Raw genomic sequence first — 115288 nt, forward strand, 5'->3', positions numbered from 1 at the left:
CAGCTGTTCTCCATTTTTGGACAAAATTCAATACAATATTTATTAACCCCTTCCCTCCCCGTGACTTAAACCCTTGAGTGGCACGCCCGGAAATTTTCCGGGACGAGCTCCACTGCCGATACTGATATACCCTGGAAGATTTCCGGGCTATGCATCACTATGGAAGCTGCAGAGCACAATGCCACAAGCTGTGACAGTGTGCTCTGCCTGCACAGAACCACAGAGAACAAAGCAAGGGCTTTGAAAAACCAGCAGAAGATATTGCCGATATGCCGGCAATCTCCTGCTTTGTTTACAGGTTGCCATAGAGACCATCGGCTTGTCAGAAGCAAGCCGATGGTCTCTGTGGCAGGGAGAGCTTGCTGCTTGGCTGTCAGAGGACAGCTAGGTACCTGCTCTTACAGCAGAGATCAGAGAAAACCTCCGATCTCTGCTGTTTTAACCCTTTACATGCTGCAGAATATGTGACTGCAGCATGTAAAGGGCTGTCACTGCAGCATGTAAAGGGCTGTCACCATCGGACCCCCGGAATGTGATCAGGGGGTCCTGATGGGTCCCTGTGGAAGTCCCCTAAAGGGACAAAAAAAATAAAATAAAAAATAAAAAAAAAATTAAAAAATTATAAAAAAATAATAAAAACACTTGTCTCCCTTTACTTTGTAAAAAAATCAAAAATACAATCACACATGTGGTATCCATGCATCGTAATGACCCAGAGAAGGAAGTTAATACATTATTTAACCCCTTAATGACATGGCCCCTTTTTTTCTTTTTTCCCCATTTTTTTTTCCTCCCCCCTGTTTAAAAAATCACAACTTGTCCCGCAAAAAACAAGCCCTTATATGGCCATGTCAATGGAAAAATGAAAAAGTTTTGGCTCTTGAGACGCAACTGCAAAATTAGTTGAAATTCAATGATTAGACCATTTTAAAAAACCTGCCCTGATGGGCACGACAGGGTGGTAGGAAACCCGCCACTCAAGGGGTTAAAGCTACGTCCTGGAGGCGGGGTACTTCCCGCAAAATGACGTACCCTTACGTCATAGGGATAGTGCTAGATCATAGCAGATCTTGCGCTATCCCGCAGTGGGAGCCTGCTGTCACTAGTAGCCAGCCTCCGGCTGCGACAGCGGAGGGCATCGGAGATGTGCCCACCCACTGTTAACCCCGTCCCTGCCGCGATCTAAGTAGATCGTGGCAGGGAAAGGGTTCACAGAGGGAGCGCGCTCCCTCTGTGACTTCAGCCGGCTCCCGCGATATAATCGCAAGAGCCCGGCTGGTTGCTATGGCAACAGGACGCCAGATACCGGCGTCCTGTTTTGCCATAGCCTAAGATCGCTATAATAAGCGATAAGGCATGGCAGGACAGAAGTCCTGCCATGCCTTATCGTAGCAATCTGCAGTCCTGCTGGGTAAGTCCCTCAGAGGGACACAAATGGTGTAAAAATAAGAGCTAAATAAAGTATAAAAAATAAAAATGTAAAAAAAAGTTTAAAAAAAACTTTTTTAATGCTTTTTCTTATATTAGCATGAAAAAAAAAACACATATTTGGTATCGACGCATCCGTAACAACACGTACAATACATTGAACATGCTTTTTATCCTGCACAGCAAAAAGCGTTCAAAAAAACACTAAAAAACTGAGACAAAATGCAAATTTTTTCCATTTTGCCTCCCAAAAAACGCAATAAAAGTGATCAAAAAAACACGCATCTACCCCAAAATGGTACCAATAAAAACGACAGCTCATCTTGCAAAAAATAAGCCCTCACAGAGCTCTGTTCATGGAAAAATAAAAAAGTTATAGGACTTTGAATGCAGTGATTTAGAAAAAAATAATAATTTCCAAAAAAGGGTTTTTATTGGAAAAAAAACTAAAAAAAATATAAGAATTTTGGTATCGTAACCGTACCGGCCTGCAGAAAAAATGTAGTATGTGATTTATGCTGCATAATTAACACTTTAAAAAAAAAATTCTATGGCAGAATTGATGCGTTTTCTCTCCCTACGATCATAAAAAAAATAATAAAAGTTTTACGATATAGTCTATGTACCCAAAAATGGTACCAATAAAAACTACAGTTCGCCACGCAAAAAACAAGCCCTTATACGGCCGCGTCAACGGAAAAATAAAAACGTTATGGCTTTTGAAAAATGGAGATGAAAAAATACCAAAAATCGTTGCATCCTCAACGCCAAAATAGGCCATGTCATTAAGGGGTTAAAAGAAACAAATGAAAAAAGTTCCAAAGACATACAACCTTTCAGACAGCGGAACGTGCAGACGAGGCCGCGCCTGGTTTACATTCTACCACATTGAGTGATTCTCCATAAATACGACCGTGAGAGACCCCCAATTGACGTTCTCCTCTCTACAGCGGCTTCCTCATACATTCTGCTGGGATGTTTTTTCCAGAGATGAGGGATGTAGAAGTTCGGGGAAAAATAAAACAAATGTCAATTGAGAATTTGTCGCTCCTGGCTGTGTGGTAGTAAATGTCGAGGCTTCTCCGCAAAGAATACTAAATATGGTCAGCTGCTCTGATATCTGGTTATCGCAAGGAAAAATGAAGTGAAGGCTCTGTTTATGTGTGTGATGTCCACTTATCGCATCCCCACGTATACACTAGGGCTTTCACAGTGTGATGACTTCGGTTAGACTCAATAAAGTCCCCAAGGAGGAGCCAAATTCAATATTTTAACCAGTTTAGCGGCACAGAATTGATCTTTTTCCTGCACTTTTTTCACTTTTTGCAAAGGTGTCTTTGACACCTCTGAGCGTCCTGTATATTCATGAGAATTATCCTACACATTCTCAACTGTTTCTGGTATCCCAAAAGCAGCAAGAACCAATATGGACTCTTATTATTGTCCTCCTGTGATGAAAGCTCTATTTGTAGTCACTTAAACACAGCTGATGAATTTCATGATCCGTGACCCAGTGTAACTCCATATCTGATCCTTGCTCCGGTTGGCGTACAATGTTATGACTTCCTCATAGTCAACAAGAAGCCGGTTTTTATCTCCTGAGATTTCTTGGCTGGAGCTGAGAATGACACAGAAAGTAATTGTTACAATTCAGTAGGGGGCGCCATAAACATGACAGGGATCCTGTGACCTCCCACTTATCTCCAGTCCTCTCCTTCCTGTCACCCACAGTCTGTCCTCACTAGAGGTGATCATAGGTCACTGTCCCCAAAAACCTCAGAACAGTAAGCCCCTGAAATACTCTGCACTGCTGGGGTCCTGCTCTTTTCACTATGTAACACTCAGGCTATGACCTTCCATATCCTCTCCTGAAGTACTCTGTGCTACTGGGGAAGGGTCAGGCATACCACCTACCTGTGCAGCTGGAGGAAGGGGGGTGGATCAGGGGGTCCCCTTGTAGTGGCCCAGAGTTAACGGGGCCCCTCCATAAGTATGATTGTGTTTGTCTCGTGCCTTTGTATTGTCAGTGTCTTCTATGTGTATGCATTTGTGATGTGTATTGCACCTCTGCAGCACTGAATGGGTTAATGTCTGGGTTATGTCTGAGAAATGTATGATGTTGTAAGTCATGTGATCGTGCTATGTATATGTGTTTGCAAGAGGTTCTGCAAGTCAGTCTAGGTCTAAGTCAGTCTATGTTGGAGTCTTGGGCAGAGGGAACCTTTTAGTGAGTAAGAAAAACTGTGCCTCGTTTTAGGAGGACCCCCCAAGATAGAAGAGGCAGAGTGATGGCTGACTAATTGCCCTGGGTCCACTTCACCTTGGAAGCCATGGCATTACTTAACCATATTGAGAGTGAGAGAGGCGCCGCCTAAAAGTGCTGAGTACTACTTCTAAATGTGAGTGTGTACCAGTAGGGAGCTGGAGAGAGAGTGAAGAGAGTCACAGAGAGCAGAACCCCCACAGATAACTGGGACTGTGGATTCTTCTGCCATCCTGTGAATCCTTCCTGTCACAGGATAGCAGCTGTTGTTTGGCACCTGTGTTATGCTGGCTGATGTAAAGTTGATGGACTGTACATGGTTTATTTAAGTTACGAGCTCTACCGACCGTTCCCAGTTTTGCTCATAAAGGTATCCCTGTGTGTGGACTATTAATTCCAACTTCTGGATTCACTACAGAGGACAGAATGGTGGTGTCACGAGTAACAAAAAGGACTATAAGGATTTTCCCTGTGAAACTCTCCCAGCAGTAACTGGGTTGGGTCACGTGCTACCCCGAGGGGAGGAGATGGTAGAGCCCATGACAAGGCCTTAACTACCCCGCTATCTCCTCGGGTGTGGGCCTGCTCCGCGGATGCTGCACCCGGACTTCATTATTTTTTTTATATAGTTGAGGAAGTAAATTTAGTAAACAAAATAAATTATTACGGAATGGGGACATTATGACTGCGTTGAGGTATAAAAGGGGGCATTATTACTGAGTGCAAGGAATAAAGCATAACTATAACAATGTGTAAAGAAAAGCTGCACCTCTAGGTAACCGTGAAGAGATTAATTTAGCGGTACAGAAAGAAATCTGGAATATTTACTTTTGTAAGGCAGAACTCCTCTATATCCAGGTTTGCTTGTGATAACCCTAATTAGGCGCCCATGACGCAGGTAGTTGGTTTAGAGATTCTTTACTCCAAAAGATAGTAGGTCAGGGGGATCCTTCGGGATGGCTCTGCAACTTGTTTCAGAGGAGTAATTACCTCCTCTTTTGCTTAAAAAAGAAAAAAAAAGATCCCCCAAAGATAACAGAATTGCGCTTTTCTTTCCATTTCACTCCACTCAAAATTTGTACAGTCTTTTCCGTACATTTTATGGTATATTACATAGCAGAGTTGAAAAATACAACTTGCCCTGCAAAACGCGAGCCCTCGGACAGCCACATCGATGGATAAATAAAAGGGAGTAAAAACTATGAAGGATGGAGATTCCCAACTAGGGAACCATAAAGTGAAACAAGGGAACATTAAACCCAAACAGCACGATTGTTTGACAGATTGAGAAGATATTACACCCCATACAGTGAGCCCCAGGAATCTCTATTGTGGATGGAGACTTATCACATTAGCGTGTACATGGGTATCACATTGTTGATTTCTTGGATCCAGGCATCTCTCGTTGGCCTTTCGAGAAGCTTCCAATTAAGCAGTATCACTCCTTGGCATAGAAGAATAGACGATTATATAAGGTGCTGGTCACCATGTCTATGGGCATATCATCCACAATCCCAAACAGACAAACCTTGGGGTGCATGATCCTTGAGGCCCCTAGAGAAACCATAAATTTGAGAATAATTTGCCAGTAATCTTGTAAGACTCCACACTCTCAGAATATATACAAGAACATCTTGGGCAATCTGATGAGGCCGACAGAGACATCACATGTAGCCAAGAGGGGGTATAGTAAATTCTATGCAAAAATGTAACCTGTATTAGTTTATCCCTGGAGTTTACAAGGGGAGGGCCAGAACTAGCAAGAATATCTCCACCACTATCTATCTCCAAGTCTGGTATGTCTATCTTCCACTTATGAAGAGCTGTCAATCTTTAAAAGGTTGGATATTGACTCATTGACTGCATGCCCTACAAGTTCCAAGTTCCCCTGCGCCGTTGTGGTGCTCTCCACAAGGAGAATTCCCCCCCAATGTCTCCTACAACAGAGCAAGACCTTTGCATCAAGCACTTATAAAAGCTAGAGAGAAGTTCCATGAGATTATCAATTTGGGACAGACCCTCTAGGAGAGTCAAACTGAGGAGAACAGTCAGATAATCAAACTGTCTGAACAGCGTGTCGTAGCTGATAGTATCTAAAATAAGAGTTATTTGGCAAGTTGAAGAATGAGGAATCCATAAAGTGTTGTAACCATATTGCACCATAGAGGACATAAGGTGACCATTTACCTTCCTCATCAGGTGTCAGATCAAGCCATCTGGAGGTAGTAATTCTCACAAGGCCCGATCATAACTCACTACTCTGTTCTCTAGACCTACCACTGGGTTATAGTCCGAAAAGGATAACCAACCAACCAGCATAGACCAGTTGACTAGTCAGATAGGAATAATAGAAGTCAGGGCGAGCTAAACCCTCCAGTCTACCGACGGGTGGACAGTCTACTTTGATTGTGGGAGAGAAGTTTACCTAATGTATTTATGGACCTCCTTGTAAAGGTCATGGAAGAAATGCTTGGAGATCACTATCATGGTATTATGACATAGATGTCAGGCAGACAGATGTGGACCTGCCTTGCAACACAACGGTTTGGCTTTGGGCTAACTGGGGTGGCAGCACCTGGGAAACCTTTGTTTTCAAGCTTAACCACTTCAAGTAGGATACCTGCTTTGCTGCAAGGTTCCCATGCGGTTACACACACAGATAGTCCTAGTTGTATGGCTGCCGATACTGCAAGGCACGGTACCTGCAGGTTTGAACAGGTGTGTAGAGGAGAGACCAGCTTTAGTGAGGGCTGGCAGCACAGGTACATAAATGAGGTCCAGGCTGTAGGTCAGGCCAGGCAGCAGTCCAAGATGCAAAACTGAGTTTAGGAGCACAGAAGCCAGGATAGTCAGAACAAACACTGACCCAGTTCGTGTATTCTGGATCTGACCTTTGTTACAATGGTATGAGACCAATTGCTTAGGCATCCTCCATAGGGGTAGGATGCCTGATATAGTAGAGGACTGCTGGTAATTGGTTGGGACGGCATTAGAGAGTGCGTGATGGTCCTTTACAAAAGAGGGTGGGAATGTGAGTGTGCCTAATGGGCAGAAGTCTATGAGTGAGCAGGAGCTCAGGAGGACCATGAATGATGTGACAAGTGGCTTCGCCCGATCGCACGTCCAAGAGCAGTTGAGCAGCCGCTCCATGCTGTAATAGTAGGGAAATTTAGCTAATACTTATTTTTAACTCACCAACATCATGGGAAGGGAAGATCCAGCATACCAGCACCTCCCTCACCAAAATCTGAAGAGGGGCAAGGTTATGCACTTAAAATACGGTAACTTGCCTGTCTACAAGGATCCCAAGGGGTTTTATTAACCCAACTCAATGGAGTGGGGGCCGTCTGTGTGCACGCTGCTAGATCAACCACCAGGTGGGTTTTGTCCCAATTAACCTTGATACCAGAAAACATACCAAATATATAAAATATGAAGAGGACGGAGGCTAGAGAGGATTCTGGGTCATGCAGGAGGAGGAGGGTTTTTCTTCATTATTTAGTTTAATCTCAAACACAGATGGGGGTATGTGCACTTGAATTACAAGGGGCTAAACAGGTATAGCAAACATATCTGGGGAGAAGGGGAAGCCCCGACACGTGCCCCTGCCCAGAGAGAATTGTGCAGATATGTGGTTATTCATCTTAACTTATACTCGTAGAACACCTATTCCCATCTGAGAAAGATTGCTCCAAAATCAAAGAGAGTTACCCAAAGTTATCTCCATTCCACCAAGTCAAAAGCTGTCTGCCTGTTTAATAAAAATGAGCATGCGCCTTCCACAATTAGAGTATCTATGGGTGAGATTAGTAAATAGCTGCGGGAAGTTTATATCTGTGCTATACAGCCAGAATCATCAGCATGTATGACTTTTACGAGGACTGAATTAATGCAACGAACCAGGATGTTGGCCAGAATTATTTAGGGAGGGAGTTAGGATGGTAGGATCCACAATCCATTGGATCCTTCCCAGGTTTAGAAATTAACACTATCGGGGCCTCCCATGTGGTATATGGTAGAACGTCATTATATTGGTGGCTTTGCTTCTGGCCTTCTGGTGGTGTTGCATACTAATATTTAGCCTCAGCCATTTAGGCCATATTTGAGGGTGTGCTGCAGACTTTGCTTTGCATTTTATGGTAGAACGCCAGTCTGCAGGATGGAGTTATAAAGTGTAAGGAGTTTAGGAGCCGGGAACACCACATTCTACTTGTACAACTCAATAAGGAGCCCATTGGTGCCCAAGAACTTTCTATTAGGAATCAATGCTATGATCTCTTCCTCCTTCAGCTCTCCATCTAAGTAGGTCATTTTTCTGGGACAGCATTGGGAGGGAATATCAATTAGATAACTACTTAGCCCCTCATCAAGGCAGGTAAGTGCAGAGGTGTAGAGTGATTTATAGAAGTTGGCAAAGGTCAAATTAATAAGTGTTGGATCACTGACAATATCGCCCATAAATGACGAATAGCTATAACTGGGGGCAGGGTGCTGTCTTCTCTGATCAAATACTTGGTGATTGAAGTAGAGATTTTAGGAACAGTTTATATTCTCTCCTCAACAGATTAAAGGGGTTGTATTAGAATTAACTCTTATCACTTCTCCATAGGATAGGTGATAAAAGTCTGATTGGGGGGGGGGGGTCTCACCAATGAGACCTCCACCGATTCCAAGATCAGGGAACCCATGTGCTCCCACTTCTGTTTCTCTCACCCGCAGTGATGTCACATTGAATGGAGCAGTGCAATTGCAACCACCGCTCAATTAATTTCAATGGGTCTGACGGAAAAAGCTGAGTGCCTGTACTCCACTATCTCCAGCAGAAAATAAATGGAGCGGCACTGCGCATGGACAACCATCACTTCATTCAATCCGCTCCTCACTGTATGCAGTAAACTTGCATTGTGGAGGATTGGGGACACGGGACCCCTATTCTCAGGCACCTCTCCTGATCAGACATTTATCACCTATCCTATGGAGAGGTGAGAAAAGTTAATTCTGGTACAACCCCTTTAAGAGAGGAATAGTTATATGGGATTGGGTGTTCAACATCGCACAACTCTGTGTCTGAAAGATGGCACTCTACATCAAGTCTGATGTTCTATAAGGACCTCCTATACTCAGAAATATCAGTAGTAAAAGACCCCATACTAAAGGCCTCCCATACCATGGGTTCAAGAGCAGAGCCTCTGTTCACAGCCCAGTATATATCCGCTACATGCATGGTTTACTCCCAAAACTCCTCTAGATCCAACCAGAGAGGATTATCTCTCCAAATGAGCTAACTATGTCTTGGGTCAAAATCAATGATTAGCCGAGTGGTGAATAATCTGAGATACCCCAGGCAGATAATGCAAGACAGTTTGGAGTGCCAAAACCTAAATCTATACAAGAGAGGGTATCATACAGAGCGAATGATGCCACACCGTCTGCAGTAGGTAGGAGAAGGGTCTAGCTAGGTAATACGGATACAGGGGACATTGGATCCATAGTCAGAGGAAGATCTTCAAGTAAGTTGGACAGTCTTGGCCACCAAGATGGTGACACCTCTGGCATAATAAGACTAAGTTACATGATAGGTAGAACCAACAAAAAATCACTAAAGCACCTGTACTTTAGAGCCTTGTAGGTGTGTTACCTGTAGAAACAGGAGATGTGGGAATACGTTTTAAGAAAATTAAGAACCAAAGCACTCACACTCCTAAATCTAGAATTTAGTCTCTTTGAAAGACGACCTGGGCTTACCAACTTGGCCAAAGAGGACTGACCGGCAACTCCCAACATATCTGGATTACTCACTGCTCTAGCCAGCGAGCCATGCTTCATGGGATCATACTGGTTGTGTCTCACAGTGTGATTGGGCTCAGCGATGAAGCAAACATAGTGATGCTTGAACTGGTCTTTACTGAAGAGCTTTAATAGCACAACAACAGTTGGTCTCTTTACTTAGAGCCCTTTATCGATTGTCGCTGGCATCTGTGCCCAACAGGTCATTCTGTGGTAAAGGGCCCTTAGTGGCACTACACTACTGACGGTCTGTGGTTAGCATCAGCCCTTGGTATGGCAAATGGTAGCTGGTTGATTCGGCGCAACAAACGCTCTTTAGCAATCACACTCCCCATCGGGTGAAACTTGGAATCGCTCATAGGTGGACTTCTCAGCACCCATCAGGGATGGAACCTCAATGTTGGCTGCATCATCACACACATAGTCTTCAGATATATCACTTGTGGGAGTAATTCCTTCAGGACCAGAGATTTATCACTTTTTTATTCTTGTTTTTTCGTCTCTGCTTTTCAAGAGCCACAACTTTTTAATTTTCCCATTAACAGAGTTGTATGAGGGTTTTTTTGCAGGACAAGTTCTATTATTTAATGGTACCATTTAGAGTACCATATAATGTATGGAAAAACTTTCAAAAATGTAAGTGGGCGGAAATGGAAAAAAAATGTAATTGCGCCATTCTTGGTAGGTTTAGTTTTTACAGCGATCACAGTGCAGTAAAATGACATATGAGCCTTGGTCTGTGGGTCAGCAGATTACGTGATACCATGTTTATATAATTTAATGTTTTTCTATATTTAAGAAGTAAATAAAATTTCCTTTTCCATTTTTACTTATTCATCGACTGAGCCATGGGAGAGCTTGTATTTTGCAGGGTGAGCTGTAGATTTTGTTATTTGCATCTTAGGGTGCTTACATCTTTTTGATCACTTTTTATTCAAATTTTTTGGGAACCAGGATTACAAAAAAAAAACAAAATACTATTGTGGCCATTCCGTCCATTGTGAGATATAATAGTTTGGACACGGCTAGATCAAATATGTATTTTTAAAAAAGTATTAAATTGTTTTGCGCTTTTATTTAGTCTAAACAGGGGATTTGAACTTGCGATCATTTGATTGATTTTACTAAATATTGCAATACTTCAGTATTGCAGTGTATAGTGATTTTTGAAGTTGCTTTTCAAGCCCTGCCTCGGGCAGAGCTTGGTAGGCATCTATGTGTGGGAGTCCTGGGAGACTTCCATAGGCTCCAGGTTGCCTTAGTAGCCCATCGGCACCCTCTGATCTCACTGCGGGCAGCCCACATTACTTTGGGGCCTGAACCCTATCGCCAGCAGTTCAAATTCCACGCCAGAGCAATGGCTACCCCTTCTCTTTCCTCCAAAACCGTGACAAGTACAAGCACTTTCATGGCATATATACAGTGTACACAGAGAACGTCTTGGAACGGCGTGTCTGCACCTAACTGGAGACCATATTTCTTCTGTTTTAATACTCCATATGTGACCTCCAGCGAACTCTTCTCCTGACATCCTTTTTGCTGCGGGGACCCTGCAAGTTTCCACTATGTAACTCTGTAAACTCCCCATCCAATGAGTTCACAATTACCTCTACAGATACAGTTAGTAGCGCCCCCCTTGTGCGCCCGTCCAATGAGTTAACAATTGCATCCACAGATATAGTTAGTAGTGCCCCCCCCCCCAACTCCAATTGTGTGCCCGTCTCTGACCCAGAGTCTCATCATTCTTCAGAAGTCGTTAAAAGTTTCTAGCAAACAAGAATTCTCGGCTGATAAGGTAATGATTGTTCAGAGCCTGACACAGAAGCCAAGAATCTCAGCAATGGAGAGGAGAGGTTATGAGCCCCTGCTGCATCGTCTGATGCCTGGAGCCCACAGAATAATATCCTACATTTCTCCGGGAGACTTAAATGGGAGCTTCACAGTAACATATTGTAGTGTCCCAGAACAACATCCTGGTCCCCTCCATAATTGTCAAATATGTGTTGTCTCATGTGGATGCACTGTGCAAAACTGTCATGTCTATTTTCTGTATGTATGTTGCACAGCTGCAGCGTCTGAAGGGTTAACTCCCATAAAATCATTGCCTGTCAGCTCTGCTGCTGAATGTATCTATCCTACTGTGTCATGTAGTACAAGTGAGGTGATAAATGTGAGTGTCTGAGAGCAGGAAAGGTTGTTGTTGATCATCCATCTGCCCATGCTGTTGGAGGACCCACAGGGATGCAGGGAAGCACCTTCAGCTTCCCTGCATTGAAAATGGAGAAGAAGGAGAGACTCCCTATGGAAGAGCTGAGGATCTTCCCTCTTCCCCGATCAGCTGGAGAAACCGCAGGGGTGCAGGGAGACATCTCTGGTTTTCTTGTGTCTAATTTGGAGGAAACGGAGAGACAGCCTTACCGCATGTGAAATGCATGAGAGAACGAGTGAGTCACTAAATCCCCCAGAGTGAGAGCAACCCCCCCCCCCCCCCAAATAATTCTGTATAGAGTAACCCACCATACCAGGTACCCATTTACACTACAGGCATAATTTTTCTGTGTGACTGTCCACCATTAGGATCACCACATAGAGGTACGTAATTGTGACACCCGTGCGGATGATATGTGGGATGCATCTAGGCTAAGCCTTTTTCTTCAGTGATTGCCTGCCAGAGTGTATGTGGAGAGACCCCTACCTTTTACCTCCTCCAGAGTATATATATAATTTCCAGGACCGGTGACATATACATAACGTGAACTATCGGGCCGTATTGCTCCTGCGTATTTTTGCCTCCCAACCTCTGAGCTTCTGCCTGTAATGGCTGCCATGAATGTACCTGTAATCACCTGTTTGCAAAGTTTAATTCAAGTAAAGGTTTACCAGGCCTCATCCATTCCTGAGGACCTGAGGTACGATACATCCATATGCAGTGAGTCATTTCCCTGTAGTAGCCAACCCCATTGGTTATTACAATATCAGGGTCATTAGGGTGAGCAGTGTAATATTATCACTGTAAATTCAGTACTGGGATCCGATTCCTGCACAGTAAAAGTCCAATGATCCAGATCAGGCACATCTCCCACTGTGTTTTTACCCTGCTATCACCCACTACTAATGCAGCGTCCGAAGAGCGGGCCCACAGCCGAAGAGATAGCGGGGTAGATTGAGACCTTGTCACGGTGGCTCTACCATCTCCTCCTCTGGGGGTAGTATGGGACCCGAACAAGTTACTGCTGGGGGAGTTTCATAGGGAAACCTAGTTTGTAGTTTACCTTAAAGTCCTTGTCGCCTGCGACGCCACCGTTCCATCCTCTGCAGTGAACCCAGAAGTTGGAAATAAGTGGTCCACACACGGGGATAACTTTATGAGCAAAACCGGGAACGGTCGGTAGAGCTCGTTTACTCCAAATAAAGGTTACAGTCCAATACCACCAGAAACCCACCACTGCTGCCACTAGAGACCCATAACCCACAACCAACAGAGTTCCATCACCAATACCACCAGAGACCCATCACTGCTGCCACCAGACACTCAATACTGCCACCAGAGACCCATCATCACAAACTAGCAATAGAGATTTATCACCAATGCCACCAGAGACCGTCAGCACTGCCACCAGAGACCCACCACCCACCGAGGGTCTGCTTGAGAACAGTTTATAGAACAGCCATAGCATCTATACAGTGAAAGGGAGTAGAGAGTGTGGAGTTCCTTTCCCCGCCAAACCAGAGATCTATCACCTACCAGCACTGATAACAGAGACCCACAAGCACTGATACCAGAGGCCAATCAACACTACTGCTATCAACAATACCACCAGAGACTTACCACTTCTGACACCAGACACTCACCACTGCCAAGAGAGACCCATCACACAATACCAACAGAGACCTATCACCAATACCACCAGAGACCCACCACTACTGCCACCAAACACTCATGACTGCCAGAGAATCACGACCACTGCCACAAGAGATCTATCACCACAGCCACTAGAAACCCACCAACAGTGCCACCAGAGACCTATCACCCACTACCAACAAAGAACTATCAACACTGCCACCATAGACCCACCTCTGCCACCAGAGACCCACACCTGCTGCCAGAGATCCACTACCCACTACTAACAGAGACCCATCATCACAGCCACCAGAGACCCATCACCCACTACTAACAGAGACCTATCACCACTACCACCAGAGACTCATGACTACTGCCAAGAGACCCATTACTACTGCTGTCACCAGAGATTTACTGCCACCAGAGACCCACCACCACTGCTGACAGAGATCCACTACCCACTACCAAGAGAGACAAATTACCACAGCAAGAGAGAGCTCTGGAGGGTGGAGGGGGGGGGGAGTGTAATACTGGGGTTCCTTACCCACCAGAGGAGATGGCGCCGAGGCCCCTTCTATCTACACATTACACATCCCCAATTAATCACAATTTTCTTAGTAGTTCTCATTGTACCCCCGGGACGTATCATCAATAGGGTCTTAAGGCCCATGTAGACCCAACGATTCTCACTCAAAATTCGCTCAAAACCATCTTTTGAGTGATAACCGTTGCATCTAAATGCACAGACATTGCGAAGTTTTCGCGCACGAGTCATCTCCCGCTCAATTCTAGTTTTCTAGAACAGGCTGTTATCACAGTCGGAAGTGCTGATAAGATTCTTTCAGCTCATGTCCCACTGGTAGTTGACAGCGGAACATGAGCTGTGAGCGCGGAGAACAATGAAGCTGTTTGCTTATGCAGAACAGCTGTATTGTTCGCCGAGTGATAGCGGCTGTGTCCCGTTCCGCCTGCTAGACTATGCAAAGATGATCGCTCAAAACTGTCACTCAAACTATCGTTTGAGCGACTTTTGAGCGATCGTCTGTCAGTGTAAATGTGGTCTGACAGGTTATTACTGATTACCCCCTCACAGTGATCGTTCACTCTGATCAAACCTGTCCAAACTGCGTCATGGCATCTGACGTCACATCTGTCACTGGCTTCCTAGAATCCGGGTCCACGCCGCGTTATCTCCATCCTCAGTTCTCCCGGCTCTGGGAATATTTCACTCTTGTCTTCCATATTTCTCAGTATTACAGACTATTAGCTACGATTTTGAAGAAAACTGGAAACCGAGACAAAATAAGACGTATCCTGCCTGCCACAGGCAGACAATGCCGTCTGATAAGAGCCACTCGCTTCCTGCCGCCTCCTGGTCCAGGAAACCTGCCCGCTTCATCTGGATGTCACCAAAGAGGGTGATTATCTCTGGTCTATGGAATTTAAAGGGGTTTTCCAGGCAGCGCCTCTGTCAGTGCCGGGCATGGAAGCCGCTGCTCCGACCCCTGCGTAGTGGCCAAGGCTCGTAATTGCAGGCACAGCTCTCATTATAATCAATAGGACTTGTAATTACAAGCGCCGGCCACTAAACAGCGGACGGAGCAGCGTCTCCCACTCCAACACTGTTGTATCCTAGCACTGACTGGAGAAACTCTAATTATTTTCCACACCCGTAAATAGTTGCAGAATGTGTGATCGCCGGCGCCCCACAATGGTAAAATTCTTACAAAGACTATGCGCCCGTGTATCTTCTGCCTCCAGTCACCACTGCAGCCGGCCGTGGACAAACAGTGCCGTAAATGAACATCAGAGGTTGTAGAGTATGGAGCGGGCTCACGATTTGAGCATGTCCATGCATGCCGCGACCAGTTGTGTTATACAGCCTAGAGCTGCTGTGCCTCCAGGATCAGAGATAATGCCTTAGATGCTGCAGTCAACAGTGAATGTGGCATCTAGCAGTTGGACAGGGGACCCCATCTGTTGCATCTTTGGCCCCCTGCTACATGATCATGAGGTGCCTATGGGTTGTCAAAGCAATTCGGGGTCTATGGCCTCATGTCCACGGGGAAAAGATGATTTAAAATCCGCAGCGTTTCTCCCGCACGCAGATCTGCGCCCCATAGAGATGCATTGGACACCCGCAGGTAGTTAAATACCTGCGGATGTCATTTTACCCTTGAGGGGCGGATAGCGTGTGCGGGGAAAAAAACGCGGCATGCTCCATTTTAGTGCGGGTCTCCCGCGGGGACGGCTCCCGCAGGCTTCTATTGAAGCCTATGGAAGCCGTCCGGATCCGCGGAACACCCATACAAGAATTACAACTTACCTGTCCAGACGCTGCAGATCTTCCCCCAGTCGCGGCCGGGTCTTCTTTCTTTGGCCCGGCGGATGTGCCCGGCCCATGCACGCGGCCAGCTGCCGGCGTGCCGAGCACATCCGCCGGGCCGAAGAAAGAAGATACGGCCGCGAAGGAAGGAAGATTCGCGTCCGGAGAGGTGAGTTTATTCTTATTTTTAGCCTCATGTCCGTGGGGCAGGAGGGACCTGCTGCGGGATTCTGCATGGAGAATCCGCGACGGGCCTGATTTTCCCCGTGGACATGAGGCCTAACAGTACAGAAGCTCATTAGGCCAGTGACATGACTTAAATGCGTTTCTCAGACCTGTGTCACACGAATGTATCTGCGCAGCCTTTTGGGTGCCCAAAATTTGATCGCACAATGTGCAGTGAATAGAACCCATTGATTTAAACACGCATTAAAACAGCATATTTTACACGCATTTCGCTTGCGCAAAAAAATACACAGCATGTTCTACATTCCTATGTATTTGCGCACAAAAATAGAACACATTGAACTAATTAACTTAAGTGTCCATTTTAATGAATGGGAGGACGGTTGTGTGTTCTTTTGCGCATGCAAAAAGTACAGTACGCAAATACGCAACGTTCATTGCGCAAATGTGCTTACGTCTGTGTGATACAGGCTGCAGGATAGGTCATCAATATCTGACCAGTAGGGCTTTCCTGCCCAGAATCCCAGCGCGATTAGTGGTTTTAGGTTTACGTTTACAGTTAGCGGAATTTCCGCAGAATTTCCGCATCAACACCAAAGTCAAAATCCACAGCAGTGTTACGGACGCAGACTCCTGATCAGCTGCAGATCCGCAGCCAATTTGGTGCGCTGCTCGTCTCACCTCACAATCAGCAGCCCCTGACTGCAGCCCACCATGTGGATGAATGCAATTGAAGTGAATGGGACTGTCCTGCAATACCAAACACCGCCACTATGAAGTGTACGGCGCTGAATGCTAAGATGCTGTAGATTCTAATAATAATTTCAGAGCAGAATTCGCATCATCGGAGTTGGTCCCGAAAATATGCCCTATGTATGGGGTTTTACAGTCAATGAGGCTATACAAACATGCAGGGTTTTTTTACACGGATGGATGCAGCGTGTCCAATTTCGTATACGACAGCAAGTGGGTGCACATAGATGGCATCCATCTGCGTTCTGTTCTTAATGGATAATTGCTCAGCAATGCTAGAAAAAAACAGCACAACCTCCTTCGTTTTTGTTTTTTTTTTGCAAAAAACAATGATAAATAACATTAAAAATTTTTTAAAATTTACTGCGCAGAAAGCAAACGGATGCCGCGCCGACATAAACACGGATCACAACCGAACGCTCCAGTCTGAACAAGTCCTTAGGGTAAAGTCACAAGCTGCAGATTTGTCGCAGACACCCACGCGCTCGCTGCAGACGTCAGCTCTTGGGGTTCCCTCGCACGCCCCCCCCCCCCCCCCCCCAATATAACGAGCTACAGGTGGAGAGCCGGCGGCCAGGGGGGCGGGAGGGCTGACATCACAGGCAGAACTTCCAGGGAAGTTGTGTGTCGGCAGACGAGGGAGGAGACAAGAGCCGGGATAAAAGAGGAGGTGCAGCTGCAGCCCCACAACAAGGGGACAGATACTTGTGGAGTCTCTGGCGAGGATGGAAGTTATCAGAGGTAGGACTACAACTCCCAGCGTGACCTGATTACACACAGCATTCTGACAACTCCACATATAAGGCAGACTGTGGATGACTACAACTCCCAACCAAACTGCATCTAGTATATACTTTGATGTGCTGTAGAACTACAACTTTCAGCATGCTTGGTATATCAGACAGTGAGAAACTTCCTCAGCGAGAGACCTGCTGAACTTCTAGTATTCACACATGCATGATATGTAATGGCCTTCCAGGTATATAGCACTGCAGGCTTAAAGGAACAGTAACCCTCAGTCTGGAGGTAATATCTGCACTGGAGTGTTATATGTGGAGTGACTAATACCCGACACCTATATGATGTAATGTCTCTGGAGGATATATCTGTGCTGGAGTGTTATATGTGGCGTGACTAATACCGGACACCTATATCCTCCAGAGACATTACATCATATATCTGTGCTGGAGTGTTATATTGGGGGTGGCTGATATGAGTCACATATGTCAATGTCTCTGGTGGTTATAGGTGACTAAAATATCCAAAAATTTTATCGATATGTCACATATCTATGTGATTGATATCAGCTGCTCTGCTTATAATGCTCCAGCATTGATATAATATTGTTATAAGAAGGTGGCTGATATCAGTCACATATGATATGAATGTCTCTGGAGACTATATTTATGCTGGAGTGTTATAAGAGGAGCAGCTGATCTCACATATGATATTGGACATGTCAGTGATATCTGATTTTTATCAGTGACATGTATGATATACATTTCTTTGGACCTTATATATGACTGATATCAGCAGTTCCCCTCATAACGATTCAGGGATATTTACATTACAGCAGTACCGGAGTGTTATAAGAGGAGTTTGTATGGCTTTAAGCCACCTGTTCTGTAGAGCTGCATGCTGATATCTGTCCTAGTATCTTACTGGTATTTCTATGTGGTGGGGTGATACTTAACCTCTCAGGAATCTGCTCTGGGACACAATAATGAGGCCATTGTTCTGTCAGCGCCTTCTTATTTCTGGCGCTCTTCCTCCTTAGCTGAGGCGGCTGCACAGAGAATAATTTATGGCTTCTTGCACCTTAAAGGGAACCTGTCATCAACTATAAGCAGCATAGAATAAGTCACCGTATTTATCGTGTGGGTGACGTGTCGTCCGGGGAGACTCTCTTCATGCTCTCCCGTTCCTGCGGTGTCCCCTTGAGACGTCAGAAGGTTGTGAATGCGCCTTCCCTTCATCTTTATGGGAGGTGTGCGCAGGAAAGGGTCATGCTGACCTCACCGGGGACAGTGCGGATATGGGGGACCAGGTAAGTATGAGGCACGGCCCCCTGGACTCCTCGTCACCTAAACTATAAGCACCAGAACTTTACAGGCAACAACTCCCCCAGTCCCATAAGTGTTATATGTGGCCGATGCATCTTCTAACCTCCTTTATAACAGCAGATCATTTGGCCGGACTTCTGAGCCTTACACAAGAGCAAGATGGCAAGGAAGCCAAGCGGCAGGCGCTACTGCTGGTCCTCATGGCGAAGTCTCAGGCTGACAGACTCACGGAGGAATATGTAAGTGGCATCTGGGGACACGGGAGGTGGTACATGACTGGTCATTTGTTACAGGAGGCACGGGATGTTCTCCACTATGAGGGCCTGGATGGCACACTCGCATCTGGGGACATGGGATGTTCTCCACTATGAGGGCCTGGATGGCACACTCGCATCTGGGGACATGGGATGTTCTCCACTATATGAGGGCCTGGATGGCACACTCACATCTGGGGACATGGGATGTTCTCCACTATATGAGGGCCTGGATGGCATAGTCTCATCTGGGGACACGGGATGTTCTCCACTACATGAGGGCCTGGATGGCATAGTCTCATCTGGGGACACAGGATGTTCTCCACTACATGAGGGCCTGGATGGCAGTCTCATCTGGGGACACGGGATGTTCTCCACTATATGAGGCCTAGATGGCATAGTCTCATCTGGGGACACGGGATGTTCTCCACTATATGAGGCCTGGATGGCATAGTCTCATCTGGGGACACGGGATGTTCTCCACTACATGAGGGCCTGGATGGCATAGTCTCATCTGGGGACACGGGATGTTCTCCACTATATGAGGGCCTGGATGGCATAGTCTCATCTGGGGACACAGGGGAGGTTCTCCACTATATGAGGCCTGGATGGCACACTCTCATTTGGGGACATGGGATGTTCTCCACTATGAGGGCCTGGATGGCACACTCTCATTTCGGGACATGGGATGTTCTCCACTATGAGGGCCTGGATGGCATGGTCTCATCTGGGGACACGGGATGTTCTCCACTATATTAGGACCTGGATGGCACACTCTCATCTGGGGACACAGGGGATGTTCTCCACTATATGAGGCCTGGATGGCAGTCTCATCTGGGGACACGGGATGTTCTCCACTATGAGGGCCTGGATGGCATAGTCTCATCTGGGGACATGGGATGTTCTCCACTATATGAGGGCCTGGATGGCACACTCTCATTTGGGGACATAGGATGTTCTCCACTATGAGGGCCTAGATGGCATAGTCTCATCTGGGGACACGGGATGTTCTCCACTATATTAGGACCTGGATGGCACACTCATCTGGGGACACGGGATGTTCTCCACTATGAGGGCCTGGATGGCATAGTCTCATCTGGGGACACAGGGGAGGTTCTCCACTATATGAGGGCCTGGATGGCATAGTCTCATCTGGGGACACAGGGGAGGTTCTCCACTATATGAGGGCCTGGATGGCAACGTCTCATCTGGGGACACGGAATGTTCTCCACTATATGAGGGCCTGGATGGCACACTCTCATTTGGGGACATGGGATGTTCTCCACTATGAGGGCCTGGATGGCACACTCTCATCCAGGGACACGGGATGCTCTCCACTATATGAGGGCCTGGATGGCATAGTCTCATCTGGGGACATGGGATGTTCTCCACTATATGAGGGCCTGGATGGCATAGTCTCATCTGGGGACATGGGATGTTCTCCACTATATGAGGGCCTGGATGGCACACTCTCATCTGGGGACACAGGGGATGTTCTCCACTATATGAGGGCCTGGATGGCATAGTCTCATCTGGGGACACGGGATGTTCTCCACTACATAAGGGCCTGGATGGCATAGTCTCATCTGAGGACACAGGATGTTCTCCACTATATGAGGGCCTGGATGGCATACTCTCATCTGGGGACATGGGATGCTCTCCACTATATTAGGACCTGGATGGCACACATGTGGGGACACGGGGGATCTTCTCCACTATGAGGGCCTGGATGGCATAGTCTCATCTAGGGACACGGGATGTTCTCCACTATATTAGGACCTGGATGGCACACTCTCATCTGGGGACACAGGGGATGTTCTCCACTAGATGAGGGCCTGGATGGCATAGTCTCATCTGGGGACACAGGGGATGTTCTCCACTATATGAGGGCCTGGATGGCATAGTCTCATCTGGGGACACGGGATGTTCTCCACTATATAAGGGCCTGGATGGCATAGTCTCATCTGGGGACACGGGATGTTCTCCACTATATGAGGGCTTGGATGGCACAGTCTCATCTGGGGACATGGGATGTTCTCCACTATGAGGGCCTGGATGGCATAGTCTCATCTGGGGACACGGGATGTTCTCCACTATATTAGGACCTGGATGGCACACTCTCATCTGGGGACACGGGATGTTCTCCACTATATGAGGGCCTGGATGGCATAGTCTCATCTGGGGACACAGGGGATGTTCTCCACTATATGAGGGCCTGGATGGCATAGTCTCATCTGGGGACACGGGAGGTTCTCCACTATATGAGGGCCTGGATGGCATAGTCTCATCTGGGGACACGGGAGGTTCTCCACTATATGAGGGCCTGGATGGCATAGTCTCATCTGGGGGGGACACGGGATGTTCTCCACTATGAGGGCCTGGATGGCACACTCGCATCTGGGGACACGGGATGTTCTCCACTATATGAGGGCCTGGATGGCACACTCTCATTTGGGGACATGGGATGTTCTCCACTATGAGGGCCTGGATGGCACACTCTCATTTGGGGACATGGGATGTTCTCCACTATGAGGGCCTGGATGGCACACTCTCATTTGGGGACATGGGATGCTCTCCACTATGAGGGCCTGGATGGCATAGTCTCATTTGGGGACATGGGATGTTCTCCACTATGAGGGCCTGGATGGCATAGTCTCATCTGGGGACACGTGATGTTCTCCACTATATAAGGGCCTGGATGGCATAGTCTCATCTGGGGACGCGGGATGTTCTCCACTATATCAGGGCCTGCATGGCATAATCTCATCTGGGGACACGGGATGTTCTCCACTATATGAGGGCCTGGATGGCATAGTCTCATCTGGGGACACAGGGGATGTTCTCCACTATATGAGGGCCTGGATGGCATAGTCTCATCTGGGGACACAGGGGATGTTCTCCACTATATGAGGGCCTGGATGGCATAGTCTCATCTGGGGACACAGGGGATGTTCTCCACTATATGAAGGCCTGGATGGCATGGGATGTTCTCCACTATATGAGCTCCTGGATGGCACACTCTCATCTGGGGACACAGGATGTTCTCCACTATATGAGGGCCTGGATGGCACACTCGCATCTGGGGACATGGGATGTTCTCCACTATGAGGGCCTGGATGGCATAGTCTCATCTGGGGGGACACGGGATGTTTTCCACTATATGAGGGCCTGGATGGCACACTCTCATTTGGGGACATGGGATGTTCTCCACTATGAGGGCCTGGATGGCATAGTCTCATTTGGGGACATGGGATGTTCTCCACCATAAGGGCCTGGATGGCATAGTCTCATCTGGGGACACGGGATGTTCTCCACTATGAGGGCCTGGATGGCATAGTCTCATCTGGGGACACAGGGGATGTTCTCCACTATATGAAGGCCTGGATGGCATGGGATGTTCTCCACTATATGAGCTCCTGGATGGCACACTCTCATCTGGGGACACAGGATGTTCTCCATTATATGAGGGCCTGGATGGCACACTCGCATCTGGGGACACGGGATGTTCTCCACTATATGAGGGCCTGGATGGCATAGTCTCATCTGGGGGGGACACGGGATGTTTTCCACTATATGAGGGCCTGGATGGCACACTCTCATTTGGGGACATGGGATGTTCTCCACTATGAGGGCCTGGATGGCATAGTCTCATCTGGGGACATGGGATGTTCTCCACTATATGAGGGCCTGGATGGCACACTCTCATTTGGGGACATGGGATGTTCTCCACTATGAGGGCCTGGATGGCATAGTCTCATCTGGGGACACGGGATGTTTTCCACTATATGAGGGCCTGGATGGCACACTCTCATTTGGGGACATGGGATGTTCTCCACTATGAGGGCCTGGATGGCATAGTCTCATCTGGGGACATGGGATGTTCTCCACTATATGAGGGCCTGGATGGCACACTCTCATCTGGGGTATTATCACAGGGCTCGGACTCTAATTGTGTTTCTAGAAATTCCTACTTCTCATTGCTGATCCTCCAGAGGACAAAGAAAAGGTTTCCATATGTACCTCTGATCGGGTTGACTTGATGATCGTCCACTCCTATAATTCATTGGAGGGGTTGCTCATGGCTTCCTGTGATCATGCATCAGAGCAAAACGTGCTCCAAAATCCAGGGCTGCATTAACAGTCCTGCTTTATATAGAGAAGTGCAGCAAAGGCTGAGACCCAACCGAGAGGCGTGAAGGACCCCTTTACAAGGACCGATCTATTTATTTAATCCCTTAGCGATCAGCCTATTTTGTGCTGTAAGGACCGAGCTATTCTCATTGCCAGAGCTACAGCACGCTGGAGCTGAGACAAGTTATATATTTTGATGGCCGCACTCTGGGGTACATATATAGTGTTGTACAACTTTTAGTACATTTTTTTGGGTGTCAGAATGGCAAAAATATCCAGAAATTCCACCGTTGTTTTGGGGTTTTGTTTTCCTGCTGTTTACTATTCAGTAAAAGTAACATAACAATCTTATCTGGGCCCAGGAGCCTTAGGAGGCCCATACGGCCTCTCTTCTCCATGTGGGGAGTCCAGCACTATGAATAAAGCATTATAGCTGGAGGCTCTGTTACAGGTTTTGCATTGAGGCCCAGGAGCTTCACGTTACACCTCTGTAAAATATATATTTTTTTCCTTTCATTATTTTTTTTTGCCTGTAGTACAATGAAAACATGGCTTTTAAAGAAACAATTGACTCTGCATCACCTCATTCTAAGTTGCGTAACATTTTTATTTTTTTTTCGGTAATGGAGCTCTGAGGGCTTGTTTGTTGCAGGAAGAGCTGTAGGTTTTTTTTTTTTTATTAAGGGGGGGGAGGAAAATAGTAATTCTGGCATTACTAATTTTGATGGTGATAAATCACAATTTTAATTATGTGGGTCATTACAAATGTGGTAATTGCCAGATTGGCAGCCCCGTGTGGCCGAGATTTTTGCAAGTTCTCGTCCACATGGCTGGCTTATTCAGGCATTGGCGTCCGCAGGCAGATTTGTCGCAGCGAAATTCCGCGGCAAATCCACCCCGTGTGAACCTAGCGTTAACCTTTTACATGGGCTAATTCAGTCTTTTACGTGGGATGAATAATCATTCATGTGATTGTTCATTCACCATAGAGAATAATGGCCATTGGCAGCACATTCCCTATTCACATGTAGAGATGTTGCCACCAACAGTAGTGGTGCTTTTGTTCCTTCTCTCTGATTGCGCCAGAGATGTGAGCAGCTGATGAACGAGCTGGCTGATGAGGTGCAGGTTTATGTGGCCCAATCGGGTAAACGGGTCTTCTACCGTGTTTCCCCGAAAATAAGACTGTCTTATATTAATTTTTGCTCAAAAAGATTTAACTTCTTTACATGTACAGCTGCCTGGACACTATATTTAAATAGTTTTTTAATTAACTGTTAACATGGCTTAATTTTGGAGTAGGGCTTGTATTTCAAGCATCCTCAAAAATCCTGGGAAATCATGTTAGGTCTTATTTTTAGGGTAGGTCTTAGTTTCAGGGAAACGGGGTAATTATTGCACCCAATTATCTTGTGTAAAAGGCATTAAACTTTTTTTATGTTGAGTTTACTCTTTTCTTCCAGCTGTCGGCTTTGACCATGTAACTCTCACTATTTATAACTTGTTTGTCTCCTCGGCCGCCTACCTGTGTGTAATGTTTCCAGGCGGTGACTTCATAGCCTTAAAATAATCTTCCATGTCTCCTCCAGTAACTTTGTGTCTTGCTTCCCCCGCAGCTCAGTCAACAAGGGCCTCCGTTCTCCAACAATGGAGCTGCTATCCCTCAAGAGAAGATAGACGATCTACCTGTCCTGGATCAGAACGACCTCCCTTCCTCTCCGTGGAAGCGTCTGACTCGGAGCCTTCGTGCGTTCTTGTCTCTGAGCGAGTGGTTGGCTGCGGTCCTCCTCTGGCAGAGAGAGCTCAATCCTAAAGCCTGGGAGCTGCTCAATCTCCTGGAAATTGCAGAGAATAACTCCAGAGCCATCAGCTCCAACCTGACTGCACTTCTGGGGAGGCAAGATGTCTCCTCTCCCTCTCTGACAACTCTTTCTAAAGCCATGAAGAAAAAGGTGGCTGGGTACATGGTTTGTAAGGGCTTTTACGAGTGGCTCGGAGAATCGGAGAGGTGCCTGACGATCCTCTTAGCAGAAAGCTCTGTGTAGCTCTTCTTAACCAAGAGGCCTCATTGGACATATCTCCCTAGACAGACACTTCAGTTAGACATGCCTACCTCAATGAGGACATGACTTGTACATTTTTGCTTCCTATTGGACTGGGGCTTCAGGGGTAGACTGGATGATCGAGCGGTTAGACCTTGCCCCTCCATGCTATGAAGATGCAAGGGCCAGGGTGATGGAGAGGACCACTAATCTAGTGATTGATGGGCACTTGATATCACTCTGCTGGTGCATTTAAATGTAAGGTACCACTGGCTTGAGGTTCCTAGTCCACCCATGGTACAACACACATGTAAGAGGATGAAATATACTGGCCCTGAGATGGGGGGTCAACACATCATAACGCCCAAATTGTGTAAATGGGCAGAACTCAAAGTCTTGTCGTTCTTTGACCCAGCCAGTGCTCCTGTCATAGCAGAAAGTTCTAAGATGTTTGACTATCCGATCTCCTTGAGTTTTTTTTTTTTTCTCTACACACACTCCAAGACCATGGCATAACTCTCCGACCTGGTTAATGGAATAGGGTTTCTACAAATCCTCCTTATCCCAGGTTTGGTCTTTGGTTCCTGTGGACAAGTTCTATTAAAACGGATATTGTGTGAAGTCTTCACAATCTTGCACATCTCCATGAACGAAGAGACTTAACAGTTCAGCCTCTGGCCCCATATGGAGGTTTGGGTTCCAGGTTTCACTGAAGTCTGGATGGCAGCGACTGGTTTTTCTGGTTCCTACAACTGGGAACAATGAACGGTGCACAAATGGGAAGACAAACCTGGACCACTTATGGGATTAACCCTGTAAAACCTGTTGTGCTCCGTTAATAATGGTCCTTGGCTTGATCGTCACTAATAGTCCTGCAACCCTAGAGACTGATTGGTAAAGCCAAGCCCTCATGTCTGCAAGAACCAGGAAGTTTTAGATGCTAGTAATTTGGTAATTTGATATTTTTTAATCTGCTGTAATTTCGAAGGTTTCTAACGTTCCATAGACTTTATATTAAACTTTTATAAAATATTAGTGTCTGCCCTTTCAATAAGTCTCTAGTTCTTTAAATCCTGGAATGCAGGAGCGCTGACATCACGTGTGACCCTGCAAAGTAGAAATTTTAATTGAGACACTTTATTTAATTTGTTTTACTTCTGTTATTTCATGTCTTCTACACTAGTCACATCCAAAGCTGCACTGTCTCCCAGTGGTTTGTCTAAATCTTATTAACAGACCTAATGTAACAGCAGGGCTGTAGTGGTCATTGGAACTCCTACAATGTACAGGTCTCTGAAAGGGACCAGGACCTTGACTGCAGCTTTGGATGTGACTGGAGTAATTAAACCATGGGGGTGGGGCAGGGAAGCAGAACACATTCTGGTAGTATAATAGCATCTGTTGCAGCTCCACATGACTCTTCTAGTGTTTCTACAGGGTTTTTGATGTGGGCGTTAATTGCACATAAGACTGAAACCGCATGTGGTTTGTAATATGGCTTTTGGTTGCGACAGGTGAAGTGCGCGGTCTTCATGTGCTTCACCCCATCATTAAGGCCTCATGTCCACGGGCAAACTAACAATTTAAATCTGCTCCGTTTTTTTCTGCACGCGGATCCACGCCCCATAGGGATGCATTAGACACCCACAGGTAGTTAAATACCTGCGGATGTCATTTTTCCCGTCAGGCGCGGGTCCCGCGTGCAGGAAAAAAATCTGGACCTGCTCAATTTAGGTGTGGGTCTCCCGCGGGGACGGCTCCCGCAGGCTTCTATTGAAGCTTATGGAAGCCGTCCGGATCCGCAGGAGACCTGCGCCTGAATTAAACTCGCCTGCTCCGGGCGATGCAGGTCTTCCTTCCTTCGCGGCTGGAAACTTCTTTCTTCAGCCCGGCGGATGTGCCCGGCGCATGCGCGTGGCACGCAGCCAGCAGGCCGAGCACATCCGCCGGGCCAAAGAAAGAAGATCCGGCCGCGAAGGAAGGAAGACACGCACGGACCGCTACGGGTAAGCTTATTCTTATTTTCAGCCCTCATGTCCGCGGGGCAGGAGGGACCCGCTGCGGATTCTCCATGGAGAATCCGTAGCGGGCCTGATTTTCCCCGTGGACATGAGGCCTAAAGGTGTGTGGTTTTCAGACCACGCTTTTGATGTGCAATTAACGTGTGTGTCAAAAAATGCTGTTGAATGGCATTAGAAGCACCTGTTGGAGGGCAGCCGTGCTATAAAATGGGCACATGCCAATATAGATGGTTTCACATGGTCACCGCACTGCGTCGTGCTTATGGATTACCCATAGTATTAACTAGTCCCTGTGAAATGTGGACTATTGCGCCGGTTTCAGAAGAGCGTATTGTACGATGGATCTGTATTACGGATGTGCTAGTTGAAAAAACAAACAAAACGGCCGTATGAATAGATGCGAAGATCCATCTCGCAGTGGCCTCGGGCAGAGAAGGATCCAGGTGCGGGTAGAGTAACATTCTTCTGTTGCAGAGGGCAGGACTCTTCAGGGTTGACTCTCCCGTCTGCCCTCCGGCCCCAGATGTCTTTGCATTGCAGGAATTCTTTCCTTCGGCTGCCTTCTCCCGTCGTGGAAACTTGACTGAATTTCTGTAAATGCAGTAAAGCTGCAGGTCACATTTCCGCCTCTACATGTGAACAGGATTTGCTTTGATCATAAACCTTTCCATTGTGCGGTGTTACTATCTCCCTCCATGTACGGTGCACCCTGGGTCCTAAACCTGAGCGCTTTCTTACCATTTGCTGTACAGTGCAATATAATCTATTGTTCCCTCTTATCAGCCATCTCAGACACCAGAGGGTAAAGTTCGCTCATATCTGAAATCAGGCATGGCTAAAAGCTTGTGTCAGCCCATCTGTTGTCTTTGCACGGGGCTCTTCTAGTACTGGAGCGATCACCAAGTGTAAGGAACCTAAAATAGCTGGTGCCAGGATGTCCCGCACGGTGGGCTTCACGAAGTCTGTTGCCTCGTCATGGGTGCCACCGACCCACAACCTGCCGTACTCCTGTATGGTGTTGCACAGGGGTATGGTGGTACTATTCACAGCCCGAGGGCTCAACAATTCTCATGTTATGTGAACTATGCAAATGCAGGTCATGGCTAGGGGTTGTCCGAACTGCACTTTTTAGTCCTCCTATTTAGATACGGCTGTTCATCCAGGGCTTCCCATAACTAAACTGAAGGCTGCCGATTAGCAAGGCAGGGGTGTGACGTAAAGTAACTATCTATATTGGGTTTGTGGAAAGCTGGATGATACTGCTGCCCATTAGCCGTTGTCACCCAGCAGCTTTCACCCATGTACAAGGGTGCAAGAGCTGGCATAACAATATGAAAAGACCTGGCGCAATCCGGGCACTTGTACTCATTGTCACAAAAAAAACCCAAAAACCAATCCCTCCCCTAGAAGTTGTCGGATGGGATGAAGTTTTCTCTGTGTGATTGTAGGGTTGATATAAGTGATATTAGAGCAAAAGGACCATTTATTGTGGAGCACTGACTCCTTGTAGGGAGGCTCTAGTACCGTTGTACAGCCTCTAGCTTGGATACAAGATGTGATATAGGCGGGCATGGAGGCTCTAGTACCCTGTTGTACCATTACTAGCTTGGATGCAAGATATGATATGGGCGGGTATGGAGGCTCTAGGTTGGATACAAGATGTGATACGGGTGGGCATGGAGGCTCTAGTACCCTGTTGTACCATTACTAGCTTGGATGCAAGATATGATATGGGCAGGTATGGAGGCTCTAGGTTGGATACAAGATCTGATACGGGTGGGCATGGAGGCTCTAGTACCCTGTTATGCCACCTCTAATTTGAATATAAGATGTGATACGGGCAGGCATGGAGGCTCTAGTACCCTGTTGTACTGCCTCTAGCTTGGATACAAGATGTGATACAGTCGGGCATAGAGGCTGTAGTACCTTGTTGTACCGCCTCTAGCTTGGATACAAGATGTGATACAGGCAGGCATGGAGGCTCTAGTACCCTGTTGTACTGCCTCTAGCTTGGATACAAGATGTGATACGGTCAGGCATGGAGGCTCTAGTACCCTGTTGTACTGCCTCTAGCTTGGATACAAGATGTGATACGGTCGGGCATGGAGGCATACAGGTTCTGTCTGGTATCCTACAGCATATTGCTCCATATTTGTTGTAACTGAGCCTCCTAGATTGTGTAAACTCTGTCCCAGATGGTCCCATACATGTTCTATTAGCAATAAATCTGGTGCCTCGGCAGCCACGGAAGTGTGACAATGTTGTGGGGGCTCCTGTGACCTCCTTGTGTGTGCAGCCAAGCATTATCCTGCTGCAGGATGTCCTGAACATATCGCTGAACTGTCATTGTCCCTAATATCACTACCAGGGGTGACCAACTGTCGCATGCGATGGCCCTCAGACCAGCACACCAGAAGTGGGGACAGGAGGTCTCCAGCCACGAACACGGCTATCGTCAGCACCCAAACTAAACCTGGATTCATCGCTGGTTCCACTCTGTGGAAGTCCAGTTTTGTTCACGACACCACTGCAACTGGAGGTGATTGTGGGTGTCAAAGGCTGTACATGTAATAGGCGCAGTGAGACCAAATGTCCTTCAGCCATATGCCTAAAAAATGGTTTCGATAGACACAGGCGCCACCTGTCTTTAGATGGCAGACAATGAAACAGTTGGAGCTGCTGGTGCTTGTCTGATGATCAGGTGGTCCTCTCTACTGGTGGTCTGTAGGGAGCGTCCTGAGCCCGGTCACCTTGTGTGTCCTCACACAGCCACTGGTCCCAACACCTCTTAACAGTCTGGTCAGACGCTCCTCTCTACTAGTGGGCTGTAGGGGGCGTCCTGAGCCCAGTTGCCTTGTGTGCCCTCACACGTCCACTGGTCCTAATACTCCCTAACAGTCTGGTTAGAACGGCCGGTGGGGGACAATTCACCGATACAACCATCCAGCTTCTCACATCCCAATAATGCGCCCCCCTTTGGTAACGGGGTGAAATCTCTTCTCTGCGTCGTAGAGGCATCTAGTAGTCAACAAGCTCTACACAAGCGGAAGAAGAGGTCACTACACACAAGGAGCCTCCGAGAGCCTCTTATAGGCCAAGGGGGGAACCACTTGTAGGGCCTCAGATGGCAAGACTGTTTATCTAATCACGCCAGAACTTGAAGCATTTGCACATCTGCCTGAGATGTAACTGCATGCTGAGTTTTATAGTAAAAGGACAACCTCTTCTAGCGGCGGAATTGTTTGTTAAAAAAAAAAAAGTTTTGTTCCTGGTGCTCAACTGAAACTCCTATCGAATGACAGCAAGCTGAAATCTTGAAAACTGTAATGTATTGATACAGTGGACTTACCTTTCACTTGCTGAAGTTGTAAAACTAAGAGGAGAAATCCTTAACCCAACCTCCACTGGCGTCCCGATTCTGAGACCGTGTCCCATGGTGTGGATTTCCTGTGCCAGTCATATCATTGGAGGGGCTGGCTCTCTTATTAACTAAGCCAGTCCCCTGCTGTCATACCCAATGCAGTGTGTCTGGCTTTGTTATTCATATTAAAGGGGTTGTCCCGCGGCAGCAAGTGGGTCTATACACTTCTGTATGGCCATAATAATGCACTTTGTAATGTACATTGTGCATTAATTATGAGCCATACAGAAGTTATAAAAAGTTTTTTACTTACCTGCTCCGTTGCTGGCGTCCTCGTTCCCATGGAGCCGACTAATTTTCGCCCTCCGATGGCCAAATTAGCCGCGCTTGCGCAGTCCGGGTCTTCTGCTCTCTTCAATGGAGCCGCTCGTGCAGAATGCCGGCTCCGTGTAGCTCCGCCCCATCACGTGCCGATTCCAGCCAATCAGGAGGCTGGAATCGGCAATGGACCGCACAGAAGAGCTGCGGTCCACGGAGGAAGAGGATCCTGGTGGCCATCTTCACCGGTAAGTATAGAAGTCACCGGAGCGCGGGGATTAAGGTAAGCGCTCCGGTAAGCTTTCTTTAGGTCCCTGCATCGGGGTTGTCTCGCGCCGAACCGGGGGGGGGGGGGGGGGGGGGGTTGAAAAAAAAAAAAACCCGTTTCGGCGCGGGACAACCCCTTTAATGGAACAGCTAGCCCCCCAATAATGATGTAATGAGCACAGAGACCCCATAACGCATAACTAAGTCATGGCCGGGCCAAAAGTGGAAGTTCTTGACCCCACAGGTCCTGGTAAAGATTTGACCTTCCCGGACCACCGCTTTAGTTAAGTTTTGAGTTTCCTCCTAAGTTCATTGAAATCTGTTCTTTGTTCGAGGTAACAGTTGCTTAAGCTTTAAATAGGTGACATGACTGACCGCAGGGGCTGTTCAACAGAAAGTGATTAGTCGCTGACTTACGATGACTGAAGGTCTTATCACCAGGAAAAGTCAAGCCTGCAAATAACTCTATGTAACCGAAGGAATAAACTCCGGGCTGCTGCTGTCCTAACTGGATCCCGATTCCAACCATATACACATGCACTAACTTCAGTGATACATTCTTTATAGAAAGACCATCACAGGGGTGAATTTACATATATCGCGGTCGTTGTTGTATGTGTACAAGCCTGCAAGTAACTTCCTGTTCAGACAAACCCCCTACACTGTTTATACAGTCCGTAATCCGTACATATAACACATCACCCGCCCCTGCTATATTAATAACTCCAAGGATAAACACCTAGAAAAAGATCTTCTGAGTATTTCTTCCTCGAAGTGGCCAATTTGTCGAAAAGATTTGTGAAGCGGAACAGGTTAGGCTCTTTAATTCTTTCTGAGTCTGCAATGGAGACCGAGTAAAGAAAAGACATAACTCTTATACCGCACTTCTTCCAGATATTCAAGCTGATCATTGCAGAGCGAAGCCTAAAACCATTCTGCAGATGTGTAGTAGAGCACCTCGTCCATAGTAATACCTCACAGCTGAAAGTAAAGTGCCATATAGCTGACCTGTTCTCATTGTCTATTGACTTCTATGGGAGTGCAGTGAGCATACTTTGTGCCAGGTACAGAAAGCTGACCTGTTCCCATTACCTATAAACTTCTATAAGAGTATACCGAGCATGCTCTGTGCCATGTACATGGGTCAATGCACAGAGAGGGGAAAGCACTGACTTCTTTCCATTACCCATTGACTTCTATGGGAGTATACTGAGCATGCTCTGTGCCATGTACATTGGTCAATGCACAGAGAGGGGAAAGCGCTGACTCCTTCCCATTACCTTCCATCGGAGTATACTGAGCATGCTCTGGGCCTTGTACATGGGTCAATGCACAGAGAGAGGGGGGGGGGGGGGAGCACTGACCTCTTCCCATTACCTATTGACTTCTATGAGAGTATATTGAGCATGCTCTGCATCAGAAGCAGATGTCAGTGGTGTAATTCTATGCAATCTGCCCCCAGCTGTATAAGATAGGGTTTTTTTTCATTAGAACATGAGATGTTATGTTAATGAGATGATTGCTAACCCTGCTCCTAGTGTACATAACACAAGTTGAAGGCTGACTGCATGCGTCAACCTATGATGTTGGCCAGCTCAACATGAGAACTGCAATAATTAATATAGAGAGCTACATTGAAAAATTAAAAAATACCTTAAAGGGGTTGTGCAACTTGTATACAGTGACTTAACAGCTCCCCCTGCTGTTAAATATCAAATATCTTTGACTCACCGCTACCTGCCGGCGGTTCTGGGTCTCCCTGCTGACATCCTCTTTGAATGCTGCAGTCAGCCTTAGCCGTCCCTAAACAAGCTGCTGCAGCCAATGCTAGCACTAAGTGATAATTGCTGAGCCCTGGCATTGGCTGCAGCAGCAGGTTTATGGGAGTCACAGACTAACTGCTGCCTGTAAACAACAACATACTGGAGCCCCAGAGCCGCCGGTGGGGATGAGCAGCGAGGAGCAGCTGTTTAATTGTACAACATGGGGGAACCGTTACGAGGTACTTTAGATAACTTGGACAACCCTTTAAAGGGGTTTTCTGACATAAAAAAAAAATATTGAAGGGCAGGGAATGGGCTAAAATAAAAAAGTAATCTGTATGGTATGCACTGGTCAGAGGTTGCCCGTTCCAAAGCCGGTATGCCGATGCCCAAACAGGCTGCATCGATGATGTGCTGTTCATTGTGTAAGTGACTACTCTGCCAATCACTGGCTTCGGCTGTTCCTAGAAGTATCATGGCTGAAACCAATGACGGCTAAGTGGTCATGCGTACAATAAACAGCACTTGACCGCGGCAACGTCTTCCGGGCTCATAGCAGCGGCACTAGAGCACCTGTGATGGGCTAGAAGGACCTCTCACCAGTCCATACCGCTCATTATTTTGTATTTTAACCCACTCCCTGTCCAGTTTTGTTTTTTAACCCTCTTTGAGAATAAAAACTTGATGTAAACGTATTTTCTATAATTTTTTCCCCATTATAACCCTTTCTTGCCGAGCATCCATCTTCCTGCGCAGAGGTAGTTGTGCACCTAGATTAAACTCCTTGGTTCTTGTATGAAGTTCTTTCCTAAACTCACACAACTTTTTCTACAGGCTGTCTATTCTCCAGCAATGTAAGTAGACTGCAGAGTCTCCATGAAGCACAGCAGAGCCATTACCATGGGGAGGTTTTCACTCCAGCTAGTGCCAACATTCCTCCACATGGGAACTCCCTAGTCTTCCTCTGACCTCTAGTGGCCACACCTGGAAGAGTGGACAACACCATCTAAGCCAACAATAAGGGTCACTATCGCATCATTTTAATAGGATTCCTTTCCACAAATGTATCGGAAGTCGAAGTTGGGCACGGATTCTGGCACATGGAAGATTAAAATCCTCTCTCAACAAACCTTTCAATTGTTCTGCACCAATACTGAAGTCAGGGGGGTCGTTCTCTTATGGATCCCAGTGCTCTCTTATGGAAGACACTTTCGTAGGCTCTCCTGGCACCCACCACGCCTCTGTTCCCTGTGGCATGCTTATTGGGTGCCAGAAGAAGCTTGTCTGGAAACATGATGAGAACAAGTTACTGTAAAACCTCATAAAACTTTCGCTCACACGGGGACATGGCTATAGGGGTGAGACATGTTATTTGTTACTTTGTAATGCCGTTGTTCGTACATAGACTGCTTGACACATGGGATCAGTAGGGAGTGAGGATAAACGTCTATAGGGCAAGATGTTTTATTTTTGTGACCGAACGCCGAACACGAATCGTTCACTTTTTCTTTGTCCTTTGGTTTCAGCCGGCATAAATATCATCGTTGGCTTGTTCACTTAGGCCGGACTCAAACGTCCGTCAGCGGAAGACACTTGTATGGCTGTGATTTGTACTGCATACTCCCGCGGTCATGCGCTGTACCCCTTTTTCTAATTTATATTTCCTGTGCCGTCGGTTAGAGAGGACACAGATACCTGCAGCCCGTACACAAAAGGCTTTATGTTGCATATACCCGTGGTAAAATAGAACATGCCGAGCTTTTATTTTCCGCTTATGGATTACACCATTTCGGCAGGCTAATGCTTGCCTGCGCCCCACCGCGCCTCACACCCGTGTACAGAGCCCACGGAATCCGCAAGTTTAAACACTCCGGGCTCAGGCTTACACATAGAAGGCACTGAACGAGAAGCGAACAATTCGCAATGATGATCTGCCTTCTTAAAAAGGCGGCATGAGTGCGAACGAGTCAGCGGTGACATCACTCGTTCAAACGAGAATCAGCTACGACTGCTATATTTCTTCTACTGATGTAATTTATTGGTGCGTCAACATTTTCTACTGGTTTTGGACACTTCCACCTCTGAACTGCCACTATATGATGTCTTTTATAATGTGCTTGCAATAAAAATTAATATAAAATAAATCTTGGTATTTGTATAGCGCCAACTTATGCCGCAGCGCTTTCAGGTAATTATTACTTATTACCCCCCACCAAGTTGGGTTCTCATTTTACCAACCTCGGAAGGATAGAAGGCTGAGTCAACCTTGAGCCTGAATCATGTGGGGATCGAACTTGCAAACTTCAGGTCGTAGGTGAATATACACTACCGTTCAAAAGTTTGGGGTCACATTGAAATGTCCTTATTTTTGAAGGAAAAGCACTGTACTTTTCAATGAAGATAACTTTAAACTAGTCCTAACTTTAAACAAATGCACTCTATACATTGCTAATGTGGTAAATGACTATTCTAGCTGCAAATGCCTGTTTTTTTGTGCAAAATCTACAAAGGTGAATAGAGGCCCATTTCCAGCAACTATCACTCCAGTGTTCTAATGGTACAATGTGTTTGCTCATTGGCTCAGAAGGCTAATTGATGATTAGAAAACCCTTGTGCAATCATGTTCACACATCTGAAAACAGTCTAGCTCGTTACAGAAGCTACAAAACTGACCTTCCTGTGAGCAGATTGAGTTTCTGGAGCATCACATTTGTGGGGTCAATTAAACGCTCAAAATGGCCAGAAAAAGAGAACTTTCATCTGAAACTCGACAGTCTATTCTTGTTCTTAGAAATGAAGGCTATTCCATGCGAGAAATTGCTAAGAAATTGAAGATTTCCTACAACGGTGTGTACTACTCCCTTCAGAGGACAGCACAAACAGGCTCTAACCAGAGTAGAAAAAGAAGTGGGAGGCCGTGTTGCACAACTAAGCAAGAAGATAAGCACATTAGAGTCTCTAGTTTGAGAAACAGACGCCTCACAGGTACCCAACTGGCATCTTCATTAAATAGTACCCACAAAACACCAGTGTCAACATCTACAGTGAAGAGGCGGTTGCGGGATTTTGGGCTTCAGGGCAGAGTGGCAAAGAAAAAGCCATATCTGAGACTGGCCAATAAAAGAAAAAGATTAAGATGGGCAAAAGAACACAGACATTGGACAGAGGAAGACTGGAAAAAAGTGTTGTGGACGGATGAATCCAAGTTTGAGGTGTTTGGATCACAAAGAAGAACGTTTGTGAGACACAGAACAAATGAAAAGATGCTGGAAGAATGCCTGACGCCATCTGTTAAGCATGCTGGAGGTAATGTGATGGTCTGGGGTTGCTTTGGTGCTGGTAAGGTGGGAGATTTGTACAGGGTAAAAGGGATTCTGAATAAGGAAGGCTATCACTCCATTTTGCAACGCCATGCCATACCCAGTGGACAGCGCTTGATTGGAACCAATTTCATCCTACAACAGGACAATGACCCTAAACACACCTCCAAATTGTGCAAGAACTATTTACAGCAGAAGCAGGCAGCTGGTATTCTATCGGTAATGGAGTGGCCAGCGCAGTCACCAGATCTGAACCCCATTGAGCTGTTGTGGGAGCAGCTTGACCGTATGGTACGCCAGAAGTGCCCATCCAACCAATCCAACTTGTGGGAGATGCTTCTAGAAGCGTGGGGTGCAATTTCACAAGCTTACCTCAACAAATTAACAGCTAGAATGTCAAAGGTGTGCAATGCTGTAATTGCTGCAAAAGGAGGATTCTTTGACGAAAGCAAAGTTTGATGTAAAAACAATGTTATTTCAAATACAAATCATTATTTCTAACCTTGTCAATGTCTTGGCTCTATTGTCTATTCATTTCACAACGCATGGTGGTGACTAAGTGTGACTTTTCATGGAAAACACAAAATTGTTTGGGTGACCCCAAACTTTTGAACGGTAGTGTATATTGTTTGAAGTAGAGTATGGCTTTGTTTTTCTTTATGGGGGTAAAATAGCTATATTGGAGTTACTTTTATTTGGAGGCATGAAGACCTTTATGTGGGGTGTACCTAGCCCTTCTACGTTTTTGTTTGTTAGCGAGTCATAGTGGATTAGTACATTTTACGCAGTGGTTAATACATCAATTCTCTAAATCTCCTTGCTGTAATTCCTCAAAAGTTTGCAATACGGCACAATGAGTTTATACTCTTCTGTAGGACTTTAAACCCTTAGGCAGACCACCACATCTATGACATTCTGTATTTCTCATCAGGGACAAAAAAAAAAGTCAAAAGAAAAAGAGCATTTCCAACTGATTTTATCTGCATATTCCCCATCTGACATGGTCAGCGTGCAGGTTCCAGGAACCCTGTACAATATAAATTAAGAAGTCCCATCTGCTAGACAGAGCTGGACACCGAGGGAAGAGAACAGCTTGGCAGATGTGTAAACCCGTTTCAAGCCCCCATCATGTAGCCCACCCAAAATTGCTTAGAACATACTTCAGTCCCAAAGAAACAGTTCCTATTCCTCCCCTGGAACGGTGCGGAGGAAGTAAACCGATAATCTAGCTAGACGGAGGGACTAGCTGCAACGTCCCATTGGTGTAATAGACACCCTGGTGTCACGTGTTTCGTTAAAGCACCATTATATTTTGATAGAAGTGCATCTGTAAAGGGGATGGTTACCCCTTGTTGTCCTATGTGTGAGAAACATAATTTAAAAAAAGGCAATGTAACAGAAGAGGAACTTGTACCACATCAGTTCTAGAGGCTCACCCATTATTACATTATTTACATTTGGACAGCCTGGGTAGGGTTAATGGCACATTGTTGAGCTTATTAAAATAACTTAGAAAAACTGAATCCATCAGTCTTCGCCATAATTGTTGTGTAGACTTCATGTTAAAATGTGGCAACTGTGGTGATGATCGTGACAGTCAGGTTACTTCAACCATAAAATTGGATACTGCCTGAGTGTCAAAGATATCGCCGTCCTGGTTGGTGTGGACCCGTTGATGTCGTTTAAAACTGGAACGGCAAAGAAAATCTTTATTACACAGCGAACAAGTGAAAGATCCTCCTTCGTGGATCTTCGAATGTGCCTCCAGGTCACCAGAGTTCCGGAAGGCTTTCCCACACTCCTTGCAGTTGTATCTATGGATTCGGAGGTGATTCTTAAAGGCGAGCAAGTTAGAGTATTCCTTGAGGCAGCTGGGGCACTTGTAGACTCCGACGCTATGGGTTTTTTGGTGGTTAAATAGGCTACCCGCGTGGATGTAAGAACGGCCGCATTGTTTGCACTTGTATTTCCGATCACCTTGGTTCACTTGATCTTTGTGATTTTGTAACTTCTCACCCGATTGGGACATCTTTTGCTCAAGGGTTGGAGTCTTTGTTGGTGTAACTAGTGAGGAAGACAATGGTTTATGAGTCCATTGGTGATGTCTAAGGGCGAGTTCACAGCTAAACCCATGATTACAGATTGGGCAGCAGCAGGGCTTATCTACATTATGGATTGTGTTGTGATTGAACAGCTCCTGCGAATTTGGAAACGCTTGTCTGCAATCCACACACTGAAAGTGTTTTTCAGCCGTGTGAGTCTGCAGATGGGCCTTCATTGCAATGGGGTTGAGGAACTGTTTGTGACACAAAGAACACTTGTAATTTGCTCTTTCTTGTGTGCTCTTCTGGGTGCGTAAATTGCCAGGATGGTTACGGTTGCATACATCACTTTGATGGGGTGGTTCATCTTTGTTTTCCGATGGTGTAGATTCTCTTGCCCCACTCTCCTCGGGGGCTGATGAATCAATGTGATTTTCTTTACAGGCATGGCTGTCCAACTCATCATGGTCAGTAAATGTTATTCCACAAGAGATACATACTGGTTTTAACGGGGAAACAGAGTCTTTATTTCCAGGACTAATCTCTTCCTGATTGGAGACCTCCTCGTTATTAAAGCTGGATGAGTCATGGCCCACAGTGTTTTTCTCCTGGTGCTCATCTAGGGTCTTTGCTTCTTCTGTTCCTGAGAGTAACGGAGAGACAGATTGGGGTCGCTCTTGATCATGAACAAGTTGGTGCTTGAAAAGTTGTCTCTTCCACTTGAACGTTTTCCCACACTGAGAACAAGGATGTCTTTTTGCTTCATAGTGGGTGCGCTGATGGTTCTTTAGTGCCATTAGATTGGAGTAGGTTTTGTCACAGATTGAACAATGATACTGACCCGTTTTGTGGCTTTTCTTATGGTTAAATAGGCTTCCAGCATGTCTGTAAGATCTTCCACATTCCTCGCACTGGTACGGACGAGAGTCTGGATCCATTTCCCTTTTTGTGCAAGAATTGGAGCTTTTCACACCAGAGTCATGAACTTTATCTACGGCAGAGCTTTCACTTGATACTTGCATTAGCGACTTATGAAGGTGCCCTTGAACAAATCTTCTGTATCTGCTTCTGCGTTTGCGTCTTCCTAGCTTTTTGGACGAGGCCCTTAGCCGGTGTATTCTTTGGTGAGTATCTAGTTGTTTCTGGAGGCGAAAAGCTTTACCACAATCTAAACAATTGTGTCTCTTTAACTCAAAATGGATACGGTTATGGTTCTTCATTGCCATTAGATTGAAGAAACGTTTCTGGCAGATGGAACAGCGGAAAATTCCAGTCTTATGAGTCTGTTTATGGTTAATAAGACTCCCTGCATGCCTATAGCTCCTGCCGCACACTTCACAACGGAAGGGACGCCAATGAAATCCAGGCTCGTCCTCCTTTTGTGACGAAAACGAATTGGGCAAGATTGGAAGATCTTGACTTTCTTCATTACGTTCAACTAGAGTGCAGTCAAGTTTAGCCGAGTGATGGCTACAATTACCCGAAAGATGTAGTGCTTGATCTTTTACCCCAAACATCTTACCACAGAACTCACAAACTGGAACCTTACTATCTTGTACATCGGACACATTGTGAGCTCCACTCATTGAAATACTCTGCAAAGACATCTGTTTGCTGTTATGGACTTTATTTATGCTACTGATCCGTCTAGAAAACTTTCTCCTTGAATTATTTAGAAGTGTGTTACTGCAACCCAGGCCACTGGGATGATCATGCATGGAACCATCTTCAATTGCAGAATTTACATATTTTTCAATGGAAATGGGTTGTCTAGCAGGATTTTTGGCCATAGGTACACTGGAAGGTGGTGAAAAAGTCAACAGTCTTGCATCCCCACTGGGGCATATAAGGTCATTGGTTGGCAACTCATGTTGATTGCTCGAAGCTGCCGGCTGCTTACACTTCGGGTGGTGCCTCAGGTGGGTTCTATAAGCTGCCAGGTTAGGGTAATGTCTAGAGCAAGATACACATTGGAAATTTCCAACTAAGTGAGTCTTTTTATGATTCACTAAACTTCCCCCATGACGATAAGTCTTTCCGCACTGTTCACACGTATAAGGCCGACTCTGTGGACTCTCCTCATTTTTAGCAGTTGAGCCAGAGCTTTCCTCTTCCTTTACTGATGGACTATATTGTTGGCAATGGCTATCTTGATCTGTTTTAGTATGGATGTTTTCATTTGTAGAGGATTCTTCTTCATTACTGTGACAAAGGCTGTGAGCTTGCAAGCTCTCGAGATCATCATAAGTTTTCCCACAAAATCCACAAATGTGGGAAAGCAGGGACCCCCCATCATTGGCTTCGCTATGGTCAGTTTCTTCTATCTCACTTTTTATTCTGCTTAATAGTTCCCTTTCTGAGGAATGCATTGAGAAGGAATATTCTGGTTCTTGTTCTTCACCACGGAGTCCTGTAAGGGATTCGTCCATGACCTGTTTCTCATGCGCAACCTGGTGTTGGTGGAAGTCAACTTCGTTCGAAAAAATCAAACCACAGTGACCACAGTCATAATGGTTATCTGCCGGGAGATGGTTGTCTACAAATCCATTCCTATCAGATCCATCTAAGCTTGTATTCCTGAGAGTTTGAGGCTTAGTGTGAGTCTCAAAATGACTTCTCAGCGCAAGGAGGTTAGGGTATTCTTTGGGGCAAAAGGAGCATTGGTATATACCAGCCTGATGACTACGTTTATGGTCATTTAAATCGTCTATATGGTCGTATACTTCTCCACATTCTACACATGTGTATTCAGATGGTTTGTCTTCTGCTGAGTCAATGCAATCATGTTCATCTTGGAAATTTAGGTTATTGGAATGTTCCCAGTCAGCGTCCTTGGTACCTGTAAAAGTTGCATCCTTGTTAACCTCAGGTGAGCTGGATTTGAGGTCTTGATGCTCCCATTGGTTTCCCTCAAGGGGCATATGCAACATTTGGTGTGCCAGCAAATCATTTTCAGTATGGAACATCTTTTCACAGCTGACACAATGGTATAGGCCTTTACGATCAGGTGGATAAGAAAACTCTGAATAAAGAAGCGCATGGTCGATACGCAATTCGCCCTGTTGGGCCTTTTTAACTTTGTGGTGAATTCGAATATGATTTTTTAAGGCAGCCATGTTATGTACATGCTTGGAGCAATAAGGACACATGTAGTCACCAGTTTGGTGCGTTCTTTTGTGGTTGATTAGGCTTCCTGAATGTCTATATGACTTACTGCAAAGGTTACATTCATACACTCTACTCTTGTAGGTTTCTGTAATCTTCTCTTGAGATTCTAGAGGATGCTGTACATCAGAAAGATCTTTTTCTGCACTTGTCGATATAGAAATTTCACTTTTAACATTTGTGGGAGTTTCTGCCGAAGACACAGTTATTGCACTTGGACAGTTCTTTTGATGTAGTTGAAAATGCTCTGCACCATCGAACGACTTTCCACATGGGCAATGACTTTGGGACTCATTCAAAGGTTCTTCAATAGCCTTGTTACTGGTGGTTGCTGCATTGGGTACTTCATCATTTAACTTTACATAGTCAGCCAGAGACTGGTTGTTTCTATTTTGCAAAAATCTAGGTTTAGCCCGAAAAAACTGTCGTCCTAGTCTAGATGATATGCCTCTTCTTCCTGCATATGACCTACTGTGAAAACGGACATGATTTCGTAGGGCCATTAAATTAGGGTATTGCTTTGGACAGAGAGAGCACTGATACACTCCAGTCTTGTGCGTTAGCTTATGGTTTATTAAGCTGCTTTTGTGCCGATACGTTCTGCCACAAATTTCACACTTATGAGGACGATCATCTATCGATTGGTGGTGCTCTTCCAATTCGGAAGATTCAGCTTCTTTCGAAGCGATCAGATCAGGTTGAGGCTCCTCAAAACTAGCGTCCGCATTTTGAACATTGGCATCTTGGTTTTCAATCTTCACTTCATGCGGAGTTGCTAAGGAATAATCTTGACTCCATTGTTGAAGCGCTACTTTGTCCTTTTGTATCTTGATGACATCAGTAAAGCCGGGACCGCTTGAGTAAGCAGAGTCATCGCTGCTACCTTGTGAAACTTGAGGAGTTTCTTGCCAAATGCCAGCTTTAGGAATATCTTCTGCTAGTTTCTCGTGAGACATTTCATTGATTTCTTGCTTTTGGTGAAGTAACTGATGTTGTAAAAAGTCACTCTCATTAGTAGAAATGTCATCACAGAGTCCACACTGATAAGAGTCTTCTTGGTTTTGATAGAGCTCATCAGATAGGCTGACAGAAGGAAAGTAGGCATCTCCTAGCCTCCTTCCTGCTCTAGACTTAAAGTGAGCCCGAAGATGGTTTTTTAAGGCAGCCATATTGAACATCTGTTTGGAACACAATGAACAGCTGTACACTCCAGTCTGGTGAGTTTTTTTGTGATTGATGAGGCTCCCTGCGTGCCTGTAAGTCTTTTCACACTCCTGACACTTAAAAGGTCTATCTCCAGACTTCGGATCTTCTTCATGTGCATCATCGTATTCCAGTTGTTCAACGAGAAAGTCATTTGGCTTTTCCTTGTTTTCATCATCATTTGTTCTCTCAGTTATGGAGTCTGAACAGACCGGTGTATCAGTCATATCATCAGTGTTAGGCTTTGCAAGAGGACTTAATGAAGACACAGGCTCATCTTTGTAGTGGGTTTGAGGTATGAGGATGGCTTCTTCTTCTTCTTCAGATTTTATGTTCTCGGATAAATCAGGTAAACTAGGTGGATTATTTGCCTTCTCAGCTGATAGTAATACTTCAATCTGTGGAGGATCAGCCCCATCTATATAGACTCCAGTACTCTTTCCAGAGAATCTAGGCGATTTACAACTTCGCCGTGCTCTAGCATCTGAATGGAGACGACAATGGTTTTTCATTGCCATAAGGTTCGAGAACTCCTTAAAGCAAACTGCACACTGATATAGACCAATCACGTGGCTCTGCTTGTGATTGGCTAGACTTCCTGCATGTTTATAAGCTTTCCCACACTGGTTACACTTGTACCGATATTCCTCGATGTTACTGTCATTTGGCTGATCTTTCTCATCCGTAAATACTTCATGCCCTTCAACATCCTCTATTGGGAGGTCCTCCTCTCCTGCTTTTTCATCTGGGTAACACTTGGAGACGAGATGAGGGAAGTCCACAGGCAACATGGATTCTGCAATATAGTTCTCCAAGTTACTCATTAAATTACTACTTTCGACTAATACTGGGGCTTGCACTTCAAACTTGGGGCTTCTTGTAATTTTTTCCCCATTGGGCGTAGAATACCCATGTAAAGACTTCCGATGATTGTACAGTTGCTGCGACATCCGAAAAGCTTCTCCGCACTGTTCACACTTAAAACGTTTCTCCTCTGAATGGGTACGCAAGTGACTTTTCAAGCCCATAGGGTTAGAGTACTCTTTCTGACAGATCAGACAGGTGTAAAGACCAATTTGATGAGTCTTCTTATGGTTGACTAGACTTCCAGCATGTCGATAACTCTTGTCACACTGATTACATTTATATGGTCTATCTTCCTTTGGGCTTTCCTGGTGACTCTCTAATTCTGTCAAACCAGAGAGAGACATGGGGCACTGGTCAGAGTTCAGATTCTGGTTTGTAGAGCCATCGGCTTGGTCAGTCCCATCATCCATGTTCATTCTGGAATGTAGGAGGTCTTCCTAAACATGGAATCTCCTCCAACTGGCAGGGCTATAGCTACATTTTTGAGAGATCACTTAGAGTTGTGGTGTTGTCTCAAAGTTGATGCATATCTTGCATGCCCAATCATTGGCTGGTCCTTGACACTTCCCTAAATCTTCATCCTGCAAATAAACAAAAAAAAAGTTAGTCAGTGCTCTTATTTTTATTCTAATGCTCATAATGGAAAGGTAAAAAAACAATTTCTAGAGACAAGAGTATTCTTTTCAAAGGGGTTGTTGATCCAGGGATTATTCCGATTGCCAGATTGGAATGGTTTTGCTACAAGTAACAAGACTTAGGTTTGGACATGGCTTTAACCCCTGAACGACACACGATGTAAGCTTACGCCCTGCACATTCGGGGTGTGTAGGGAGGGAAATCATGGGGTGATCTCCCTCCATACATCGCACAGCTCATCGGAGCTGTTAAACCCTTCCCGCTCCAGGACGTACATTTATGTCCTGGAGCGTCGGTGAATAGAGGTCACGGGGCGACCTCTCTGCATACAGCGCGGGCGTCAGCTGTTTACTACAGCTAACACCCGCGGGCAATGGCCACGATCGGCCGTTCGCGGCCATTAACCCTTTAATGCCGCTGTCAATTTTGCCGCGTGGGGTGGCTTGATAAGCTGCCTGTCATAATGCAGTATAACGTAATGCTATAGCATTACGTCATAATGCAGGAGCAATCAAAGCATTGCATGTTGTAGTCCCCCAGGGGAACTTAAAAGTAAAGTAAAAAAAAGAGCAATAAAGTTTTTTTAATTGTTAAAAAAAAAAAAAAAAAAAAAAGTTATAAAAGTTTAAATCACCCTCCTTTTTCCATATCTATAATTGAAAAGTCTAATAAAATAAAGATACATATTTGGTATCGTTGTGTCCGTAAAAGTCCGATCTATTAAAGTGGCACATTATTTACCCCCCACGGTGAATGTCGTCCAAAAAAATAAATAAATCAAGAACGCCAGAAATGCACTTTCAGTCAGCCTGTCTCCCAGAAAAACCGCAATAAAAAGTGATCAAAAAGCCGTACGTATTCAGTGTAAGATAATAATAATAATCTTTATTTGTATAGCGCCAACTTATTCCGCAGCGCTTTCAGGTATGGATAAATGCAAAACAATACAACAATTACAATATAAGGTACATTGGGTTAGACACAAATGGGTTGGGGGTGGTACAGGAGGTGCAGGGGGGGTGGGGAACACAGGCAATAGGAAATATTATGTACAGATCATTTATCAGAAGGCAAACAGGGTGGAGCACCATAGGGAGGGGCGAGGGACTAGGTCAGGAGATTTGGTATGCTTCCCTGAAGAGGTGCGTTTTTAAGGCACGTCTGAAATTTCGTGCATCGGGAATTGTCCGGATGCCTTGGGGTAGAGCATTCCAGAGGATGGGTGCTGCTCTAGTGAAGTCCTGTAGGCGAGCATGAGAGGTTCGTATTACAGGGGTGTTTAGTCTGAGGGTGTTAGCCGATCGGAGTGAGCGGGCTGGGTGGTGTACTGACAGTAGGGAGGCGATGTATGGTGGCGCAGCGCCATGCAGAGCTTTGTGAGTGAGGTAGAGGAGTTTAAATTTAGTTCTGCAGTGGATGGGCAGCCAATGCAGCGACTGGCATAATGCAGAGACGTCTGAATAACGACTGGATAGAAAAATGAGTCTAGCTGCTGCATTTAGTATGGATTGGAGCGGAGCGAGTCTAGTGCGGGGGAGGCCAATGAGTAGCGAGTTGCAGTAGTCAAGCCGGGAGTGGATGAGCGCAACCACGAGCGTCTTTAGCGTGTCCGTGGTTAGGAACGGACGTATTTTAGCAATATTTCTGAGGTGCATGTGGCATGTTTGGGCCAGAGATTGGATATGGGGGGTAAAGGAGAGGTCAGAGTCCAGTGTGACCCCAAGGCATCGGGCATGCCGTCGGGGGGTTATGATGGTGCCAGACACTGGAATGGAGATGTTGAGGGGAGGTCGGTTAGAAGGTGGAAAGACAAGGAGGTCAGTTTTAGAGAGGTTTAGTTTAAGAGTATGCATGCCTAGACACCAAACGACGAATTGGTTCGTTTGTAGTCATTGATCAATGAATGACTGTTTACTGTGAACAGAGGCGGCGGGCGGAAGGCTCCCCGGCCCACTCCACCTCCATTTACTAGCAATGATGATCGTTCCTGTGTAAAGGCACAAGAACGATCAGCGCTGGGATGACCTGTCAAGTTTCTGTGCCCAGTAGGTCATCTTGTGTAAGAGGACCCTTAGTCTAACGTCTTAAAGGAACACTCCAGGGAGGAGAAAAAAAAAAAAAACACAGCACACTGCTACTGCCTTGCACAGGACCTTTGGGGGAGAAGAAAGAAATGGGGATTCCCTTTGTTGTTTTTTGAATTTCCATGTAATGCAGACCCTCTTCCATTCAGTACAATTGCTGCGCTGACAGGGTTGCTCCCAATTTAGTAGTCGTGTTGGAGTAACGGTGGAGGTACCGACAAGATCATTACAATAGATATAGCCGTCAATGGTGATTTAATGAAGTTTAGAGAGAGGGTGGGGAAACCTTGCCCCAGGGGAATGGTGTAAATTAAAGATAGCCATTATCGCCTTTTTTCACCACTGCCAGCCCGATCCCCACAAATACAGGAAGTGATGTCACGTACATCACTCACATGACCACCAAAATGGTCATATGTGCGTGAGTGGCATGTAACCGCTGAGGTCAGGGATTGGCTGTAGCGGTCATGTGAGTGATGAGCAGAATATTATCGCTTTGTGAATCAGCCACATCGGACTGGACGCTATGTAAGGGGTGTACTATTTTTTCCCCTAATGTCAGAAAAGCAGTTTCTATGGATATTTAGGAGAACATTTGAACTTTATGTGAATTTTTTGGATTTCTTTTTTCCTGACTTTCTCCAAATAAAATCACTGAAATACTGTGACGGACCCGGGGAGATGTGTCTGCACGGCTTTACAAAAATTCTTGAAAGCGTCCAAAAGATGTTCTGACTATTTTCTGGTCAATGGAGCGGCGATCCGACGCCTGGAACTAGTCATAGCAAAAAAGTTAAAGGGGTTGTCTCACGAAAGCAAGTGGGTCTATACACTTCTGTATGGCCATATTAATGCACTTTGTAATATACATCGTGCATTAAATATGAGCCATACAGAAGTTATTCACTTACCTCCTCCGATGCTGGCGTCCCCGTCTCCATGGTGCCGTCTAATTTCGCTGTCTTCTTGCTTTTTTAGACGCACTTGCGCAGAAGGGTCTTCTCTCTTCTGGTCAGTCCAGGCACGAGCTGCGTTCTGGCTCCGCCCCTTCTACGCGTCAACGCGTAGCTCAGCCCCATCAGTGTGCCGATTCCAGCCAATCAGGAGGCTGGAATCGGCAAAGGACCGCACAGAGCCAATGGTACACCATGGGAGAAGACCCGCGGTGCACCATGGGAGAAAACCGCAGTGCATCCCTGGGAAAGGACCGGCGGCCATCTTGGGAGAAGAATTTTATAAGTTCATCTTTCATCACATCGGTGAGTAGCAAGCGGTTTAAAAACCGCTTTAAAATGCTATTTTATGCCGGGGGGTGGCAGGAGGAATGGGCTAATGTAAAATTTTGATGTTTTGCCTCGGGACAACCCCTTTAAGACTAACACAAATTTTGGTTTTCACGAAGTTTTCCGCTTTAGTTCTTCTAGTGGCCGTCTGCAGATTCTTATGAAGTGATCAGTCATTCCTGGTCATGAAAATGAACTCACAAACCCCATTTCCAGTGAATGTTAGCCAGAAAATGACAGCCAATATCTCTTCAGTGATCTTCTTGTAAGCTTAGGAGAAAGTGTTAACAAGGACAAGGCAGCTGATATCAGCATAACGGGGCTATTGAATTGCTTTAAAAGGGGTTGATGCTTGAAACCGCTGTCTTCTTCTGTTAACCATGGTTACCTCCAAGGAAACTCATGCAGTCATTATCACTTGGCATCATAGGCTTTACAGGTAAGGACATTGCTGCTTGTAAGATTGCTCCTCAAGCAACCATTTATCAGATCCTCAAGAAGAGAGAGATGTTCGATTGCCGTGAAGAAGCTTTCAGGGAGCCCAAGAAAGTCAAACTCCTGAAGAGTCTCCTAGTAAGGATTCGGCTACGGGATCGGTAGGAGCGGCAGCAGGTAGGTGTTGGTCCATGTACACACAGTGGGGTAAAGGCTGCTGGAGGCCGGCTGGGTGTCAAGAAGGGCAGCAAAGAAGTCACTTATCTCCAAGAAGAACATCAAGGACAGACTGACATTCTGCAGGAAGAACGGGGATCGGACCGCAGAGGACTGGGGGAAAGCCATTTATCTGATGAAGCCCCTTCAGACTTTTTGGGACATTTGGAAGAATGATTGTCCAGAGAAGAAAAATGTGGGTGCTACCATGAGACCCGTGTCATGCCAGCAGTAATGCAGACCATTCATGAGCGCGGTCACTTTTCATCCAAGGGAACGTAAGCTGTAAATATCTAGGGGGCCATAATGATTCATCTCCCCAGACGAGGCACACAGTACTATAGATGAAGCATTATAGTTGGTGGGGAGGGCCCCGTTACAGATTGCACACTGCCCCCCCCCCCCCCCAGCTTCAATTACACCTCTATGACCATCTGTAGAACTCAGGGTGAGCGAAGCCCCAGGAGCCAGGTAGTCACCAATTTCATTACGGTGACCAAATTTAGGGTCCATTCACACGGGACGGGATAGGCCGCACCGCAAGCCGCGGTAAATCAGGCTGCCTGCAGATATTCATGTGGAACTCTGCAGTTGCTGGCTTGGCGTAATACCGCCCCGTGTGAGAGGTCCCTTACCGCTCTCTCCAACTGAAGGGTGCCCGTCCACGTTACGACCGAGTGGCTGAGATGACATTGGATTTCCTGCCCGTTACCATGCCGCGCCTGCACTTGTGACTGTAAACACTTGCCAACTAGCAAGTTGACCCCCACCCCTCCTTTCAAAGTTATCTCATGATCTCTGCCATGCCACTACATGACATCGATAAATTCCCCCAACTGGCAGACTGGTCTTGTTCTTGTCTCTGCTGGAGGAACTGAGGAGTCGCATCTATGTTTGTAATCTACGAACCACGTAACTACGCAAGCCTAGCGCCGCGCCAAAACGGAACTATTTACAATAGTCGGAAGGTTTAAGAACGGTGTGATGGAGGGATTTGTCATCAGAGGAGATCACTCAGCACGCTGCGTGTTCCTGGAGTTCTCCTGCCCTGCGGCGCTGGATGCAGACAGACAAGATCGACCGTAACTGTCACGTACCGGACACAGGAGAGGGAGAGGGGGACGATACCTATCGATCCCACCTCAGTCCTCAATCACTCTAGCGGTATTGTAAGCGGGGAGTCGTTGGAATACAGGCGGATTTGTCCCTAGCTTTGTACCTGCACGCATGTGGAACGAAAGCCCAAATCACCGCCTGATCCGTTCCAACGCACTCCAGAGCCCTACAATACCCATACACAGCTGCCACCACCAATGTTCACGGGCATTGGACCCAATCTATAAATTATTAACACAATCTTCGGAGTATTATGGTTCGTTGTTAAAACGGACAAGGCTTAAACTGATAAATTGTAGTTTTATTCTAGAAAAAGGTCTAGCAGTGCAATATATACAGGATGTACAAAGGTACACAAGGAAAAAGGTTGTTACATGGGAGAATAAGGAATACAGTATGAATACACACTCAGCAGATTTAAAATAAAACAGGAGAAATTAAAAGAAAGTTACCAGATCTTGGGATGCAAGGCCCAAAGGGGTCTGGGCGGCGGAGAGCCAGAACATAGGGAAGTCCATATACAGCAGTATAGCTCCGTGGATCGACAAATGGGACCCGAGGGGGCCCACATTTTAAAGGGTCCCTAGTACACACCTCCTCTCCGCCCCTTCTGACGTCATACAGAGCAGGGAGGGTTGGGCTTGTAGGAGCTCGGAGGAATCATATTTTTTTTTATGTTTGGTCATATCTCGGCGAGAGAGCCTCCGATCGTGAGGATATGCCCGCCATATTTCTGTTTATGATTTTGGCTACGTGTGAGTACCAAACGGACAGGCGCAATTCCAACCAGTGATGGAGTTACGTAATCTGAAAGGGTTCCTGAGCACTTAGCGCACCGCGAGTGGATGCGTTTTGTCCGTCTGGGACACACGATTTGAAAATCTAAATCCTATGCGGCTGGGACCTTCACACGACCCAATGTTCTTATTAAAGGTCTCCCCAATATGGATTCTTTCGGCCCCGTCTAGTCTGGAAGAGGAAATTAATACAAGGAGGATTTTCCTAAACTTAATTAACACCTGCAGGGTCACCATCCTCCTGCTAATACCACCCACCACACACACGGGTGGGAGAGAGAGAATGGGGGGTTATTTACATCACAGCACGGCTCTTGTTCAGGCAGGTGAGACAAGGCTTTTCCTACATGCACATATTGACAGGCTGGAGAAAAAGCTGCTAAACCTGTCGCTCCTTTCCACCTATTCAGGGATTATCTAGTAGATACCAAATGGATTGCTGAATATAAGGCAAGGTACTTGGGACAAAATGGCTGACGGCCTAACAACTCTGGTTACAAAATCTGATACCTCATCACACCTCCCCTTTTTAGATGGGCCACGGTAGTTGATCTTTACAGATCACTTCCAGAGCCCGTCTCGGTCACCTCATCTCGACGGGATAGTCCGTCCGCGTTGCCATGCTCACTTCCCTTTTTGTGCTGGATAGTGAAATCATAGGACTGCAGCGCCAGGCTCCAGCGGAGGAGCTTGCCATTTTCTCCGGCCACACGGTTCAACCAGCTGAGCGGATTGTGATCCGTGATTACCGTGAAGTTACGCCCGTACAGATATGGTTGTAACTTCTGGAGGGCCCAGACGATGGCTAAGCATTCCTTCTCGACCGTGGCGTACGCCACCTCTCTAGGCAGGAGCTTACGGCTGAGGTAAAGCACAGGGTGTTCTTCTCCCTGAGCATTGACTTGGCTGAGGACAGCACCAAGGCCATAAGCACTGGCATCAGTTTGCACCACAAACCTCCGGGTGAAGTCTGGGGCCTGCAGGACCGGAGAGCTGGACAGAGCAGTCTTTAGGGCTGCAAACGATTGCTCGCATTCTGAGGTCCAGTTCACCGCCTGAGGTAGATTTTTCTTCGTCAGGTCAGTGAGGGGCTTGGCCAGGGCACTGTAGTTGGGTACAAACTTGCGGTAGTACCCGGCGGTACCCAAGAAGGACATTACCTGCTTCTTGGTTTTGGGGCTGGGCCAAGCTCGGATGGTGTCTACCTTCCCAGGCTCTGGCTTCAGGCTTCCCCCGCCTACACGGTGCCCTAGGTACTGCACCTCTTGCATGCCGATCTGGCACTTTCCAGGCTTGATGGTGAGACCCGCTGCCTGGATCTGCCTGAGCACCTGCGACAGGTGCAACAGGTGTTCCTCCCAAGTAGGGCTGTAGACGGCAATGTCGTCTAAGTAGGCAACGGCATACTCCCCATGTCCTTCAAGCAGCTGATCCACCAAGCGCTGGAAGGTAGCCGGAGCATTTTTCATGCCAAAGGGCATTACCAGGGACTCGTAGAGTCCGAATGGCGTGATAAAAGCCGACCTCTCTTGTGCCTCCCGGGTCATGGGTATTTGCCAATAGCCACGGCTCAAATCCATGATGGTGAGGTACTGGGCACTCGCCAGTTTGTCCAACAGCTCATCGATGCGAGGCATCGGATAAGCATCGGACACCGTGATCGCATTCAACCTCCTGTAGTCCACACAAAACCGTGTAGTCCGGTCCTTTTTGGGCACCAGGACTACAGGGGAGGCCCATGCGCTCTTGGACTTCTGAATGACGCCCAGATGTAGCATCTCATCAATCTCCCGCTTCATATCCGCCTGCACTTCTAGGGATACCCGGTAGGCGGACTGCCGCACAGGGGAGTGGTTCCCAGTGTCCACATGGTGGACTGCCAACTGGGTCCTCCCTGGTTTCCCTGTGAAGGTGGGTAGGAAAGGGGACAGGGCCTTCCGCAGCTGGGACTGCTGGTCCCGCGACAGCTGTGGATTGAATGTTGCATCTTCAATGGATCCACCGGCCTGGGCCGTGGCCAGCAGATCTATCAAGATGTCTGGTTCGCCATCTTCAGGTACACTGCATACTGGTAGGACGCAGGCCTCCCGTTCATGATGGGCTTTCATCATGTTGACGTGAAAGACTCTCTGCTTCCTGCGGGCGTGGTCGATTGTGACCACGTAGTTCACAGGGTTGAGCCGCTGGTGCACGATGTATGGGCCTTCCCAAGCAGCCTGAAGCTTGTTTTGGGTCAGTGGGACTAGGACCCACACCTTCTGACCCACCTGGTATTCTCTTTCTCTGGCGTTCCGATCATACCATTGCTTCTGATTTGCTTGGGCCTGCTCCATATTCTCATGCACGAGCTGCGTCAATGCCTGCATCTTGTCTCGCAGCCGCACGACATAGTCGACAATGGACACACTAGAGGTGGGCACTTCTCCTTCCCAGGCTTCTCTTACTAGATTCAGGGGTCCCCGTACCCGCCTCCCATACAGGAGCTCAAAGGGTGAGAAACCCGTTGAGGCCTGAGGTACCTCTCTGTAGGCGAATAGCAGGTGTGGGAGGTAACGTTCCCAGTCGCGTCCGTGTGATTCTACCAACATCTTCAACATCTGTTTCAAGGTGCCATTGAACCGCTCACACAGACCATTAGTCTGAGGGTGGTAAGGGCTGGCTACTAGATGTTGCACCTGCATCCTCGTACAGAGGCACCGCATGAGGCTAGACATGAACTGGGGCCCCTGATCTGTAAGCATCTCCCGGGGAAATCCTACACGTGAAAATATTGCTATTAAGGCGTCGGCCACCTTCTCGGCCCGTATGGAGGACAAGGCCATGGCCTCAGGGTATCGGGTGGCGTAGTCAACCACAGTCAGGATGAAGCGTTTCCCAGAGCTGCTGGGAAGGGCTAGGGGCCCAATCAGATCCACAGCGACCCTCTGGAAAGGCTCGTCGATGACTGGCAGAGGGATTAAGGGTGCCTTGGGGCTAGGCCCCGACTTCCCTACCCTCTGACACGTCTCACATGACCGACAGTAGTTGGCTACGTCAGTACCCATCTTTGGCCAGTAGTAAAGGTGGGCTAGCCGTGCTTTCGTCTTACCAACCCCTAGGTGTCCAGCCAGTGGTATTTCGTGGGCAATACGCAGCAACTCTGCCCTAAACTGGTAGGGCACGATAAGTTGCTTTTCTCTCAGCCACTCCTGCTGGGAGTTGCGCGGGAGGGTCTCCCTGTACAATCTCCCTTGGTCCCAAAAGACCCTCTCTGTGTCCGACTCGGAGGGGAGTTTCTCGGCAAGGTCCCTCAATGCCCCCAGGGTGGAGTCGTCACGCACAGCAGCCTGGAACTCCTGGCTTGGTATAGCCAGAAGTGACGCTGCCGTTGTTGCCCTAGTGGGCCCCTCTGGGGCCGGCTTGGGGCTGTCTTCTGTCCTGCTGGACGGGGAGGCCGAGAGTCCGGAAGGCAGTGGAGTCCCTGCGTTCCGGGCGCTCTGACTACGGGTGACAGCAAATATGCCAGCCGGGTCCTGGGGGGTGACACCCCCTGTCCTTCCTGACTGGCACACCTCTGTACCAGGGTGGATCTCGATCCTGCTACTACCTGTGGTACTGCACCCGGAGGTGGGAACCACAGGCCTCGCAGGGACGGTACCCACAATGGCATCACATACTTCTCTAGAGTTGGCACTCATTGTAACAGGTATTGGGGGGGTCCTCAGTGACATCGCAAGGGAGTGTGACATCACTGATTCCCGCCGCATTACAGATATATGCATTCATATCAACATTGCATGGTAACATCCCAGTGAGCTCGAGGGGGGTGCATACTGTGTCAGAAATGACGTTGCTACACCCGACTGGCGCATCACTGGTCCCCACAAGTTTATGTGTTATGGCATCAGCATTATCCACAGTATCATTGCAAGGGAGGCTAGAGCTTGAGGGGTCTCGTGGCACGTACTGAGCCGTCACTTCCCCAAGGTCCGTCCCCAATAAAACATTGACAGGGATGTTCTTTGACACCCCAACTTCCTTCATTCCCCTCCCCGCACCCCAATCAAGATACACCCGTGCCATTGGAAGGGTAGGGTGAGTGTCCCCAATTCCCATCACAGTCATAGTCTTTCCGGGGATTATGTCCGAGGGGGACACCAGTTCAGGGCGGATGATGGTCACCTCAGCACCCGTGTCCAGCAAACCCAGTGTCACGTTCTCACCTACAGTGACTGATTGCAGGGGCTTGCTGCTTTTCCCAGGATGCCCGCCTGCCAAAAACACAGCTGGAGTAGTCGTGGGGGCCCTTTTGGAAGCAGCCCCCCTTCTCTTGTCAGGGCAGTGGATACTGACATGGCCAAGGTTACCGCAGGAAAAACATCTACGGGGGTCAACCGGAGGCTTGGAGGAGGGAGAGGGGGCAGACCCCCCCGATGAGTTAGGAACATGGGGGTGGGGTTTTTCAGAGTGACTGTTCTGCTTACCCCCTCTCCAGCTGGCTCCACGAGACTTCCGCAGGTCCGGCTTCCGATTGGCAACATAATTGTCGGCAATCTCGGCTGCTTGGTCCAAATCCTTGGGATCACGGTCCTTGACAAACTGTTGCACATCTTCTGGGCAGGCCTTGAGAAACTGTTCCCTCTGTATCAGGTCAGACAGGTCGTCGTAGGTGGTGATGGATAGCCCCCGATTCCATTGTTGGAAGGCAGTACGCAGGCCATTTGCCAGGTCGCGGTAGCCCTCTGTTGGTTCACGTCGCAGGGCACGGAACTTCTGCCGGTACGCCTCGGGAGTGATGTTGTATTTGCGGGTCAGGGCAGCCTTGATTGTCTTATAGTCATTATCCTGCTCCTCGGGGAGAGCCACAAATACCTCCAGGGCCTTGCCCGTAAGTCTTGGGATTAAGTACTCTGCCCATTGTTCAGGAGGTAGTTGGTACCGGCGACACTTCTTCTCAAAGCCACTCAAGAAAATGTCCAGGTCCCCGTCCGGGGCTAGGATAGGGAAGTGTTTCTCTGGGTGTCGCTCGGTCTCACGTGTCGGCGGTGCTGAGTTCTGCGCCTGGATCTCAGCCATCCGCACCTGATGCTCACGCGCAGCACGACTTTCTGCAGCTGCAGCGGCAGTCTTGTTCATCTCAATGAGAAGCTGAAGGCGTAGGGCAGGATCCTCTGTGCCCAAATGTCGCAGGGCCCTCTGCATTGACAAGTCCAAGTCGGAGTCCACCTGCAGGCCTGCACTGCCTACATCTCCTCGACCTTGACCCATAGGCTGTTCTCCTGCAGAGTCATTCATCCCGAGCTCGGGGTTCAAGGTAGGTTGGTGCTGGACCTCGTCTTCCTGGAGCACCTCGGTTGCCTGCCCCTTTAACTGAGCGGCCCTCCTAGTTGCCATACCCGCAGGTGTTGGCTTGCCAAATAAAAGATAGAATAGAAAACAAGAGGGGGGGGGGGGGGCTGTCTGAGGGTACACACAGTATAACCTTACTCCCAAACAAAAAGTTATATATTAGCACTGAGTCAAGCCTTGTAAAAGTTTTGCGGCAATCTTCGCAAAGAGCCCGCTAGCTTTTTTCGTACGAGGATTAATTGCTTAATTCTGGCACGAACGTTTTAAACATCCCACCGCTGCCACCAATTTGTCACGTACCGGACACAGGAGAGGGAGAGGGGGACGATACCTATCGATCCCACCTCAGTCCTCAATCACTCTAGCGGTATTGTAAGCGGGGAGTCGTTGGAATACAGGCGGATTTGTCCCTAGCTTTGTACCTGCACGCATGTGGAACGAAAGCCCAAATCACCGCCTGATCCGTTCCAACGCACTCCAGAGCCCTACAATACCCATACACAGCTGCCACCACCAATGTTCACGGGCATTGGACCCAATCTATAAATTATTAACACAATCTTCGGAGTATTATGGTTCGTTGTTAAAACGGACAAGGCTTAAACTGATAAATTGTAGTTTTATTCTAGAAAAAGGTCTAGCAGTGCAATATATACAGGATGTACAAAGGTACACAAGGAAAAAGGTTGTTACATGGGAGAATAAGGAATACAGTATGAATACACACTCAGCAGATTTAAAATAAAACAGGAGAAATTAAAAGAAAGTTACCAGATCTTGGGATGCAAGGCCCAAAGGGGTCTGGGCGGCGGAGAGCCAGAACATAGGGAAGTCCATATACAGCAGTATAGCTCCGTGGATCGACAAATGGGACCCGAGGGGGCCCACATTTTAAAGGGTCCCTAGTACACACCTCCTCTCCGCCCCTTCTGACGTCATACAGAGCAGGGAGGGTTGGGCTTGTAGGAGCTCGGAGGAATCATATTTTTTTTTATGTTTGGTCATATCTCGGCGAGAGAGCCTCCGATCGTGAGGATATGCCCGCCATATTTCTGTTTATGATTTTGGCTACGTGTGAGTACCAAACGGACAGGCGCAATTCCAACCAGTGATGGAGTTACGTAATCTGAAAGGGTTCCTGAGCACTTAGCGCACCGCGAGTGGATGCGTTTTGTCCGTCTGGGACACACGATTTGAAAATCTAAATCCTATGCGGCTGGGACCTTCACACGACCCAATGTTCTTATTAAAGGTCTCCCCAATATGGATTCTTTCGGCCCCGTCTAGTCTGGAAGAGGAAATTAATACAAGAAGGGTTTTCCTGAACTTAATTAACACCTGCAGGGTCAGCATCCTCATGCTAATAGCGCCCAACACATACAGGTGGGAGAGAGAATGGGGGGTTATTTACGTCACAGCACAGCTCTTGTCCAGGCAAGTGAGACAAGGCTTTTCCTACATGCACATATTGACAGGCTGGAGAAAAAGCTGCAAAACCTGTTGCTCCTTTCCACCTATTCAGGGATTATCTAGTAGATACCAAATGGATTGCTGAATATAAGGCAAGGTACTTGGGACAAAATGGCTGACGGCCTAACAACTCTGGTTACAAAATCTGATACCTCATCACAGTAACCTCCACCAAAAGAAGTATAATAATATGTAACAGGAGCCGAGCCAGACGGGGCACGCCTCCCCGCACACAGACGGCTATTAATGACTCCGCGGTCCGCCGCCAAAATAAGCAAAGAAGAGAAAATAGGCATCTTCAAGATCAACTGAGAATACCCTCCGATGAAGGCCCTCCGGCCACAGAGGATTCCACCCTCCGATGAAGGCCCTCCGACCGCCGCAGCAGAGGATTCCACCCTCCTCCTCCTATCTGTAAAGTAGTTACTAGTCGGAGTCTCAAACACCTTAGTGACTAATTCCGGACGTTGTTGGAGCAGCCGGTAAGAGTCAGTGGTCATCTGTAGGAGCCCGGCCGTGTCCCCAACTCCTCCGCCCGACTCAGACCAGTAACGGTAAATTCTGTGTCGTAGATATAAAAACCAAGGCGACGCTCTGCTGTAGTCGCCTCATTGCATGGCAAGCCACACTGTCGCCAGCTGCCCAATATAGGCACTAAACAGCATCACTGGAGGAACCGGGAGTTTTTGTCCGGTCGCCCTCTACTAGACCTGTGAGGAGTTGCCTGCATGTACATGAGCCCCCGTTCGGAGCGCCAGCGCAGATCCAGTACAAAGTGGCGCAGCACGCTGCACCATCCTGTCCGGTAAAATATCACAGGGCTTACTGGAAGCTGGACGGACCCCGATGTAGAGACGGATGTTCTTCCGGCAGCGGTTGGGACCAGCATGCACCTCTTCAGGCTTCTCTTCTGTACTGCTATGAGCAATAGACAGTAAAAGCGTCAATGTGACCGCAGTGGGGTGGAGGGGTGGGGACCCCCAACTGAATGTGCACAACTCCGGCTTATACCCCTGCCGCTTCCGCACCTTCATCATTGCCCGACGGGACTACTGCAACCCTCCTCAAAAACCTACAACCTCCACTCCGTAGAAGACCTCCGCTTCAGCAGCCCTCTAACATCCGTCGGATTTCCATTCTTCACCTCACTCAAGATCTCTGCTGGCTGTCTCTGAACACGTTTTCCCCCAGGATCCGGCCCCAGTGCTTGTCACAGCTGAGGGTTTGTTACAGTTGTAAACGCCCGGACTGATACATTGTAACAGACCACCAGCAGAGCTTTGTCGGCCGCTCTCATAGTAACATAGTAGGTCAGCCGGAAGACGGCATCTCAGCCCGTGACCCCCAGCGTTGGTCCAGAGAACGGCGAAACCCCAATGAGGCAGAAGACAAATTGTCTCCATTGAAGGGAAGAATCCCTTCCCGACTCCAGTCCGGCAGTCAGAATAACCGCGGCGCCCCGGACCACCGACCCCCCCGTCAGGACGATTCCCGGAGGAGCAGTATAATAACCGCGGCGCCCCGGACCACCGACCCCCCCGTCAGGACGATTCCCGGAGGAGCAGTATAATAACCGCGGCGCCCCGGACCACCGACCCCCCCGTCAGGACGATTCCCGGAGGAGCAGTATAATAACCGCGGCGCCCCGGACCACCGACCCCCCCGTCAGGACGATTCCCGGAGGAGCAGTATAATAACCGCGGCGCCCCGGACCACCGACCCCCCCGTCAGGACGATTCCCGGAGGAGCAGTATAATAACCGCGGCGCCCCGGACCACCGACCCCCCCGTCAGGACGATTCCCGGAGGAGCAGTATAATAACCGCGGCGCCCCGGACCACCGACCCCCCCGTCAGGACGATTCCCGGAGGAGCAGTATAATAACCGCGGCGCCCCGGACCACCGACCCCCCCGTCAGGACGATTCCCGGAGGAGCAGTATAATAACCGCGGCGCCCCGGACCACCGACCCCCCCGTCAGGACGATTCCCGGAGGAGCAGTATAATAACCGCGGCGCCCCGGACCACCGACCCCCCCGTCAGGACGATTCCCGGAGGAGCAGTATAATAACCGCGGCGCCCCGGACCACCGACCCCCCCGTCAGGACGATTCCCGGAGGAGCAGTATAATAACCGCGGCGCCCCGGACCACCGACCCCCCCGTCAGGACGATTCCCGGAGGAGCAGTATAATAACCGCGGCGCCCCGGACCACCGACCCCCCCGTCAGGACGATTCCCGGAGGAGCAGTATAATAACCGCGGCGCCCCGGACCACCGACCCCCCCGTCAGGACGATTCCCGGAGGAGCAGTATAATAACCGCGGCGCCCCGGACCACCGACCCCCCCGTCAGGACGATTCCCGGAGGAGCAGTATAATAACCGCGGCGCCCCGGACCACCGACCCCCCCGTCAGGACGATTCCCGGAGGAGCAGTATAATAACCGCGGCGCCCCGGACCACCGACCCCCCCGTCAGGACGATTCCCGGAGGAGCAGTATAATAACCGCGGCGCCCCGGACCACCGACCCCCCCGTCAGGACGATTCCCGGAGGAGCAGTATAATAACCGCGGCGCCCCGGACCACCGACCCCCCCGTCAGGACGATTCCCGGAGGAGCAGTATAATAACCGCGGCGCCCCGGACCACCGACCCCCCCGTCAGGACGATTCCCGGAGGAGCAGTATAATAACCGCGGCGCCCCGGACCACCGACCCCCCCGTCAGGACGATTCCCGGAGGAGCAGTATAATAACCGCGGCGCCCCGGACCACCGACCCCCCCGTCAGGACGATTCCCGGAGGAGCAGTATAATAACCGCGGCGCCCCGGACCACCGACCCCCCCGTCAGGACGATTCCCGGAGGAGCAGTATAATAACCGCGGCGCCCCGGACCACCGACCCCCCCGTCAGGACGATTCCCGGAGGAGCAGTATAATAACCGCGGCGCCCCGGACCACCGACCCCCCCGTCAGGACGATTCCCGGAGGAGCAGTATAATAACCGCGGCGCCCCGGACCACCGACCCCCCCGTCAGGACGATTCCCGGAGGAGCAGTATAATAACCGCGGCGCCCCGGACCACCGACCCCCCCGTCAGGACGATTCCCGGAGGAGCAGTATAATAACCGCGGCGCCCCGGACCACCGACCCCCCCGTCAGGACGATTCCCGGAGGAGCAGTATAATAACCGCGGCGCCCCGGACCACCGACCCCCCCGTCAGGACGATTCCCGGAGGAGCAGTATAATAACCGTGGCCCCCCGGACCACCGACCCCCCGTCAGGACGATTCCCAGAGGAGCCGCCCAACGCAAAAAAATACCACAAGTCAGATTTGGCGCAGTTTTTACTATTATCTATTATGAGCAGTATAATAACAAGCGCGACCCCAGGACCGCCCCCGCAGACACACGGAAAACCGTGACTCACAAGCCCCGCCCCTCACTGCATACAAGGTGATGGTCACATAAAATACCGCAACCACCAAAATGGCGCAGGTTTCAGGATCCTCACATCCATATTACAACATTGACAAGTCATGCTGCTGCCTCCGGTACCGCCCCCATATTGCATCATGTGACACAACGGCGTGACGGACGGGAACAGACGCACAGCGAATTCTAGGACTGCAGACAGAGCGCAGATAGAAGAGATTATAATAGGGATGGCAATCATAATGTCCTGAGCCCGTCATCACACCATCTGTGTATAATAGTACAGCGATGACATCACATCTGTCTACAGCTCTAATGAGGTCATCTATATAATAGTACAGCGATGACATCACATCTGTCTACAGATCTAATGATGTCATCTATATAATAGTACAGGTCTAATGACATCATAATTGTATAGGTATCACATCATCTATATAATAGAACAGGTTTAATGACATCACCATATCAGTCTAGAACAGAAGAGGTTTAATGACATCATATAATGGTATAGGTATGACATCACCACAGCTGTTTATAACAGTATTAGTGTTGTGACATCATCATACAGTGATGACATCACAATATCTGTATATGATATACACAGATAATATGGTGATGTAATTACTGCACTAAATCAGTAGGGCATCATTTAATAGTAGTGATGACATCACATCTGTCTACAACAGTACAGGTCTAATGGCATCATTGTATAGGTATGATGTCATCTATATAATAATACAGGTCTAATGACATCATCACTCTGTATATAATAGTATAGGTGTTGTGACATCATCACAATATCTTTGTATAATAGTACATCTGTATATTACAGTATAAGAATAGTGACATTATATGATACATTAATGACATCACAGGTATAGTGACATCATATAATAGCGCAGTAATGACATCATCACAATATCTGTCTATAAGGATACCCTATAATACAATAATGACATCACATCTGTCTATAATAGTACAGCTATAGGTGACATCACCTTAGTTTTAGTGACATACCATTATATAACAGTACAGTTCTGACATCACTGATGACTTCATCCTCGCACTCACCATGGGTCCGGTGTGTCTGGGGCGCCGGTCCCTGGATGTGAGGGCTCAACGAGTGTCAGCCTGAAGGCTGCGGCCGGTACGTGGGGCCCTTTGGGCCCTTTGGACCCCCTGAGGCCCCGGAGGCCGCTCTCCTCTCCCGCTGGGTGATGCCCCGGGGCCTGCGGGTGAGGGCCCAGCCCGAGGAATCAGTCCCAGTTCATTTATATCATCTCCCTGCACAACAAACACTTCCTTTTGTTGCTAGGAAACAGGAAGTGTGCACCGTACAATGTCCTCCCCTCCACCATTCTCTGCCTGCTTCAGGTCCTCTCATTCCGGTGCCCGGCTCCAAGATGGCGGCGCGGCATTCAGCAGGAATGGAGCGCCAGGACACGGGATTGGCTGCTGGGTGACGGCGGGGGCGGACGGACCTATCAGAGGAGGAGAGGGCTGCCTTTACGCGTCACCCTGTGCGCCGCAGTCCTGTCTTCCTACTGGAAATATAACCCATAATGAAGCGTTCCGGGCGGCTGATAAACGCTCCCTGTACGCTGCTGGCGGCGAGTGGCTGCCGGCTGCGGAGCCCGGGGTGGTCGCGCTGGCTGCGGCTCCTCATATTTGCTGCATGTTGCTTCCTCCATCCCACTTCACGGCTCTTACAGGGGGAAGCTTATCGTGAAGCACTGTGAACTTCCGGCGTCGGCTCCTCCTCCAACCCCCAGGGTCCTAGGTCTGGTTATGTTCAGCTTTGTCTGTGCCTGAGAGCTCAGGCTGAGTGTGGGGTGCAGAGGGTGTCCCCAGCCATCAGGTAGGTCCCTGCATGTATTATATGTATAGTGCCCTCTGCTGGTGTATCTCCCACTGGGGCTGTATACTATGTGACATCATGTATACAGTAGATACATCCATACACTGTGGAAGTCCTTTAGTCCGGCGTCTTATGGTACATAATCCGCTATAACAACGGTTCTGTGCAGCTTTACGGATATTATCTGATAGACCGGAACTTGGCGGCTTCCCGACAGCCGATGACCCACAGCTCTGCCGCTTGTATCACGGACGTCATACATGTTACACGCGTGTGCAGGATGGGTTCCCATAGTCTGATAACCTGCGCCAGCTGTCCGGAGCATACTGGATTATCGGACCCTCTCCGCACAGTATGGCGGATGTCGTTGCGTTGACGGTTTAGTCAGGGTAAACTATCCTGAGAGCGCCGTGAACGTAGCCGCCATGCTGTATACACGCTGCCATATTTACGCTGGTTGTTGCCGCCCCCTTTCTTGGGTTTTGACTTCCCGCATTTTGAGGAGCCCTTTAAATTGTGCCGCCACTTTTGGTCCATCCCAGTGACCGCTTACAACCATATCTGTGCCCATACCGCGAGTAAATGGCGCGTACTCTCTCTCTCTCTTTTCTTTCCCCAGCCCCCCCATGATGTCTTCTGAGGAACCTGTAGGAGAGATCGAGGTGGCCATCGAGCAAGATCTTCAAGACTCTCCAAGATTCGTGCAGTGCGGCCGACGCTTCCGCTGTTTGACCTGCCGTAAAACCTTCCCCAACCAGCCCCGTGCCAAGCGCCACTGCCTGGCGCACCTCTCTGCCGATGACTCTCAACCTCCAACACCCAAGACCGCGGGGCCAAAGTGCGAGCAACGGCATCAGTGCGTGCACTGCGACAAGTCCTACAAGACCGCGTCATTGCTGAAGAGCCATGTCCGCAGCCACACGGGGGAGAAGCCGTTCGTATGTAAAGAGTGTGGACGATCCTTCATGCAGCCTATATGCCTGCGGGTACATATGGCCACCCACAGCGGGCAGCTCCCCTTCCAGTGCAGCCAGTGTGGAAAAGCCTACGCTACACCCTCAAAGTTGCGAATCCACGAGCGGCTGCACACTGGCGAGCGCCCGTTCTCTTGCCCTGATTGTGGGAAAGGGTTTGCAGACCCATCAGTTTTTCGGAAGCACAGGCGGAGCCATGCTGGCCTGCGGCCCTACCAATGCCAGTTGTGCCAGAAGTCCTATAGTGAGCTGAAGGACCTGAAGAACCATGAACGAAGCCACACGGGAGAGAAGCCCTTCCTGTGTTCTGATTGCGGTAAGGCGTTCTCCCGTGCGTCTTCTCTCACATGTCATCAGCGCATCCATGCCGCCGAGAAACCGTATAAGTGCCCCATATGCAACAAAGATTTTACCCAACTGTCTTCCTACCAGAGCCACCAACGCACACACTCCGGTGAGAAGCCTTACCTGTGCCCTCAGTGTGGTCGCATGTTCTCCGACCCATCTAGTTTCCGGCGACACCAGCGAGCTCACCAGGGTGTCAAGCCGTACCGATGCGACAAGTGTAGTAAACCATTCCGGCAGCCGGCTGATTTGGCAATGCATCAGCGTATCCATACAGGCGAGAGGCCTTTCCGATGTCCGGACTGTGACAAGACCTTTGTGGCATCTTGGGACTTGAAGCGGCACCGGTTGTCGCACAGCACAGAGCGGCCCTTCCAATGCATGGAATGTGGCAAAGGGTTTGCCGAACGATCCGGACTAAGCAAACACCAACGTTCTCACAGTGGAGAGAGACCCTACAAGTGTGAGGAGTGTGGGAAGACGTTCATTGTGTCTTCAAGTCTTCGGAAACATGAACGGACTCACATGAAACCCGATCAGGAAGCCAACAAGAAGAAAGAAGAGTCCACCACTTGTGACAAGTGTTCGCTAACCTTCCAGAGCGTGATGGACCTGAGGAACCATCAGAGAACCCACCCAGAGCTCAGACCGTTCCGTTGTGAGCAGTGCGAAAAGGGCTTTGTGGACAAAGCCGGACTGAAGAAGCACCAAAGGATACACAGCGATGTGCGCCCCCATATGTGCCAGCAGTGTGGCAAGGGCTTCCATGTCCCCTCGGACCTTCGAAAGCACCAGCGGACACATGCCAAGGATGTGAAGGGCAAGGAAGAGGAGGATGAAGAGGAGATCACCACGTTGACACTCCATCCGGCCTCTGTAGAGCCTCAGCCACTTTTCGATCCCCTGGTCTCCTTCTTGGAGAAAGTAGCTGAAGGGAACATGGAGGTGATAGAACAGTCGCCTACATCAAGCTGAATGTTCTTCAATGGCGGTTCTCTCGCACAAAGAACTTTACGTCTTCATGACTTAATGAGATTGCATAGACCCACCATGTCCTAAGCACAGAACAGGCGGCCACCTTGGAGCTGCGAATCAATCACTAATAGAAGGGACCTGGCGCCTTAATAATGTCCCTAGTTCAAAGTGAACAAACCAGTAGGTTTATCTCCCAAGATGGCCGCCTCTGCTCTGTGTCAACAGAACATTCACTTTCAGCTGAATTTCCCACTCCATCCCATTACATAATCTATGGGGGATACGATTCTGAGAAAGCCAAGGAATGTGTTAACGAGAATTATTGCACAGTAGGTCGGTAACTATTTTGTTAATGGCCTAGCTGCGTGTCTACGTGGTGATCGGGAAGACGCCTTTGCGCTGGATTGACAGACAGTAATGTGAAGCGGAGATTTGCACACATCGCCGACAATAACCAGAGGTCATGTGACCAGCATATAAGAATCAGTATTTTTTTTCCCAAAAATAATAAAAATTTTGCCTTCATTAAGCCGACCTTCGGAGCGGTGGACGCTTTGTAAGAAGAATTATTATTAGAATGCAAATATTATGGTAAACCAGGACCTCCGTGAATTTAAAGGAATACTCCCTATTATGTAATGAGTATCAGAGAGCTGAGAGCGTTCCCTGTACTAACAGAATCATATGTGTTTGACCCCCAAAAGTCAGTTCTGGGGGTACCAGCCGCAGGGAGATTTGTTGTTCTTGTGAGCATCCTGCAGGATTGATTGGTCATGTCTGCTCTGTAAATCCCTTGTCCATACAAAGCAGGCAAGACCAGTTGAACCAGGAGGCAGTCCATGTAACCAAGGCAGTATTCTGGGGTTATATTCTGACTGAAATACACTGTCTTACATAAAATAATTGGACCCCTGAGCAAGAATCAAAAGTAGTAATACTTAGTGGGGCTCCTTTGGCCCTAAAGACATCAGATGGTCTCCGTGGCATACTTTCTACTAACGTCTGATACACTTCAGTTGGTATTTCCCTCTATTCATCCTGTAAACATCTTTCGAGTTCTCTCACAGAAGATGGATTCTGTTCATATTTCCTGAGCTAACGTTTCAGTTCATCCCCAAAATGTTCAGGTTGCGATTCTGTACAGCCCAGTCCGATCGTGGAACATCCTCAAACCAACGTAAAGCAGTGTTGGATCTGTGACGAGGCGCGTTGTCTTGCTGGAAGTATGGCCGACCAATCCCAGAGAATTGTTACATTATCGGCAGCACATTATTGTCTAGATTCTCCAGGTACGCCGCCATGTTCATGGTTCTTGTCACTACAACCAACGGACCGAGACCATGCCATGTAACACCTCCCAGACCATAACGGGACCTCTGCGGTACTTAACTGTTGATACAACACACTCAGGCAGAAGATGTTCCCCATCATCCTCCACACCCAGGTACGTCCATCTGATGTGAACATGGAGTAGTGTGCTTCATCACTCTGTAGAACGTTCTTCCATTGCTCAACTGTCCAATGACAACGCTCCTTGCGTTGCATGTTATTTGTGCAAACTCGACATGTTTGCAGGATGAATTAAGGGAAATACTTCCTAATGTCTGATACACTTCAGCTGGTATGTCACAGAGAGCATCCAATGTCATTAGGGCCAAAGGAGCCCCAGTAAGTATTAACCTATGGGAATAAATACCACTTTTGATTCTTGCTCAGGTGTAGAAGCCGTGGAGTCATCTGCTTGACTTGTACTCGCTGTGGTTTCAAGTTGCCAGTAGAGATGATGCGTGGGAATTCCCATGTGGATACGTTGGCCGGGCTACAGCTTGTATGATCAATCATAGGGTGGAACGCGGTGTGGCTGGACGCATGCAGACAAGTATGGGGACCACGCGGTCATCATGCGGTGTTGACCACTGTTGGGCAGCATGTGTTTAGGTGCCCCATGACGGGAGGGCACGTTAAGGCTATGTTCACATTGGTGTATCTGCAGCAAAATGGCGTGTGGTAAACCCGTAGCACTTACAGCAGCGTAGCGGATGAGATCTTACTGAATCTCAGCCAAACGCTACAAAAAACCCCACTGTGTAAACTGACCCCCAATGCGAATTGCAGACCTACAGCGTGTCCCATTTACACCGGATTTGTGCGGTGGGTCTCACTCTTACACCCATAGGGGTGGAATCCGCGGTGGGTTTACCCTGCGGGATAAAACACCCAATCTGTACATGTGCTTAAGGTTCCTTTACACGTGGCAGAAGGTTCCGTGATGGAAATCCGCACGAGTCTGCGTGTCTTCATGTAGATTTTGTGGTGGAATTGAAAATGCAGAAATTCACGGCAAATCCGCCATGTTTGAAGCCATCTTGGAGTGCGCCTCCACCTGGATCCTGACGCCTCCCCACACACAGTTAGTTATGGCGCTGTTGGGGGACGTGACAGGGAGCCGGTGAGGTATTTTTATACTCTCCCGCGATCCAGCGGTGCCACCCCCCCCCCTCCCAACTATTCTCATGTCCCATGTCTGCACTCTCCCATAGACTTGTATAGCAGATTTCAGAGGGGGAGACCACTCGATTGCGGGAGCAGGTGAGTATAAAAAGCCATCCCCCGGGTCCCCGTCACGCGCGTCGGAGGATTACAAAATTCGTGCGAGATTCAGGCTTGTGGGAATGTAGCCTGAGGCCTCATGCAAACGGGCAAATTTTGGCTGCGGAATCCAGAGCGGGTGTCCGAACCAATAACCCTCCATAGCTGCAATGGAAGAGTGATTCTTCATGCACACGAGCGGATGAAAAATCGCAAGATGCTCCACTTTCCTGCGGTTTCTGCACAGACGGTTTCCGTGGAAGTCAATAGAAGCCATCTGACCCACAGACTTGCATTATTGCCTAGCGATAGTGTGGGAAAAACAAATATTTAAAAAAAAAAGCAAAATCTGTACGCTGCGATCATCCGGAATACAAAAAAGTCAAGGGACGCGGGGTCACAGGCCGGATTCTGCTGTGGGCTCCCGCATGCAGAATCCTGATCGCCCGTGTGAGACTGGCCGTACACGGAGCGAGAAGCTGCTCCGCAGTCGGCTGAGCGCTGCGTGTACACGGGCCAACAGTTGCTCGTTTGAGCGATTATTCAGGCGACTATCAGCCATGTAAAGGTACCTCTTGGCTGATATAGGAAGACATGAATTATATTCCCTTGTCCTACTCTAATGGCTGATAACAGAAAGTAATAGAGCCTATTCATCTGTACAACAAATGCCGAGATGATATTGGAAAATGGCCCCCCAGCTTGATGGTTCCATCCTATGATGGAGCTGAATGGCCCCCCTTTGACTATAATGGGGGTCCAGTTGCTTTCTGTCCGGCCTTTTGCTGGAATCCCCAGTATGATTTAGCACAGCTTGCGGCGCTTTTTCATTCCGTTTCCTAGTGGAGAGCAGCGAGAGGTTCTGAATGACCGCTGATGTGAATGAGCTGCCACTCTGTCGGCGTCATGCGCTATTACTGCATATTGCTGTTTGGGTGCCTGTATAAAGCATGCTCTGCCGTGGTGCATTGTGGGAGATGTAGCGTTGTTCTTACGTATATCTCGTGTTTGTACAGATTAAGACAGACGATGCGATCTATAGTCTGACGATGACATGAAAGCTGACTGCAGCTCTGGGTGTAACTGGAGTATAAGTTGTGATGTACCGGGGATCGATACAAGTAAGGCTACTTCACACGATTGTGAGACGGATGCCATTCTGTGACTGTATTATAGACATGTGTGTACAGACTTGTACTCATAAGACATGTCCATGCAGTTCAGCCTATTACACCCCCCACCCCAATGTTGATCCAGAGGAAGGCAAAAAAAAAATAAGGTAGGAGCCAAGTTAAGGGGAAAAAAAACCTCCTTCCCGACTCAAATCTGGCAACCAGAATAATCCCCAGATCACCGACCCTTCTGAAGTAATCAGGGATATAACATGTAATATTGTAAAACTCAAAGGCGTCCAGGAACCTCTTGTACTCTTATCGAATACACCATCACCCCAGCCTTAGGGAGAGAGTTCCATAGTCTCACTGCTCTTACAGTAAAGAACCCCCTTCTAAGTTGGTGTAGAAACCTTCTTTCCTCTAGACGTAGAGAGGGCACCCCCTTGTTACAGTCGCAGCCCTGTACGTAGTAAAATAAATGATGGGAGAGATCTCTGTGTTGTCCCCTGATATGTTTATACATAATTAGAGCGCCCCCTTGTTACAGTCCTGGGTATAAATAGATGATGGGAGAGATCTCTGTATTGTCCCCTGATCTGTTTATACATAGGTATTAGAGCGCCCCCTGGTTACAGTTCTGGGTATTAATAGATGATGGGAGAGATCTCTGTATTGTCGCCTGATGTTTATACATAGTTATTAGAGCGCCCCCTTTTTACAGTCCTGGGTATAATAGATGATGGAAGAGATCTCTGTACTGACCCCTGATGTTTATACATAGTTATTAGAGCGCCCCCTTGTTACAGTCCTGGGTATAAATAGATGATGGGAGAGATCTCTGTATTTCCAAATGAAATGTTCCCAATTTTGATGACCTCTCTGGGTATTGTAGTCCACCCATTCCATTTATTACTTTAGTTGCCCACCTTTGTACCCACTCAAGCTCTGATATGCCCTTCTTGAGTACCGCTGCCCAAAACTGTCCACAATATTCCATGTGTGGTCTGACACACATGTAAAGAAGAACAATGTTCCCCTCATGTGCCCCTAGACCTCTTCTGATGCCCCCCATGATCCTATTTGCCTTGGCAGCAGCTGCCTGACACTGGTTGCTCCAGTTAAGCTTACAGTTAAGTAACACCCCCCCCCAAGTCCTTCTCCCTGTCGGTGTCCCCAGTGGTTTCCCATTTAGTATGTAATGGTGACATGTATTTCCTGCCCATGTGCAGAACCGCACATTTATCCGTGTTACACCTCATCTGCCACTCTTCTGTCTAAAATCCCAAACGTATCCAGGATTCATTTGCTACAGTATACAGCTCTATATGTACTTGTATACAGCTCTATAGGTGCCTGTATACAGTCCTCGTGTTACTTTACATAGTTTTGTCCAGTAATCTCAATATTTGCAGATGACACAAACCTATCCCCCAATCCAGTGGAAGAGACCACATCATTATAGAGTGCTTGAAATCAATGGGCGCATCATGTGTATGTTTTTATTTGTGCTTGCAAATACACAGGGCATGCATGTGCAGAAAAAAGCAAAAACACAAACAAAAGCGCAGCACCCAATGTGCAACTACGCAGTAAAAAAGCACGCTATACGGCTGTGTGAAGGAACAAATGGTTTACCATCACAGAACTTAGTTCCCTTATAACCCAGGGGTGCGTGCCCTCAGGACCCGGCCATTAGTCAGAGCATTATAGATATGTGTTCAGGGCAGTAGACCCATCGTCCATAATACGGGGGCATTGCACTAGGGTGAAAGCAGCTTAAAGTAGAAGTGGGGCGGCGTTATATGAAGGCTTTTATGTAATTGATCAAAACTGGAAGAAACTCTGCAGATCTGTGATGTGATCACGCAGGTGAACCCTTCTCAAGCTAAGGGTTTAAAGGGGTTGTCTCGCGGCAGCAAGTGGGGTTCAGCACTTCTGTATGGCCATATTAATGCACTTTGTAATATACATTGTGCATTAATTATGAGCCATACAGCAGTTATTCACTTACCTGCTCCGTTGCTGGCGTCCTCGTCTCCATGGCTCCGTGTAATTCTGATGTCTTCTGGCGTTTTTAGACGCGCTTGCGCAGAAGGGCCTTCTGTCTGTGTTCTCTTCGGTCCGGCACCAGCGGCGTTCTGGCTTCGCCCCCTTCTACGCGTCATCGCGTACCTACGCCCCCGTCACGTGTGCCGATTCCAGCCAATCAGGAGGCTGGAATCGGCAATGGAACGCACAGAGCCCATGGTGCACCATGGGAGAAGACCCGCGGTGCACCATGGGAGAAAACAGCAGTGCATCCCTGGGAAAGGACCGGCGGCCATCTTAGGCAGAAGATTTTTTAAAGTCCTTATTTCGTCGGATCGGTGAGTAGCAAGCGGCTTAAAACCCGCTTTAAATTGCTATTTTATGCCAGGGGGGTGACAGGGGGAATGGGGTAATGTAAAATTTTGATGTTTGCCGCGAGACAACCCCTTTAAGGCCATATGTATGCACATAAGTGTCTCACTCTTAATGGTGCGATTTTTGCCTGCGCATACGACGTGTTTTTCAATAGGAAAATATAAAAATCTCACGACACTCACGTTTTACTTGCCTATGGGAAAGAACAGGCAAACTCCGAAATTGCAGGAAAAAAAATAGGATATGCTGCCGTTTTTCAGTCACACAGCATCCCTGCGAGAGAAAACTGCACATGTAAATAGACCCATTTAAAATAATGGCTTCTACTTTTGTGCATTCCACAACAAACAAAAAAAAACTTGCATGAGAAAACCAGCCCTGTAAATACGAACTAAGTTTCACAAAAGTCCATGGACGCTCTTGGTTTAGGATTAACTTTCATCTAGAGTTGTAGTCCATTTAAGATACATGATAAAGGCCCTGGTGGCCTAGGCCAGTGAGGGGGATCAAAGGGTAAAGGCCCTGGTGGCCTAGGCCAGTGAGGGGGATCAAAGGGTAAAGGCCCTGGTGGCCTAGGCCAGTGAGGGGGATCAAAGGGTAAAGGCCCTGGTGGCCTAGGCCAGTGAGGGGGATCAAAGGGTAAAGGCCCTGGTGGCCTAGGCCAGTGAGGGGAATCAAAGGGTAAAGGCCCTGGTGGTCTAGGAATTCTCTCGGATTGCAACTCCCTAAAAATGGATTTGGCACTTCCTATTGTATTTCACATGACTCAAGAAGGATTCTTGTGATACTACTGAGCGAGTGATCTTGCCCCTTTATATCCTCACACCCACTTCTGTAAACAGCCATCTTGAGTTTGTAAATCTTGATTTTGCCATTTGTTAAAACACAGCAGAGACTCCGATTTAAACATTAATAGTTTATTCAATACAAGATCCTTATAAAAAGAACACTGAGCGGAGCGGTCTGTACGAGGGCCGCGCTCCACGGCACAGGAAGAGTCCAGCATTAAACCCTGAAGACAGGAACCTGCGCTGTCACCTGGACATTCGGGAGATCTGGGTGTAGCCCGGGCAGTCGATGGGCACACAGTTTACCAGGACAAGAAGAGAAGATGGAGCCTCACCTGCCAAGAGCAAAGAAATGACTGCCATAGGTGGGGGTCATTACAAAACCAAAGTGCAAGCTCTTCTGGTGATGCCGCTGAGCCGGATTAGTGGACGGGGACAGATTTACCACAGTCTGTGGGTGGTAGGGTGATGCAGCAGACTACAGCTGGTCCGGGCTCCGGGCAGCAAAACTGGATGCAGCTAAAACAAATGGCAGTGACGGAGCGAACCTCCCACGCAATGTGACACGAACGTGTGCAGCTCACGGATGTGGAAGACCCATGACCCGGACCTTGTAACAAGAGGCGCACGTAAAACTCGCCCACTGATATCAATTACATGGTAAAAACACACAGAGAGTCCAGAAACAGTCAGGCACCAGCAGGGGGCAGTTCATGGATCCGACCTCCAGATCATATGTAGTGAGTTAGGGTTGGGCGATGGGGTCTATATGTGAGAGTAGTGGAGGCAGCACCCCCGGCACAGATATACACTGCAATGACATCTAGAACAGTAAAAAGTATAAGGCACACTAGGAAAACACACAGTGTCTGTATTAGTTCGGTTACCCTTCCCCAACCCCACCGGAGTCCACTGGTCCTGAATAGATAAATAGCACAGCTCAACCAGCAATGAGCCGATTCGGTGGCGGCCGCGGGATCAGGACGGCATTGCTGTGCCAACAGCACCCAGCATGATTCAGCTATATACGGGGAGGGGTCCACGCCTTCTCATATCCTCTCAGCCCGCGATGGACACGCCGATGATGATGGCAATGATAATGAGTAAAACGACCACGCAGATGGCGATGTAGATTTTCTTCTGCAGAGAGAAGAGATGGATGCGTAAACCGCGTCAGCACACAGGCTATAACACAAGTCAGCAGCTCGCTCTCACCTTACGGGCCTTCGTCCTGTTGTCCACCGCCTGCTCCAGCTGTTTCTTGGCTCTTTCCACATAATCCGTGGAATGTAAAATATTCTTCTCAATGCTGTCAATCGTCTCCCCCTGAGATGGGACAAGCGTCAAGAGAAAGTTGGGACAAAGCATAAAGAGAAGCACAGAAGATCCAGACAAAGGTATGTTTATAGCCGACCTCCACCCAACACCCTGACCACTCTCCTAAATAATGTAGTATTTCTGTGCTGGTTGTCAGCCCCATGCGTCACCTGCGCCTCCACCTCCATAGCCAGGTACGTGAACATATCGTGAAGTTCCACAATGCTCCTCTCCAGCTTCAGGATCTCCTCGTGACGAGTTTCAATTTCATTAAGTGCCTGTTTAGTGATCTGTGTGTCCTTCAGGATCTGCAGACAGAAGGCTACCGGTCACAAATCCTTGTTCACCTTCTATTGACCAACCCCAAAACACATGCAGCAAGCAGCCTCTCCTGTACTACCCAGCATCCTACACCAAAACAGGCCTACCTTTCCCATATAGCAACCTTCACCAATACCTCCCCACAAGCATGCAGGATTCCCCACCAATCAACACCATTCTTCTCAGCATCCTCCATCAATCAGCACCACCCCATCACCTTTCGCCAATTACCACCAATATCCTATCTCCAGCCTCCTCCACCAGCACTCTGCTCTAACCCTCTACAGGTCATCCCGATTCCCTCTAGCCCCTCGCTCACCAGTAAGCACCACTCCCCTCTGTCCCCTTGCACAAACTCCACCAATCAGCACCACCTTTCTCTGACCCCTACACCTTCTGTGAATCAGCACCTATCCCCTCCATCCCCTGCCTCCTCTACCAAAGCCCGCCGTAGCCCCTGCCAAACACCAGTCTTATCCTGCTTACATCTTCTGCCAACCACCACCACCACATCTAGCTAGCCTTCTGCCAAGATCCATCACTCCCCTCTAGCTTCTGCCAATCACCAACAACCCCTCTAGTCCCCGCACCCTCCACCAAAAAAGTTATACCAACCACAGCCAAGCACTAAGATCTCCCAGCAATTTCTTACAACTGTGACCTCCCCCCTTACATTGCAGGTAAATACGTCCGTCTGTCCGCTCTCCAGCATTTCATCAAACTGCTCGTCAGTAACGTTGGATCCAGCTGTGAAAAAAAAACAGGTTAGTTAAAGCGACCCTCGGGACCAGAAACAAAGATGGCTACACCAGCTTCTCTGACTGCCTGATGCACACTGTGCACTAGTATGCATCATTAGTCTAAAACACTACACCTGTCTTGATTGACCAGGTGAGCAGCATGTAGCCTCTAATGGTGTATACTATGCACAGTGTGCATCAGGTAGTCAGAGAAGCAGTTCGGCCATCTGTGTTTCTCCAGGACCGTAGGTTTACTTTAAAGATCTCCTCCACCTAAGAAAATACAGCCCCCCCCCCCCCCCCCCAAGCAGAAAAAGGCTATAGGTGACTATTCAGCCATGACTACTCCCCCCACCATACACAAGGCGTCTCCATCCATAGGCACTTACTGATCTGGAGCTGGCGCTTGATCCTCTTGACGTTGCTGTCTCTGTACTGGCTCTGCACCATGTTACACCGGTTTAGGATTTCGATGAATTGCTGCGAGAGGACCGCGTGCTGCAAGAAAAGAGACCTCTTAATAAACAAACCAGATTTCTCGCACCCCAAAGTAATGGAAAGATTTGGTGGGGAAAGGGGGAAGAACAGAACAAAAATCAGACTTGCATCTAGGATATCTACTGAGTAAGGGCAGATGAGAATACAAGATTTAGGATACAGTTTACTTTGACTTCCAACCCAAGTTCCATTAGGGATATACCTGAGTCTTCTTCATCCGCAGGTGGACCGACCTCCGGACCTCCTCCTCATCATCCTTTACCTCAATGACTGAAATATAAGGGGGAAACACAGCGAGATGGACACAAGAAGATACAGGAGGAGGGGAAGAGACTGAAGAACAATGATACATTCCCACACCCCAAAAGCCCCAACGTTAAAAAAAACCTGACTGGCCCATTGGCCCATTACCACTCAACAGCCCTAACCGCCTGATAGGTCCCAAACACCAGACTTAACCCCCAACAGGCCCAGCACCAATCCAGATTCCCCTACAGGTCCCAACCAACTCAACTGGTGCTCTTCCTTCTGACTGCCAAACCCCACAGGCGCCCCAAACGCCAGCTTTGACCTCAACCTCCCCAAGCCAACCCCCCCCCCCCAAACACCAGCCTTAGCTTCAACCTCCCCCAAGCCCACCAAATGCCAGCCATGACACCCCCCACCAGATGCTCCAAACACCAGTTCCCCCACCCCCCTTCAAAAGCCCCAGTCCTAACTTTCCACAAGCATCTACCAGCACTGACCCTAACACCCTACAGGCTGCACCGTCCCTCTGCAGCCCCAGTGCACTCACGCTTTAGTTTGCTGCGGATTTCCTTGGCTAATTCTTTGATCTCCTCCCGCAGAGACTGTAAATCTTTCTTCATATCTGAGAACAGACATAATTACCGGGATTAATTACATTCTGAGCACAAGATAAATCAGAAGTAGTGGGCGGGATGACCTGCGCCCGGGCAATACCCTGCACACGTGTACTAATAACCTACGGTCTGTCACTGCCAGTACGTGAGCTAGAAGCAGGTGTTGTGCGGGGTCATGTGATGCCCGGTCAGCTACTATGGGCTACTCAGGGCTCACTGGTCATTGCACTGAGGGCCAGTGGGCCGTTGCTGGCAGTGGTCATAGCAGTGTGCCCAGCCGGTCCGATCGTGTCGCTTACTCTCGTCCGGGAGCGGCTGGCTGAGGATCTTCACCTGACTGGCTTCCAGTTCGGTTACTTTGTTACTTAGGGTGGTCATAGATTTCCGGATCCCTTGGGTCTAATAAGAAGCAAGGGAACACATTAATGGCATGAGAACAAGAGATGCACCCCCTGCTGGTCACTTTATAACATCATATCAGTCCGTAACGAATGAAACCGCACTTTACCATCTGGAAGAACTGGTGGTCGGTCTCCGACTCATCACCGCCGGTATTCGGCATCGGGATGAAAACATTTTGCTCATCGGGCTCCGAGTCGCTCTCGCCCTAAAAACAACAAGGGGTCGCTGAGATGAAACCAGCCAGTAAGGGGAAGCCCACCAAAAAAGACGAACCCTCAGCCTTTACCACTATGGAGAACCACGATGATTGTGCGAAGCCCATCTGAGGACCCCTATTACTTTCCCTCTATGGCACTGGTTGGCGTTTTCTTAAAGGGCCAGTGTCCTGTGTTCTATAGATCTGATTTACTATATAATAAAAAGTTCTGCAACTTAATATACTTTGAGTTTCAAGATCTGCATTTGCTGTCAATGTATGAAAACATTATTAGCCTTGTAGAGGATGAATTTAGTAAGAGTGCCTTTACCCATAGCTTTCTCACTTAATGCCAACTCAAGAGACTTTTACATGGTCCGATGACTGGGTAAGAACATTAGTCTACCGATCATCGGACTATGTGAAGGTAACACTGATCACCCAACGAGCGTGTAAACGCTTGTTCGTTGGGCGATTACATCTTTCATTATCGTTGCCTACTTATATAAATGAGATATAAAATCACAGCAGGTCATATCGTTGGGCATTCCCTCGGAACGCCTCGTCCATTGTTTTCAATGGGGCCGGAAAACACCAGGTGCACGCGAGTGCGATGCGAGGTTTCCCACTGAAAGCAATGGGAAACACTTGGAGATCCTCCGATGTGGATGAAAGCCGTGCCAGAGGATCACAACTGTACTGAAGTGATGGGAGGCGTTTTTGATACAAACACACCTTGCATCCGTGGGAGATGGAATTGGACCGCGTGAAACTAGTCTAATGGCCATCAATCTCATTGATTGGCGCTCATTACATGGCTCAGATTGAGTGATGTATAATGACCCCTAATCCTTCAACTATGCAGATCTTGGATGTTTTTAAACCTTCCTTCTTCCCCTTGACATGAATACAAAGTCCATCATCTGACTTCCTCTAAGAGGCAGTAGGGGTCAAGTACTGGAGGACAAAACTTCTCACATCCAATCTATGAAGGTTTTTCTTTTTTCCTGTTATGTATGGGGTTTTCACAAGAAGAAGGAAGAAAAACTTCCTCCTGTCTACCAGAGCGTCACATCGTAAAGTAGAAAAGAAACCCAAGAAACATTCCAGATACAGAAAGGGCCTTTATACACGGCCGACAGCAGCTATTTAAAAACATGCGCCAATCTACTAGATTGGTGCCACTTTTAGACATGCCAATGCCGGCTGTACTGAAGAGGTTAATATGATATTTGCTCTCCTATACGGCGTCTTCCCCCTTCCTGGTCTGCCAACAAAAGATGGATTATTTTCCTGCAGCATAAACAACCCAAACAGTTAATGAAGGAGTATTTGCTCGCTCATCGACTGACTGGAGGTAGATTTTCACGGATGTGTAAGGGTTCATGCCAATCATTGGCTCAAGTAAAAGTCTCAAAGAAGGCCTATCCCATCCAATAAACTAAGTTATGGTCCTCATAGAACAGGCAGATGTACTTCTTATACTTACCCGGCTCCCCATTTCCTCACGGTCATCCCTAAAAGTCAACGAGCGTCTGCAAGGGTGACTCTTCTTCAGTCAGTGCGCTCCCATAAAGAACATTGTGAACATGCCTGCACTGAAGAGAAGAATCGCGCTCACTGGCCATGCTTCCAGGGGTGACAGCGTGGGAACGGGGAGCCGGGTAAGTATAAGGAGTGCACCCCTGCACTCCACGTTTCTTGTCTCGTAAGCACCATAACTTACTGGACGTAACAGGTTCCCTTTAAGGAAGGGTTTGTGGATGGTGAAATTCTGGTTTTCTCCAACTGCCCTAATTGAGGTAATCGTCCCTACAAACAGGTTTAATAGTTAAAAACCTAATTGCTATCTCAGATAGCAGTTTAAGAGGGGAACAAGTCACAGCAGGTCCACATCTGGACCACAGGCTTCATTTTGGAGCCGTCAGCACAAAATGCTGGACAAAACAGTGCAACTATAACCATCATTTATACAGAACAGAAAGCGAAAGGGAGAGATTAAGTTAAAACGGAACTCTATTAGGAAATTATGGCAGCAACAAATCTCACAGAAATGAGGACAGAGTTCACAGAAGGATGGAAACATGGTACTAATGAAAAACATTAGGGGATCAATGTTCTGCCAAGTCACATGGCTGTATAAGAAGGGCATGTTAGAGAGGCAGAGTCTCTCAGAAGCACAGAGGTCACCAATCTGTGAAAAACTGCTTCTGAAATTGTGGAACAATTTCAGAGAAATGTTCCTCAACATGAAATTGTGAAGACTTTGAATCTCCCACCATCTATAGTACATAATATCAAAAGATTCAGAGAATCTGGAGAAATTTATGTGCACAAGGGACAAGGCTGACGGCCAATATTGGATGCTTGAGATCTACAGGCCTCCAGGTGGCGCTGCATTACAAACAGGCATGATTCTGTAATGTAAATCGCTGCATTGAACACCGGTCTCCGTACAATCCACGAATGCAAGTTAAATCTGTATCATGCAAAGAAGCCATATACGAGGGGCTGCTGATAAGTCTTTGGCTTTACCAAGAAAGAAATGAGACAGGAAGATGAAACTTTCCATTTCTTCCCCAGCCTCTCCACTGAGGCCAACACACTTCTTACATCGGTATTCCAAGTTCTGTAAGCCTTGCAAAAAGAAGGATTTTGGTTGTGCCTCAAACCAGTCATCCGTAGCAGCCATGGCATCAGAAATGGTGTGAAAGTTAGTCCCCTTGAGGTGTTTCTTCAGGTTTGGACACAGATGATAGTCGGAGGGAGCTAGATCTGGTGAATAAGGTGGGTGGTCAACCAGCTGGAAGCCTAGCTCCACCAGTTTTGCCGTGGTCGCTTGTGCAGTGTGAGCGGAGGCGTTGTCTTGCAGGAACAAGATTCCTTTGGACAGCTTGCTGCACCTTTTGGCCTTCAGAGCTGCCTTCAATTGGTCCAAAAGTTCAATGTAAAACCTTGCATTGATGGTGGAACCATTGTGAAGGTCGTCCACTAGCAGCAGGCCCTCCTTATCCCAGAACACAGACGCCATCACCTTGGTGGCTGAGGACCCCTGTGCCTCCACTCTGACTGCTCCTTGGTTTCAGGGTCATACAAATAAATCCAGGTCTCATCCATAGTGACCAGTCGATCCAGGAAGTTCTATCAGTCCGGAAACGCTGACAAATGGACCGGGAGGTTTTCACTCGATGCTTTTCTGATCTATTGTCAAACATTTGGGGACTCGCTTTGCAGATGGCTTCTTCATGTTCCAATGTTCATGGATAATGACACAAACACGTTCCCCAGAAATCCCCATGATGTCTGCTAGTCCTGCAGCTGAGATTGGCCGATTCTCCAGTATGAGGTTGTGCGCAGCATCGACGATCTCCGGAACAACAACCTCTCTCGGTCGTCCAGGACGTTCCTCATCATTGGTGCTGAAGTGGCTCATTTTAAATTTGGCAACCCAGTTCTTAACTGTAGAATATGAAGGCCATTGATCCCCCAATGTCTGCGACATATCACCATGAATATCCTTCGCAGACTTTACTTGCAGAAACAAGAATTTTATCACTCCCCTCCTAGTTTTTGTGGCTGCACGAGTATACTGCATCCGGATGTCTTGCGTCTCCTTTCATGCATCTGCAGAGCTCTGCTACAGACTTGTTCTCAGCCTTCCTTACTTATCTAGTATAACACACGGATTTAGGTCAGTGGGGCTTTCTTTTGTCATTAAGACCCTCCTTTCTGGTTGCACTGAAATAAAGCCTAAATAAAAGATTTCGATATTTTTCAGACAGTGTCGCTCTCCATTCTCTTTGGGTTTGTCAAAAGGGGAAACCCAGTCTGCAAAGCTAATTTAGCAATGTTGTCACCTTCATGGAAACCGCCTTGTGTCTGGATAAAGACTGAAGATGCCTGCAAGACGCCGGGGAGCCGCCGATCAGACGCTTCACTAAGGGGCTCATCGTAAGGCTGCGTACAGCCGGCTGGTCTATGGAACGTAAAGCAGCGGAAGCGGGATGCCACAGCGGTGGGTTAAGTTTGCAGACCGTGGTCAACAGAATGAAAGATGCATCATCGTAGCGGGACCGGAGCCCGAAGACGGAAGTCGTAACACATAAGGAGGCGTGCAGCGACATGCAGATGCGGCTCCGCAGTCCGCCGCTGGCGCCACTCTGTACGGTCAGATCTGGATCCTCCAACGCCGATGGTGACAGTTTTACGTAGATCGGCTCAGGCTGGTTTGCTGTTACACCGTTCGTTGTGAAGACGGCCCCTCCACAACTACACGGTGTGATAAATGGCGCAGCGTGATGTTCAGCGACAAATCTACATTCAGTCTCCGTTATGATGATCGCGCAGTGAGGGTCCGGGAGCGATGTGGGTATCGGACTGATCCTTCCGCCACACCGCTCATCAGCGAGGAGTCATGGTCTGGATCAACAGCCGACTCCCTCCAGCGCACATCTGAGGCACACCTGCGGCACGTAGCTATCATGGCACGGTGCCACAACCGGCACTGGTAATCACCGCCATTAATATCACAGCTTGCAGAAATCCCCTAATTTAAACATCTCCATTATACAAGCAGTAGACACGCCCTACAGACTGGTGGATGGTACAGAACGTCTCGTACCAAGCTCCACCCTGCGGGCAGTGCCAGGCACACACCTACCTCCCGGACTTGCAATTTCAAGAATCAACCTGCAAGGAAATTTCTGAAAATGGGATTTTTTTTGATAAATATGATGAATGATTTATTTTTTCATAGAGTTCAATAGTGGCCATTGTAGGGGAAGTTACCAAGGAGCGGGGTCGCTCTTATCAGGGCGGTTGCCCTAACTGCAGGTAGCAAGTGGTTGGGTGTAAATAGGGATAGCAAACTCAGGGTTCTTATACCCGGGCCGCTCATCAGTCAGACTCTCGCTGGATCACAGGAACCTTATTACTTAGTGTCTGTATTATATATAATCTGTTTTAATAGCCCTCTGCCCCCCCATGTTTTATTCCTTTCCGCTAATATGCTGTCACCCCCTGGCGCTGTGCAGGGAAGCCGCTCCATTCTGCAGACAGCTTCTTCCTTTGCAGCGCTCCCCGCCAGACCCATCGCACTGCCGGGCTCAGGGCATTGGGGCTGTGCCATGTAGTAGTGTACACCGGTGCACCGAGCCGCTGACAAAGCAACAGGGCCAGCGGGGAGCGAGCACTGCCGGGGTAGAAGTCGTCAGCAGAGCAGTGCCGGTGATGATGGCGTATGAATGGGATGAGAGTAATACACAGGATGGCGGGTGGCAGAGCAGTGCCGGGGATGATGGTGTATGAATGGGATGGGAGTAATACACAGGGTGGCGGGTGGCAGAGCAGTGCCGGGGATGATGGCGTATGAATGGGATGGGAGTAATACACAGGGTGGCGGGTGGCAGAGCAGTGCCGGGGATGATGGCGTATGAATGCGATGGGAGTAATACACAGGGTGGCGGGTGGCAGAGCAGTGCTGGGGATGATGGCAGATGAATGGGATGGGAGTAATACACAGGGTGGCGGGTGGCAGAGCAGTGCCGGGGATGATGGCAGATGAATGGGATGGGAGTAATACACAGGGTGGCGGGTGGCAGAGCAGTGCTGGGGATGATGGTGTATGAATGGGATGGGAGTAATACACAGGGTGGCGGGTGGCAGAGCAGTGCCGGGGATGATGGCGTATGAATGGGATGGGAGTAATACACAGGGTGGTGGGTGGCAGAGCAGTGCCGGGGATGATGGTGTATGAATGGGATGGGAGTAATACACAGGGTGGCGGGTGGCAGAGCAGTGCTGGGGATGATGGTGTATGAATGGGATGGGAGTAATACACAGGGTGGCGGGTGGCAGGGCAGTGCCGGGGATGATGGTGGATGAATGGGATTGGAGTAATACACAGGATGGCGGGTGGCAGAGCAGTGCCGGGGATGATGGCGTATGAATGGGATGGGAGTAATACACAGGGTGGCGGGTGGCAGAGCAGTGCCGGGGATGATGGCGTATGAATGGGATGGGAGTAATACACAGGGTGGCGGGTGGCAGGGCAGTGCTGGGGATGATGGCAGATGAATGGGATGGGAGTAATACACAGGGTGGCGGGTGGCAGGGCAGTGCTGGGGATGATGGCAGATGAATGGGATGGGAGTAATACACAGGGTGGCGGGTGGCAGAGCAGTGCTGGGGATGATGGCAGATGGATGGGAGTAATACACAGGGTGGCGGGTGGCAGGGCAGTGCTGGGGATGATGGCAGATGAATGGGATGAGAGTAATACACAGGGTGGCGGGTGGCAGAGCAGTGCTGGGGATGATGGCAGATGGATGGGAGTAATACACAGGGTGGCGGGTGGCAGAGCAGTGCCGGGGATGATGGCGGATGAATGGGATGGGAGTAATACACAGGGTGGCGGGTGGCAGGGCAGTGCCGGGGATGATGGCGTATGAATGGGATGGGAGTAATACACAGGGTGGCGGGACACAGGGGGCTCCTAAAGAGAAGTTATGCTAGTGACATTTATTAGTAAACTACAGTACATGAAGAGAACAGAGTCTGCAGCAGTGCACGCTGGGACATGTAGTCCTACAGCACTGAGCAGTGCATGCTGGGACATGTAGTCCTACAGCTACATGGAGTCTGTGGAAAGTCTGCTGAGCTCGCTGTTCCTTGTAGTCCCCCCGCAGGCTGCACTCACCGGGTTCAGCTCCTTGGTCCGATCCCTCATTCTGCCTCCGGGTACTCAGCCTCTCCTCTCCCAAAACACTTCTTACAACTTTCGGCTACTTCCACCTGTACTGCGCATGCTCCGTCCCCCGCCACGCCCACTGCACCCTTCCTGCCGCAGAAGGGTCATAGAGGAGAGCAAAAACGGGAAAGGAGGGGCGGCGCGTGGCATGCCGGGGTAGTGGAGGACCGCAGCGCTGACTATACAAAGCGGTTATAGAGGAGGTTCACAGAAGTCGCAAGTGGCGGTACGCGCCGGTTTCGTCCGTTTTTTTGGACAGCCCAGTGTACGTGCCACGGATGAGCACACGCAGTGTGAACGGTCCCGAGCTGCGGTGAAGTGTCCGGGCCGCATTGTGCCGCGGGGCGCAGCCAGATCCGCAGCGGCAGGACTTCACAGCACAATCTAGCGGTCTGACTGCGGATTTTGATGCGGAATTGCCGCAGGTTTGAAGCCATCTACAATTTCGCATCAAAAAGTTGCATCGCATGAAAGCTGCGTTCTTGTGCGACGCAACGGAAAGGAGGGAAACGTGGGCGACCAAATCTCACCCATAGAGCGTGCAGGCGCCTGCAGAACCCCACAATGTGGAGGACCGCGCTGTTCCTGTGATGTTCTTTAAGCATCCTCTCGCACCACGGACGCCCGCGTTTAAGTCGCCGAGGAAATCGCGCATTTCTTTAGGGTGTAAGCCAATAGGACTTTCTAAGGTAAAAATCACATCAGAAGTCAAGTTTTTTTTTGCGTTGCCATAAAGCAGGCTGCATAGGGAAAGATGGGAGATGAACAGAACGCAGAAAGGTCGGGCGCGCCGCAAATTTATTTTTCACTCAACACCGCAAGAGTGAAAATATCGCAGATGGAAAGGAGGGCGCTGCGAATCCCTGCCTCCATAATCTGCGCTTCACTGATTATTGCATCACGCAAAACTCACACAATTCTCTCGTCCGCGAACCACCCTGCGGTCTCTCTCACACAAGCGTCGCTGTACAAACAATGACACATCTATAGCGCCCGCGGCCTCCTGCAGGTTGTCTCAGACGAATGATTTTTTGACAAGCCTAAAAAAAAAATCGCATTTCAAAAGATTTCTCTCCACCAAAATATAGGACTTGTCCTATTTTATGATGGCACAGCGCCCGCGGCTCCATAGAGCCGTATGGGAGACCAGGCAAGCTGTCCGCAAAGGGAGAGGAAGGGAGGTCCACGCTGCAGGGATAAGGGCAATCCCTATGGTGGGGACTCTCTTCATCCCCGCGGGACTCCCTTCATCTTCGCAGGGATTCCATTCATCTCCATGAGGACTCCCTTCATCTTCACAGGAATTCCCTTCATCCCCGCTGGACTCCCTTCATCTTCGCAGGGATTCCCTTCATCCCCGCGGGACTCCCTTCATCTTCGTAGGGATTCCATTCATCTCCATGAGGACTCCCTTCATCTTCGCAGGGATTCCCTTCATCTGCGCAGGGATTCCCTTCATCCCCGCAGGACTCTCTTCATCTTCGCAGGGATTCCCTTCATCTTCGCAGGGATTCCCTTCATCTTCGCAGGGATTCCTTTCATCACCATGAGGACTCCCTTCATCTTCGCAGGGATTCCATTCATCTCCATGAGGACTCCCTTCATGTTCGCAGGGATTCCATTCATCTCCATGAGGACTCCCTTCATGTTCGCAGGGATTCCATTCATCTCCATGAGGACTCCCTTCATCTTTGCAGGGATTCCCTTCATGTTCGCAGGGATTCTCTTCATCCCCGCAGGACTCCCTCCATCTTCGCAGGGATTCCTTTCATCTCCATGAGGACTCCCTTCATCTTCGCAGGGATTCCCTTCATCCCCGCAGGACTCCCTTCATCTTCGCAGGGATTCCCTTCATCCCCGCAGGACTCCCTCCATCTTCGCAGGGATTCCCTTCATCCCCGCAGGACTCCCTCCATCTTCGCAGGGATTCCTTTCATCTCCATGAGGACTCCCTTCATCTTCGCAGGGATTCCCTTCATCCCCGCAGGACTCCCTTCATCTTCGCAGGGATTCCCTTCATCCCCGCAGGACTCCCTTCATCTTCGCAGGGATTCCCTTCATCCCCGCAGGACTCCCTTCATCTTCGCAGGGATTCCCTTCATCCCCGCAGGACTCCCTTCATCTTCACAGGGATTCCTTTCATCTCCATGAGGACTCCCTTCATCTTCGCAGGGATTCCCTTCATCCCCGCGGGACTCCCTTCATCTTCGCAGGGATTCCTTTCATCTCCATGAGGACTCCCTTCATCTTCGCAGGGATTCCCTTCATCTTCGCAGGGATTCCCTTCATCTTCGCAGGGATTCCCTTCATCCCCGCAGGATTCCCTTCATCCCCGTGGGACTCCCTTCATCTTCGCAGGGATTCCCTTCATCTTCGCAGGGATTCCCTTCATCTCCATGAGGACTGCCTTGATCTTTGTAGGGATTCTCTTCAAACCTTTTTTGGTTTGTTTAGATTTCCCCCGCCATTGCTTAGCGGTGACGCAGCTGCCCACCGCCTGTACACAATGTAGTTCTGTATATCCGCTACTATACAGCACAATGGGCTCTTATGTCACAGATTCCGCGGTAAAATAGAACCTGCTAATGTGAGAGGCACTCTGTAGTCGAATGCATTTGTGTGATCCGTGGATCAATCACTCACGGAATCCGCAATTACTATCCGCTTCTGTGAGCCTGGCCGTAGGACTAGAGATGAGCGAGCGTACTCACTAAGGCAAGCTACTAGAGCGAGTAGTGCCTTATGTGAGTACCTGCCCGCTCGTCTTAAAAGATTCGGGTGCCGGCGGGGAGTTGCGGGAGTGAGCGGGGAGGAGCAGGGCGAGAGAGTGAGAGATCTCCCCTCCGTTCCTCCCCGCTCTCCCCCGCCGCTGCCCGCCCCCTGCGGCACCCAAATCTTTAGAGACAAGCGGGCAGGTACTCGCTCGAGTATTTTGCCTTAGCGAGTACGCTCGCTCATCTCCACTTAGGACTTATTCACACGGCCGTATGCGTACAATGCCGCGGGTCTCCCACATTACAGCCCATACGCTCTGCTGGCAGAGACCGCGTATGTCTGTGTATGGCGCTACGCGGATGCAGGGCATTTGTATCTCAAAACCTCCTTGCATCATTTTGGGATAGTAGGGGTCCCCCGCCGTATCTTACAGCGCAGGATCGTAGAGTTTCTCCCATTGATTTCAATGGGGAAACCTTGCGAGCACCTAGCATGGGGCCCAATGCTGCCGTCGGCCCCGTTAAAAACAATGGGCGATGCAAGACCAAGGCCAACGATAGGCTGTATGATACAATGTGGGGAAAAAGGTCAGGAGGGGTGTCGTGTCTCCTTAAGGAGAGCACCCAAAAAGTGTGTGGGGACACCTAGGGGGTGAGTGGGTCAGGGGGTGGTATAGTCTCTCCCCAAGGAGAGCACCCAGAAGTGGTGTGGGGACACTTAGAAGTGAGGAGACTTATAAGGCCTTGCTAGCTCCTCTGGGTAATCTATGCAAACAAGGAAGATGGAGAAACACCTCTGCAGCGCCACCTATTGGATGGTAGCATTCCTTACAAATCAATGTGACTTTCAAAGACTTTTCAGGTCTTAAAAATGATTGGGAATGGCTTGGTTTCATATTCCCAATCATTGTTAAGACTTCTTAGAAAGTCATATTGATTTGTAAGGAATGCTACCATCCAATAGGTGGCGCTGCAGAGGTATTTTTCTATCTTCCTTCTTTACCCCATTCGAAAGAATAGTGTTCATATTCATGCAAGATTTGTGCACACAAATGGGTCAGGAATCAAATTTTTCTCCTTAGGGACAGCACCTAGACGGTGAGTGAGGAGACTTCTAAGGCCATTCATGATCCTCTGGGTAATATGCAAATAAGCAAGATGGATTAATACCTCTGCAGCGCTACCTATTGGAAGGCAGCATCCCTGCAAGTCAATGATTGACTCTTTATACAAGCCTTGTAACAATGATTGGGAATTGAAAGTCAAACCAGAATCTATACATACACAGCTGTTTCGGGGTGTTTGCTCTCCCTAAGGAGAAAAAACAGTGTTCCTAACCCACATCACAGGCCTCTAGCTAACCAAGCCAAAAAACTAGTGCATACTGATGAGGGGCAAACCTCCTGAAACAGCTGTCTGTGTATGGATTCTGGCTTGGCTTTCAATCCCCAGTCATTGTTACAAGGCTTGTATAAAGAGTCTGACATTGATCTTGCAGGAATGCTGCCTTCCAAAAGGCAACAAACAAATCGTGTGTGATTTTCTTGGCTGTGTGGAAACAGCCTTAAACTCTTTTTTTTCCCTCTAAAACCTAAATATTGATAATATTATTCCACTGGTCTGAATGCAGCACTAGCCGGCAAGATGGCATCGAATGGTATATATTAGAAGAGTGGTGACGGATAACTCAACTTCCGATCTCTGAAATCGCCACATGGCTTGTACTGCAATTGCAACGGAAATCCCACTGCATGTGCGGCCCGTCTGAAGGCACCTTGACAGCCCCCATATACCTTGCCTTGTTGGAACATTTTCTGTGCCCCTAAATAGTCGATCTCCAACCTAATATCTTCTACCAGCAAGGTGGGGTTCCCTACATTGGAGGATGGATGTTCGACGTTCCCTCAATAACACCTTCCCAGATGGCTGGATTGGGCTGAAGGACCAGTTTGGTGGCCGCCCCGTTCCCCAGATGGCACTCCCTTCCTCTGTGTATTTGCCACTGCAGTAAATGATGTCCCAGAGTTGCCAGCCGGCATCTGTGATACGATGTGACATTGCCCACGCTACCAGTGGGGCATGCAGAGCTGTTAGTTTGTGCGGAAAAAAGTCTTGAGTTGTTCTTTCATGTTCTGCAGTTTCGTTTTCCTATCATTCATACTTTCTGCTCCGTGATCTGATAACATATGAGAGGTGTGATAGGAACGCCCTGTATGACGGGAAGCGCCCAACCCTTCCTCTGGCTCTCCAAACAGCCACAGTACAGGAACCAGTAACACTTTTCAGTTCTGGTCTGACTTAGGGCACATTCACACCAGCGCCTGCGATTCTGTCTATTTCCATTGTTCGGCTCCATCCTCAGAGACAAACAATGGAAATACCAAAAACCACGGATCCGAAAAATGCCAGACTCAAACAGCCGGACCCTATTGGCTATGACGACTATAACAGGGTCAGGCCGGCTTCCAGTGGTTCAGCCAGCATTTTATGCCAGAACCTTCAGCGCAGACGAGAACGTGGCCTTAGTTGTGAATGAGCAGAGTGGGATACCCGATAGTGAGATCCGGCTCTGCCAGCAGCTGCATCCGCACGTACCTGCTCTGTTGAGAATCTGTACTGCGGATGGTCCTGGTGGCTCGCCATCGCACATGCACAGTACAGATTGTTTTTTCCCCGACGAAGTGGAATCCGTGACATGTCCACAATGTTCGTTGCAGACTGGCCGTGGATCTGACAGCTTCCATTGACTTCAAGAGGCCTAAAGCAAATTACAGATTATTATCTGGGGAAAAAATGTAAATTGAAATTTTTTTAGTGCCATATAAAAACATTAAAAAGTTATACTACTCCGATCCCTGCAGCTCCTGGTACAACGACGGCTGATCCCCACTGCACTCCTCCTCCAGCTCCAATGATGACATCCCATCATTAGGTCATGTGACCAGTACAATCAATTCTCGGCTGATCCTGAGTTACATACAGCCAGTAATTGACTTCAATGGTCACATGACCCCATGACTGGACGCCATCGCTGAAGCCATGAGTGCTGTGGGGATTGGGTGAGTATGACTATTTTTATACAGCACTGAGCAGGATTTTTTTTTTCTCCCAGACTGTCGCTTTAAACCTGAACCAAGAATGAAAAGTGATGATACATAATAAAGTAGCTTAGTGAATTATAAAGTAAAGGCCCATTTACACGGAGCGATGATTGCTCAAAAATCGCTAAAAAGCGATTGTTTGAGCGATAATCGTTGCGTCTTTTCGTGCACTTTTCGCGCATTGCTTGCTAATCGTTAAATTTAAGCCAGCTTAAAAATTGTTGTGTAGCATTGTTTTCCGTCGGAGAACAAATGAACTGAAAGCAGATAAGAGCCCCCGGGCTATTAACTGCTTTCAGCTAAAGGCTTCATTTGCTTAAGTAGCTGAGTAGCTACTTAATAGTTTATGCAAAATGATTGTGCAAAGCTGTCACTCATACTGTCATTGGAGCGATCATCACTCCGTGTAAATGGGCCTTTCCACAAACATCGTGGGGCAGATTTGCTATTCAAAGTATGACAGCTTTCTGGTGCAATGTGCAAAACTGTCTTCTGTGCTTTGCACCACATTTATTATGTGTTTTTAGAAACTTTCAGACATTTTTGTGACTCATCCGAAAAAGAGGTATATTCTAAATTGCACCAAAAATTGTGCCAAAATTTTGGCATAAACTAAGCCAATTAATAGCTGCTCTAAACTTAGCCTAGGCAGTCATAAGATTCAGCAGAGCCACAGTCATAAACCTGGCACATTTTAAGACTATCCAGTCTAAGTTTGCACTGTCTAAAGGCTGATTTAGACACAACGATTCTCGCTCAAAAATCACTCAAAGCTGTTTTTTCAGCAAAAATCGTTGTGTCTAACTCCACTAACATCATGCATTTTTCGTTAAGCCATCGCTGATCGCTGATCTTTCAGCATGCTGAAAGATCAGCGATCAGTTATTAGGGATTCACAGCAGGATACAGCTGATACTATTGTTTCAGCTGTATCCTGCTCCCTGATAACGGGCTGGGTATGAAGAAGTGAGCGGTCCAGCTGTGTTCTTCATACTCCGCTCGGAGCGCTCGACTGTATAACAGCCGGGCACTCCAAGCAGAGAACAGCTCGATGCAGAAGACAAGCGGCCCCGCTCGTCTTCTGCATACCCCACTCGGAGTGCACAGCTGTATACCAGCTGGGTGCTCCGAGCAGAGAACAACTGGATGAAGAAGACAAGCGCCCCTGCTTGTCTTCTGTATACCCTGCTCGGAGCGCAAAGTGATCGCTCAACATTTGAGCGATCACCTTGCGCTTTAAAGGCACGCAACAAAAAAGATGTCTTTTGAGCAATAATCGTATCTAAATTCACAGGTGAACGCCCGAGAAACTCGGCCCGACATCACGTTTGCCAACGTGCGTTTTTCACGCCCTACATCCCCTCTGTGAGATTGCGATCCTCACGCACGTATTATACGCATGTCAGAGGATCTCCAGTGTTTCCCATTGATTTCGATGGGAAGCATCACATCACACGGCATGGGAGTGCTAAGCAGTGTCTTTAACCCCTTAATGACAGGGTCTATTTTGGGGTTAAGGACGCAACGATTTTTGGCAGATTTTCATCTTCATTTTTCAAAACCTATGACTTTTTTAATTTTTCCGTCGAGGAGGCCGTATAAGGGCTTGTTTTTTGCATGGTAAACTGTAGTTTTTACTGGTGCCATTTTTGGGTACATGGACTATATTATAAAACGTTCATTAATTTTTTTATGATAACAGGGAGAGAAAACGCATGAATTCTGCCACAGATTTTTTTTTTACAGCATTAATCACGGCGCATAAATGACACAATGCATTTTTTCTGTGGGTCGGTACGATTACAATGATATCAAAATTCATACTTTTTTTTTTTAGGTTTTTCCACTGTTCCGCAATAAAACCCCTTTTTTGGAAATTATTCTTTTTTTTTATAACTTTTTTATTTTTCCGTGGACGGAGCTCTGTGGAGGCTTATTTTTTGCGAGACGAGCTGTAGTTTTTATGGGCATCACTTTTAGGTACATGCAGCTTTTTTGATCACCTTTATTGCGTTTTTTTGTGAGGCAACATGAAAAAAATAAGCATTTTGCCTTAGTTTTTTAGGGGTGTTTTTTTACGCTTTTTGCAGTGCAGATTGAAAAATGCCCATTTATTGTACGCGTCATTATGGATACGAAGATACCAAATATGCAGGATTTTAAGTTTTTTATGCTAATATGGGCAAAAGCACAAAAAAGGGTTTTTTTCTACATCTTATTTTTACATTTTTATTACATTATTTTTAACTCTTTTTACACTATTTATGTCCCTGTGGGTGACTTCCACCATAGCACCTATGATCGCTATGATAAGGCATTGCAGAACTTCTGTCATGCAATGCCTTATCGCTTGTATTAGCGATCACAGGCACTGGCAAAGCAGCCTGTAGCTGGCATCCTATTGCCATGGCAACGCATTAGGCTCTCTGCGATTTCATCACGAGAGTCCGATGACGTCACAGAGGGAGCGTGTTCCCTCTGTGCGCCCTTTACATGCAGCGATCTATATAGATCGCGGCAGGGAAGGGGTTAACATCGGGGGTCGCTGTCCCTATGCACCCCTGCTGTTGAAGCGGAAGGCCAGCTATGGGTGACAGCCAGCTTGTATCTCTTATGATCTTGCGCTATCCCAAGCACATAAATGTATGCCCTGTTGCATTAAGTACCCCTCTGCCAGGACATACATTTACGTCCTGTGGCGGGAAGGGGTTAAAGGTCGCAAAAAAAATGAAAAAAGTACATACAGAATGGGAGGAATTGGGCTAAGCAGCAGCACATGTGAAAAAGACTTGGGTATACTAATAGATCAGAGACTGAACATGATTCAACAATGTGATACAGCAGCCAAAAAGGCAAACGCAATTCTGGGATGTATTAAGAGAAGCATAGAGTCTAGATCACATGAGGTCATCATCCCCCTCTACTCTTCCTTAGTCAGACCTCACCTGGAATACTGTGTCCAGTTCTGGGCACCCCACTTTAAAAAAGACATAGACAAACTGAAACAAGTTCAAAGAAGAGTTACCAAGATGGTGAGCAGTCTGCAAATCATGTCCTGTGAGGAACGGTTAAAGGATCTGGGAATGTTTAGCTTGCAAAAAAGAAGTCTGAGAGGAGACTTAAAGGGGTTGTCCCGCGAAAGCAAGTGGGGTTATACACTTCTGTATCGCCATATTAATGCACTTTGTAATATACATCGTGCATTAAATATGAGCCATACAGAAGTTATTCACTTACCTGCTCCGTTGCTAGCGTCCTCGTCTCCATGGTGCCGTCTAATTTCAGCGTCTAATCGCCCGATTAGACTCGCTTGCGCAGTCCGGTCTTCTTTCTTCTGAATGGGGCCGCTCGTGCCGGAGAGCTGATCCTCGTAGCTCCGCCCCGTCACGTGTGCCGATTCCAGCCAATCAGGAGGCTGGAATCGGCAATGGACCGCACAGAAGACCTGCAGTCCACCGAGGGTGAAGATCCCGGCGGCCATCTTAGCAAGGTAAGTAAGAAGTCGCAGCAGCGCCGGGATTCGGGTAAGTACCGGACGTTTTTTTTTTTTTACCCCTGCATCGGGTTTGTCTCGCGCCGAACGGGGGGGCTATTGAAAAAAAAAAAAACCCGTTTCGGCGCGGGACAACCCCTTTAATAGCTGTCTACAAATATCTGAAGGGCGGTCACAGTGCAGAGGGATCAGCCCTATTCTCATCTGTACAAGGAAAGACTAGAAGCAATGGGATGAAACTGAAAGGGAGGAGACACAGATTAGATATTAGACAGTGAGGGTGATCAATGAGTGGAACAGGTTACCATGGGAGGTGGTGAGTTCTCTTTTAATGGAAGTGTTCATACAAAGGCTGGACAAATATCTGTCTGGGATGATTTAGTGAACCTGCACTGAGCAGGGGGTTGGACCCGATGACCCTGGAGGTCCCTTATAACTCTACCTGTATATGAGTCTATGAAACAATGGGCGAGGCATTCTGAGGGAACGCACAAAAATCTAACATGCTGCGATTTATTTTCCCTCTCAACAGGACTGTGCATAAAAAAATTGCTCATCATGTCGCACGAAAATCACAATGCGTGCAAGAGCCCTAAGGCCGGCTTCACACAAGTGGTAAAATTGTGCGAGATTTGTGCGTTGCGAGACACAGAAACCTCACACAAATATGAACCCCATTCTTTTAAATGGGGTCATATACATGAGCGATGTTTTCCCGCAATGCTATGCGGGAAACAAATAATGACATGTTCTATCTAACTACAAGCTCTCGCATCACAGTGCTCATTGTTTTTTATGAGACTGGCAACAGCAGCACTGGCCCCATTGTAAATAATGGAAGAAACTGCGTGATCCTCTGCAGCGACGCCGGAGGATCCCTGCTTCCCTGAAGTGATGGGAAGTTGTTTTGCCATGAAAACACCCCGCATCCATGCGGATTTCACATGGTGGGAAGCGCGATATGGGGGCGGGAGCCATGGCCCGACACCGCGCTCACCCATGTGAAGTTAGCTGAAGTACATTCAAAAGAATGGAGTTCATATTTGTGTGAGATTCTCACCTGTGTGAATGTAACCTAACTCTTAGACAGTATTAGTATATATTAATATATATTATTGTTGTGAACACTTTGTCATCTCAAAAACCAAATGAAAGAGAGACAACCAACTGCAGATGCCTAATCAGTGCAGAAAACTGTGTTTAATTCACATTACTTTACCTGAAGTAAATACTTGAAAACCAGCGCAATAAGGACAAACACCCCACCGATGTGTTCATGCATCGCTATGATCGATCGATTCTAATTGCGATTTATTTTGTATTAAAAATAGTCCATGAAATAAAAAATGTAGATTATAATAAGCTTACTGCATTGAATGTATTGTGTCTGTGCATGACATGACTACGGACGTCCTGTCTCCTCCAGACTCTTCTGATCCCTGTCCCTCCCTGCAGACCCCTCTGTCCCATCCTGACTCCTTTGTCTCTCCTTCAAACACTTCTGTCCAGTCCTGTCCCTCTGGACTTCTCTGTCCACCTTCTAGATGTCTCTGTGCCCTTCTCAGAACCGCTATCCTCCTCCAGACTCCTCGGTCCACCTTCCAGATATCTCTGTGTCCCGCTCAGACCCTCTATCCTCCTCCAGAGTTCTCTTTCCCATCCAGTTTCCCATGTCAATCTGCAGGCTTCTCTGTCTCCACTGCATACTTCTGGATCCCCTCTAGACCCCTCTGCTCCTCTCCAGAATTCTCTATCTCCCTCTAGACCACTCTACTCCTCTCCAGAGTTCTCTGTCTCCCTCTAAACCCCTCTGCTCCTCCCCAGAGTCCTCTATCTCCATCCAGACCCCTCTGCTCTTCTCCAGAGTCTTCTATGCCCCTCCAGATCCCTCTGCTTCTCTCCAGAGTCAACTGTCTCCCTCTAAGCCCCTCTGCTTTTCTCCAGAGTCCTCTATCTTCCTCCTGACCACTCTGCTCCTCTCCAGAGTCATCTATCTCCCTCTAGACCACTCTGCTTCTCTCCAGAGTCATCTATCTTCATCTAAACCCCTCTGCTCCTTTTCAGAATTCTTCTCCCTCCAAACGCTCTGCTCCTCTTCAGAGTTCTTTATCTCCCTCCAGACCCATCTGCTTTTCTCCAGAGTCATCTATCACCCTCCACACCCCTCTGCTCATCTCCAGAGTCATCTATCTCCCTCCAGACCCCTCTGCTCCTCTCCAGAGTCCTCTATCACCCTCTAAACTCCTCTGCTCATGTCCAGTATCCGGTATCTCCCTACAGATCCCTCTGCTCCTTTTCAGAATTCTTCTCCCTCCAAACGCTCTGCTCCTCTTCAGAGTTCTTTATCTCCCTCCAGACCCATCTGCTTTTCTCCAGAGTCATCTATCACCCTCCACACCCCTCTGCTCATCTCCAGAGTCATCTATCTCCCTCCAGACCCCTCTGCTCCTCTCCAGAGTCCTCTATCACCCTCTAAACTCCTCTGCTCATGTCCAGTATCCGGTATCTCCCTACAGATCCCTCTGCTCCTTTCCAGAGTCTTCTATCTCCCTTTAAACTACTCTGCTCCTCTTCAGAATTCTCTATCTCCCTCTAGACCCCTCTGCTCCTCTTCAGAATTCTCTATCTCCCTCCAGACCCCTCTGCTCCTCTGCAAAGTCCTCTATCTCCCTCTAAACCGCTCTGCTCCTCTTCAGAATTCTCTATCTCCCTCCAGACCCCTCTGCTCCCCTTCAGAGTTCTCTATCTCCATCCAGACCCCTCTGCTCTTCTCCAGAGTCTTCTATGCCCATCCAGATCCATCTGCTTATATCCAGAGTCAACTGTCTCCCTGTAAACCCCTCTGCTTTTCTCCAGAGTCCTCTGTCTTCCTCCTGACCACTCTGCTCCTCTCCAGAGTCATCTCTCTCCCTCTAGACCACCCTGCTTCTCCCCAGCGTCCTCCATTTCCCTCTGAACTCCTCTGCTCTTCTCCAGAGTCTTCTATCCCCATCCAGATCCCTCTGCTCCTCTCCAGAGTCCTCTATCACACTCTAAACACCTCTGCTCATCTCCATAATCCTGTATCTCCCTCCAAACCCCTCTGCTCCTCTCCAGAGTACTCTATCCCCCCCAGACCTCTCTTCTCCAGAGTCATCTATCTCCCTCCAGACCCCTCTGCTCCTCTCCAGAGTCCTCTATCACCCTCTAAACGCCTCTGCTCATGTCCAGAATCCGGTATCTCCCTCCAGACCTCTCTGCTTCTCTTCAAAGTCCTTTATCACCCTCCAGACCTCTCTGCTCCTCTTCAGAGTTCTCTATCTCCCTCCACACCCCGCTGCTCTTCTCCAGAGTCTTCTATCCCCATCCAGATCCCCTTTCTTCTCTCCAGAGTCCTCTATCATCCTCTAAACACCTCTGCTCATCTCCATAATACTGTATGTCCCTCCAATCCCCTCTGCTCCTCTCCGGAAGTAGTCTACCCCCCCCCCCCCCCCCCCGCCAGACCTCTCTGCTCTTCTCCAGAGTCATCAATCTCCCACCAGACCCCTCTGGTCCTTTCCAGAATCCTCTATCTCCATCCAGACCCCTCTGCTCTTTTACAGAGTCCTCTATTTCCATCCAGACCCCTATGCTCCTCTGCAGAGTCCTATATCTCCCTCCAAACCCCTCTGCTCCTTTCCAGAGTCCTCTATCTCCCTCTAGACTGCACTGCTCCTCTTCAGCGTTTTCTATCTCCCTGCAGACCGTCTGCTCCTCTTTTGAGTTCTGTCTCCCTCCAGATCCCTCTGCTACTGCCCAGTGTAATCTGTCTCCATCTAGACCCCTCTGCTCCTCTTCAGAGTCCTCTATCTCCCTCCAGACCACTCTGCTCCTCTTCAGAATTCTGTATCTCCCTCCAGACCCCTCTGCTCCTCTTCAGAGTCCTTTATCTCCCTATAGACCTCTCTGCACTTCTTCAGAGTCCTTTATCTCCCTCCAGACCCTTCTGCTCCTTTCCAGAGTCCTCTATCTCCCTACAAACCCCTCTGCTCCTCTGCAGAGTCATCTATCTCCCTCCAGACCCTTCTACTCTTCTCCAGAGAACCCTATCATCCTCCAAACCCGTCTGCTCCTATGCAGAGTCCTCTATCTCCCTCTAGACCCCTCTGCACCTCTTCAGAATTCTCTATCTCCCTCCAAACCCTTCTGCTTCTTGTAAAATTTCTCTATCTTCTCCAGACCCCTCTACTCCTCTTCAGCGTTTTCTATCTTCCTGCAGACCTCTCTGCTCCTCTTTTGAGTTCATTATCTACCTCCAGATCCCTCTGCTACTCTACAGTGTCATCTATCTCTATCCAGACCCCTCTGCTCCTCTTCAGAGTCCTCTGTCTCCCTCTAAATCCCCATGCTCCTCTTCAGAATTCTCTACCTCCCTCTAAACCCCTCTGTTCCTTTTCAGAGTCCTCTATCTCCCTCCAGACCCCTCTGCTCCTCTGCAGAGTCATTTATCTCCCTTTGACCCCTCTGCTCCTCTGCAGAGTCATCTATCTCCACCCAGAACCCTCTGCTCCTCTACAAAGTCATCTATCTCCCTCTAAACCCCTCTGCTTCTCTTCAGAATTCTCCATCTCCCCCTAAACCTCTCTGCTAATCTCCAGAGTCATCTATCTCCCTCTGGACCCCTCTGCTCCTCTTCAGAGTTCCTTATTTCCATCCAGACCCCTTTGCTGTTCTCCGGAGTCTTCTATCCCCATCCAGATCCCTCTGCTTCACTCCAGAGTCAACTGTCTCCCTCTAAACCCCTCTGCTCCTCTTCTGAATTCTCTACCTCCCACCAAAACCCCTCTGCTCCTCTCCAGTGTCATCTATTTCCCTTTAGACCCCTCTGTAAATTTTTCAGAGTCCTCTATCGCACTCCAGACCCCTCTGCTACTCTTCAGAGTCCCCTATCTCCCTCCAACCCCCTTTGCTCCTCTGCATAGTCATGTATCTTCATCCAGACCCCTCTGTTCCTCTCCAGAGTCATCTGTCTCCCTATAAACCCCTCTGCTCCTCTTCAGAATTCTCCATCTCCCTCCAAACCCCTCTGCTCCTCTCCAGAGTCCCCTTTCTCCCTCCAACCCCCTCTGCTCCTCTGCAGAGTTATCTATCTCCATCCAGACCACACTGCTCCTCTTCAGAATTCTCCTTCTCCCCCTAAACCCCTCTGCTCATGTCCAGAGTCATCTATCTACATCTAGACCCCTCTGCTCCTCTTCAGAGTATTCTATCTCCCTCTTAACCACTCTGCTCCTCTCCAGAGTCCTCTATCACCCTCTAAACCACTCTGCTCCTCTTCAGACTTCTGTATCTTCCTCCAGACCCCTCGGCTCCTCTTCAGAGTCCTCTATATCCCTCCAGACCCCTTCGGTTCCTCTCCAGAATCATTTATCTCCCTCTGGACCCCTCTACTCCTCTTCAGAGTCCTCTGTCTTCCTGTAGTGCCCTCTGCTTCTCTATCTCCCTGCAGACTCCTCTGCTCTTCTCCAGAATCATCTATCTCCCTCCAGACCCCTCTGCTCCTCTCCAGGGTCCTCTATCACCCTCTAAACCCCTCCACTCCTCTCCAGATTTCTCTACCTTCCTCCTGACCCCTCTGCTCCTCTACAGACTCCTCTATCTCCCTCTAGACCACTCTGCTCCTCTCCAGCGTCCTCCATTTCCCTCTAAACCACTTTGCTCCTCTTCAGAATTCTCTATCTGCCCCCACACCCCTCTGCTCCTCTGCAGAGTCGTTTATATCCCTCCAGACCCCTCTGTTCCTCTCCAGAATCATTTATCTCCCTCTAGACCCCTCTGCTCCTCTGCAGTTATCTATTTCCCTCTAGACCACTCTGCTCCTTTTTTCGAGCCCTCTATCTCCCTTTAGACCCTTCTGCTTCTCTTTAGATTTCTGTATCTTCTTCCAGACCTCTCTGCTCCTTTTCAGAGTCCTTTATTTCACTCTTAAACCCTCTGCTTCCCTTTAGAATTTTCTATCTCCCTCCAGACCTCTCTGCTCCTCTCCAGAGTACTTTATTCCCTTCCAGATCCCTTTGCCCTTCTCCAGAATCATCTCTCTCCTTCAAGACCACTATGCTCCTCTCCAGAGTCCTCTATCACCCTATAAACCCCTCTGCTTCACTGCAGAGTCATTTATCTCCATCTAAACCCCTCTACTCCTCTCCAGAGACCTCTATCTTCCTCTAGAACCTTCTGCTTCTCTTTAGATTTCTGTATCTCCTTCCAGACCTCTCTGCTCCTCTCCAGAGTCATATATCTCCCTCTAGACACTTCTGTTCCTCTTCAGAATTCTCCATCTCCCCCTGAACACCTCTGCTCATCTCCAGAGTCCTCTATCTCCATCTAGACCTCTCTGCGCCTCTTCAGAGCACTCTATCTCCCTCTGAACCACTCTGCTCCTCTCCAGAGTCTTCTATCTCCCTGTAAAGCACTCTGCTCCTCTTCAGAGTCTTCAATTTCCCTCCAGACCCCTCTGCACCTCTTAAGAGTCCTCTGTCTCTCTCCAGACGCCTCTGCTGCTCTCCAGAGTCCTCTATCTTCCTCCAAAAACCTCTGCTCCTCTGCAAAGTCATCTATCTCCATCCGGACCCCCCTGCTCTACTCCAGATTCCTCTATCTCCCTCTATACCGCTCTGCTTCTCTTCAGAATTCTCTATCTCCCTCTAGACCCCTCTGCTCCCCTTCAGAATTCTCTATTTCCCTCCAGAACACTCTGCTCCTCTTCAGAGTCCTCTATATCCATCCAGACACTTCTGTTCCTCTCCAGAATCATTTATCTCCCTCCAAACCCCTCTGCTCCTATGCAGAGTCCTCTCTCTCCGTCTAGACCCCTCTGCTCCTCTTCAGAATTCTCTATCTCCCTCCAAACCCTTCTGCTTTTTGTAAGATTTCTCTATCTTCTCCAGACCCCTCTACTCCTCTTCAGCGTTTTCTATCTCCCTGCAGACCTCTCTGCTCCTGTTTTGAGTTCTCTATCTCCCTCCAGACCCCTCTCCTACTCTTCAGTGTCATCTATCTCCATTTAGACCCCTCTGCTCCTCTCCAGAATTCTCTACCTCCCTCTAAACCCCTCTGCTCCTCTTCAGAGTTCTCCATCTCTCTCCGAACCCCTCTACTCTTCTCCAGAGTCTCCAGAATTAACTGTCTCCCTCTAAACCCCTCTGTTCCTTTTCAGAGTCCTCTATCTCCCTCTAGACCTCTCTGCGCCTCTTCAGAGTTCTCTATCTCCCTACAGACCCCTCTGCTTCTCTCCAGTGTCATCTATTTCCCTTTAGACCCCTCTGTAACTTTTTCAGAGTCCTCTATCGCTCTCCAGACCCCTCTGCTACTCTTCAGAGTCCTTTATCTCCCCCCAAACCCCTCTGCTCCTCTCCAGAGTCTATCTCCCTCCAACCCCCTTTGCTCCTCTGCATAGTCATGTATCTTCATCCAGACTCCTCTGTTCCTCTCCAGAGTCATCTGTCTCCCTATAAACCCCTCTGCTCCTCTTCAGAATTCTCCATCTCCATCCAAACCTTTCTGCTCCTCTCCAGAGTCCCCTATCTCGCTCCAACCCCCTCTGCTCCTCTGCAGAGTTATCTATCTTCATCTAGACCCCTCTTCTCCTCTTCAGAGTATTCTATCTCCCTCTTAACCACTCTGCTCCTCTCCAGAGTCCTGTATCACCCTCTAAACCACTCTGCTCCTCTTCAGAATTCTGCATCTCCCTCCAGAACCCTCTGCTCCTCTTCAGAGTCCTCTATATCCCTGCAGACCCCTTCTGTTCCTCTCCAGAATCATTTATCTCCCTCTAGACCCCTCTGCTCCTCTTCAGAGTCCTCTGTCTCCCTGTAGTGCCCTCTGCTTTTCTATCCTCCTCCAGACTCCTCTGCTCTTCTCCAGAATCATCTATCTCCCTCCAGACCCCTCTGCTCCTCTCCAGGGTCCTCTATCACCCTCTAAACGCCTCCACTCCTCTCCAGATTCCTCTACCTTCCTCCTGACCCCTCTGCTCCTCCCCAGCGTTCTCTATCTCTCTCTAGACCACTCTGCTCCTCTCCAGCGTCCTCCACTTCCCTCTAAACCACTCTGCTCCTCTCCAGTGTCCTCCATTTTTCTAAAACCTCTCTGCTCCTCTTCACAATACTCTATCTGCCTCCACACCCCTCTGCTCCTCAGCAGAGTCGTCTATCCCCCTCCAGACCCCTCTGCTCCTCTCCAGAGTCCTCTATATCCCTGTAAAGCACTCTGCTCCTCTTCAGAGTCTTCAATTTCCCTCCAGACCCCTCTGCACCTCTTAAGAGTCCTCTGTCTCTCTCCAGACGCCTCTGCTGCTCTCCAGAGTCCTCTATCTTCCTCCAAAAACCTCTGCTCCTCTGCAAAGTCATCTATCTCCATCCGGACCCCTCTGCTCTACTCCAGATTCCTCTATCTCCCTCTATACCGCTCTGCTTCTCTTCAGAATTCTCTATCTCCCTCTAGACCCCTCTGCTCCCCTTCAGAATTCTCTATTTCCCTCCAGAACACTCTGCTCCTCTTCAGAGTCCTCTATATCCATCCAGACACTTCTGTTCCTCTCCAGAATCATTTATCTCCCTCCAAACCCCTCTGCTCCTATGCAGAGTCCTCTCTCTCCGTCTAGACCCCTCTGCTCCTCTTCAGAATTCTCTATCTCCCTCCAAACCCTTCTGCTTTTTGTAAGATTTCTCTATCTTCTCCAGACCCCTCTACTCCTCTTCAGCGTTTTCTATCTCCCTGCAGACCTCTCTGCTCCTGTTTTGAGTTCTCTATCTCCCTCCAGACCCCTCTCCTACTCTTCAGTGTCATCTATCTCCATTTAGACCCCTCTGCTCCTCTCCAGAATTCTCTACCTCCCTCTAAACCCCTCTGCTCCTCTTCAGAGTTCTCCATCTCTCTCCGAACCCCTCTACTCTTCTCCAGAGTCTTCTATCCCCATGCAGAACCCTTTGCTTCTCTCCAGAATTAACTGTCTCCCTCTAAAACCCCTCTGTTCCTTTTCAGAGTCCTCTATCTCCCTCTAGACCTCTCTGCGCCTCTTCAGAGTTCTCTATCTCCCTACAGACCCCTCTGCTCCTCTCCAGTGTCATCTATTTCCCTTTAGACCCCTCTGTAACTTTTTCAGAGTCCTCTATCGCTCTCCAGACCCCTCTGCTACTCTTCAGAGTCCTTTATCTCCCCCCAAACCCCTCTGCTCCTCTCCAGAGTCTCCTATCTCCCTCCAACCCCCTTTGCTCCTCTGCATAGTCATGTATCTTCATCCAGACTCCTCTGTTCCTCTCCAGAGTCATCTGTCTCCCTATAAACCCCTCTGCTCCTCTTCAGAATTCTCCATCTCCATCCAAACCTTTCTGCTCCTCTCCAGAGTCCCCTATCTCCCTCCAACCCCCTCTGCTCCTCTGCAGAGTTATCTATCTTCATCTAGACCCCTCTTCTCCTCTTCAGAGTATTCTATCTCCCTCTTAACCACTCTGCTCCTCTCCAGAGTCCTGTATCACCCTCTAAACCACTCTGCTCCTCTTCAGAATTCTGCATCTCCCTCCAGAACCCTCTGCTCCTCTTCAGAGTCCTCTATATCCCTGCAGACCCCTTCTGTTCCTCTCCAGAATCATTTATCTCCCTCTAGACCCCTCTGCTCCTCTTCAGAGTCCTCTGTCTCCCTGTAGTGCCCTCTGCTTTTCTATCCTCCTCCAGACTCCTCTGCTCCTCTCCAGGGTCCTCTATCACCCTCTAAACGCCTCCACTCCTCTCCAGATTCCTCTACCTTCCTCCTGACCACTCTGCTCCTCCCCAGCGTTCTCTATCTCCCTCTAGACCACTCTGCTCCTCTCCAGCGTCCTCCACTTCCCTCTAAACCACTCTGCTCCTCTCCAGTGTCCTCCATTTTTCTAAAACCTCTCTGCTCCTCTTCACAATACTCTATCTGCCTCCACACCCCTCTGCTCCTCAGCAGAGTCGTCTATCCCCCTCCAGACCCCTCTGCTCCTCTCCAGAGTCCTCTATATCCCTCCAGACCCCTCTGTTCCTCTCCAGAATCATTTATCCCCCTCTAGACCCCTCTGCTCCTCTTCAGTTATCTATTTCCCTCTAGACCACTCTGCTCCTTTTTTCGAGCCCTCTATCTCCCTTTAGACCCTTCTGCTTCTTTTTAGACTTCTGTATCTCCTTCCAGACCTCTCTGCTCCTTTTCAGAGTCCTTTATTTCACTCTTAAACCCTCTGCTTCCCTTTAGAATTTTCTATCTCCCTCCAGACCTCTCTGCTCCTCTCCAGAGTACTTTATTCCCTTCCAGATCCCTTTGCCCTTCTCCAGAATCATCTCTCTCCTTCAAGACCACTATGCTCCTCTCCAGAGTCCTCTATCACCCTCTAAACCCCTCTGCTTCACTGCAGAGTCATTTGTCTCCATCTAAACCCATCTACTCCTCTCCAGAGACCTCTATCTCCCTCTAGACCCTTCTGCTTCTCTTTAGATTTCTGTATCTCCTTCCAGACCTCTCTGCTCCTCTCCAGAGTCGTCTATCCCCCTCTAGACACCTCTGCTCCTCTTCAAAATTCTCCATCTCCCCCTAAACACCTCTGCTCATCTCCAGAGTCCTCTATCTCCATCTAGACCCCTTTGCGCCTCTTCAGAGTACTCTATCTCCCTCCAGACGCCCCTGCTGCTCTCCAGAGTCCTCTATCTTCCTCCAAAAACCTCTGCTCCTCTGCAAAGTCATCTCTCCATCCGGACCCCTCTGCTCTACTCCAGATTCCTCTATCTCCCTCTATACCGCTCTGCTTCTCTTCAGAATTCTCTATCTCCCTCTAGACCCCTCTGCTCCCCTTCAGAATTCTCTATTTCCCTCCAGAACACTCTGCTCCTCTACAGAGTCCTCTATATCCATCCAGACACTTCTGTTCCTCTCCAGAATCATTTATCTTCCTCTACACCCCTCTGCTCCTCTCCAGAGTCATCTATCTCCCTCTAGACCTCTCTGCTCCTCTCCAGAGTCATCTATTTCCCTCTAGACCCCTGTGCTCCTTTTCAGAGTCTTCTATCTCCCTCCAGACCCCTCTGCTTCTCTTTCGAATTCTCTATCTCCCTGCAGACCTCCCTGCTCCTCTCCAGTGTCAGCTGTTTTCCTCTGGACCGCTCTGCTCCTTTTCAGAGTCCTCCTTCTCTCTCTAAACCCTTCTGCTCATCTCCAGATTCTGCTATCTCCCTCCAGACCCCTCTGCTTTTCTTCAGGGTACTCTATCTCTCTCCAGAACCCTCTGCTCCTCTCCTGAGTCTTCTATCAGCCTCTAAACCCCTCTGCTCATCTCCAGAATCCGGTATCTCCCTCCAGACCCCTCTGCTTCTCTTCAGAGTCCTCTGTCTCCCTCCAGACCCCTCTACTCCTCTCCAGATTCCTCTATCTCCCTCTAGACCACTCTGCTCCTCTCCAGCATCATCCTTTTCCCTCTAAACCCCTCTGCTCCTCTTTAGAATTCTCTATCTGCCTCCAAACCCCTCTGCTCCTCTGCAAAGTCATTTAGCTCCCTCCAGACCCCTCTGCTCCTCTCCAAAGTCCTCTATATCCCCCCAGACCCCTCTGTTCCTCTCCAGAGTAATCTATCTCCCTCTAGACCTCTCTGCTCCTCTCCAAAGTCATCTATTTCCCTCTAGACCCCTCTGCTCCTTTTCAGAGTCCTGTATCTCCCTCTAGACCTCTCTGCTTCTCTTTACAATTCTCTATCTCCCTCCAGACCTCCTTGCTTCTCTCCAGTGTCATCTGTTTCCCTCTAGAACCCACTGCTCCTTTTCAGCGTCCTCTATCTCCCTGTAAATCCCTTTGCTCTTCTCCAGAATCATCTATCTCCCTCCAGACCCCTCTGCTCCTCTCTAGAGTCCCGTATCACCCACTAAACCCCTCTGCTCATTTCTGCACAGAATCTGATATCTTTCTGCAGACCCCTCTGCTCCTCTTCAAAGTCCTCTATCTTCCTCCAAACCCTTTTGCTCCTCTCCAGAGTCATCTAGTTCTCTCTAGACCACTCTGCTTCACTCTAGCATCCTCCATTTTTCTCTAAAACCATCTGCTCCTCTTCAGAATTCTCTAGCTCTTTCCAGACCCCTCTGCTCCTCTCCAGAGTCCTCTATCTCCCTCCAAACCCCTTTGCTCCTCTGCAGAGTCATCTATGTCCATCTAGACAATTTTGCTCCTCTCCAGAGATCTCTATCTCCCTCCAGAACCCTCTGCTACTCTCCAGAGTCATCTATCTCCCTCTAGACCCCTCTGCACCTATAGAGATTACTCTATCACCCTCTAAACCACTCTACTCCTCTCCAGAGTCCTCTATCTCACTCCAGACCCTTTTGCTTCTCTCCAGAATCCTCTATCTCTTACTAAGCCACTCTGCTCCTCTTCAAAATTCTCTATCTCCATCCAGACCGTTTTGCTCCTCTCCAGAGTTATCTGTTTCCCTCTAAACACCTATGTTCCTCTCCAGAGTCATCTATCTCTCTCTAAAGCACTCTGCTGCTGTGTAAAGTCTTCTATCTCCCTCCAGACCCCTCTGCTCCTTTGCAGAATTCTCTATCTCCCTCCAGACCCCACTGCATCTCTCCAGAGTCCCCTATCTCCCTCCAGACCCCTCTGCTTCTCTCCAGAGTCCTCTATCTCACTCCAGACCCCTATGCTCCTCTCCAGAGTCCTCTCTCTCCCTCCAAACACCTCTGCTCCTCTGCAGAGTCATCTGCCTCCATCTTGACCCCTGTACTCCACTCGAGTCCTCTATCTACCTCTAAACCGCTCTGCTCCTCTGCAGAATTCTCGATCTCCCTCTAGACCTCTCTGCTCTCCTTCAGAGTTCTCTATCTCCCTCCACACCCCTTTGCTCTTCTCCAGAGTCTTCTATCCCCATCCAGATCCCTCTGCTCTTCTCCAGAGGCCTGTATCACCCTCTAAACCCTCGGCTCATCTCCAGAATCCGGTATCTCTCTCCACACCCCTCTACTCCTCCCAAGAGTCAACTGTCTCCCTCTAAACCACTCTGCTCCTCTTCAGATTTCTCCATCTCCCTTCAAACCCCTCTGCTTCTCCACAGAGTACTCTATTCTCTTCCAGACCCCTCTGCTCTTCTCCAGAGTCATCTATCCCCCTCCAGACCCCTCTGCTCCTCTCCAGACTCCTATATCACCCTCTAAACCTCTCTGCTCATCTCCAGAATTCGGTATCTCCCAACAGACTCCTCTGCTCCTCTCCAAATTCCTCTATCACCCTTTAGACCACTCTGCTCCTCTCCAGCATCATCCATTTCCCCCTAAACCCATCTGCTCCTCCTCAGAATTCTCCATCTCCCTGTAAGCCCCTCTGCTCCTCTTCAGAGTTATCTATCTCCCTCCAGACCCCTCTGTTGCTCTCCGAAGTCCTCTATATCCCTCCCGACCCCTCTGTTCCTCTCCAGAGTCATATATCTCCCTCTGGACCTCTCTGCACCTCTCCAGAGTCATCAATTTCCCTCTAGACCCCTCTGCTCCTTTTCAGAGTCCTGTATCTCCCTCTAGACCCCTCTGCTTCTCTTTAGAATACTTTGTCTCCCTCCAGAACTCTCGGCTCCTCTCCAGGGTCCTCTATCTTCCTCCAGACCCATCTGCTCCTCTCCAGAGTCCTCTCTCTCCCTCCAAACACCTCTGCTCCACTCCAGAGTCCTCTATCTCCATCTAAAATGCTCTGCTCCTCTTCAGAATTCTCGATCTCGCTTTGGACCCCTCTGCTCTCCTTCAGAGTTCTCTATATTCTCCAGACCCCTCTGCTCTTCTCCAGAGTCTTCTATCCCCATCCAGATCCCTCTGCTCCTCTCCAGAGTCCTCTATCACCCTCTAAACCCCCTTCTCATCTCCAGAATCCGGTATCTCTCTCCAGACCCCTCTACTGCTCCCGAGAATCAACTGTCTTCCTCTAAACCCCTCTGCTCCTCTTCAGAATTCTCCATCTCCCTCCCAACTCCTCTGCTCCTCCGCAAAGTACTCTATTCTCGTCCAGACCCCTCTGCTCTTCTCCAGAGTCATCTATCCCCTTCCAGACTTCTCTGCTCCTCTCCAGAGTCCTATATCACCCTCTAAACACCTCTGCTCATCTGCAGAATCCGGTATCTCCCACCAGACCCCTCTGCTCTTGTTCAGAGTTTTCTTTCTCCCTCCAGACCCGTCTACTCCTCTCCACAGTCCTCTATCTTCCCCCAGACCCCTCTGCTCCTCTCCAGATTCCTCTATCTCCCTCTAGACGACTTTGCTGCTCTCCAGCATCCTCCATTTCTCTCTAAACTCCTCTGCTCCTCTTCAGGGTCATTTATCTTCCTCTGGACCTCTCTGCGCCTCTTCCGAGTCCTTTATCTTGCCCCAGACCCCTCTGCTCCTCTCCAGAGTCCTCTATGTCCCTCCAAACCCCTCTGCTACTCTGCAGAGTCATCTATCTCCATCCAGACCCCTCTGCTCCTCTCCAGTGTCATCTGTCTCCGTCTAGACCCCTCTGCTCCTCTTTAGAGTCCTCTATCTCCCTCCAGACCCCTCTGCTCCTCTTCAGAGTCATTTATCTTCCTCTGGACCTCTCTGCGCCTCTTCAGAGTCCTCTATCTTGCCCCAGACCCCTCTGCTCCTCTCCAAAGTCCTCTATGTCCCTCCAAACCCCTCTGCTACTCTGCAGAGTCATCTATCTCCATCCAGACCCCTCTGCTCCTCTCCAGTATCATCTGTCTCCGTCTAGACCCCTCTGCTCCTCTTAAGAGTCCTCTATCTCTTTCCAGACCCCTCTGCTCCTCTCCAGAGTCCTCTATCTCCCTCTAGACCCCTCTGCTCCTCTTCAGAATTATTTATCTTCCTCCAGACCTCTCTGCGCCTCTTTAGAGTCCTCTATCTCCCTCTAGACAACTCTGCTCCTCTCCAGCGTTCTCCTTCTCCCTCTAAACCCCTCTGCTCCTCTTCAGAGTTCTCTATCTCCCTTCAGACCCCTCTGCATCACTCCAGAGTTCTCTATCTCCCTTAAGACCCCTCTGCTCCTCCGAATTCTCTATCTCTCTTCAGACCCCTTAGCTACTTTCCAGTGTCATCTGTCTCTGTCTAATGTAAACAAGTCACAACTACAGCACTCAAATAAGGATTCAAAGTCCAATCAGGTTCCCTTATAAACTGTGATACACAGTGAGGAGTGAAAATTTGCAGGAGCCCGGTATGATCTGGATCAGAACCAAAAGCAAACTTAAACATAGAGAGTAACCAGGCAGCATCTGATGTATTCAGTAAAAATTAAGTTTCTTTATTCCTCTATCCAAAATGACTGGCGACGTTTCGGCTTCAACTGAAGCCTTTTTCAAGCCCTCTGTCTAGACCTCTCTGCTCCTCTCCAGAGTCCTCTATCTCCCTCCAGACCCCTTTGTTTCTCTCCAGAATCCTCCATCTCTTACTAAGCCCCTCTGCTTCTCTTCAGAATTCTCTTTCTCCATCCAGACCGTTTTGCTCCTCTCCAGAGTCATCTATTTCCCTCTAGACCCTTCTGCACCTTTCCAAACCACTCTCCTCTTTAGAATTCTCTATCTCACTCTAAACCCCTCTTTTACTCTCCAGAATTCTTTATCTCGCTCCAGACCCCTCTGCTCCTTTTCAGATTTCTCTATCTCCCTCCAGACACCTCTGCTCCTCTTCAGAGTTCTCTGTCTCGCTCCAGACCAATCTGCTCCTCTCCAGAGTCATCTTTCTCCATCTAGACCCCTCTGCTCCTCTCCAGAGTCCTCTATCTCCCTCTAAACCCCTCTGGTCATTTGCAGAGTCATCTATTTCCATCCCGACCCCTCTGCTCCCCTCCAGAGTCATCTATCGCTCTCTAAACCCCTCTGCTCCTCTACAGAGTCATCTATCTCCCTCTAGACCCCTCTGCATCTCTCCAGAGTCCTCTATCACTCTCTAAACCCCTCTGCTCATCTCCCGAATCCGATATCTTCCTTAAGAGGCCTCTGCTTCTCTTCAGAGTCCTCTATCTCCCTGCAGAACCCTTTGCTCCTCTCCAGAGTCCTCTATCTTTCTCCTGACTCCTGTGCTCCTCTCCAGCATCCTCTTTCTCGCTCTGGACCACTCTGCTCCTCTCCAGCGTCCTCCATTACCCTCTAAACCCCTCTGCTCCTCTTCAGAATTCTCTATCTCTCTTTAAACCCCTCTGCTCCTCTCCAGAGTCCCCTATCTCCCTCCAGACCTCTCTGCTCCTCTCCAGAGTCCTCTATCTCCCTCCAGACCCCTTTGTTTCTCTCCAGAATCCTCCATCTCTTACTAAGCCCCTCTGCTTCTCTTCAGAATTCTCTTTCTCCATCCAGACCGTTTTGCTCCTCTCCAGAGTCATCTATTTCCCTCTAGACCCTTCTGCACCTTTCCAAACCACTCTCCTCTTTAGAATTCTCTATCTCACTCTAAACCCCTCTTTTACTCTCCAGAATTCTTTATCTCGCTCCAGACCCCTCTGCTCCTTTTCAGATTTCTCTATCTCCCTCCAGACACCTCTGCTCCTCTTCAGAGTTCTCTGTCTCGCTCCAGACCAATCTGCTCCTCTCCAGAGTCATCTTTCTCCATCTAGACCCCTCTGCTCCTCTCCAGAGTCCTCTATCTCCCTCTAAACCCCTCTGGTCATTTGCAGAGTCATCTATTTCCATCCCGACCCCTCTGCTCCCCTCCAGAGTCATCTATCGCTCTCTAAACCCCTCTGCTCCTCTACAGAGTCATCTATCTCCCTCTAGACCCCTCTGCATCTCTCCAGAGTCCTCTATCACTCTCTAAACCCCTCTGCTCATCTCCCGAATCCGATATCTTCCTTAAGAGGCCTCTGCTTCTCTTCAGAGTCCTCTATCTCCCTGCAGAACCCTTTGCTCCTCTCCAGAGTCCTCTATCTTTCTCCTGACTCCTGTGCTCCTCTCCAGCATCCTCTTTCTCGCTCTGGACCACTCTGCTCCTCTCCAGCGTCCTCCATTACCCTCTAAACCCCTCTGCTCCTCTTCAGAATTCTCTATCTCTCTTTAAACCCCTCTGCTCCTCTCCAGAGTCCCCTATCTCCCTCCAGACCTCTCTGCTCCTCTCCAGAGTCCCCTATCTCCCTCCAAACCCCTCTGCTCCTCTGCAGAGTCATCTATCTCCATCCAGACCCCTTTGCTCCTCTCCAGCATCCTCTTTTTCCCTCTAAACCCCTCTGCTCCTCTTCAGAGTTTTCTATCTCCCTCCAGACTCCACTGCATCTTTCCAGAGTCATCTATTTCCCTCCAGACCCCTCTGCTCCTCTCCAGAGTCCTCTATCACCCTCTAAACCCCTCTGCTCATCTCCAGAATCCAGTATCTCCCTCCAGACCCCTCTGCTCCTCTCCAGAGTTTGTATCTCCCCCAAGACACCTCTGCTTCTCTTCTGAGTCTTCTATCTCCCTGCAAACCCCTCTGCTGCTCTGCAGAGTCATCAATCTTCATCTATTCCCCTCTGCTCCTCTCCAGAGTCGTTTATCTCCCTCTAGACCTCTCTGCTTCTCTACAGTGTCCTCTATCTCCCTCCAGACATCTCTGCTCCTCTCCAGAGCCATGTATCTCCCTCTAAACCCCTCTGCTTTTCTTCAGAATTTTCTATCTCCCTATAGACTGTGTTGCCCCTCTCCAGAGTCATCTATCTTCCTCCAGACCCCTTTGCTTCTTTCCAGAAACCTCTATCTCTTTCTAAACCCCTCTGCTTCTCTACAGAATTCTTTATCTTCCTACAGATTGTTTTGCTCCTCTCCAGAGTCATCTATCTCCCTCCAGACCCCTCTGCTCCTCTCCAGAGTCATCTATCTCCCTCCAGACCCCTCTGCTCCTCTCCAGGGTCCTCTATCACCCTCTAAACCCCTCTGCTCATCTCCAAAAAAACAGTATCTCCCTCCAGACCCCTCTGCTCCTCTCCAGAGTCCTCTATCTCCCTCTAAACCACTCTTCTCCTCTTTAGAATTCTCTATCTCCCTCCAGACCCCTCTCCTTCTTTCCAGAGTCCTCTATCTTCCTCCTTACCCTCTGCTTCTCTCCAGTGTCATCTATCTCCCTCTAGACTCCTCTGCACCTTTCCATAGTACTCTATCACCCTCTAAATCACTCTACTCTCTAGAATTCTCGATCTCCCTCTAGGCCACTATGCTCCTCTCCAGCGTCCTCCATTTCCCTTTAAGCCCCTCTACTCCTCTTCATAATTCTCTATCTCCCTCCAGAACCCTCTGCTTCTCTCCAGAGTCATCTGTCTCCATCTAGACCCCTCTGCTCCCCTCCAGAGTCCTCTATCTCCCTCCAAACCCTTCTGCTTCTCTGCAGAGTCATCTATCTCCATCTTGACCCCTCTGCTCCTCTCCAGAGTCCTCTATCTCCTACTAGACCCCTCTGCGCCTCTCCAGAGTCCTCTATCTCCCTCCAGATCCCTCTGTTTCTTTCCTGAGTCATCTATCTCCCTCTAGACCCCTCTGCACCTTTCTAGATTATTCTGTCACACTCTAAACCACTCTACTTCTCTTTAGAGTTGTCTATCTCCCTCTAGACCCCTTTGCTTCTTTCCAGAATCCTTTATCTCCTTCTAAACTCCTCTGCTTTTCTTCAGAATTTTCTATCTCCCTACAGACTGTGTTGCCCCTATCCAGAGTCATCTATCTTCCTCCAGACCCCTTTGCTTCTTCCCAGAAACCTCTATCTCTTTCTAAACCCCTCTGCTTCTCTACAGAATTCTTTGTCTCCCTACAGATTGCTTTGCTCCTCTCCAGAGTCATCTATCTCCCTCCAGACCCCTCTGCTTCTCTCCAGAGTCCTCTAACTTCCTCCTTACCCTCTGCTTCTCTCCAGTGTCATCTATCTCCCTCTAGACTCCTCTGCACCTTTCCATAGTACTCTATCACCCTCTAAATCACTCTACTCTCTAGAATTCTTGATCTCCCTCTAGACCACTATGCTCTTCTCCAGCGTCCTCCATTTCCCTTTAAACCCCTCGACTCCTCTTCAGAATTCTCGATCTCCCTCCAGACCCCTCTGCTTCTCTCCAGATTCCTCTATCTCCCTCCAAACCCCTCTGCTCCTCTCCAGAGTCATCTGTCTCCATCTAGACCCCTCTGCTCTCCTCCAGAGTCCTCTATCTTTCTCCAAACCCTTCTGCTTCTCTGCAGAGTCATCTATCTCCATCTTGACTCCTCTGCTCCTCTCCAGAGTCCTCTATCTCCCACTACACCCCTATGCTCCTCTCCAGAGTCCTCTATCTCCCACTAGACCCCTCTGCGCCTCTCCAGAGTCCTCTATCTTCCTCCAGATGCCTCTGTTTCTCTCCTGAGTCATCTATCTCCCTCTAGACCCCTCTGCACCTTTCTAGATTATTCTGCCGCACTCTAAACCACTCTACTTCTCTTTAGAGTTCTCTATCTCCCTCTAGACTCCTTTGCTTCTTTCCAGAATCCTTTATCTCCTTCTAAACCCCTCTGCTTTTCTTCAGAATTTTCTATCTCCCTACAGACTGTGTTGCCCCTCTCCAGAGTCATCTATCTTCCTCCAGACCCCTTTGCTTCTTTCCAGAAACTTCTATCTCTTTCTAAACCCCTCTGCTTCTCTACAGAATTCTTTATCTCCCTACGGATTGTTTTGCTCCTTTCCAGAGTCATCTATCTCCCTCTAGACCCCTCTGCTCCTCTTCAGAATTCTCTATCTCGCTGCAGACCCCTCTTCCCCTTTTTCAGATTTCTCTATCTCCCTCCAGACCCCCCTGTTCCTCTTTAGAGTTTTCTGTCTCACTCTATACCAATCTGCTCCTCTCCAGAGTCATCTTTCTCCATCTAGACCCCTCAGCTCTTCTCCAGAGTCCTCTGTCTACCTCCAAACCCCTCTGCTTCTTTGCAGAGTCATCTATCTCAATCTAGACACTTCTGCTTCTCTCCAGAGTCCTCTATCTCCATCCAGACATCTCTGCTTCTCTCCAGAGTCATCTGTCTCCCTCTAGACTCCTCTGCACCTTTCCAGATTACTTTATCACCCTCTAAACCCCTCTGTTTCTCTTTAGAATTCTCTATTACCCACCAGACCCTTTTTTTTCTCTCCAGAGTCATCCATCTCCTCTAGACCCCTCTGCTCCTCTTCAGAGTCCTCTATCTCCCTCCGAATCCCTCTGCTCCTCTGCAGAGTCATCTATCTCCCTTCAGACCCTTCTACTCCCCTCCAGAGTCCTCTATCCCTCTCCAGGCTCCTCTGCTCTTCTCCAAAGTCATCTATCTCCCTCTACACCCCTCTGCTCCTTTTCAGAGTTCTCTATCTCCCTGCAGATCCCTCTGCTCCAGTCCAGAGTCCTCTATCTCCCTCCAGACTGCTCTGCTCCTCTCGAAAGTCATCTGTCTCTCTCTTAACCCCTCTGCTCCTCTCCAGAGTCCTCTATCCCCCTCCAGACCCCCCTGCTCCTCTTCAGAGTTCTCTATCTCCCTCCAGACCTCTCTGCCCCTCTTCGGAGTCCTCTATCTCCCTCCATACCCCTCTGTGCCTCTTCAGAGTCCTCTATCTTCCTCCAGACCACTCTGCTCCTCTCCAGCATCCTCTATTTCCCTCTAAACCCCTCTGCTCCTCTTTAGAATTCTCTATCTCCCTCCAGAACTCTCTGCTCCTCTCCAGAGTCCTCTATCTCCCTCTAGACCCCTCTGCTCCTCTCCAGAGTCCTCTATCTCCCTTCAAACCCCTCTGCTCCTCTACAAAGTCATCTATCTCCATGTATACCCCTCTGCTCCTCTCCAGAGTCCTCTATCTCCCTCTAAACCACTCTGTTCCTCTTCAGAATTTTCTATCTCCCTCCAGACCCCTCTGCTCCTCTTCAAAGTACTTTCTCTCCCTCCATACCCCTCTGCTCCTCTTCAGAGTCTTCTATCTCCCTCCAGACCACTCTGCTCCTCTCCAGAGTCCTCCATCTGCCTCCTGACCACTCTGCTCCTCTCCAGAGTCATCTATCTCCCTCTAAACCACTCTGCTCCTCTTCAGAATTCTCTATCTCCCTCTAGACCTTTCTGCTCCTCTTCAGAGTTCTCTATCTCCCTCCAGACACCACTGCACCTCTCCAGAGTCTTCTATCTCCATTCAGACCTCTCTGTTTTCCTTCAGAGTCATCTGTCTCCCTCTAAACCCCTCTGCTCCTCTTCAGAGTTCTCCATCTACCCCCAAACCCCTCTGCTCATCTCCAGAGCCATCTATCTCCATCTAGACCCCTCTGTTCCTCTTCAGAGTACTCTATCTTCCTCTAAACCACTCTGCTCCTCTCCAGAGTCCTCTATCTCCATCTAGACCCCTCTGCTCCTCCTTAGAGTTCTCTATCTCCCTCCAGACCCCTCTGCTGCTCTTCAGAGTCCTTTATCTTCCCCTAGATCCCCCTGCTCCTCTCCAGAGTCCTCTATCTCCCTCTAGACCCCTCTGTTCCTCTTCAGAGTACTCTATCTCCCTCTAAACCACCCTGCTCCTCTTCAGAGTTCTCTATGTCCCTCAAACCCCTCTGCTCCTCTTCAGAGTTCTCTATCTCCCTCCAGACCCCTCTGCTCCTCTTCAGAGTTCTCTATCACCCTCCAGACCCCTCTGCTCCTCTTCAGAGTTCTCTATCACCCTCCAGACCCCTCTGCTCCTCTTCAGAGTTCACTATCTCCCTCCAGACCCCTCTGCTGCTCTTCAGAGTCCTTTATCTTCCTCTAGACCCCCCCCCCCCACCTGCTCCTCTCCAGAGTCCTCTATCTCCTTCTAGACCCCTGTACTCCTCTCCAGATTCTGGTATCTTCGTCCAGACACCTCAATCTCCCTCTTAGATCCTTCTGTCCTCCCCTGTCGCCTTCTGCAGACTCATCTGTCCCATCAAGACGCCTCTGCTGCTCTTCAGATACCTCTGTCCCCTCCACACCCCTCTGCTCCTCTGCTTTTTTAGCATATCTCCTGGATGAACAAAATTGGGCACGTTGAATCCTTCTTTCTATGGCTGCGATGCCTTCATATACTTAAAGTTTTCGGGTACTGGCTGACATTCAGGGCTGATTTACACAAGTGTAACTAATGTCTGTCTGCTCACAGTTTTTGCAATGGACTTCACAGAGACATTACAGAACCCATACCAGCTGATGGGGTTTTACTACAATTGCAGGTTATCCCCTTCATACAGTATAATGGATAACTTGCTAATCGATTGGGGTGTAACTGATGATACCCCGCTGATCTCGAGAACAGGGGTCCTGTGTCCCCCTCACTGTAGGGTTACTGCAACCCTGGCAGTGAGGAGGAGACTGAATGGAGCACTGATCACACAAGCACACCATTGCTCCATTCACTTTCAATGTGCCTGCAGAGATTCCTGATTAACACCCCCTCAGCTATTTCCGTCAGCCCCATTGAAATGAATGGAGCGCTGATCGCTCTTGCTTGGCCAGCGCTCTATTCACATTGACATCACTGGGAGAGAAGTGACCCTGCAGTGAAAGAGTGGAAGTTACGTTCTGTGTGGGACCCCCAGGATCAACAAGTTACCCCCTATCATGTGTATAGGGAAAAACATGCAGTATTGATACAACCCCTTTAATAGGATTTTTCACATATCTGTCTCTTCACATGCACCAATGGTCCAGGGGAAAAAATTTCAGAATGCTGTGCCAATTTGGTTCACTTTACAGACAACCCATGCAAAGTAAAAAAACAGATTTGTGGAGCGGCCCACCCTGAGCAAGAGATTGAGACAGACCGGAAGTGCCCTGACGACCTGGGGATGAAGAAGCCACACTGATGGCAGACTATCCATAAGGAGGACACATTCAGACTGTCAGTGTTCGTTATAGCAGGAATGATTTTGACGCCACAGTTTGGATACAGCAGGCCATGCATAGGTGGCGGGTTAGGATGATGCATATTATATTCACCTGTGATGTAAAGTGTTCTTCTGGTGTGACATGTAGCTCACATATCTATGACATTGGACATGATGGCGCAGCGAGGCACATAAGGGTGAGATGGATTCATAATACGGATCATGTGAGGGCGGGGCCTATGGCCGATTAAGACGTATGCAGTGGTTATGCTACATTGTAGAGATGCCGCAGACAAGCGAAGTTTCAAAAGATGCCAAAAGTTCTGATATAAGACTTGTACCTCGCTGCCGCCAACAGAGAGTCGGATGGGACGGAGATGTAAATGTTGTAGAAGATGCAAATCAGTCTTGAGTCAGGGCCCATCCACAGGGGCCTGTTTGCTCGTATGAAGTTACCGGTGCAATGCGGAGAGAATAGAACCCATTGATTTAAATGGGTTCGTACACATTTCCATATTTTGCGCGCAATAAAACACACAGTGCTCCACTTTTGTGTTTATTTGCGCTTCAAAGGTCTCCATAGAAGTTCTGCACCGTCCTGCACCCGTGTTGCACCGCCACGCACGACACGTTACATGACATCTATGAAGAATATCGGACATGTGAGCACCTCCATAGAATAACATTGGCTCCATATTCTTCCTCCAAAACTAAGACCCCTCCAATACCCTGACACTTCTTTCACATTTGTATTTATTATGTCCTTGGGGATCCAGTGGATTCATCCCTTACTGATCCAGTCAGTATTTTTATCCCTTCTGCTGATCCAGGTTTCTATGATTCTCTTTCCTTGCTGACCTTGC

At 48.6% G+C, this 115288-nt stretch overlaps 5 protein-coding genes across 8 annotated transcripts; 2 read left to right on the plus strand and 3 right to left on the minus strand.

The window, feature by feature from the left end:
• Positions 1 to 17219: 17219 nt before the first annotated feature.
• On the plus strand, positions 17220 to 26106 carry LOC136577170 (cardiotrophin-1-like). Of its 3 annotated transcripts, none has more exons than XM_066576953.1 (3): positions 17220 to 17325; positions 18765 to 18886; positions 24649 to 26106. In XM_066576953.1, the coding sequence occupies exons 1-3, from the start codon at positions 17310 to 17312 to the stop codon at positions 25075 to 25077; spliced, it is 567 nt and encodes a 188-aa protein (XP_066433050.1). In that variant the 5' UTR covers positions 17220 to 17309; the 3' UTR covers positions 25078 to 26106. The 3 variants fall into 3 exon arrangements, with proteins under 3 accessions (XP_066433050.1, XP_066433051.1, XP_066433052.1); XM_066576954.1 differs by having other exon boundaries at positions 18768 to 18886; XM_066576955.1 differs by lacking the exon at positions 17220 to 17325 and adding an exon at positions 18488 to 18631.
• Positions 26107 to 37078: 10972 nt separating this feature from the next.
• On the minus strand, positions 37079 to 61368 carry ZNF646 (zinc finger protein 646). 2 transcript variants are annotated; one of them, XM_066576957.1, is made up of 2 exons: positions 61271 to 61368; positions 37079 to 43982 (listed from the first exon to the last, which is right to left on the minus strand). In XM_066576957.1, the coding sequence occupies exon 2, from the start codon at positions 43815 to 43817 to the stop codon at positions 37722 to 37724; it is 6096 nt and encodes a 2031-aa protein (XP_066433054.1). In that variant the 5' UTR covers positions 43818 to 43982; positions 61271 to 61368; the 3' UTR covers positions 37079 to 37721. The 2 variants fall into 2 exon arrangements, with proteins under 2 accessions (XP_066433054.1, XP_066433055.1); XM_066576958.1 differs by having other exon boundaries at positions 61217 to 61362.
• Positions 53629 to 55341, minus strand: LOC136578016 (uncharacterized). The gene has a single exon (XM_066577923.1). It carries the CDS (start codon positions 55339 to 55341, stop codon positions 53629 to 53631), a length of 1713 nt encoding a protein of 570 aa, XP_066434020.1.
• Positions 61369 to 61733: 365 nt separating the features above from the next.
• On the plus strand, positions 61734 to 64885 carry ZNF668 (zinc finger protein 668). Its single transcript, XM_066576959.1, has 2 exons — positions 61734 to 62057; positions 62677 to 64885. The coding sequence occupies exon 2, from the start codon at positions 62684 to 62686 to the stop codon at positions 64349 to 64351; it is 1668 nt and encodes a 555-aa protein (XP_066433056.1). The 5' UTR covers positions 61734 to 62057; positions 62677 to 62683; the 3' UTR covers positions 64352 to 64885.
• A 6474-nt stretch (positions 64886 to 71359) lies between these two features.
• STX4 (syntaxin 4) lies at positions 71360 to 82408 on the minus strand. Its single transcript, XM_066576960.1, has 10 exons — positions 82281 to 82408; positions 75494 to 75592; positions 75285 to 75384; positions 74919 to 74993; positions 74325 to 74392; positions 74014 to 74122; positions 73558 to 73631; positions 72734 to 72871; positions 72462 to 72572; positions 71360 to 72386 (listed from the first exon to the last, which is right to left on the minus strand). The coding sequence occupies exons 1-10, from the start codon at positions 82308 to 82310 to the stop codon at positions 72306 to 72308; spliced, it is 885 nt and encodes a 294-aa protein (XP_066433057.1). The 5' UTR covers positions 82311 to 82408; the 3' UTR covers positions 71360 to 72305.
• Between the last annotated feature and the right edge of the window lie 32880 nt (positions 82409 to 115288).

Source organism: Eleutherodactylus coqui, chromosome 8, assembly GCF_035609145.1.
Source record: "Eleutherodactylus coqui strain aEleCoq1 chromosome 8, aEleCoq1.hap1, whole genome shotgun sequence".
NCBI lineage: Eukaryota > Metazoa > Chordata > Amphibia > Anura > Eleutherodactylidae > Eleutherodactylus > Eleutherodactylus coqui.

Bases quoted from the DNA above. Each gene is read 5' to 3' on its own strand.
- LOC136577170 (XM_066576953.1), top strand. The intron at 18,887-24,648 runs GTAAGTGGCATC...CTTCCCCCGCAG, and splicing joins ACAGACTCACGGAGGAATAT to CTCAGTCAACAAGGGCCTCC.
- ZNF646 (XM_066576957.1), bottom strand. From the start codon at position 43,817: ATGAACATGGATGATGGGACTGACCAAGCCGATGGCTCTACAAACCAG.
- LOC136578016 (XM_066577923.1), bottom strand. From the start codon at position 55,341: ATGGCAACTAGGAGGGCCGCTCAGTTAAAGGGGCAGGCAACCGAGGTG.
- ZNF668 (XM_066576959.1), top strand. From the start codon at position 62,684: ATGATGTCTTCTGAGGAACCTGTAGGAGAGATCGAGGTGGCCATCGAG.
- STX4 (XM_066576960.1), bottom strand. From the start codon at position 82,310: ATGAGGGATCGGACCAAGGAGCTGAACCCG. The intron at 74,393-74,918 runs GTGAGTGCACTG...CTTATATTTCAG, and splicing joins AATCCGCAGCAAACTAAAGC to TCATTGAGGTAAAGGATGAT. The intron at 72,872-73,557 runs GTAAGGGGGGAG...TTCTGTCTGCAG, and splicing joins CGGACGTATTTACCTGCAAT to ATCCTGAAGGACACACAGAT.